Source organism: Chaetodon auriga, unplaced genomic scaffold (genome assembly GCF_051107435.1).
Source record: "Chaetodon auriga isolate fChaAug3 unplaced genomic scaffold, fChaAug3.hap1 Scaffold_225, whole genome shotgun sequence".
In the NCBI taxonomy this organism is placed as follows: Eukaryota; Metazoa; Chordata; class Actinopteri; order Chaetodontiformes; family Chaetodontidae; genus Chaetodon; species Chaetodon auriga.
Window position 1 is genome coordinate 155,624 of NW_027481993.1, and position 144,179 is coordinate 299,802.

A 144,179-nucleotide genomic window follows, 5' to 3' on the forward strand; every position below is an offset into this window, starting at 1 on the left:
GTGACCGCCGGCTCATCATCTAACCAGCGCCCGTACATCATCCGCAATAAAGGCTGGAATAACTACCGACCGTGGCGGTATCAGCAGCCCATCCGTAAGTCAAACAACAATCCAAACACACCAGCGCAGAACAGAGTCCAATGCCAGGATCCGGACTTTACACACAAGGTCCGCTCTTTTCTATTCACAATTGATGTGGACAGCCTTTATACTAAGATTGATACACAAGACGACATCCAAGCAATTAAAAACTTGATTTATTTATTTATTTATTTATAGTTGAGGAGGAGGAATTTGTAATGTTTTTGTACATCTTAACAAGCATAATCGCTGTATAAAATGTAAATCCATAAGTCATCACAATTTGGTTAATTTCTTGGACACAACCACATTCAACGGACCCATATTCACTCTACACAACCAATTGGACACAAAAGTTTATTTCAAATGACAATTATCACGGTTCCACAGAATATACACACAGACAGAGGATTTTAAACAAGCCACCAAAGTGCTGTTCTCGGCTTTATCCAGCAGAGGGCACTCCAGGGCCATATTTGGAATTATTTCGAACGACAAGGATTGCTAGACGACTTGCGCGAATAAGAGGGGTTTAAAAGCGCCAGACAGGGGAATATTTCTTTCAAAAATGTGTGTATATGGTGATTTGTAAATAATGTGGCAAAAGATATGTGGGAGAAACAAGCCTGACAATACATGTACAGATTGCATGTCATAAATACAATATTGTAGAACAAAAGAATACTGACCGGCATGTTTTCCAGCATTTGTCTCCCCTGACTGGGATCCAGTACATGCCCTGACCCTGGAGTGTAAACCAAAATGGTCCACGGCCCTGGGGAGGGGAATTGTCATTCGAAGACAGTTTGACACATAACAACAGCTGAGTTTTAAATAGTGACATTCATCTGATTTCACTGTCAATCTCAAACTGTACGAGCGAGACAAGCACAAAATGAGACGTGTTGCATTTTTCACAGTAACCAAGTCAAAATAAATCACGTTGTCCTTCAAAAACATGCACAATTGATGTTTCTAAAGTGGGATTGTCATTCTAAGACAGTTTGACACAGAAAAAGAAATGAATCTTAAATATTGACTTTCCTTTGATTTTCCTGGCAAAATGACGCTATATGAGCGAGACAAGCACAAAATGAGACAAGATGAACACTTGTTACATTTTTCACAGTAACTACATACGGTGGTCAAAATAAACAATGCTGTCTTTCACAAACATTCACAATTGACCAGAGCTGACCAGCAGTCCCGCCGTGGTTATCCAACAGTCCCCGAAGACTTTTGTAGCAGCGCCGCGCGGCCAGATGCGCACCGGCTGGTATGACGGAGGACGCCCGCGTGTGACCGCCGGCTCATCATCTAACCAGCGCCCGTACATCATCCGCAATAAAGGCTGGAATAACTACCGACCGTGGCGGTATCAGCAGCCCATCCGTAAGTCAAACAACAATCCAAACACACCAGCGCAGAACAGAGTCCAATGCCAGGATCCGGACTTTACACACAAGGTCCGCTCTTTTCTATTCACAATTGATGTGGACAGCCTTTATACTAAGATTGATACACAAGACGACATCCAAGCAATTAAAAACTTGATTTATTTATTTATTTATTTATAGTTGAGGAGGAGGAATTTGTAATGTTTTTGTACATCTTAACAAGCATAATCGCTGTATAAAATGTAAATCCATAAGTCATCACAATTTGGTTAATTTCTTGGACACAACCACATTCAACGGACCCATATTCACTCTACACAACCAATTGGACACAAAAGTTTATTTCAAATGACAATTATCCCGGTTCCACAGAATATACACACAGACAGAGGATTTTAAACAAGCCACCAAAGTGCTGTTCTCGGCTTTATCCAGCAGAGGGCACTCCAGGGCCATATTTGGAATTATTTCGAACGACAAGGATTGCTAGACGACTTGCGCGAATAAGAGGGGTTTAAAAGCGCCAGACAGGGGAATATTTCTTTCAAAAATGTGTGTATATGGTGATTTGTAAATAATGTGGCAAAAGATATGTGGGAGAAACAAGCCTGACAATACATGTACAGATTGCATGTCATAAATACAATATTGTAGAACAAAAGAATACTGACCGGCATGTTTTCCAGCATTTGTCTCCCCTGACTGGGATCCAGTACATGCCCTGACCCTGGAGTGTAAACCAAAATGGTCCACGGCCCTGGGGAGGGGAATTGTCATTCGAAGACAGTTTGACACATAACAACAGCTGAGTTTTAAATAGTGACATTCATCTGATTTCACTGTCAATCTCAAACTGTACGAGCGAGACAAGCACAAAATGAGACGTGTTGCATTTTTCACAGTAACCAAGTCAAAATAAATCACGTTGTCCTTCAAAAACATGCACAATTGATGTTTCTAAAGTGGGATTGTCATTCTAAGACAGTTTGACACAGAAAAAGAAATGAATCTTAAATATTGACTTTCCTTTGATTTTCCTGGCAAAATGACGCTATATGAGCGAGACAAGCACAAAATGAGACAAGATGAACACTTGTTACATTTTTCACAGTAACTACATACGGTGGTCAAAATAAACAATGTTGTCTTTCACAAACATTCACAATTGACCAGAGCTGACCAGCAGTCCCGCCGTGGTTATCCAACAGTCCCCGAAGACTTTTGTAGCAGCGCCGCGCGGCCAGATGCGCACCGGCTGGTATGACGGAGGACGCCCGCGTGTGACCGCCGGCTCATCATCTAACCAGCGCCCGTACATCATCCGCAATAAAGGCTGGAATAACTACCGACCGTGGCGGTATCAGCAGCCCATCCGTAAGTCAAACAACAATCCAAACACACCAGCGCAGAACAGAGTCCAATGCCAGGATCCGGACTTTACACACAAGGTCCGCTCTTTTCTATTCACAATTGATGTGGACAGCCTTTATACTAAGATTGATACACAAGACGACATCCAAGCAATTAAAAACTTGATTTATTTATTTATATTTGAGGAGGAGGAATTTGTAATGTTTTTGTACATCTTAACAAGCATAATCGCTGTATAAAATGTAAATCCGTAGGTCATCACAATTTGGTCAATTTCTTGGACACAACCACATTCAACGGACCCATATTCACTCTACACAACCAATTGGACACAAAAGTTTATTTCAAATGACAATTATCACGGTTCCACAGAATATACACACAGACAGAGGATTTTAAACAAGCCACCAAAGTGCTGTTCTCGGCTTTATCCAGCAGAGGGCACTCCAGGGCCATTTTTGGAATTATTTCGAACGACAAGGATTGCTAGACGACTTGCGCGAATAAGAGGGGTTTAAAAGCGCCAGACAGGGGAATATTTCTTTCAAAAATGTGTGTATATGGTGATTTGTAAATAATGTGGCAAAAGATATGTGGGAGAAACAAGCCTGACAATACATGTACAGATTGCGTGTCATAAATACAATATTGTAGAACAAAAGAATACTGACCGGCATGTTTTCCAGCATTTGTCTCCCCTGACTGGGATCCAGTACATGCCCTGACCCTGGAGTGTAAACCAAAATGGTCCAAGGCCCAGAGAAGAAGAGCTGAGAGAGATTGGGTTAATTAATCAGGAACAGCATATCCACACGGCCTTAATGAAAGTGTCGAGGAGGAGAGCAGAGGGTGGGGAGGGGAATTGTCATTCGAAGACAGTTTGACACATAACAACAGCTGAGTTTTAAACAGTGACATTCATCTGATTTCACTGTCAATCTCAAACTGTACGAGCGAGACAAGCACAAAATGAGACGTGTTGCATTTTTCACAGTAACTCAACACCAAGTCAAAATAAATCATGTTGTCCTTCAAAAACATGCACAATTGATGTTTCTAAAGTGGGATTGTCATTCTAAGACAGTTTGACACAGAAAAAGAAATGAATCTTAAATATTGACTTTCCTTTGATTTTCCTGGCAAAATGACGCTATATGAGCGAGACAAGCACAAAATGAGACAAGATGAACACTTGTTACATTTTTCACAGTAACTACATACGGTGGTCAAAATAAACAATGTTGTCTTTCACAAACATTCACAATTGACCAGAGCTGACCAGCAGTCCCGCCGTGGTTATCCAACAGTCCCCGAAGACTTTTGTAGCAGCGCCGCGCGGCCAGATGCGCACCGGCTGGTATGACGGAGGACGCCCGCGTGTGACTGCCGGCTCATCATCTAACCAGCGCCCGTACATCATCCGCAATAATGGCTGGAATAACTACCGACCGTGGCGGTATCAGCAGCCCATCCGTAAGTCAAACAACAATCCAAACACACCAGCGCAGAACAGAGTCCAATGCCAGGGTCCGGACTTTACACACAAGGTCCGCTCTTTTCTATTCACAATTGATGTGGACAGCCTTTATACTAAGATTGATACACAAGACGACATCCAAGCAAGTAAAAACTTGATTTATTTATTTATTTATTTATATTTGAGGAGGAGGAATTTGTAATGTTTTTGTACATCTTAACAAGCATAATCGCTGTATAAAATGTAAATCCGTAGGTCATCACAATTTGGTTAATTTCTTGGACACAACCACATTCAACGGACCCATATTCACTCTACACAACCAATTGGACACAAAAGTTTATTTCAAATGACAATTATCACGGTTCCACAGAATATACACACAGACAGAGGATTTTAAACAAGCCACCAAAGTGCTGTTCTCGGCTTTATCCAGCAGAGGGCACTCCAGGGCCATTTTTGGAATTATTTCGAACGACAAGGATTGCTAGACGACTTGCGCGAATAAGAGGGGTTTAAAAGCGCCAGACAGGGGAATATTTCTTTCAAAAATGTGTGTATATGGTGATTTGTAAATAATGTGGCAAAAGATATGTGGGAGAAACAAGCCTGACAATACATGTACAGATTGCGTGTCATAAATACAATATTGTAGAACAAAAGAATACTGACCGGCATGTTTTCCAGCATTTGTCTCCCCTGACTGGGATCCAGTACATGCCCTGACCCTGGAGTGTAAACCAAAATGGTCCAAGGCCCAGAGAAGAAGAGCTGAGAGAGATTGGGTTAATTAATCAGGAACAGCATATCCACACGGCCTTAATGAAAGTGTCGAGGAGGAGAGCAGAGGGTGGGGAGGGGAATTGTCATTCGAAGACAGTTTGACACATAACAACAGCTGAGTTTTAAATAGTGACATTCATCTGATTTCACTGTCAATCTCAAACTGTACGAGCGAGACAAGCACAAAATGAGACGTGTTGCATTTTTCACAGTAACTCAACACCAAGTCAAAATAAATCATGTTGTCCTTCAAAAACATGCACAATTGATGTTTCTAAAGTGGGATTGTCATTCTAAGACAGTTTGACACAGAAAAAGAAATGAATCTTAAATATTGACTTTCCTTTGATTTTCCTGGCAAAATGACGCTATATGAGCGAGACAAGCACAAAATGAGACAAGATGAACACTTGTTACATTTTTCACAGTAACTACATACGGTGGTCAAAATAAACAATGTTGTCTTTCACAAACATTCACAATTGACCAGAGCTGACCAGCAGTCCCGCCGTGGTTATCCAACAGTCCCCGAAGACTTTTGTAGCAGCGCCGCGCGGCCAGATGCGCACCGGCTGGTATGACGGAGGACGCCCGCGTGTGACCGCCGGCTCATCATCTAACCAGCGCCCGTACATCATCCGCAATAATGGCTGGAATAACTACCGACCGTGGCGGTATCAGCAGCCCATCCGTAAGTCAAACAACAATCCAAACACACCAGCGCAGAACAGAGTCCAATGCCAGGATCCGGACTTTACACACAAGGTCCGCTCTTTTCTATTCACAATTGATGTGGACAGCCTTTATACTAAGATTGATACACAAGACGACATCCAAGCAATTAAAAATTTGATTTATTTATTTATTTATTTATATTTGAGGAGGAGGAATTTGTAATGTTTTTGTACATCTTAACAAGCATAATCGCTGTATAAAATGTAAATCCGTAGGTCATCACAATTTGGTTAATTTCTTGGACACAACCACATTCAACGGACCCATATTCACTCTACACAACCAATTGGACACAAAAGTTTATTTCAAATGACAATTATCACGGTTCCACAGAATATACACACAGACAGAGGATTTTAAACAAGCCACCAAAGTGCTGTTCTCGGCTTTATCCAGCAGAGGGCACTCCAGGGCCATTTTTGGAATTATTTCGAACGACAAGGATTGCTAGACGACTTGCGCGAATAAGAGGGGTTTAAAAGCGCCAGACAGGGGAATATTTCTTTCAAAAATGTGTGTATATGGTGATTTGTAAATAATGTGGCAAAAGATATGTGGGAGAAACAAGCCTGACAATACATGTACAGATTGCGTGTCATAAATACAATATTGTAGAACAAAAGAATACTGACCGGCATGTTTTCCAGCATTTGTCTCCCCTGACTGGGATCCAGTACATGCCCTGACCCTGGAGTGTAAACCAAAATGGTCCAAGGCCCAGAGAAGAAGAGCTGAGAGAGATTGGGTTAATTAATCAGGAACAGCATATCCACACGGCCTTAATGAAAGTGTCGAGGAGGAGAGCAGAGGGTGGGGAGGGGAATTGTCATTCGAAGACAGTTTGACACATAACAACAGCTGAGTTTTAAATAGTGACATTCATCTGATTTCACTGTCAATCTCAAACTGTACGAGCGAGACAAGCACAAAATGAGACGTGTTGCATTTTTCACAGTAACTCAACACCAAGTCAAAATAAATCATGTTGTCCTTCAAAAACATGCACAATTGATGTTTCTAAAGTGGGATTGTCATTCTAAGACAGTTTGACACAGAAAAAGAAATGAATCTTAAATATTGACTTTCCTTTGATTTTCCTGGCAAAATGACGCTATATGAGCGAGACAAGCACAAAATGAGACAAGATGAACACTTGTTACATTTTTCACAGTAACTACATACGGTGGTCAAAATAAACAATGTTGTCTTTCACAAACATTCACAATTGACCAGAGCTGACCAGCAGTCCCGCCGTGGTTATCCAACAGTCCCCGAAGACTTTTGTAGCAGCGCCGCGCGGCCAGATGCGCACCGGCTGGTATGACGGAGGACGCCCGCGTGTGACCGCCGGCTCATCATCTAACCAGCGCCCGTACATCATCCGCAATAAAGGCTGGAATAACTACCGACCGTGGCGGTATCAGCAGCCCATCCGTAAGTCAAACAACAATCCAAACACACCAGCGCAGAACAGAGTCCAATGCCAGGATCCGGACTTTACACACAAGGTCCGCTCTTTTCTATTCACAATTGATGTGGACAGCCTTTATACTAAGATTGATACACAAGACGACATCCAAGCAATTAAAAACTTGATTTATTTATTTATTTATTTATATTTGAGGAGGAGGAATTTGTAATGTTTTTGTACATCTTAACAAGCATAATCGCTGTATAAAATGTAAATCCATAAGTCATCACAATTTGGTTAATTTCTTGGACACAACCACATTCAACGGACCCATATTCACTCTACACAACCAATTGGACACAAAAGTTTATTTCAAATGACAATTATCACGGTTCCACAGAATATACACACAGACAGAGGATTTTAAACAAGCCACCAAAGTGCTGTTCTCGGCTTTATCCAGCAGAGGGCACTCCAGGGCCATATTTGGAATCATTTCGAACGACAAGGATTGCTAGACGACTTGCGCGAATAAGAGGGGTTTAAAAGCGCCAGACAGGGGAATATTTCTTTCAAAAATGTGTGTATATGGTGATTTGTAAATAATGTGGCAAAAGATATGTGGGAGAAACAAGCCTGACAATACATGTACAGATTGCATGTCATAAATACAATATTGTAGAACAAAAGAATACTGACCGGCATGTTTTCCAGCATTTGTCTCCCCTGACTGGGATCCAGTACATGCCCTGACCCTGGAGTGTAAACCAAAATGGTCCACGGCCCTGGGGAGGGGAATTGTCATTCGAAGACAGTTTGACACATAACAACAGCTGAGTTTTAAATAGTGACATTCATCTGATTTCACTGTCAATCTCAAACTGTACGAGCGAGACAAGCACAAAATGAGACGTGTTGCATTTTTCACAGTAACCAAGTCAAAATAAATCACGTTGTCCTTCAAAAACATGCACAATTGATGTTTCTAAAGTGGGATTGTCATTCTAAGACAGTTTGACACAGAAAAAGAAATGAATCTTAAATATTGACTTTCCTTTGATTTTCCTGGCAAAATGACGCTATATGAGCGAGACAAGCACAAAATGAGACAAGATGAACACTTGTTACATTTTTCACAGTAACTACATACGGTGGTCAAAATAAACAATGCTGTCTTTCACAAACATTCACAATTGACCAGAGCTGACCAGCAGTCCCGCCGTGGTTATCCAACAGTCCCCGAAGACTTTTGTAGCAGCGCCGCGCGGCCAGATGCGCACCGGCTGGTATGACGGAGGACGCCCGCGTGTGACCGCCGGCTCATCATCTAACCAGCGCCCGTACATCATCCGCAATAAAGGCTGGAATAACTACCGACCGTGGCGGTATCAGCAGCCCATCCGTAAGTCAAACAACAATCCAAACACACCAGCGCAGAACAGAGTCCAATGCCAGGATCCGGACTTTACACACAAGGTCCGCTCTTTTCTATTCACAATTGATGTGGACAGCCTTTATACTAAGATTGATACACAAGACGACATCCAAGCAATTAAAAACTTGATTTATTTATTTATTTATTTATTTATAGTTGAGGAGGAGGAATTTGTAATGTTTTTGTACATCTTAACAAGCATAATCGCTGTATAAAATGTAAATCCATAAGTCATCACAATTTGGTTAATTTCTTGGACACAACCACATTCAACGGACCCATATTCACTCTACACAACCAATTGGACACAAAAGTTTATTTCAAATGACAATTATCACGGTTCCACAGAATATACACACAGACAGAGGATTTTAAACAAGCCACCAAAGTGCTGTTCTCGGCTTTATCCAGCAGAGGGCACTCCAGGGCCATATTTGGAATTATTTCGAACGACAAGGATTGCTAGACGACTTGCGCGAATAAGAGGGGTTTAAAAGCGCCAGACAGGGGAATATTTCTTTCAAAAATGTGTGTATATGGTGATTTGTAAATAATGTGGCAAAAGATATGTGGGAGAAACAAGCCTGACAATACATGTACAGATTGCATGTCATAAATACAATATTGTAGAACAAAAGAATACTGACCGGCATGTTTTCCAGCATTTGTCTCCCCTGACTGGGATCCAGTACATGCCCTGACCCTGGAGTGTAAACCAAAATGGTCCACGGCCCTGGGGAGGGGAATTGTCATTCGAAGACAGTTTGACACATAACAACAGCTGAGTTTTAAATAGTGACATTCATCTGATTTCACTGTCAATCTCAAACTGTACGAGCGAGACAAGCACAAAATGAGACGTGTTGCATTTTTCACAGTAACCAAGTCAAAATAAATCACGTTGTCCTTCAAAAACATGCACAATTGATGTTTCTAAAGTGGGATTGTCATTCTAAGACAGTTTGACACAGAAAAAGAAATGAATCTTAAATATTGACTTTCCTTTGATTTTCCTGGCAAAATGACGCTATATGAGCGAGACAAGCACAAAATGAGACAAGATGAACACTTGTTACATTTTTCACAGTAACTACATACGGTGGTCAAAATAAACAATGCTGTCTTTCACAAACATTCACAATTGACCAGAGCTGACCAGCAGTCCCGCCGTGGTTATCCAACAGTCCCCGAAGACTTTTGTAGCAGCGCCGCGCGGCCAGATGCGCACCGGCTGGTATGACGGAGGACGCCCGCGTGTGACCGCCGGCTCATCATCTAACCAGCGCCCGTACATCATCCGCAATAAAGGCTGGAATAACTACCGACCGTGGCGGTATCAGCAGCCCATCCGTAAGTCAAACAACAATCCAAACACACCAGCGCAGAACAGAGTCCAATGCCAGGATCCGGACTTTACACACAAGGTCCGCTCTTTTCTATTCACAATTGATGTGGACAGCCTTTATACTAAGATTGATACACAAGACGACATCCAAGCAATTAAAAACTTGATTTATTTATTTATTTATTTATTTATAGTTGAGGAGGAGGAATTTGTAATGTTTTTGTACATCTTAACAAGCATAATCGCTGTATAAAATGTAAATCCATAAGTCATCACAATTTGGTTAATTTCTTGGACACAACCACATTCAACGGACCCATATTCACTCTACACAACCAATTGGACACAAAAGTTTATTTCAAATGACAATTATCACGGTTCCACAGAATATACACACAGACAGAGGATTTTAAACAAGCCACCAAAGTGCTGTTCTCGGCTTTATCCAGCAGAGGGCACTCCAGGGCCATATTTGGAATTATTTCGAACGACAAGGATTGCTAGACGACTTGCGCGAATAAGAGGGGTTTAAAAGCGCCAGACAGGGGAATATTTCTTTCAAAAATGTGTGTATATGGTGATTTGTAAATAATGTGGCAAAAGATATGTGGGAGAAACAAGCCTGACAATACATGTACAGATTGCATGTCATAAATACAATATTGTAGAACAAAAGAATACTGACCGGCATGTTTTCCAGCATTTGTCTCCCCTGACTGGGATCCAGTACATGCCCTGACCCTGGAGTGTAAACCAAAATGGTCCACGGCCCTGGGGAGGGGAATTGTCATTCGAAGACAGTTTGACACATAACAACAGCTGAGTTTTAAATAGTGACATTCATCTGATTTCACTGTCAATCTCAAACTGTACGAGCGAGACAAGCACAAAATGAGACGTGTTGCATTTTTCACAGTAACCAAGTCAAAATAAATCACGTTGTCCTTCAAAAACATGCACAATTGATGTTTCTAAAGTGGGATTGTCATTCTAAGACAGTTTGACACAGAAAAAGAAATGAATCTTAAATATTGACTTTCCTTTGATTTTCCTGGCAAAATGACGCTATATGAGCGAGACAAGCACAAAATGAGACAAGATGAACACTTGTTACATTTTTCACAGTAACTACATACGGTGGTCAAAATAAACAATGCTGTCTTTCACAAACATTCACAATTGACCAGAGCTGACCAGCAGTCCCGCCGTGGTTATCCAACAGTCCCCGAAGACTTTTGTAGCAGCGCCGCGCGGCCAGATGCGCACCGGCTGGTATGACGGAGGACGCCCGCGTGTGACCGCCGGCTCATCATCTAACCAGCGCCCGTACATCATCCGCAATAAAGGCTGGAATAACTACCGACCGTGGCGGTATCAGCAGCCCATCCGTAAGTCAAACAACAATCCAAACACACCAGCGCAGAACAGAGTCCAATGCCAGGATCCGGACTTTACACACAAGGTCCGCTCTTTTCTATTCACAATTGATGTGGACAGCCTTTATACTAAGATTGATACACAAGACGACATCCAAGCAATTAAAAACTTGATTTATTTATTTATTTATTTATAGTTGAGGAGGAGGAATTTGTAATGTTTTTGTACATCTTAACAAGCATAATCGCTGTATAAAATGTAAATCCATAAGTCATCACAATTTGGTTAATTTCTTGGACACAACCACATTCAACGGACCCATATTCACTCTACACAACCAATTGGACACAAAAGTTTATTTCAAATGACAATTATCACGGTTCCACAGAATATACACACAGACAGAGGATTTTAAACAAGCCACCAAAGTGCTGTTCTCGGCTTTATCCAGCAGAGGGCACTCCAGGGCCATATTTGGAATTATTTCGAACGACAAGGATTGCTAGACGACTTGCGCGAATAAGAGGGGTTTAAAAGCGCCAGACAGGGGAATATTTCTTTCAAAAATGTGTGTATATGGTGATTTGTAAATAATGTGGCAAAAGATATGTGGGAGAAACAAGCCTGACAATACATGTACAGATTGCATGTCATAAATACAATATTGTAGAACAAAAGAATACTGACCGGCATGTTTTCCAGCATTTGTCTCCCCTGACTGGGATCCAGTACATGCCCTGACCCTGGAGTGTAAACCAAAATGGTCCACGGCCCTGGGGAGGGGAATTGTCATTCGAAGACAGTTTGACACATAACAACAGCTGAGTTTTAAATAGTGACATTCATCTGATTTCACTGTCAATCTCAAACTGTACGAGCGAGACAAGCACAAAATGAGACGTGTTGCATTTTTCACAGTAACCAAGTCAAAATAAATCACGTTGTCCTTCAAAAACATGCACAATTGATGTTTCTAAAGTGGGATTGTCATTCTAAGACAGTTTGACACAGAAAAAGAAATGAATCTTAAATATTGACTTTCCTTTGATTTTCCTGGCAAAATGACGCTATATGAGCGAGACAAGCACAAAATGAGACAAGATGAACACTTGTTACATTTTTCACAGTAACTACATACGGTGGTCAAAATAAACAATGCTGTCTTTCACAAACATTCACAATTGACCAGAGCTGACCAGCAGTCCCGCCGTGGTTATCCAACAGTCCCCGAAGACTTTTGTAGCAGCGCCGCGCGGCCAGATGCGCACCGGCTGGTATGACGGAGGACGCCCGCGTGTGACCGCCGGCTCATCATCTAACCAGCGCCCGTACATCATCCGCAATAAAGGCTGGAATAACTACCGACCGTGGCGGTATCAGCAGCCCATCCGTAAGTCAAACAACAATCCAAACACACCAGCGCAGAACAGAGTCCAATGCCAGGATCCGGACTTTACACACAAGGTCCGCTCTTTTCTATTCACAATTGATGTGGACAGCCTTTATACTAAGATTGATACACAAGACGACATCCAAGCAATTAAAAACTTGATTTATTTATTTATTTATTTATAGTTGAGGAGGAGGAATTTGTAATGTTTTTGTACATCTTAACAAGCATAATCGCTGTATAAAATGTAAATCCATAAGTCATCACAATTTGGTTAATTTCTTGGACACAACCACATTCAACGGACCCATATTCACTCTACACAACCAATTGGACACAAAAGTTTATTTCAAATGACAATTATCCCGGTTCCACAGAATATACACACAGACAGAGGATTTTAAACAAGCCACCAAAGTGCTGTTCTCGGCTTTATCCAGCAGAGGGCACTCCAGGGCCATATTTGGAATTATTTCGAACGACAAGGATTGCTAGACGACTTGCGCGAATAAGAGGGGTTTAAAAGCGCCAGACAGGGGAATATTTCTTTCAAAAATGTGTGTATATGGTGATTTGTAAATAATGTGGCAAAAGATATGTGGGAGAAACAAGCCTGACAATACATGTACAGATTGCATGTCATAAATACAATATTGTAGAACAAAAGAATACTGACCGGCATGTTTTCCAGCATTTGTCTCCCCTGACTGGGATCCAGTACATGCCCTGACCCTGGAGTGTAAACCAAAATGGTCCACGGCCCTGGGGAGGGGAATTGTCATTCGAAGACAGTTTGACACATAACAACAGCTGAGTTTTAAATAGTGACATTCATCTGATTTCACTGTCAATCTCAAACTGTACGAGCGAGACAAGCACAAAATGAGACGTGTTGCATTTTTCACAGTAACCAAGTCAAAATAAATCACGTTGTCCTTCAAAAACATGCACAATTGATGTTTCTAAAGTGGGATTGTCATTCTAAGACAGTTTGACACAGAAAAAGAAATGAATCTTAAATATTGACTTTCCTTTGATTTTCCTGGCAAAATGACGCTATATGAGCGAGACAAGCACAAAATGAGACAAGATGAACACTTGTTACATTTTTCACAGTAACTACATACGGTGGTCAAAATAAACAATGTTGTCTTTCACAAACATTCACAATTGACCAGAGCTGACCAGCAGTCCCGCCGTGGTTATCCAACAGTCCCCGAAGACTTTTGTAGCAGCGCCGCGCGGCCAGATGCGCACCGGCTGGTATGACGGAGGACGCCCGCGTGTGACCGCCGGCTCATCATCTAACCAGCGCCCGTACATCATCCGCAATAAAGGCTGGAATAACTACCGACCGTGGCGGTATCAGCAGCCCATCCGTAAGTCAAACAACAATCCAAACACACCAGCGCAGAACAGAGTCCAATGCCAGGATCCGGACTTTACACACAAGGTCCGCTCTTTTCTATTCACAATTGATGTGGACAGCCTTTATACTAAGATTGATACACAAGACGACATCCAAGCAATTAAAAACTTGATTTATTTATTTATATTTGAGGAGGAGGAATTTGTAATGTTTTTGTACATCTTAACAAGCATAATCGCTGTATAAAATGTAAATCCGTAGGTCATCACAATTTGGTCAATTTCTTGGACACAACCACATTCAACGGACCCATATTCACTCTACACAACCAATTGGACACAAAAGTTTATTTCAAATGACAATTATCACGGTTCCACAGAATATACACACAGACAGAGGATTTTAAACAAGCCACCAAAGTGCTGTTCTCGGCTTTATCCAGCAGAGGGCACTCCAGGGCCATTTTTGGAATTATTTCGAACGACAAGGATTGCTAGACGACTTGCGCGAATAAGAGGGGTTTAAAAGCGCCAGACAGGGGAATATTTCTTTCAAAAATGTGTGTATATGGTGATTTGTAAATAATGTGGCAAAAGATATGTGGGAGAAACAAGCCTGACAATACATGTACAGATTGCGTGTCATAAATACAATATTGTAGAACAAAAGAATACTGACCGGCATGTTTTCCAGCATTTGTCTCCCCTGACTGGGATCCAGTACATGCCCTGACCCTGGAGTGTAAACCAAAATGGTCCAAGGCCCAGAGAAGAAGAGCTGAGAGAGATTGGGTTAATTAATCAGGAACAGCATATCCACACGGCCTTAATGAAAGTGTCGAGGAGGAGAGCAGAGGGTGGGGAGGGGAATTGTCATTCGAAGACAGTTTGACACATAACAACAGCTGAGTTTTAAACAGTGACATTCATCTGATTTCACTGTCAATCTCAAACTGTACGAGCGAGACAAGCACAAAATGAGACGTGTTGCATTTTTCACAGTAACTCAACACCAAGTCAAAATAAATCATGTTGTCCTTCAAAAACATGCACAATTGATGTTTCTAAAGTGGGATTGTCATTCTAAGACAGTTTGACACAGAAAAAGAAATGAATCTTAAATATTGACTTTCCTTTGATTTTCCTGGCAAAATGACGCTATATGAGCGAGACAAGCACAAAATGAGACAAGATGAACACTTGTTACATTTTTCACAGTAACTACATACGGTGGTCAAAATAAACAATGTTGTCTTTCACAAACATTCACAATTGACCAGAGCTGACCAGCAGTCCCGCCGTGGTTATCCAACAGTCCCCGAAGACTTTTGTAGCAGCGCCGCGCGGCCAGATGCGCACCGGCTGGTATGACGGAGGACGCCCGCGTGTGACCGCCGGCTCATCATCTAACCAGCGCCCGTACATCATCCGCAATAATGGCTGGAATAACTACCGACCGTGGCGGTATCAGCAGCCCATCCGTAAGTCAAACAACAATCCAAACACACCAGCGCAGAACAGAGTCCAATGCCAGGATCCGGACTTTACACACAAGGTCCGCTCTTTTCTATTCACAATTGATGTGGACAGCCTTTATACTAAGATTGATACACAAGACGACATCCAAGCAATTAAAAATTTGATTTATTTATTTATTTATTTATATTTGAGGAGGAGGAATTTGTAATGTTTTTGTACATCTTAACAAGCATAATCGCTGTATAAAATGTAAATCCGTAGGTCATCACAATTTGGTTAATTTCTTGGACACAACCACATTCAACGGACCCATATTCACTCTACACAACCAATTGGACACAAAAGTTTATTTCAAATGACAATTATCACGGTTCCACAGAATATACACACAGACAGAGGATTTTAAACAAGCCACCAAAGTGCTGTTCTCGGCTTTATCCAGCAGAGGGCACTCCAGGGCCATTTTTGGAATTATTTCGAACGACAAGGATTGCTAGACGACTTGCGCGAATAAGAGGGGTTTAAAAGCGCCAGACAGGGGAATATTTCTTTCAAAAATGTGTGTATATGGTGATTTGTAAATAATGTGGCAAAAGATATGTGGGAGAAACAAGCCTGACAATACATGTACAGATTGCGTGTCATAAATACAATATTGTAGAACAAAAGAATACTGACCGGCATGTTTTCCAGCATTTGTCTCCCCTGACTGGGATCCAGTACATGCCCTGACCCTGGAGTGTAAACCAAAATGGTCCAAGGCCCAGAGAAGAAGAGCTGAGAGAGATTGGGTTAATTAATCAGGAACAGCATATCCACACGGCCTTAATGAAAGTGTCGAGGAGGAGAGCAGAGGGTGGGGAGGGGAATTGTCATTCGAAGACAGTTTGACACATAACAACAGCTGAGTTTTAAATAGTGACATTCATCTGATTTCACTGTCAATCTCAAACTGTACGAGCGAGACAAGCACAAAATGAGACGTGTTGCATTTTTCACAGTAACTCAACACCAAGTCAAAATAAATCATGTTGTCCTTCAAAAACATGCACAATTGATGTTTCTAAAGTGGGATTGTCATTCTAAGACAGTTTGACACAGAAAAAGAAATGAATCTTAAATATTGACTTTCCTTTGATTTTCCTGGCAAAATGACGCTATATGAGCGAGACAAGCACAAAATGAGACAAGATGAACACTTGTTACATTTTTCACAGTAACTACATACGGTGGTCAAAATAAACAATGTTGTCTTTCACAAACATTCACAATTGACCAGAGCTGACCAGCAGTCCCGCCGTGGTTATCCAACAGTCCCCGAAGACTTTTGTAGCAGCGCCGCGCGGCCAGATGCGCACCGGCTGGTATGACGGAGGACGCCCGCGTGTGACCGCCGGCTCATCATCTAACCAGCGCCCGTACATCATCCGCAATAATGGCTGGAATAACTACCGACCGTGGCGGTATCAGCAGCCCATCCGTAAGTCAAACAACAATCCAAACACACCAGCGCAGAACAGAGTCCAATGCCAGGGTCCGGACTTTACACACAAGGTCCGCTCTTTTCTATTCACAATTGATGTGGACAGCCTTTATACTAAGATTGATACACAAGACGACATCCAAGCAAGTAAAAACTTGATTTATTTATTTATTTATTTATATTTGAGGAGGAGGAATTTGTAATGTTTTTGTACATCTTAACAAGCATAATCGCTGTATAAAATGTAAATCCGTAGGTCATCACAATTTGGTTAATTTCTTGGACACAACCACATTCAACGGACCCATATTCACTCTACACAACCAATTGGACACAAAAGTTTATTTCAAATGACAATTATCACGGTTCCACAGAATATACACACAGACAGAGGATTTTAAACAAGCCACCAAAGTGCTGTTCTCGGCTTTATCCAGCAGAGGGCACTCCAGGGCCATTTTTGGAATTATTTCGAACGACAAGGATTGCTAGACGACTTGCGCGAATAAGAGGGGTTTAAAAGCGCCAGACAGGGGAATATTTCTTTCAAAAATGTGTGTATATGGTGATTTGTAAATAATGTGGCAAAAGATATGTGGGAGAAACAAGCCTGACAATACATGTACAGATTGCGTGTCATAAATACAATATTGTAGAACAAAAGAATACTGACCGGCATGTTTTCCAGCATTTGTCTCCCCTGACTGGGATCCAGTACATGCCCTGACCCTGGAGTGTAAACCAAAATGGTCCAAGGCCCAGAGAAGAAGAGCTGAGAGAGATTGGGTTAATTAATCAGGAACAGCATATCCACACGGCCTTAATGAAAGTGTCGAGGAGGAGAGCAGAGGGTGGGGAGGGGAATTGTCATTCGAAGACAGTTTGACACATAACAACAGCTGAGTTTTAAATAGTGACATTCATCTGATTTCACTGTCAATCTCAAACTGTACGAGCGAGACAAGCACAAAATGAGACGTGTTGCATTTTTCACAGTAACTCAACACCAAGTCAAAATAAATCATGTTGTCCTTCAAAAACATGCACAATTGATGTTTCTAAAGTGGGATTGTCATTCTAAGACAGTTTGACACAGAAAAAGAAATGAATCTTAAATATTGACTTTCCTTTGATTTTCCTGGCAAAATGACGCTATATGAGCGAGACAAGCACAAAATGAGACAAGATGAACACTTGTTACATTTTTCACAGTAACTACATACGGTGGTCAAAATAAACAATGTTGTCTTTCACAAACATTCACAATTGACCAGAGCTGACCAGCAGTCCCGCCGTGGTTATCCAACAGTCCCCGAAGACTTTTGTAGCAGCGCCGCGCGGCCAGATGCGCACCGGCTGGTATGACGGAGGACGCCCGCGTGTGACCGCCGGCTCATCATCTAACCAGCGCCCGTACATCATCCGCAATAATGGCTGGAATAACTACCGACCGTGGCGGTATCAGCAGCCCATCCGTAAGTCAAACAACAATCCAAACACACCAGCGCAGAACAGAGTCCAATGCCAGGGTCCGGACTTTACACACAAGGTCCGCTCTTTTCTATTCACAATTGATGTGGACAGCCTTTATACTAAGATTGATACACAAGACGACATCCAAGCAAGTAAAAACTTGATTTATTTATTTATTTATTTATATTTGAGGAGGAGGAATTTGTAATGTTTTTGTACATCTTAACAAGCATAATCGCTGTATAAAATGTAAATCCGTAGGTCATCACAATTTGGTTAATTTCTTGGACACAACCACATTCAACGGACCCATATTCACTCTACACAACCAATTGGACACAAAAGTTTATTTCAAATGACAATTATCACGGTTCCACAGAATATACACACAGACAGAGGATTTTAAACAAGCCACCAAAGTGCTGTTCTCGGCTTTATCCAGCAGAGGGCACTCCAGGGCCATTTTTGGAATTATTTCGAACGACAAGGATTGCTAGACGACTTGCGCGAATAAGAGGGGTTTAAAAGCGCCAGACAGGGGAATATTTCTTTCAAAAATGTGTGTATATGGTGATTTGTAAATAATGTGGCAAAAGATATGTGGGAGAAACAAGCCTGACAATACATGTACAGATTGCGTGTCATAAATACAATATTGTAGAACAAAAGAATACTGACCGGCATGTTTTCCAGCATTTGTCTCCCCTGACTGGGATCCAGTACATGCCCTGACCCTGGAGTGTAAACCAAAATGGTCCAAGGCCCAGAGAAGAAGAGCTGAGAGAGATTGGGTTAATTAATCAGGAACAGCATATCCACACGGCCTTAATGAAAGTGTCGAGGAGGAGAGCAGAGGGTGGGGAGGGGAATTGTCATTCGAAGACAGTTTGACACATAACAACAGCTGAGTTTTAAATAGTGACATTCATCTGATTTCACTGTCAATCTCAAACTGTACGAGCGAGACAAGCACAAAATGAGACGTGTTGCATTTTTCACAGTAACTCAACACCAAGTCAAAATAAATCATGTTGTCCTTCAAAAACATGCACAATTGATGTTTCTAAAGTGGGATTGTCATTCTAAGACAGTTTGACACAGAAAAAGAAATGAATCTTAAATATTGACTTTCCTTTGATTTTCCTGGCAAAATGACGCTATATGAGCGAGACAAGCACAAAATGAGACAAGATGAACACTTGTTACATTTTTCACAGTAACTACATACGGTGGTCAAAATAAACAATGTTGTCTTTCACAAACATTCACAATTGACCAGAGCTGACCAGCAGTCCCGCCGTGGTTATCCAACAGTCCCCGAAGACTTTTGTAGCAGCGCCGCGCGGCCAGATGCGCACCGGCTGGTATGACGGAGGACGCCCGCGTGTGACCGCCGGCTCATCATCTAACCAGCGCCCGTACATCATCCGCAATAATGGCTGGAATAACTACCGACCGTGGCGGTATCAGCAGCCCATCCGTAAGTCAAACAACAATCCAAACACACCAGCGCAGAACAGAGTCCAATGCCAGGATCCGGACTTTACACACAAGGTCCGCTCTTTTCTATTCACAATTGATGTGGACAGCCTTTATACTAAGATTGATACACAAGACGACATCCAAGCAATTAAAAATTTGATTTATTTATTTATTTATTTATATTTGAGGAGGAGGAATTTGTAATGTTTTTGTACATCTTAACAAGCATAATCGCTGTATAAAATGTAAATCCGTAGGTCATCACAATTTGGTTAATTTCTTGGACACAACCACATTCAACGGACCCATATTCACTCTACACAACCAATTGGACACAAAAGTTTATTTCAAATGACAATTATCACGGTTCCACAGAATATACACACAGACAGAGGATTTTAAACAAGCCACCAAAGTGCTGTTCTCGGCTTTATCCAGCAGAGGGCACTCCAGGGCCATTTTTGGAATTATTTCGAACGACAAGGATTGCTAGACGACTTGCGCGAATAAGAGGGGTTTAAAAGCGCCAGACAGGGGAATATTTCTTTCAAAAATGTGTGTATATGGTGATTTGTAAATAATGTGGCAAAAGATATGTGGGAGAAACAAGCCTGACAATACATGTACAGATTGCATGTCATAAATACAATATTGTAGAACAAAAGAATACTGACCGGCATGTTTTCCAGCATTTGTCTCCCCTGACTGGGATCCAGTACATGCCCTGACCCTGGAGTGTAAACCAAAATGGTCCACGGCCCTGGGGAGGGGAATTGTCATTCGAAGACAGTTTGACACATAACAACAGCTGAGTTTTAAATAGTGACATTCATCTGATTTCACTGTCAATCTCAAACTGTACGAGCGAGACAAGCACAAAATGAGACGTGTTGCATTTTTCACAGTAACCAAGTCAAAATAAATCACGTTGTCCTTCAAAAACATGCACAATTGATGTTTCTAAAGTGGGATTGTCATTCTAAGACAGTTTGACACAGAAAAAGAAATGAATCTTAAATATTGACTTTCCTTTGATTTTCCTGGCAAAATGACGCTATATGAGCGAGACAAGCACAAAATGAGACAAGATGAACACTTGTTACATTTTTCACAGTAACTACATACGGTGGTCAAAATAAACAATGCTGTCTTTCACAAACATTCACAATTGACCAGAGCTGACCAGCAGTCCCGCCGTGGTTATCCAACAGTCCCCGAAGACTTTTGTAGCAGCGCCGCGCGGCCAGATGCGCACCGGCTGGTATGACGGAGGACGCCCGCGTGTGACCGCCGGCTCATCATCTAACCAGCGCCCGTACATCATCCGCAATAAAGGCTGGAATAACTACCGACCGTGGCGGTATCAGCAGCCCATCCGTAAGTCAAACAACAATCCAAACACACCAGCGCAGAACAGAGTCCAATGCCAGGATCCGGACTTTACACACAAGGTCCGCTCTTTTCTATTCACAATTGATGTGGACAGCCTTTATACTAAGATTGATACACAAGACGACATCCAAGCAATTAAAAACTTGATTTATTTATTTATTTATTTATATTTGAGGAGGAGGAATTTGTAATGTTTTTGTACATCTTAACAAGCATAATCGCTGTATAAAATGTAAATCCATAAGTCATCACAATTTGGTTAATTTCTTGGACACAACCACATTCAACGGACCCATATTCACTCTACACAACCAATTGGACACAAAAGTTTATTTCAAATGACAATTATCCCAGTTCCACAGAATATACACACAGACAGAGGATTTTAAACAAGCCACCAAAGTGCTGTTCTCGGCTTTATCCAGCAGAGGGCACTCCAGGGCCATATTTGGAATCATTTCGAACGACAAGGATTGCTAGACGACTTGCGCGAATAAGAGGGGTTTAAAAGCGCCAGACAGGGAAATATTTCTTTCAAAAATGTGTGTATATGGTGATTTGTAAATAATGTGGCAAAAGATATGTGGGAGAAACAAGCCTGACAATACATGTACAGATTGCATGTCATAAATACAATATTGTAGAACAAAAGAATACTGACCGGCATGTTTTCCAGCATTTGTCTCCCCTGACTGGGATCCAGTACATGCCCTGACCCTGGAGTGTAAACCAAAATGGTCCACGGCCCAGAGAAGAAGAGCTGAGAGAGATTGGGTTAATTAATCAGGAACAGCATATCCACACGGCCTTAATGAAAGTGTCGAGGAGGAGAGCAGAGGGTGGGGAGGGGAAATGTCATTCGAAGACAGTTTGACACATAACAACAGCTGAGTTTTAAACAGTGACATTCATCTGATTTCACTGTCAATCTCAAACTGTACGAGCGAGACAAGCACAAAATGAGACGTGTTGCATTTTTCACAGTAACTCAACACCAAGTCAAAATAAATCATGTTGTCCTTCAAAAACATGCACAATTGATGTTTCTAAAGTGGGATTGTCATTCTAAGACAGTTTGACACAGAAAAAGAAATGAATCTTAAATATTGACTTTCCTTTGATTTTCCTGGCAAAATGACGCTATATGAGCGAGACAAGCACAAAATGAGACAAGATGAACACTTGTTACATTTTTCACAGTAACTACATACGGTGGTCAAAATAAACAATGTTGTCTTTCACAAACATTCACAATTGACCAGAGCTGACCAGCAGTCCCGCCGTGGTTATCCAACAGTCCCCGAAGACTTTTGTAGCAGCGCCGCGCGGCCAGATGCGCACCGGCTGGTATGACGGAGGACGCCCGCGTGTGACCGCCGGCTCATCATCTAACCAGCGCCCGTACATCATCCGCAATAAAGGCTGGAATAACTACCGACCGTGGCGGTATCAGCAGCCCATCCGTAAGTCAAACAACAATCCAAACACACCAGCGCAGAACAGAGTCCAATGCCAGGATCCGGACTTTACACACAAGGTCCGCTCTTTTCTATTCACAATTGATGTGGACAGCCTTTATACTAAGATTGATACACAAGACGACATCCAAGCAATTAAAAACTTGATTTATTTATTTATTTATTTATATTTGAGGAGGAGGAATTTGTAATGTTTTTGTACATCTTAACAAGCATAATCGCTGTATAAAATGTAAATCCATAAGTCATCACAATTTGGTTAATTTCTTGGACACAACCACATTCAACGGACCCATATTCACTCTACACAACCAATTGGACACAAAAGTTTATTTCAAATGACAATTATCACGGTTCCACAGAATATACACACAGACAGAGGATTTTAAACAAGCCACCAAAGTGCTGTTCTCGGCTTTATCCAGCAGAGGGCACTCCAGGGCCATATTTGGAATCATTTCGAACGACAAGGATTGCTAGACGACTTGCGCGAATAAGAGGGGTTTAAAAGCGCCAGACAGGGGAATATTTCTTTCAAAAATGTGTGTATATGGTGATTTGTAAATAATGTGGCAAAAGATATGTGGGAGAAACAAGCCTGACAATACATGTACAGATTGCATGTCATAAATACAATATTGTAGAACAAAAGAATACTGACCGGCATGTTTTCCAGCATTTGTCTCCCCTGACTGGGATCCAGTACATGCCCTGACCCTGGAGTGTAAACCAAAATGGTCCACGGCCCTGGGGAGGGGAATTGTCATTCGAAGACAGTTTGACACATAACAACAGCTGAGTTTTAAATAGTGACATTCATCTGATTTCACTGTCAATCTCAAACTGTACGAGCGAGACAAGCACAAAATGAGACGTGTTGCATTTTTCACAGTAACCAAGTCAAAATAAATCACGTTGTCCTTCAAAAACATGCACAATTGATGTTTCTAAAGTGGGATTGTCATTCTAAGACAGTTTGACACAGAAAAAGAAATGAATCTTAAATATTGACTTTCCTTTGATTTTCCTGGCAAAATGACGCTATATGAGCGAGACAAGCACAAAATGAGACAAGATGAACACTTGTTACATTTTTCACAGTAACTACATACGGTGGTCAAAATAAACAATGCTGTCTTTCACAAACATTCACAATTGACCAGAGCTGACCAGCAGTCCCGCCGTGGTTATCCAACAGTCCCCGAAGACTTTTGTAGCAGCGCCGCGCGGCCAGATGCGCACCGGCTGGTATGACGGAGGACGCCCGCGTGTGACCGCCGGCTCATCATCTAACCAGCGCCCGTACATCATCCGCAATAAAGGCTGGAATAACTACCGACCGTGGCGGTATCAGCAGCCCATCCGTAAGTCAAACAACAATCCAAACACACCAGCGCAGAACAGAGTCCAATGCCAGGATCCGGACTTTACACACAAGGTCCGCTCTTTTCTATTCACAATTGATGTGGACAGCCTTTATACTAAGATTGATACACAAGACGACATCCAAGCAATTAAAAACTTGATTTATTTATTTATTTATTTATAGTTGAGGAGGAGGAATTTGTAATGTTTTTGTACATCTTAACAAGCATAATCGCTGTATAAAATGTAAATCCATAAGTCATCACAATTTGGTTAATTTCTTGGACACAACCACATTCAACGGACCCATATTCACTCTACACAACCAATTGGACACAAAAGTTTATTTCAAATGACAATTATCCCAGTTCCACAGAATATACACACAGACAGAGGATTTTAAACAAGCCACCAAAGTGCTGTTCTCGGCTTTATCCAGCAGAGGGCACTCCAGGGCCATATTTGGAATCATTTCGAACGACAAGGATTGCTAGACGACTTGCGCGAATAAGAGGGGTTTAAAAGCGCCAGACAGGGAAATATTTCTTTCAAAAATGTGTGTATATGGTGATTTGTAAATAATGTGGCAAAAGATATGTGGGAGAAACAAGCCTGACAATACATGTACAGATTGCATGTCATAAATACAATATTGTAGAACAAAAGAATACTGACCGGCATGTTTTCCAGCATTTGTCTCCCCTGACTGGGATCCAGTACATGCCCTGACCCTGGAGTGTAAACCAAAATGGTCCACGGCCCAGAGAAGAAGAGCTGAGAGAGATTGGGTTAATTAATCAGGAACAGCATATCCACACGGCCTTAATGAAAGTGTCGAGGAGGAGAGCAGAGGGTGGGGAGGGGAAATGTCATTCGAAGACAGTTTGACACATAACAACAGCTGAGTTTTAAACAGTGACATTCATCTGATTTCACTGTCAATCTCAAACTGTACGAGCGAGACAAGCACAAAATGAGACGTGTTGCATTTTTCACAGTAACTCAACACCAAGTCAAAATAAATCATGTTGTCCTTCAAAAACATGCACAATTGATGTTTCTAAAGTGGGATTGTCATTCTAAGACAGTTTGACACAGAAAAAGAAATGAATCTTAAATATTGACTTTCCTTTGATTTTCCTGGCAAAATGACGCTATATGAGCGAGACAAGCACAAAATGAGACAAGATGAACACTTGTTACATTTTTCACAGTAACTACATACGGTGGTCAAAATAAACAATGTTGTCTTTCACAAACATTCACAATTGACCAGAGCTGACCAGCAGTCCCGCCGTGGTTATCCAACAGTCCCCGAAGACTTTTGTAGCAGCGCCGCGCGGCCAGATGCGCACCGGCTGGTATGACGGAGGACGCCCGCGTGTGACCGCCGGCTCATCATCTAACCAGCGCCCGTACATCATCCGCAATAAAGGCTGGAATAACTACCGACCGTGGCGGTATCAGCAGCCCATCCGTAAGTCAAACAACAATCCAAACACACCAGCGCAGAACAGAGTCCAATGCCAGGATCCGGACTTTACACACAAGGTCCGCTCTTTTCTATTCACAATTGATGTGGACAGCCTTTATACTAAGATTGATACACAAGACGACATCCAAGCAATTAAAAACTTGATTTATTTATTTATTTATTTATATTTGAGGAGGAGGAATTTGTAATGTTTTTGTACATCTTAACAAGCATAATCGCTGTATAAAATGTAAATCCATAAGTCATCACAATTTGGTTAATTTCTTGGACACAACCACATTCAACGGACCCATATTCACTCTACACAACCAATTGGACACAAAAGTTTATTTCAAATGACAATTATCACGGTTCCACAGAATATACACACAGACAGAGGATTTTAAACAAGCCACCAAAGTGCTGTTCTCGGCTTTATCCAGCAGAGGGCACTCCAGGGCCATATTTGGAATCATTTCGAACGACAAGGATTGCTAGACGACTTGCGCGAATAAGAGGGGTTTAAAAGCGCCAGACAGGGGAATATTTCTTTCAAAAATGTGTGTATATGGTGATTTGTAAATAATGTGGCAAAAGATATGTGGGAGAAACAAGCCTGACAATACATGTACAGATTGCATGTCATAAATACAATATTGTAGAACAAAAGAATACTGACCGGCATGTTTTCCAGCATTTGTCTCCCCTGACTGGGATCCAGTACATGCCCTGACCCTGGAGTGTAAACCAAAATGGTCCACGGCCCTGGGGAGGGGAATTGTCATTCGAAGACAGTTTGACACATAACAACAGCTGAGTTTTAAATAGTGACATTCATCTGATTTCACTGTCAATCTCAAACTGTACGAGCGAGACAAGCACAAAATGAGACGTGTTGCATTTTTCACAGTAACCAAGTCAAAATAAATCACGTTGTCCTTCAAAAACATGCACAATTGATGTTTCTAAAGTGGGATTGTCATTCTAAGACAGTTTGACACAGAAAAAGAAATGAATCTTAAATATTGACTTTCCTTTGATTTTCCTGGCAAAATGACGCTATATGAGCGAGACAAGCACAAAATGAGACAAGATGAACACTTGTTACATTTTTCACAGTAACTACATACGGTGGTCAAAATAAACAATGCTGTCTTTCACAAACATTCACAATTGACCAGAGCTGACCAGCAGTCCCGCCGTGGTTATCCAACAGTCCCCGAAGACTTTTGTAGCAGCGCCGCGCGGCCAGATGCGCACCGGCTGGTATGACGGAGGACGCCCGCGTGTGACCGCCGGCTCATCATCTAACCAGCGCCCGTACATCATCCGCAATAAAGGCTGGAATAACTACCGACCGTGGCGGTATCAGCAGCCCATCCGTAAGTCAAACAACAATCCAAACACACCAGCGCAGAACAGAGTCCAATGCCAGGATCCGGACTTTACACACAAGGTCCGCTCTTTTCTATTCACAATTGATGTGGACAGCCTTTATACTAAGATTGATACACAAGACGACATCCAAGCAATTAAAAACTTGATTTATTTATTTATTTATTTATAGTTGAGGAGGAGGAATTTGTAATGTTTTTGTACATCTTAACAAGCATAATCGCTGTATAAAATGTAAATCCATAAGTCATCACAATTTGGTTAATTTCTTGGACACAACCACATTCAACGGACCCATATTCACTCTACACAACCAATTGGACACAAAAGTTTATTTCAAATGACAATTATCCCAGTTCCACAGAATATACACACAGACAGAGGATTTTAAACAAGCCACCAAAGTGCTGTTCTCGGCTTTATCCAGCAGAGGGCACTCCAGGGCCATATTTGGAATCATTTCGAACGACAAGGATTGCTAGACGACTTGCGCGAATAAGAGGGGTTTAAAAGCGCCAGACAGGGAAATATTTCTTTCAAAAATGTGTGTATATGGTGATTTGTAAATAATGTGGCAAAAGATATGTGGGAGAAACAAGCCTGACAATACATGTACAGATTGCATGTCATAAATACAATATTGTAGAACAAAAGAATACTGACCGGCATGTTTTCCAGCATTTGTCTCCCCTGACTGGGATCCAGTACATGCCCTGACCCTGGAGTGTAAACCAAAATGGTCCACGGCCCAGAGAAGAAGAGCTGAGAGAGATTGGGTTAATTAATCAGGAACAGCATATCCACACGGCCTTAATGAAAGTGTCGAGGAGGAGAGCAGAGGGTGGGGAGGGGAAATGTCATTCGAAGACAGTTTGACACATAACAACAGCTGAGTTTTAAACAGTGACATTCATCTGATTTCACTGTCAATCTCAAACTGTACGAGCGAGACAAGCACAAAATGAGACGTGTTGCATTTTTCACAGTAACTCAACACCAAGTCAAAATAAATCATGTTGTCCTTCAAAAACATGCACAATTGATGTTTCTAAAGTGGGATTGTCATTCTAAGACAGTTTGACACAGAAAAAGAAATGAATCTTAAATATTGACTTTCCTTTGATTTTCCTGGCAAAATGACGCTATATGAGCGAGACAAGCACAAAATGAGACAAGATGAACACTTGTTACATTTTTCACAGTAACTACATACGGTGGTCAAAATAAACAATGCTGTCTTTCACAAACATTCACAATTGACCAGAGCTGACCAGCAGTCCCGCCGTGGTTATCCAACAGTCCCCGAAGACTTTTGTAGCAGCGCCGCGCGGCCAGATGCGCACCGGCTGGTATGACGGAGGACGCCCGCGTGTGACCGCCGGCTCATCATCTAACCAGCGCCCGTACATCATCCGCAATAAAGGCTGGAATAACTACCGACCGTGGCGGTATCAGCAGCCCATCCGTAAGTCAAACAACAATCCAAACACACCAGCGCAGAACAGAGTCCAATGCCAGGATCCGGACTTTACACACAAGGTCCGCTCTTTTCTATTCACAATTGATGTGGACAGCCTTTATACTAAGATTGATACACAAGACGACATCCAAGCAATTAAAAACTTGATTTATTTATTTATTTATTTATAGTTGAGGAGGAGGAATTTGTAATGTTTTTGTACATCTTAACAAGCATAATCGCTGTATAAAATGTAAATCCATAAGTCATCACAATTTGGTTAATTTCTTGGACACAACCACATTCAACGGACCCATATTCACTCTACACAACCAATTGGACACAAAAGTTTATTTCAAATGACAATTATCACGGTTCCACAGAATATACACACAGACAGAGGATTTTAAACAAGCCACCAAAGTGCTGTTCTCGGATTTATCCAGCAGAGGGCACTCCAGGGCCATATTTGGAATCATTTCGAACGACAAGGATTGCTAGACGACTTGCGCGAATAAGAGGGGTTTAAAAGCGCCAGACAGGGGAATATTTCTTTCAAAAATGTGTGTATATGGTGATTTGTAAATAATGTGGCAAAAGATATGTGGGAGAAACAAGCCTGACAATACATGTACAGATTGCATGTCATAAATACAATATTGTAGAACAAAAGAATACTGACCGGCATGTTTTCCAGCATTTGTCTCCCCCGACTGGGATCCAGTACATGCCCTGACCCTGGAGTGTAAACCAAAATGGTCCACGGCCCAGAGAAGAAGAGCTGAGAGAGATTGGGTTAATTAATCAGGAACAGCATATCCACACGGCCTTAATGAAAGTGTCGAGGAGGAGAGCAGAGGGTGGGGAGGGGAAATGTCATTCGAAGACAGTTTGACACATAACAACAGCTGAGTTTTAAACAGTGACATTCATCTGATTTCACTGTCAATCTCAAACTGTACGAGCGAGACAAGCACAAAATGAGACGTGTTGCATTTTTCACAGTAACTCAACACCAAGTCAAAATAAATCATGTTGTCCTTCAAAAACATGCACAATTGATGTTTCTAAAGTGGGATTGTCATTCTAAGACAGTTTGACACAGAAAAAGAAATGAATCTTAAATATTGACTTTCCTTTGATTTTCCTGGCAAAATGACGCTATATGAGCGAGACAAGCACAAAATGAGACAAGATGAACACTTGTTACATTTTTCACAGTAACTACATACGGTGGTCAAAATAAACAATGTTGTCTTTCACAAACATTCACAATTGACCAGAGCTGACCAGCAGTCCCGCCGTGGTTATCCAACAGTCCCCGAAGACTTTTGTAGCAGCGCCGCGCGGCCAGATGCGCACCGGCTGGTATGACGGAGGACGCCCGCGTGTGACCGCCGGCTCATCATCTAACCAGCGCCCGTACATCATCCGCAATAAAGGCTGGAATAACTACCGACCGTGGCGGTATCAGCAGCCCATCCGTAAGTCAAACAACAATCCAAACACACCAGCGCAGAACAGAGTCCAATGCCAGGATCCGGACTTTACACACAAGGTCCGCTCTTTTCTATTCACAATTGATGTGGACAGCCTTTATACTAAGATTGATACACAAGACGACATCCAAGCAATTAAAAACTTGATTTATTTATTTATTTATTTATAGTTGAGGAGGAGGAATTTGTAATGTTTTTGTACATCTTAACAAGCATAATCGCTGTATAAAATGTAAATCCATAAGTCATCACAATTTGGTTAATTTCTTGGACACAACCACATTCAACGGACCCATATTCACTCTACACAACCAATTGGACACAAAAGTTTATTTCAAATGACAATTATCACGGTTCCACAGAATATACACACAGACAGAGGATTTTAAACAAGCCACCAAAGTGCTGTTCTCGGCTTTATCCAGCAGAGGGCACTCCAGGGCCATATTTGGAATCATTTCGAACGACAAGGATTGCTAGACGACTTGCGCGAATAAGAGGGGTTTAAAAGCGCCAGACAGGGGAATATTTCTTTCAAAAATGTGTGTATATGGTGATTTGTAAATAATGTGGCAAAAGATATGTGGGAGAAACAAGCCTGACAATACATGTACAGATTGCATGTCATAAATACAATATTGTAGAATAAAAGAATACTGACCGGCATGTTTTCCAGCATTTGTCTCCCCCGACTGGGATCCAGTACATGCCCTGACCCTGGAGTGTAAACCAAAATGGTCCACGGCCCAGAGAAGAAGAGCTGAGAGAGATTGGGTTAATTAATCAGGAACAGCATATCCACACGGCCTTAATGAAAGTGTCGAGGAGGAGAGCAGAGGGTGGGGAGGGGAAATGTCATTCGAAGACAGTTTGACACATAACAACAGCTGAGTTTTAAACAGTGACATTCATCTGATTTCACTGTCAATCTCAAACTGTACGAGCGAGACAAGCACAAAATGAGACGTGTTGCATTTTTCACAGTAACTCAACACCAAGTCAAAATAAATCATGTTGTCCTTCAAAAACATGCACAATTGATGTTTCTAAAGTGGGATTGTCATTCTAAGACAGTTTGACACAGAAAAAGAAATGAATCTTAAATATTGACTTTCCTTTGATTTTCCTGGCAAAATGACGCTATATGAGCGAGACAAGCACAAAATGAGACAAGATGAACACTTGTTACATTTTTCACAGTAACTACATACGGTGGTCAAAATAAACAATGTTGTCTTTCACAAACATTCACAATTGACCAGAGCTGACCAGCAGTCCCGCCGTGGTTATCCAACAGTCCCCGAAGACTTTTGTAGCAGCGCCGCGCGGCCAGATGCGCACCGGCTGGTATGACGGAGGACGCCCGCGTGTGACCGCCGGCTCATCATCTAACCAGCGCCCGTACATCATCCGCAATAAAGGCTGGAATAACTACCGACCGTGGCGGTATCAGCAGCCCATCCGTAAGTCAAACAACAATCCAAACACACCAGCGCAGAACAGAGTCCAATGCCAGGATCCGGACTTTACACACAAGGTCCGCTCTTTTCTATTCACAATTTATGTGGACAGCCTTTATACTAAGATTGATACACAAGACGACATCCAAGCAATTAAAAACTTGATTTATTTATTTATTTATTTATATTTGAGGAGGAGGAATTTGTAATGTTTTTGTACATCTTAACAAGCATAATCGCTGTATAAAATGTAAATCCATAAGTCATCACAATTTGGTTAATTTCTTGGACACAACCACATTCAACGGACCCATATTCACTCTACACAACCAATTGGACACAAAAGTTTATTTCAAATGACAATTATCACGGTTCCACAGAATATACACACAGACAGAGGATTTTAAACAAGCCACCAAAGTGCTGTTCTCGGCTTTATCCAGCAGAGGGCACTCCAGGGCCATATTTGGAATCATTTCGAACGACAAGGATTGCTAGACGACTTGCGCGAATAAGAGGGGTTTAAAAGCGCCAGACAGGGGAATATTTCTTTCAAAAATGTGTGTATATGGTGATTTGTAAATAATGTGGCAAAAGATATGTGGGAGAAACAAGCCTGACAATACATGTACAGATTGCATGTCATAAATACAATATTGTAGAACAAAAGAATACTGACCGGCATGTTTTCCAGCATTTGTCTCCCCTGACTGGGATCCAGTACATGCCCTGACCCTGGAGTGTAAACCAAAATGGTCCACGGCCCAGAGAAGAAGAGCTGAGAGAGATTGGGTTAATTAATCAGGAACAGCATATCCACACGGCCTTAATGAAAGTGTCGAGGAGGAGAGCAGAGGGTGGGGAGGGGAAATGTCATTCGAAGACAGTTTGACACATAACAACAGCTGAGTTTTAAACAGTGACATTCATCTGATTTCACTGTCAATCTCAAACTGTACGAGCGAGACAAGCACAAAATGAGACGTGTTGCATTTTTCACAGTAACTCAACACCAAGTCAAAATAAATCATGTTGTCCTTCAAAAACATGCACAATTGATGTTTCTAAAGTGGGATTGTCATTCTAAGACAGTTTGACACAGAAAAAGAAATGAATCTTAAATATTGACTTTCCTTTGATTTTCCTGGCAAAATGACGCTATATGAGCGAGACAAGCACAAAATGAGACAAGATGAACACTTGTTACATTTTTCACAGTAACTACATACGGTGGTCAAAATAAACAATGTTGTCTTTCACAAACATTCACAATTGACCAGAGCTGACCAGCAGTCCCGCCGTGGTTATCCAACAGTCCCCGAAGACTTTTGTAGCAGCGCCGCGCGGCCAGATGCGCACCGGCTGGTATGACGGAGGACGCCCGCGTGTGACCGCCGGCTCATCATCTAACCAGCGCCCGTACATCATCCGCAATAAAGGCTGGAATAACTACCGACCGTGGCGGTATCAGCAGCCCATCCGTAAGTCAAACAACAATCCAAACACACCAGCGCAGAACAGAGTCCAATGCCAGGATCCGGACTTTACACACAAGGTCCGCTCTTTTCTATTCACAATTGATGTGGACAGCCTTTATACTAAGATTGATACACAAGACGACATCCAAGCAATTAAAAACTTGATTTATTTATTTATTTATTTATATTTGAGGAGGAGGAATTTGTAATGTTTTTGTACATCTTAACAAGCATAATCGCTGTATAAAATGTAAATCCATAAGTCATCACAATTTGGTTAATTTCTTGGACACAACCACATTCAACGGACCCATATTCACTCTACACAACCAATTGGACACAAAAGTTTATTTCAAATGACAATTATCACGGTTCCACAGAATATACACACAGACAGAGGATTTTAAACAAGCCACCAAAGTGCTGTTCTCGGCTTTATCCAGCAGAGGGCACTCCAGGGCCATATTTGGAATCATTTCGAACGACAAGGATTGCTAGACGACTTGCGCGAATAAGAGGGGTTTAAAAGCGCCAGACAGGGGAATATTTCTTTCAAAAATGTGTGTATATGGTGATTTGTAAATAATGTGGCAAAAGATATGTGGGAGAAACAAGCCTGACAATACATGTACAGATTGCATGTCATAAATACAATATTGTAGAACAAAAGAATACTGACCGGCATGTTTTCCAGCATTTGTCTCCCCTGACTGGGATCCAGTACATGCCCTGACCCTGGAGTGTAAACCAAAATGGTCCACGGCCCTGGGGAGGGGAATTGTCATTCGAAGACAGTTTGACACATAACAACAGCTGAGTTTTAAATAGTGACATTCATCTGATTTCACTGTCAATCTCAAACTGTACGAGCGAGACAAGCACAAAATGAGACGTGTTGCATTTTTCACAGTAACCAAGTCAAAATAAATCACGTTGTCCTTCAAAAACATGCACAATTGATGTTTCTAAAGTGGGATTGTCATTCTAAGACAGTTTGACACAGAAAAAGAAATGAATCTTAAATATTGACTTTCCTTTGATTTTCCTGGCAAAATGACGCTATATGAGCGAGACAAGCACAAAATGAGACAAGATGAACACTTGTTACATTTTTCACAGTAACTACATACGGTGGTCAAAATAAACAATGCTGTCTTTCACAAACATTCACAATTGACCAGAGCTGACCAGCAGTCCCGCCGTGGTTATCCAACAGTCCCCGAAGACTTTTGTAGCAGCGCCGCGCGGCCAGATGCGCACCGGCTGGTATGACGGAGGACGCCCGCGTGTGACCGCCGGCTCATCATCTAACCAGCGCCCGTACATCATCCGCAATAAAGGCTGGAATAACTACCGACCGTGGCGGTATCAGCAGCCCATCCGTAAGTCAAACAACAATCCAAACACACCAGCGCAGAACAGAGTCCAATGCCAGGATCCGGACTTTACACACAAGGTCCGCTCTTTTCTATTCACAATTGATGTGGACAGCCTTTATACTAAGATTGATACACAAGACGACATCCAAGCAATTAAAAACTTGATTTATTTATTTATTTATTTATAGTTGAGGAGGAGGAATTTGTAATGTTTTTGTACATCTTAACAAGCATAATCGCTGTATAAAATGTAAATCCATAAGTCATCACAATTTGGTTAATTTCTTGGACACAACCACATTCAACGGACCCATATTCACTCTACACAACCAATTGGACACAAAAGTTTATTTCAAATGACAATTATCCCAGTTCCACAGAATATACACACAGACAGAGGATTTTAAACAAGCCACCAAAGTGCTGTTCTCGGCTTTATCCAGCAGAGGGCACTCCAGGGCCATATTTGGAATCATTTCGAACGACAAGGATTGCTAGACGACTTGCGCGAATAAGAGGGGTTTAAAAGCGCCAGACAGGGAAATATTTCTTTCAAAAATGTGTGTATATGGTGATTTGTAAATAATGTGGCAAAAGATATGTGGGAGAAACAAGCCTGACAATACATGTACAGATTGCATGTCATAAATACAATATTGTAGAACAAAAGAATACTGACCGGCATGTTTTCCAGCATTTGTCTCCCCTGACTGGGATCCAGTACATGCCCTGACCCTGGAGTGTAAACCAAAATGGTCCACGGCCCAGAGAAGAAGAGCTGAGAGAGATTGGGTTAATTAATCAGGAACAGCATATCCACACGGCCTTAATGAAAGTGTCGAGGAGGAGAGCAGAGGGTGGGGAGGGGAAATGTCATTCGAAGACAGTTTGACACATAACAACAGCTGAGTTTTAAACAGTGACATTCATCTGATTTCACTGTCAATCTCAAACTGTACGAGCGAGACAAGCACAAAATGAGACGTGTTGCATTTTTCACAGTAACTCAACACCAAGTCAAAATAAATCATGTTGTCCTTCAAAAACATGCACAATTGATGTTTCTAAAGTGGGATTGTCATTCTAAGACAGTTTGACACAGAAAAAGAAATGAATCTTAAATATTGACTTTCCTTTGATTTTCCTGGCAAAATGACGCTATATGAGCGAGACAAGCACAAAATGAGACAAGATGAACACTTGTTACATTTTTCACAGTAACTACATACGGTGGTCAAAATAAACAATGCTGTCTTTCACAAACATTCACAATTGACCAGAGCTGACCAGCAGTCCCGCCGTGGTTATCCAACAGTCCCCGAAGACTTTTGTAGCAGCGCCGCGCGGCCAGATGCGCACCGGCTGGTATGACGGAGGACGCCCGCGTGTGACCGCCGGCTCATCATCTAACCAGCGCCCGTACATCATCCGCAATAAAGGCTGGAATAACTACCGACCGTGGCGGTATCAGCAGCCCATCCGTAAGTCAAACAACAATCCAAACACACCAGCGCAGAACAGAGTCCAATGCCAGGATCCGGACTTTACACACAAGGTCCGCTCTTTTCTATTCACAATTGATGTGGACAGCCTTTATACTAAGATTGATACACAAGACGACATCCAAGCAATTAAAAACTTGATTTATTTATTTATTTATTTATAGTTGAGGAGGAGGAATTTGTAATGTTTTTGTACATCTTAACAAGCATAATCGCTGTATAAAATGTAAATCCATAAGTCATCACAATTTGGTTAATTTCTTGGACACAACCACATTCAACGGACCCATATTCACTCTACACAACCAATTGGACACAAAAGTTTATTTCAAATGACAATTATCACGGTTCCACAGAATATACACACAGACAGAGGATTTTAAACAAGCCACCAAAGTGCTGTTCTCGGCTTTATCCAGCAGAGGGCACTCCAGGGCCATATTTGGAATCATTTCGAACGACAAGGATTGCTAGACGACTTGCGCGAATAAGAGGGGTTTAAAAGCGCCAGACAGGGGAATATTTCTTTCAAAAATGTGTGTATATGGTGATTTGTAAATAATGTGGCAAAAGATATGTGGGAGAAACAAGCCTGACAATACATGTACAGATTGCATGTCATAAATACAATATTGTAGAACAAAAGAATACTGACCGGCATGTTTTCCAGCATTTGTCTCCCCCGACTGGGATCCAGTACATGCCCTGACCCTGGAGTGTAAACCAAAATGGTCCACGGCCCAGAGAAGAAGAGCTGAGAGAGATTGGGTTAATTAATCAGGAACAGCATATCCACACGGCCTTAATGAAAGTGTCGAGGAGGAGAGCAGAGGGTGGGGAGGGGAAATGTCATTCGAAGACAGTTTGACACATAACAACAGCTGAGTTTTAAACAGTGACATTCATCTGATTTCACTGTCAATCTCAAACTGTACGAGCGAGACAAGCACAAAATGAGACGTGTTGCATTTTTCACAGTAACTCAACACCAAGTCAAAATAAATCATGTTGTCCTTCAAAAACATGCACAATTGATGTTTCTAAAGTGGGATTGTCATTCTAAGACAGTTTGACACAGAAAAAGAAATGAATCTTAAATATTGACTTTCCTTTGATTTTCCTGGCAAAATGACGCTATATGAGCGAGACAAGCACAAAATGAGACAAGATGAACACTTGTTACATTTTTCACAGTAACTACATACGGTGGTCAAAATAAACAATGTTGTCTTTCACAAACATTCACAATTGACCAGAGCTGACCAGCAGTCCCGCCGTGGTTATCCAACAGTCCCCGAAGACTTTTGTAGCAGCGCCGCGCGGCCAGATGCGCACCGGCTGGTATGACGGAGGACGCCCGCGTGTGACCGCCGGCTCATCATCTAACCAGCGCCCGTACATCATCCGCAATAAAGGCTGGAATAACTACCGACCGTGGCGGTATCAGCAGCCCATCCGTAAGTCAAACAACAATCCAAACACACCAGCGCAGAACAGAGTCCAATGCCAGGATCCGGACTTTACACACAAGGTCCGCTCTTTTCTATTCACAATTGATGTGGACAGCCTTTATACTAAGATTGATACACAAGACGACATCCAAGCAATTAAAAACTTGATTTATTTATTTATTTATTTATAGTTGAGGAGGAGGAATTTGTAATGTTTTTGTACATCTTAACAAGCATAATCGCTGTATAAAATGTAAATCCATAAGTCATCACAATTTGGTTAATTTCTTGGACACAACCACATTCAACGGACCCATATTCACTCTACACAACCAATTGGACACAAAAGTTTATTTCAAATGACAATTATCACGGTTCCACAGAATATACACACAGACAGAGGATTTTAAACAAGCCACCAAAGTGCTGTTCTCGGCTTTATCCAGCAGAGGGCACTCCAGGGCCATATTTGGAATCATTTCGAACGACAAGGATTGCTAGACGACTTGCGCGAATAAGAGGGGTTTAAAAGCGCCAGACAGGGGAATATTTCTTTCAAAAATGTGTGTATATGGTGATTTGTAAATAATGTGGCAAAAGATATGTGGGAGAAACAAGCCTGACAATACATGTACAGATTGCATGTCATAAATACAATATTGTAGAACAAAAGAATACTGACCGGCATGTTTTCCAGCATTTGTCTCCCCTGACTGGGATCCAGTACATGCCCTGACCCTGGAGTGTAAACCAAAATGGTCCACGGCCCTGGGGAGGGGAATTGTCATTCGAAGACAGTTTGACACATAACAACAGCTGAGTTTTAAATAGTGACATTCATCTGATTTCACTGTCAATCTCAAACTGTACGAGCGAGACAAGCACAAAATGAGACGTGTTGCATTTTTCACAGTAACCAAGTCAAAATAAATCACGTTGTCCTTCAAAAACATGCACAATTGATGTTTCTAAAGTGGGATTGTCATTCTAAGACAGTTTGACACAGAAAAAGAAATGAATCTTAAATATTGACTTTCCTTTGATTTTCCTGGCAAAATGACGCTATATGAGCGAGACAAGCACAAAATGAGACAAGATGAACACTTGTTACATTTTTCACAGTAACTACATACGGTGGTCAAAATAAACAATGCTGTCTTTCACAAACATTCACAATTGACCAGAGCTGACCAGCAGTCCCGCCGTGGTTATCCAACAGTCCCCGAAGACTTTTGTAGCAGCGCCGCGCGGCCAGATGCGCACCGGCTGGTATGACGGAGGACGCCCGCGTGTGACCGCCGGCTCATCATCTAACCAGCGCCCGTACATCATCCGCAATAAAGGCTGGAATAACTACCGACCGTGGCGGTATCAGCAGCCCATCCGTAAGTCAAACAACAATCCAAACACACCAGCGCAGAACAGAGTCCAATGCCAGGATCCGGACTTTACACACAAGGTCCGCTCTTTTCTATTCACAATTGATGTGGACAGCCTTTATACTAAGATTGATACACAAGACGACATCCAAGCAATTAAAAACTTGATTTATTTATTTATTTATTTATAGTTGAGGAGGAGGAATTTGTAATGTTTTTGTACATCTTAACAAGCATAATCGCTGTATAAAATGTAAATCCATAAGTCATCACAATTTGGTTAATTTCTTGGACACAACCACATTCAACGGACCCATATTCACTCTACACAACCAATTGGACACAAAAGTTTATTTCAAATGACAATTATCCCAGTTCCACAGAATATACACACAGACAGAGGATTTTAAACAAGCCACCAAAGTGCTGTTCTCGGCTTTATCCAGCAGAGGGCACTCCAGGGCCATATTTGGAATCATTTCGAACGACAAGGATTGCTAGACGACTTGCGCGAATAAGAGGGGTTTAAAAGCGCCAGACAGGGAAATATTTCTTTCAAAAATGTGTGTATATGGTGATTTGTAAATAATGTGGCAAAAGATATGTGGGAGAAACAAGCCTGACAATACATGTACAGATTGCATGTCATAAATACAATATTGTAGAACAAAAGAATACTGACCGGCATGTTTTCCAGCATTTGTCTCCCCTGACTGGGATCCAGTACATGCCCTGACCCTGGAGTGTAAACCAAAATGGTCCACGGCCCAGAGAAGAAGAGCTGAGAGAGATTGGGTTAATTAATCAGGAACAGCATATCCACACGGCCTTAATGAAAGTGTCGAGGAGGAGAGCAGAGGGTGGGGAGGGGAAATGTCATTCGAAGACAGTTTGACACATAACAACAGCTGAGTTTTAAACAGTGACATTCATCTGATTTCACTGTCAATCTCAAACTGTACGAGCGAGACAAGCACAAAATGAGACGTGTTGCATTTTTCACAGTAACTCAACACCAAGTCAAAATAAATCATGTTGTCCTTCAAAAACATGCACAATTGATGTTTCTAAAGTGGGATTGTCATTCTAAGACAGTTTGACACAGAAAAAGAAATGAATCTTAAATATTGACTTTCCTTTGATTTTCCTGGCAAAATGACGCTATATGAGCGAGACAAGCACAAAATGAGACAAGATGAACACTTGTTACATTTTTCACAGTAACTACATACGGTGGTCAAAATAAACAATGCTGTCTTTCACAAACATTCACAATTGACCAGAGCTGACCAGCAGTCCCGCCGTGGTTATCCAACAGTCCCCGAAGACTTTTGTAGCAGCGCCGCGCGGCCAGATGCGCACCGGCTGGTATGACGGAGGACGCCCGCGTGTGACCGCCGGCTCATCATCTAACCAGCGCCCGTACATCATCCGCAATAAAGGCTGGAATAACTACCGACCGTGGCGGTATCAGCAGCCCATCCGTAAGTCAAACAACAATCCAAACACACCAGCGCAGAACAGAGTCCAATGCCAGGATCCGGACTTTACACACAAGGTCCGCTCTTTTCTATTCACAATTGATGTGGACAGCCTTTATACTAAGATTGATACACAAGACGACATCCAAGCAATTAAAAACTTGATTTATTTATTTATTTATTTATAGTTGAGGAGGAGGAATTTGTAATGTTTTTGTACATCTTAACAAGCATAATCGCTGTATAAAATGTAAATCCATAAGTCATCACAATTTGGTTAATTTCTTGGACACAACCACATTCAACGGACCCATATTCACTCTACACAACCAATTGGACACAAAAGTTTATTTCAAATGACAATTATCACGGTTCCACAGAATATACACACAGACAGAGGATTTTAAACAAGCCACCAAAGTGCTGTTCTCGGCTTTATCCAGCAGAGGGCACTCCAGGGCCATATTTGGAATCATTTCGAACGACAAGGATTGCTAGACGACTTGCGCGAATAAGAGGGGTTTAAAAGCGCCAGACAGGGGAATATTTCTTTCAAAAATGTGTGTATATGGTGATTTGTAAATAATGTGGCAAAAGATATGTGGGAGAAACAAGCCTGACAATACATGTACAGATTGCATGTCATAAATACAATATTGTAGAACAAAAGAATACTGACCGGCATGTTTTCCAGCATTTGTCTCCCCCGACTGGGATCCAGTACATGCCCTGACCCTGGAGTGTAAACCAAAATGGTCCACGGCCCAGAGAAGAAGAGCTGAGAGAGATTGGGTTAATTAATCAGGAACAGCATATCCACACGGCCTTAATGAAAGTGTCGAGGAGGAGAGCAGAGGGTGGGGAGGGGAAATGTCATTCGAAGACAGTTTGACACATAACAACAGCTGAGTTTTAAACAGTGACATTCATCTGATTTCACTGTCAATCTCAAACTGTACGAGCGAGACAAGCACAAAATGAGACGTGTTGCATTTTTCACAGTAACTCAACACCAAGTCAAAATAAATCATGTTGTCCTTCAAAAACATGCACAATTGATGTTTCTAAAGTGGGATTGTCATTCTAAGACAGTTTGACACAGAAAAAGAAATGAATCTTAAATATTGACTTTCCTTTGATTTTCCTGGCAAAATGACGCTATATGAGCGAGACAAGCACAAAATGAGACAAGATGAACACTTGTTACATTTTTCACAGTAACTACATACGGTGGTCAAAATAAACAATGTTGTCTTTCACAAACATTCACAATTGACCAGAGCTGACCAGCAGTCCCGCCGTGGTTATCCAACAGTCCCCGAAGACTTTTGTAGCAGCGCCGCGCGGCCAGATGCGCACCGGCTGGTATGACGGAGGACGCCCGCGTGTGACCGCCGGCTCATCATCTAACCAGCGCCCGTACATCATCCGCAATAAAGGCTGGAATAACTACCGACCGTGGCGGTATCAGCAGCCCATCCGTAAGTCAAACAACAATCCAAACACACCAGCGCAGAACAGAGTCCAATGCCAGGATCCGGACTTTACACACAAGGTCCGCTCTTTTCTATTCACAATTTATGTGGACAGCCTTTATACTAAGATTGATACACAAGACGACATCCAAGCAATTAAAAACTTGATTTATTTATTTATTTATTTATATTTGAGGAGGAGGAATTTGTAATGTTTTTGTACATCTTAACAAGCATAATCGCTGTATAAAATGTAAATCCATAAGTCATCACAATTTGGTTAATTTCTTGGACACAACCACATTCAACGGACCCATATTCACTCTACACAACCAATTGGACACAAAAGTTTATTTCAAATGACAATTATCCCGGTTCCACAGAATATACACACAGACAGAGGATTTTAAACAAGCCACCAAAGTGCTGTTCTCGGCTTTATCCAGCAGAGGGCACTCCAGGGCCATATTTGGAATCATTTCGAACGACAAGGATTGCTAGACGACTTGCGCGAATAAGAGGGGTTTAAAAGCGCCAGACAGGGAAATATTTCTTTCAAAAATGTGTGTATATGGTGATTTGTAAATAATGTGGCAAAAGATATGTGGGAGAAACAAGCCTGACAATACATGTACAGATTGCATGTCATAAATACAATATTGTAGAACAAAAGAATACTGACCGGCATGTTTTCCAGCATTTGTCTCCCCTGACTGGGATCCAGTACATGCCCTGACCCTGGAGTGTAAACCAAAATGGTCCACGGCCCAGAGAAGAAGAGCTGAGAGAGATTGGGTTAATTAATCAGGAACAGCATATCCACACGGCCTTAATGAAAGTGTCGAGGAGGAGAGCAGAGGGTGGGGAGGGGAAATGTCATTCGAAGACAGTTTGACACATAACAACAGCTGAGTTTTAAACAGTGACATTCATCTGATTTCACTGTCAATCTCAAACTGTACGAGCGAGACAAGCACAAAATGAGACGTGTTGCATTTTTCACAGTAACTCAACACCAAGTCAAAATAAATCATGTTGTCCTTCAAAAACATGCACAATTGATGTTTCTAAAGTGGGATTGTCATTCTAAGACAGTTTGACACAGAAAAAGAAATGAATCTTAAATATTGACTTTCCTTTGATTTTCCTGGCAAAATGACGCTATATGAGCGAGACAAGCACAAAATGAGACAAGATGAACACTTGTTACATTTTTCACAGTAACTACATACGGTGGTCAAAATAAACAATGCTGTCTTTCACAAACATTCACAATTGACCAGAGCTGACCAGCAGTCCCGCCGTGGTTATCCAACAGTCCCCGAAGACTTTTGTAGCAGCGCCGCGCGGCCAGATGCGCACCGGCTGGTATGACGGAGGACGCCCGCGTGTGACCGCCGGCTCATCATCTAACCAGCGCCCGTACATCATCCGCAATAAAGGCTGGAATAACTACCGACCGTGGCGGTATCAGCAGCCCATCCGTAAGTCAAACAACAATCCAAACACACCAGCGCAGAACAGAGTCCAATGCCAGGATCCGGACTTTACACACAAGGTCCGCTCTTTTCTATTCACAATTGATGTGGACAGCCTTTATACTAAGATTGATACACAAGACGACATCCAAGCAATTAAAAACTTGATTTATTTATTTATTTATTTATAGTTGAGGAGGAGGAATTTGTAATGTTTTTGTACATCTTAACAAGCATAATCGCTGTATAAAATGTAAATCCATAAGTCATCACAATTTGGTTAATTTCTTGGACACAACCACATTCAACGGACCCATATTCACTCTACACAACCAATTGGACACAAAAGTTTATTTCAAATGACAATTATCACGGTTCCACAGAATATACACACAGACAGAGGATTTTAAACAAGCCACCAAAGTGCTGTTCTCGGCTTTATCCAGCAGAGGGCACTCCAGGGCCATATTTGGAATCATTTCGAACGACAAGGATTGCTAGACGACTTGCGCGAATAAGAGGGGTTTAAAAGCGCCAGACAGGGGAATATTTCTTTCAAAAATGTGTGTATATGGTGATTTGTAAATAATGTGGCAAAAGATATGTGGGAGAAACAAGCCTGACAATACATGTACAGATTGCATGTCATAAATACAATATTGTAGAACAAAAGAATACTGACCGGCATGTTTTCCAGCATTTGTCTCCCCCGACTGGGATCCAGTACATGCCCTGACCCTGGAGTGTAAACCAAAATGGTCCACGGCCCAGAGAAGAAGAGCTGAGAGAGATTGGGTTAATTAATCAGGAACAGCATATCCACACGGCCTTAATGAAAGTGTCGAGGAGGAGAGCAGAGGGTGGGGAGGGGAAATGTCATTCGAAGACAGTTTGACACATAACAACAGCTGAGTTTTAAACAGTGACATTCATCTGATTTCACTGTCAATCTCAAACTGTACGAGCGAGACAAGCACAAAATGAGACGTGTTGCATTTTTCACAGTAACTCAACACCAAGTCAAAATAAATCATGTTGTCCTTCAAAAACATGCACAATTGATGTTTCTAAAGTGGGATTGTCATTCTAAGACAGTTTGACACAGAAAAAGAAATGAATCTTAAATATTGACTTTCCTTTGATTTTCCTGGCAAAATGACGCTATATGAGCGAGACAAGCACAAAATGAGACAAGATGAACACTTGTTACATTTTTCACAGTAACTACATACGGTGGTCAAAATAAACAATGTTGTCTTTCACAAACATTCACAATTGACCAGAGCTGACCAGCAGTCCCGCCGTGGTTATCCAACAGTCCCCGAAGACTTTTGTAGCAGCGCCGCGCGGCCAGATGCGCACCGGCTGGTATGACGGAGGACGCCCGCGTGTGACCGCCGGCTCATCATCTAACCAGCGCCCGTACATCATCCGCAATAAAGGCTGGAATAACTACCGACCGTGGCGGTATCAGCAGCCCATCCGTAAGTCAAACAACAATCCAAACACACCAGCGCAGAACAGAGTCCAATGCCAGGATCCGGACTTTACACACAAGGTCCGCTCTTTTCTATTCACAATTTATGTGGACAGCCTTTATACTAAGATTGATACACAAGACGACATCCAAGCAATTAAAAACTTGATTTATTTATTTATTTATTTATATTTGAGGAGGAGGAATTTGTAATGTTTTTGTACATCTTAACAAGCATAATCGCTGTATAAAATGTAAATCCATAAGTCATCACAATTTGGTTAATTTCTTGGACACAACCACATTCAACGGACCCATATTCACTCTACACAACCAATTGGACACAAAAGTTTATTTCAAATGACAATTATCACGGTTCCACAGAATATACACACAGACAGAGGATTTTAAACAAGCCACCAAAGTGCTGTTCTCGGCTTTATCCAGCAGAGGGCACTCCAGGGCCATATTTGGAATCATTTCGAACGACAAGGATTGCTAGACGACTTGCGCGAATAAGAGGGGTTTAAAAGCGCCAGACAGGGGAATATTTCTTTCAAAAATGTGTGTATATGGTGATTTGTAAATAATGTGGCAAAAGATATGTGGGAGAAACAAGCCTGACAATACATGTACAGATTGCATGTCATAAATACAATATTGTAGAACAAAAGAATACTGACCGGCATGTTTTCCAGCATTTGTCTCCCCCGACTGGGATCCAGGACATGCCCTGACCCTGGAGTGTAAACCAAAATGGTCCACGGCCCAGAGAAGAAGAGCTGAGAGAGATTGGGTTAATTAATCAGGAACAGCATATCCACACGGCCTTAATGAAAGTGTCGAGGAGGAGAGCAGAGGGTGGGGAGGGGAAATGTCATTCGAAGACAGTTTGACACATAACAACAGCTGAGTTTTAAACAGTGACATTCATCTGATTTCACTGTCAATCTCAAACTGTACGAGCGAGACAAGCACAAAATGAGACGTGTTGCATTTTTCACAGTAACTCAACACCAAGTCAAAATAAATCATGTTGTCCTTCAAAAACATGCACAATTGATGTTTCTAAAGTGGGATTGTCATTCTAAGACAGTTTGACACAGAAAAAGAAATGAATCTTAAATATTGACTTTCCTTTGATTTTCCTGGCAAAATGACGCTATATGAGCGAGACAAGCACAAAATGAGACAAGATGAACACTTGTTACATTTTTCACAGTAACTACATACGGTGGTCAAAATAAACAATGCTGTCTTTCACAAACATTCACAATTGACCAGAGCTGACCAGCAGTCCCGCCGTGGTTATCCAACAGTCCCCGAAGACTTTTGTAGCAGCGCCGCGCGGCCAGATGCGCACCGGCTGGTATGACGGAGGACGCCCGCGTGTGACCGCCGGCTCATCATCTAACCAGCGCCCGTACATCATCCGCAATAAAGGCTGGAATAACTACCGACCGTGGCGGTATCAGCAGCCCATCCGTAAGTCAAACAACAATCCAAACACACCAGCGCAGAACAGAGTCCAATGCCAGGATCCGGACTTTACACACAAGGTCCGCTCTTTTCTATTCACAATTGATGTGGACAGCCTTTATACTAAGATTGATACACAAGACGACATCCAAGCAATTAAAAACTTGATTTATTTATTTATTTATTTATAGTTGAGGAGGAGGAATTTGTAATGTTTTTGTACATCTTAACAAGCATAATCGCTGTATAAAATGTAAATCCATAAGTCATCACAATTTGGTTAATTTCTTGGACACAACCACATTCAACGGACCCATATTCACTCTACACAACCAATTGGACACAAAAGTTTATTTCAAATGACAATTATCACGGTTCCACAGAATATACACACAGACAGAGGATTTTAAACAAGCCACCAAAGTGCTGTTCTCGGCTTTATCCAGCAGAGGGCACTCCAGGGCCATATTTGGAATCATTTCGAACGACAAGGATTGCTAGACGACTTGCGCGAATAAGAGGGGTTTAAAAGCGCCAGACAGGGGAATATTTCTTTCAAAAATGTGTGTATATGGTGATTTGTAAATAATGTGGCAAAAGATATGTGGGAGAAACAAGCCTGACAATACATGTACAGATTGCATGTCATAAATACAATATTGTAGAACAAAAGAATACTGACCGGCATGTTTTCCAGCATTTGTCTCCCCCGACTGGGATCCAGTACATGCCCTGACCCTGGAGTGTAAACCAAAATGGTCCACGGCCCAGAGAAGAAGAGCTGAGAGAGATTGGGTTAATTAATCAGGAACAGCATATCCACACGGCCTTAATGAAAGTGTCGAGGAGGAGAGCAGAGGGTGGGGAGGGGAAATGTCATTCGAAGACAGTTTGACACATAACAACAGCTGAGTTTTAAACAGTGACATTCATCTGATTTCACTGTCAATCTCAAACTGTACGAGCGAGACAAGCACAAAATGAGACGTGTTGCATTTTTCACAGTAACTCAACACCAAGTCAAAATAAATCATGTTGTCCTTCAAAAACATGCACAATTGATGTTTCTAAAGTGGGATTGTCATTCTAAGACAGTTTGACACAGAAAAAGAAATGAATCTTAAATATTGACTTTCCTTTGATTTTCCTGGCAAAATGACGCTATATGAGCGAGACAAGCACAAAATGAGACAAGATGAACACTTGTTACATTTTTCACAGTAACTACATACGGTGGTCAAAATAAACAATGTTGTCTTTCACAAACATTCACAATTGACCAGAGCTGACCAGCAGTCCCGCCGTGGTTATCCAACAGTCCCCGAAGACTTTTGTAGCAGCGCCGCGCGGCCAGATGCGCACCGGCTGGTATGACGGAGGACGCCCGCGTGTGACCGCCGGCTCATCATCTAACCAGCGCCCGTACATCATCCGCAATAAAGGCTGGAATAACTACCGACCGTGGCGGTATCAGCAGCCCATCCGTAAGTCAAACAACAATCCAAACACACCAGCGCAGAACAGAGTCCAATGCCAGGATCCGGACTTTACACACAAGGTCCGCTCTTTTCTATTCACAATTTATGTGGACAGCCTTTATACTAAGATTGATACACAAGACGACATCCAAGCAATTAAAAACTTGATTTATTTATTTATTTATTTATATTTGAGGAGGAGGAATTTGTAATGTTTTTGTACATCTTAACAAGCATAATCGCTGTATAAAATGTAAATCCATAAGTCATCACAATTTGGTTAATTTCTTGGACACAACCACATTCAACGGACCCATATTCACTCTACACAACCAATTGGACACAAAAGTTTATTTCAAATGACAATTATCACGGTTCCACAGAATATACACACAGACAGAGGATTTTAAACAAGCCACCAAAGTGCTGTTCTCGGCTTTATCCAGCAGAGGGCACTCCAGGGCCATATTTGGAATCATTTCGAACGACAAGGATTGCTAGACGACTTGCGCGAATAAGAGGGGTTTAAAAGCGCCAGACAGGGGAATATTTCTTTCAAAAATGTGTGTATATGGTGATTTGTAAATAATGTGGCAAAAGATATGTGGGAGAAACAAGCCTGACAATACATGTACAGATTGCATGTCATAAATACAATATTGTAGAACAAAAGAATACTGACCGGCATGTTTTCCAGCATTTGTCTCCCCTGACTGGGATCCAGTACATGCCCTGACCCTGGAGTGTAAACCAAAATGGTCCACGGCCCTGGGGAGGGGAATTGTCATTCGAAGACAGTTTGACACATAACAACAGCTGAGTTTTAAATAGTGACATTCATCTGATTTCACTGTCAATCTCAAACTGTACGAGCGAGACAAGCACAAAATGAGACGTGTTGCATTTTTCACAGTAACCAAGTCAAAATAAATCACGTTGTCCTTCAAAAACATGCACAATTGATGTTTCTAAAGTGGGATTGTCATTCTAAGACAGTTTGACACAGAAAAAGAAATGAATCTTAAATATTGACTTTCCTTTGATTTTCCTGGCAAAATGACGCTATATGAGCGAGACAAGCACAAAATGAGACAAGATGAACACTTGTTACATTTTTCACAGTAACTACATACGGTGGTCAAAATAAACAATGCTGTCTTTCACAAACATTCACAATTGACCAGAGCTGACCAGCAGTCCCGCCGTGGTTATCCAACAGTCCCCGAAGACTTTTGTAGCAGCGCCGCGCGGCCAGATGCGCACCGGCTGGTATGACGGAGGACGCCCGCGTGTGACCGCCGGCTCATCATCTAACCAGCGCCCGTACATCATCCGCAATAAAGGCTGGAATAACTACCGACCGTGGCGGTATCAGCAGCCCATCCGTAAGTCAAACAACAATCCAAACACACCAGCGCAGAACAGAGTCCAATGCCAGGATCCGGACTTTACACACAAGGTCCGCTCTTTTCTATTCACAATTGATGTGGACAGCCTTTATACTAAGATTGATACACAAGACGACATCCAAGCAATTAAAAACTTGATTTATTTATTTATTTATTTATAGTTGAGGAGGAGGAATTTGTAATGTTTTTGTACATCTTAACAAGCATAATCGCTGTATAAAATGTAAATCCATAAGTCATCACAATTTGGTTAATTTCTTGGACACAACCACATTCAACGGACCCATATTCACTCTACACAACCAATTGGACACAAAAGTTTATTTCAAATGACAATTATCACGGTTCCACAGAATATACACACAGACAGAGGATTTTAAACAAGCCACCAAAGTGCTGTTCTCGGCTTTATCCAGCAGAGGGCACTCCAGGGCCATATTTGGAATTATTTCGAACGACAAGGATTGCTAGACGACTTGCGCGAATAAGAGGGGTTTAAAAGCGCCAGACAGGGGAATATTTCTTTCAAAAATGTGTGTATATGGTGATTTGTAAATAATGTGGCAAAAGATATGTGGGAGAAACAAGCCTGACAATACATGTACAGATTGCATGTCATAAATACAATATTGTAGAACAAAAGAATACTGACCGGCATGTTTTCCAGCATTTGTCTCCCCTGACTGGGATCCAGTACATGCCCTGACCCTGGAGTGTAAACCAAAATGGTCCACGGCCCTGGGGAGGGGAATTGTCATTCGAAGACAGTTTGACACATAACAACAGCTGAGTTTTAAATAGTGACATTCATCTGATTTCACTGTCAATCTCAAACTGTACGAGCGAGACAAGCACAAAATGAGACGTGTTGCATTTTTCACAGTAACCAAGTCAAAATAAATCACGTTGTCCTTCAAAAACATGCACAATTGATGTTTCTAAAGTGGGATTGTCATTCTAAGACAGTTTGACACAGAAAAAGAAATGAATCTTAAATATTGACTTTCCTTTGATTTTCCTGGCAAAATGACGCTATATGAGCGAGACAAGCACAAAATGAGACAAGATGAACACTTGTTACATTTTTCACAGTAACTACATACGGTGGTCAAAATAAACAATGCTGTCTTTCACAAACATTCACAATTGACCAGAGCTGACCAGCAGTCCCGCCGTGGTTATCCAACAGTCCCCGAAGACTTTTGTAGCAGCGCCGCGCGGCCAGATGCGCACCGGCTGGTATGACGGAGGACGCCCGCGTGTGACCGCCGGCTCATCATCTAACCAGCGCCCGTACATCATCCGCAATAAAGGCTGGAATAACTACCGACCGTGGCGGTATCAGCAGCCCATCCGTAAGTCAAACAACAATCCAAACACACCAGCGCAGAACAGAGTCCAATGCCAGGATCCGGACTTTACACACAAGGTCCGCTCTTTTCTATTCACAATTGATGTGGACAGCCTTTATACTAAGATTGATACACAAGACGACATCCAAGCAATTAAAAACTTGATTTATTTATTTATTTATTTATAGTTGAGGAGGAGGAATTTGTAATGTTTTTGTACATCTTAACAAGCATAATCGCTGTATAAAATGTAAATCCATAAGTCATCACAATTTGGTTAATTTCTTGGACACAACCACATTCAACGGACCCATATTCACTCTACACAACCAATTGGACACAAAAGTTTATTTCAAATGACAATTATCACGGTTCCACAGAATATACACACAGACAGAGGATTTTAAACAAGCCACCAAAGTGCTGTTCTCGGCTTTATCCAGCAGAGGGCACTCCAGGGCCATATTTGGAATCATTTCGAACGACAAGGATTGCTAGACGACTTGCGCGAATAAGAGGGGTTTAAAAGCGCCAGACAGGGGAATATTTCTTTCAAAAATGTGTGTATATGGTGATTTGTAAATAATGTGGCAAAAGATATGTGGGAGAAACAAGCCTGACAATACATGTACAGATTGCATGTCATAAATACAATATTGTAGAACAAAAGAATACTGACCGGCATGTTTTCCAGCATTTGTCTCCCCTGACTGGGATCCAGTACATGCCCTGACCCTGGAGTGTAAACCAAAATGGTCCACGGCCCTGGGGAGGGGAATTGTCATTCGAAGACAGTTTGACACATAACAACAGCTGAGTTTTAAATAGTGACATTCATCTGATTTCACTGTCAATCTCAAACTGTACGAGCGAGACAAGCACAAAATGAGACGTGTTGCATTTTTCACAGTAACCAAGTCAAAATAAATCACGTTGTCCTTCAAAAACATGCACAATTGATGTTTCTAAAGTGGGATTGTCATTCTAAGACAGTTTGACACAGAAAAAGAAATGAATCTTAAATATTGACTTTCCTTTGATTTTCCTGGCAAAATGACGCTATATGAGCGAGACAAGCACAAAATGAGACAAGATGAACACTTGTTACATTTTTCACAGTAACTACATACGGTGGTCAAAATAAACAATGCTGTCTTTCACAAACATTCACAATTGACCAGAGCTGACCAGCAGTCCCGCCGTGGTTATCCAACAGTCCCCGAAGACTTTTGTAGCAGCGCCGCGCGGCCAGATGCGCACCGGCTGGTATGACGGAGGACGCCCGCGTGTGACCGCCGGCTCATCATCTAACCAGCGCCCGTACATCATCCGCAATAAAGGCTGGAATAACTACCGACCGTGGCGGTATCAGCAGCCCATCCGTAAGTCAAACAACAATCCAAACACACCAGCGCAGAACAGAGTCCAATGCCAGGATCCGGACTTTACACACAAGGTCCGCTCTTTTCTATTCACAATTGATGTGGACAGCCTTTATACTAAGATTGATACACAAGACGACATCCAAGCAATTAAAAACTTGATTTATTTATTTATTTATTTATAGTTGAGGAGGAGGAATTTGTAATGTTTTTGTACATCTTAACAAGCATAATCGCTGTATAAAATGTAAATCCATAAGTCATCACAATTTGGTTAATTTCTTGGACACAACCACATTCAACGGACCCATATTCACTCTACACAACCAATTGGACACAAAAGTTTATTTCAAATGACAATTATCACGGTTCCACAGAATATACACACAGACAGAGGATTTTAAACAAGCCACCAAAGTGCTGTTCTCGGCTTTATCCAGCAGAGGGCACTCCAGGGCCATATTTGGAATTATTTCGAACGACAAGGATTGCTAGACGACTTGCGCGAATAAGAGGGGTTTAAAAGCGCCAGACAGGGGAATATTTCTTTCAAAAATGTGTGTATATGGTGATTTGTAAATAATGTGGCAAAAGATATGTGGGAGAAACAAGCCTGACAATACATGTACAGATTGCATGTCATAAATACAATATTGTAGAACAAAAGAATACTGACCGGCATGTTTTCCAGCATTTGTCTCCCCTGACTGGGATCCAGTACATGCCCTGACCCTGGAGTGTAAACCAAAATGGTCCACGGCCCTGGGGAGGGGAATTGTCATTCGAAGACAGTTTGACACATAACAACAGCTGAGTTTTAAATAGTGACATTCATCTGATTTCACTGTCAATCTCAAACTGTACGAGCGAGACAAGCACAAAATGAGACGTGTTGCATTTTTCACAGTAACCAAGTCAAAATAAATCACGTTGTCCTTCAAAAACATGCACAATTGATGTTTCTAAAGTGGGATTGTCATTCTAAGACAGTTTGACACAGAAAAAGAAATGAATCTTAAATATTGACTTTCCTTTGATTTTCCTGGCAAAATGACGCTATATGAGCGAGACAAGCACAAAATGAGACAAGATGAACACTTGTTACATTTTTCACAGTAACTACATACGGTGGTCAAAATAAACAATGCTGTCTTTCACAAACATTCACAATTGACCAGAGCTGACCAGCAGTCCCGCCGTGGTTATCCAACAGTCCCCGAAGACTTTTGTAGCAGCGCCGCGCGGCCAGATGCGCACCGGCTGGTATGACGGAGGACGCCCGCGTGTGACCGCCGGCTCATCATCTAACCAGCGCCCGTACATCATCCGCAATAAAGGCTGGAATAACTACCGACCGTGGCGGTATCAGCAGCCCATCCGTAAGTCAAACAACAATCCAAACACACCAGCGCAGAACAGAGTCCAATGCCAGGATCCGGACTTTACACACAAGGTCCGCTCTTTTCTATTCACAATTGATGTGGACAGCCTTTATACTAAGATTGATACACAAGACGACATCCAAGCAATTAAAAACTTGATTTATTTATTTATTTATTTATAGTTGAGGAGGAGGAATTTGTAATGTTTTTGTACATCTTAACAAGCATAATCGCTGTATAAAATGTAAATCCATAAGTCATCACAATTTGGTTAATTTCTTGGACACAACCACATTCAACGGACCCATATTCACTCTACACAACCAATTGGACACAAAAGTTTATTTCAAATGACAATTATCACGGTTCCACAGAATATACACACAGACAGAGGATTTTAAACAAGCCACCAAAGTGCTGTTCTCGGCTTTATCCAGCAGAGGGCACTCCAGGGCCATATTTGGAATCATTTCGAACGACAAGGATTGCTAGACGACTTGCGCGAATAAGAGGGGTTTAAAAGCGCCAGACAGGGGAATATTTCTTTCAAAAATGTGTGTATATGGTGATTTGTAAATAATGTGGCAAAAGATATGTGGGAGAAACAAGCCTGACAATACATGTACAGATTGCATGTCATAAATACAATATTGTAGAACAAAAGAATACTGACCGGCATGTTTTCCAGCATTTGTCTCCCCTGACTGGGATCCAGTACATGCCCTGACCCTGGAGTGTAAACCAAAATGGTCCACGGCCCTGGGGAGGGGAATTGTCATTCGAAGACAGTTTGACACATAACAACAGCTGAGTTTTAAATAGTGACATTCATCTGATTTCACTGTCAATCTCAAACTGTACGAGCGAGACAAGCACAAAATGAGACGTGTTGCATTTTTCACAGTAACCAAGTCAAAATAAATCACGTTGTCCTTCAAAAACATGCACAATTGATGTTTCTAAAGTGGGATTGTCATTCTAAGACAGTTTGACACAGAAAAAGAAATGAATCTTAAATATTGACTTTCCTTTGATTTTCCTGGCAAAATGACGCTATATGAGCGAGACAAGCACAAAATGAGACAAGATGAACACTTGTTACATTTTTCACAGTAACTACATACGGTGGTCAAAATAAACAATGCTGTCTTTCACAAACATTCACAATTGACCAGAGCTGACCAGCAGTCCCGCCGTGGTTATCCAACAGTCCCCGAAGACTTTTGTAGCAGCGCCGCGCGGCCAGATGCGCACCGGCTGGTATGACGGAGGACGCCCGCGTGTGACCGCCGGCTCATCATCTAACCAGCGCCCGTACATCATCCGCAATAAAGGCTGGAATAACTACCGACCGTGGCGGTATCAGCAGCCCATCCGTAAGTCAAACAACAATCCAAACACACCAGCGCAGAACAGAGTCCAATGCCAGGATCCGGACTTTACACACAAGGTCCGCTCTTTTCTATTCACAATTGATGTGGACAGCCTTTATACTAAGATTGATACACAAGACGACATCCAAGCAATTAAAAACTTGATTTATTTATTTATTTATTTATAGTTGAGGAGGAGGAATTTGTAATGTTTTTGTACATCTTAACAAGCATAATCGCTGTATAAAATGTAAATCCATAAGTCATCACAATTTGGTTAATTTCTTGGACACAACCACATTCAACGGACCCATATTCACTCTACACAACCAATTGGACACAAAAGTTTATTTCAAATGACAATTATCACGGTTCCACAGAATATACACACAGACAGAGGATTTTAAACAAGCCACCAAAGTGCTGTTCTCGGCTTTATCCAGCAGAGGGCACTCCAGGGCCATATTTGGAATCATTTCGAACGACAAGGATTGCTAGACGACTTGCGCGAATAAGAGGGGTTTAAAAGCGCCAGACAGGGGAATATTTCTTTCAAAAATGTGTGTATATGGTGATTTGTAAATAATGTGGCAAAAGATATGTGGGAGAAACAAGCCTGACAATACATGTACAGATTGCATGTCATAAATACAATATTGTAGAACAAAAGAATACTGACCGGCATGTTTTCCAGCATTTGTCTCCCCCGACTGGGATCCAGTACATGCCCTGACCCTGGAGTGTAAACCAAAATGGTCCACGGCCCAGAGAAGAAGAGCTGAGAGAGATTGGGTTAATTAATCAGGAACAGCATATCCACACGGCCTTAATGAAAGTGTCGAGGAGGAGAGCAGAGGGTGGGGAGGGGAAATGTCATTCGAAGACAGTTTGACACATAACAACAGCTGAGTTTTAAACAGTGACATTCATCTGATTTCACTGTCAATCTCAAACTGTACGAGCGAGACAAGCACAAAATGAGACGTGTTGCATTTTTCACAGTAACTCAACACCAAGTCAAAATAAATCATGTTGTCCTTCAAAAACATGCACAATTGATGTTTCTAAAGTGGGATTGTCATTCTAAGACAGTTTGACACAGAAAAAGAAATGAATCTTAAATATTGACTTTCCTTTGATTTTCCTGGCAAAATGACGCTATATGAGCGAGACAAGCACAAAATGAGACAAGATGAACACTTGTTACATTTTTCACAGTAACTACATACGGTGGTCAAAATAAACAATGTTGTCTTTCACAAACATTCACAATTGACCAGAGCTGACCAGCAGTCCCGCCGTGGTTATCCAACAGTCCCCGAAGACTTTTGTAGCAGCGCCGCGCGGCCAGATGCGCACCGGCTGGTATGACGGAGGACGCCCGCGTGTGACCGCCGGCTCATCATCTAACCAGCGCCCGTACATCATCCGCAATAAAGGCTGGAATAACTACCGACCGTGGCGGTATCAGCAGCCCATCCGTAAGTCAAACAACAATCCAAACACACCAGCGCAGAACAGAGTCCAATGCCAGGATCCGGACTTTACACACAAGGTCCGCTCTTTTCTATTCACAATTGATGTGGACAGCCTTTATACTAAGATTGATACACAAGACGACATCCAAGCAATTAAAAACTTGATTTATTTATTTATTTATTTATATTTGAGGAGGAGGAATTTGTAATGTTTTTGTACATCTTAACAAGCATAATCGCTGTATAAAATGTAAATCCATAAGTCATCACAATTTGGTTAATTTCTTGGACACAACCACATTCAACGGACCCATATTCACTCTACACAACCAATTGGACACAAAAGTTTATTTCAAATGACAATTATCACGGTTCCACAGAATATACACACAGACAGAGGATTTTAAACAAGCCACCAAAGTGCTGTTCTCGGCTTTATCCAGCAGAGGGCACTCCAGGGCCATATTTGGAATCATTTCGAACGACAAGGATTGCTAGACGACTTGCGCGAATAAGAGGGGTTTAAAAGCGCCAGACAGGGGAATATTTCTTTCAAAAATGTGTGTATATGGTGATTTGTAAATAATGTGGCAAAAGATATGTGGGAGAAACAAGCCTGACAATACATGTACAGATTGCATGTCATAAATACAATATTGTAGAACAAAAGAATACTGACCGGCATGTTTTCCAGCATTTGTCTCCCCTGACTGGGATCCAGTACATGCCCTGACCCTGGAGTGTAAACCAAAATGGTCCACGGCCCTGGGGAGGGGAATTGTCATTCGAAGACAGTTTGACACATAACAACAGCTGAGTTTTAAATAGTGACATTCATCTGATTTCACTGTCAATCTCAAACTGTACGAGCGAGACAAGCACAAAATGAGACGTGTTGCATTTTTCACAGTAACCAAGTCAAAATAAATCACGTTGTCCTTCAAAAACATGCACAATTGATGTTTCTAAAGTGGGATTGTCATTCTAAGACAGTTTGACACAGAAAAAGAAATGAATCTTAAATATTGACTTTCCTTTGATTTTCCTGGCAAAATGACGCTATATGAGCGAGACAAGCACAAAATGAGACAAGATGAACACTTGTTACATTTTTCACAGTAACTACATACGGTGGTCAAAATAAACAATGTTGTCTTTCACAAACATTCACAATTGACCAGAGCTGACCAGCAGTCCCGCCGTGGTTATCCAACAGTCCCCGAAGACTTTTGTAGCAGCGCCGCGCGGCCAGATGCGCACCGGCTGGTATGACGGAGGACGCCCGCGTGTGACCGCCGGCTCATCATCTAACCAGCGCCCGTACATCATCCGCAATAAAGGCTGGAATAACTACCGACCGTGGCGGTATCAGCAGCCCATCCGTAAGTCAAACAACAATCCAAACACACCAGCGCAGAACAGAGTCCAATGCCAGGATCCGGACTTTACACACAAGGTCCGCTCTTTTCTATTCACAATTGATGTGGACAGCCTTTATACTAAGATTGATACACAAGACGACATCCAAGCAATTAAAAACTTGATTTATTTATTTATTTATTTATATTTGAGGAGGAGGAATTTGTAATGTTTTTGTACATCTTAACAAGCATAATCGCTGTATAAAATGTAAATCCGTAGGTCATCACAATTTGGTTAATTTCTTGGACACAACCACATTCAATGGACCCATATTCACTCTACACAACCAATTGGACACAAAAGTTTATTTCAAATGACAATTATCACGGTTCCACAGAATATACACACAGACAGAGGATTTTAAACAAGCCACCAAAGTGCTGTTCTCGGCTTTATCCAGCAGAGGGCACTCCAGGGCCATATTTGGAATCATTTCGAACGACAAGGATTGCTAGACGACTTGCGCGAATAAGAGGGGTTTAAAAGCGCCAGACAGGGAAATATTTCTTTCAAAAATGTGTGTATATGGTGATTTGTAAATAATGTGGCAAAAGATATGTGGGAGAAACAAGCATGACAATACATGTACAGATTGCATGTCATAAATACAATATTGTAGAACAAAAGAATACTGACCGGCATGTTTTCCAGCATTTGTCTCCCCTGACTGGGATCCAGTACATGCCCTGACCCTGGAGTGTAAACCAAAATGGTCCACGGCCCAGAGAAGAAGAGCTGAGAGAGATTGGGTTAATTAATCAGGAACAGCATATCCACACGGCCTTAATGAAAGTGTCGAGGAGGAGAGCAGAGGGTGGGGAGGGGAAATGTCATTCGAAGACAGTTTGACACATAACAACAGCTGAGTTTTAAACAGTGACATTCATCTGATTTCACTGTCAATCTCAAACTGTACGAGCGAGACAAGCACAAAATGAGACGTGTTGCATTTTTCACAGTAACTCAACACCAAGTCAAAATAAATCATGTTGTCCTTCAAAAACATGCACAATTGATGTTTCTAAAGTGGGATTGTCATTCTAAGACAGTTTGACACAGAAAAAGAAATGAATCTTAAATATTGACTTTCCTTTGATTTTCCTGGCAAAATGACGCTATATGAGCGAGACAAGCACAAAATGAGACAAGATGAACACTTGTTACATTTTTCACAGTAACTACATACGGTGGTCAAAATAAACAATGTTGTCTTTCACAAACATTCACAATTGACCAGAGCTGACCAGCAGTCCCGCCGTGGTTATCCAACAGTCCCCGAAGACTTTTGTAGCAGCGCCGCGCGGCCAGATGCGCACCGGCTGGTATGACGGAGGACGCCCGCGTGTGACTGCCGGCTCATCATCTAACCAGCGCCCGTACATCATCCGCAATAATGGCTGGAATAACTACCGACCGTGGCGGTATCAGCAGCCCATCCGTAAGTCAAACAACAATCCAAACACACCAGCGCAGAACAGAGTCCAATGCCAGGGTCCGGACTTTACACACAAGGTCCGCTCTTTTCTATTCACAATTGATGTGGACAGCCTTTATACTAAGATTGATACACAAGACGACATCCAAGCAAGTAAAAACTTGATTTATTTATTTATTTATTTATATTTGAGGAGGAGGAATTTGTAATGTTTTTGTACATCTTAACAAGCATAATCGCTGTATAAAATGTAAATCCGTAGGTCATCACAATTTGGTTAATTTCTTGGACACAACCACATTCAACGGACCCATATTCACTCTACACAACCAATTGGACACAAAAGTTTATTTCAAATGACAATTATCACGGTTCCACAGAATATACACACAGACAGAGGATTTTAAACAAGCCACCAAAGTGCTGTTCTCGGCTTTATCCAGCAGAGGGCACTCCAGGGCCATTTTTGGAATTATTTCGAACGACAAGGATTGCTAGACGACTTGCGCGAATAAGAGGGGTTTAAAAGCGCCAGACAGGGGAATATTTCTTTCAAAAATGTGTGTATATGGTGATTTGTAAATAATGTGGCAAAAGATATGTGGGAGAAACAAGCCTGACAATACATGTACAGATTGCGTGTCATAAATACAATATTGTAGAACAAAAGAATACTGACCGGCATGTTTTCCAGCATTTGTCTCCCCTGACTGGGATCCAGTACATGCCCTGACCCTGGAGTGTAAACCAAAATGGTCCAAGGCCCAGAGAAGAAGAGCTGAGAGAGATTGGGTTAATTAATCAGGAACAGCATATCCACACGGCCTTAATGAAAGTGTCGAGGAGGAGAGCAGAGGGTGGGGAGGGGAATTGTCATTCGAAGACAGTTTGACACATAACAACAGCTGAGTTTTAAATAGTGACATTCATCTGATTTCACTGTCAATCTCAAACTGTACGAGCGAGACAAGCACAAAATGAGACGTGTTGCATTTTTCACAGTAACTCAACACCAAGTCAAAATAAATCATGTTGTCCTTCAAAAACATGCACAATTGATGTTTCTAAAGTGGGATTGTCATTCTAAGACAGTTTGACACAGAAAAAGAAATGAATCTTAAATATTGACTTTCCTTTGATTTTCCTGGCAAAATGACGCTATATGAGCGAGACAAGCACAAAATGAGACAAGATGAACACTTGTTACATTTTTCACAGTAACTACATACGGTGGTCAAAATAAACAATGTTGTCTTTCACAAACATTCACAATTGACCAGAGCTGACCAGCAGTCCCGCCGTGGTTATCCAACAGTCCCCGAAGACTTTTGTAGCAGCGCCGCGCGGCCAGATGCGCACCGGCTGGTATGACGGAGGACGCCCGCGTGTGACCGCCGGCTCATCATCTAACCAGCGCCCGTACATCATCCGCAATAATGGCTGGAATAACTACCGACCGTGGCGGTATCAGCAGCCCATCCGTAAGTCAAACAACAATCCAAACACACCAGCGCAGAACAGAGTCCAATGCCAGGATCCGGACTTTACACACAAGGTCCGCTCTTTTCTATTCACAATTGATGTGGACAGCCTTTATACTAAGATTGATACACAAGACGACATCCAAGCAATTAAAAATTTGATTTATTTATTTATTTATTTATATTTGAGGAGGAGGAATTTGTAATGTTTTTGTACATCTTAACAAGCATAATCGCTGTATAAAATGTAAATCCGTAGGTCATCACAATTTGGTTAATTTCTTGGACACAACCACATTCAACGGACCCATATTCACTCTACACAACCAATTGGACACAAAAGTTTATTTCAAATGACAATTATCACGGTTCCACAGAATATACACACAGACAGAGGATTTTAAACAAGCCACCAAAGTGCTGTTCTCGGCTTTATCCAGCAGAGGGCACTCCAGGGCCATTTTTGGAATTATTTCGAACGACAAGGATTGCTAGACGACTTGCGCGAATAAGAGGGGTTTAAAAGCGCCAGACAGGGGAATATTTCTTTCAAAAATGTGTGTATATGGTGATTTGTAAATAATGTGGCAAAAGATATGTGGGAGAAACAAGCCTGACAATACATGTACAGATTGCGTGTCATAAATACAATATTGTAGAACAAAAGAATACTGACCGGCATGTTTTCCAGCATTTGTCTCCCCTGACTGGGATCCAGTACATGCCCTGACCCTGGAGTGTAAACCAAAATGGTCCAAGGCCCAGAGAGGAAGAGCTGAGAGAGATTGGGTTAATTAATCAGGAACAGCATATCCACACGGCCTTAATGAAAGTGTCGAGGAGGAGAGCAGAGGGTGGGGAGGGGAATTGTCATTCGAAGACAGTTTGACACATAACAACAGCTGAGTTTTAAATAGTGACATTCATCTGATTTCACTGTCAATCTCAAACTGTACGAGCGAGACAAGCACAAAATGAGACGTGTTGCATTTTTCACAGTAACTCAACACCAAGTCAAAATAAATCATGTTGTCCTTCAAAAACATGCACAATTGATGTTTCTAAAGTGGGATTGTCATTCTAAGACAGTTTGACACAGAAAAAGAAATGAATCTTAAATATTGACTTTCCTTTGATTTTCCTGGCAAAATGACGCTATATGAGCGAGACAAGCACAAAATGAGACAAGATGAACACTTGTTACATTTTTCACAGTAACTACATACGGTGGTCAAAATAAACAATGTTGTCTTTCACAAACATTCACAATTGACCAGAGCTGACCAGCAGTCCCGCCGTGGTTATCCAACAGTCCCCGAAGACTTTTGTAGCAGCGCCGCGCGGCCAGATGCGCACCGGCTGGTATGACGGAGGACGCCCGCGTGTGACCGCCGGCTCATCATCTAACCAGCGCCCGTACATCATCCGCAATAATGGCTGGAATAACTACCGACCGTGGCGGTATCAGCAGCCCATCCGTAAGTCAAACAACAATCCAAACACACCAGCGCAGAACAGAGTCCAATGCCAGGGTCCGGACTTTACACACAAGGTCCGCTCTTTTCTATTCACAATTGATGTGGACAGCCTTTATACTAAGATTGATACACAAGACGACATCCAAGCAAGTAAAAACTTGATTTATTTATTTATTTATTTATATTTGAGGAGGAGGAATTTGTAATGTTTTTGTACATCTTAACAAGCATAATCGCTGTATAAAATGTAAATCCGTAGGTCATCACAATTTGGTTAATTTCTTGGACACAACCACATTCAACGGACCCATATTCACTCTACACAACCAATTGGACACAAAAGTTTATTTCAAATGACAATTATCACGGTTCCACAGAATATACACACAGACAGAGGATTTTAAACAAGCCACCAAAGTGCTGTTCTCGGCTTTATCCAGCAGAGGGCACTCCAGGGCCATTTTTGGAATTATTTCGAACGACAAGGATTGCTAGACGACTTGCGCGAATAAGAGGGGTTTAAAAGCGCCAGACAGGGGAATATTTCTTTCAAAAATGTGTGTATATGGTGATTTGTAAATAATGTGGCAAAAGATATGTGGGAGAAACAAGCCTGACAATACATGTACAGATTGCGTGTCATAAATACAATATTGTAGAACAAAAGAATACTGACCGGCATGTTTTCCAGCATTTGTCTCCCCTGACTGGGATCCAGTACATGCCCTGACCCTGGAGTGTAAACCAAAATGGTCCAAGGCCCAGAGAAGAAGAGCTGAGAGAGATTGGGTTAATTAATCAGGAACAGCATATCCACACGGCCTTAATGAAAGTGTCGAGGAGGAGAGCAGAGGGTGGGGAGGGGAATTGTCATTCGAAGACAGTTTGACACATAACAACAGCTGAGTTTTAAATAGTGACATTCATCTGATTTCACTGTCAATCTCAAACTGTACGAGCGAGACAAGCACAAAATGAGACGTGTTGCATTTTTCACAGTAACTCAACACCAAGTCAAAATAAATCATGTTGTCCTTCAAAAACATGCACAATTGATGTTTCTAAAGTGGGATTGTCATTCTAAGACAGTTTGACACAGAAAAAGAAATGAATCTTAAATATTGACTTTCCTTTGATTTTCCTGGCAAAATGACGCTATATGAGCGAGACAAGCACAAAATGAGACAAGATGAACACTTGTTACATTTTTCACAGTAACTACATACGGTGGTCAAAATAAACAATGTTGTCTTTCACAAACATTCACAATTGACCAGAGCTGACCAGCAGTCCCGCCGTGGTTATCCAACAGTCCCCGAAGACTTTTGTAGCAGCGCCGCGCGGCCAGATGCGCACCGGCTGGTATGACGGAGGACGCCCGCGTGTGACCGCCGGCTCATCATCTAACCAGCGCCCGTACATCATCCGCAATAATGGCTGGAATAACTACCGACCGTGGCGGTATCAGCAGCCCATCCGTAAGTCAAACAACAATCCAAACACACCAGCGCAGAACAGAGTCCAATGCCAGGATCCGGACTTTACACACAAGGTCCGCTCTTTTCTATTCACAATTGATGTGGACAGCCTTTATACTAAGATTGATACACAAGACGACATCCAAGCAATTAAAAATTTGATTTATTTATTTATTTATTTATATTTGAGGAGGAGGAATTTGTAATGTTTTTGTACATCTTAACAAGCATAATCGCTGTATAAAATGTAAATCCGTAGGTCATCACAATTTGGTTAATTTCTTGGACACAACCACATTCAACGGACCCATATTCACTCTACACAACCAATTGGACACAAAAGTTTATTTCAAATGACAATTATCACGGTTCCACAGAATATACACACAGACAGAGGATTTTAAACAAGCCACCAAAGTGCTGTTCTCGGCTTTATCCAGCAGAGGGCACTCCAGGGCCATTTTTGGAATTATTTCGAACGACAAGGATTGCTAGACGACTTGCGCGAATAAGAGGGGTTTAAAAGCGCCAGACAGGGGAATATTTCTTTCAAAAATGTGTGTATATGGTGATTTGTAAATAATGTGGCAAAAGATATGTGGGAGAAACAAGCCTGACAATACATGTACAGATTGCGTGTCATAAATACAATATTGTAGAACAAAAGAATACTGACCGGCATGTTTTCCAGCATTTGTCTCCCCTGACTGGGATCCAGTACATGCCCTGACCCTGGAGTGTAAACCAAAATGGTCCAAGGCCCAGAGAGGAAGAGCTGAGAGAGATTGGGTTAATTAATCAGGAACAGCATATCCACACGGCCTTAATGAAAGTGTCGAGGAGGAGAGCAGAGGGTGGGGAGGGGAATTGTCATTCGAAGACAGTTTGACACATAACAACAGCTGAGTTTTAAATAGTGACATTCATCTGATTTCACTGTCAATCTCAAACTGTACGAGCGAGACAAGCACAAAATGAGACGTGTTGCATTTTTCACAGTAACTCAACACCAAGTCAAAATAAATCATGTTGTCCTTCAAAAACATGCACAATTGATGTTTCTAAAGTGGGATTGTCATTCTAAGACAGTTTGACACAGAAAAAGAAATGAATCTTAAATATTGACTTTCCTTTGATTTTCCTGGCAAAATGACGCTATATGAGCGAGACAAGCACAAAATGAGACAAGATGAACACTTGTTACATTTTTCACAGTAACTACATACGGTGGTCAAAATAAACAATGTTGTCTTTCACAAACATTCACAATTGACCAGAGCTGACCAGCAGTCCCGCCGTGGTTATCCAACAGTCCCCGAAGACTTTTGTAGCAGCGCCGCGCGGCCAGATGCGCACCGGCTGGTATGACGGAGGACGCCCGCGTGTGACCGCCGGCTCATCATCTAACCAGCGCCCGTACATCATCCGCAATAATGGCTGGAATAACTACCGACCGTGGCGGTATCAGCAGCCCATCCGTAAGTCAAACAACAATCCAAACACACCAGCGCAGAACAGAGTCCAATGCCAGGGTCCGGACTTTACACACAAGGTCCGCTCTTTTCTATTCACAATTGATGTGGACAGCCTTTATACTAAGATTGATACACAAGACGACATCCAAGCAAGTAAAAACTTGATTTATTTATTTATTTATTTATATTTGAGGAGGAGGAATTTGTAATGTTTTTGTACATCTTAACAAGCATAATCGCTGTATAAAATGTAAATCCGTAGGTCATCACAATTTGGTTAATTTCTTGGACACAACCACATTCAACGGACCCATATTCACTCTACACAACCAATTGGACACAAAAGTTTATTTCAAATGACAATTATCACGGTTCCACAGAATATACACACAGACAGAGGATTTTAAACAAGCCACCAAAGTGCTGTTCTCGGCTTTATCCAGCAGAGGGCACTCCAGGGCCATTTTTGGAATTATTTCGAACGACAAGGATTGCTAGACGACTTGCGCGAATAAGAGGGGTTTAAAAGCGCCAGACAGGGGAATATTTCTTTCAAAAATGTGTGTATATGGTGATTTGTAAATAATGTGGCAAAAGATATGTGGGAGAAACAAGCCTGACAATACATGTACAGATTGCGTGTCATAAATACAATATTGTAGAACAAAAGAATACTGACCGGCATGTTTTCCAGCATTTGTCTCCCCTGACTGGGATCCAGTACATGCCCTGACCCTGGAGTGTAAACCAAAATGGTCCAAGGCCCAGAGAAGAAGAGCTGAGAGAGATTGGGTTAATTAATCAGGAACAGCATATCCACACGGCCTTAATGAAAGTGTCGAGGAGGAGAGCAGAGGGTGGGGAGGGGAATTGTCATTCGAAGACAGTTTGACACATAACAACAGCTGAGTTTTAAATAGTGACATTCATCTGATTTCACTGTCAATCTCAAACTGTACGAGCGAGACAAGCACAAAATGAGACGTGTTGCATTTTTCACAGTAACTCAACACCAAGTCAAAATAAATCATGTTGTCCTTCAAAAACATGCACAATTGATGTTTCTAAAGTGGGATTGTCATTCTAAGACAGTTTGACACAGAAAAAGAAATGAATCTTAAATATTGACTTTCCTTTGATTTTCCTGGCAAAATGACGCTATATGAGCGAGACAAGCACAAAATGAGACAAGATGAACACTTGTTACATTTTTCACAGTAACTACATACGGTGGTCAAAATAAACAATGTTGTCTTTCACAAACATTCACAATTGACCAGAGCTGACCAGCAGTCCCGCCGTGGTTATCCAACAGTCCCCGAAGACTTTTGTAGCAGCGCCGCGCGGCCAGATGCGCACCGGCTGGTATGACGGAGGACGCCCGCGTGTGACCGCCGGCTCATCATCTAACCAGCGCCCGTACATCATCCGCAATAATGGCTGGAATAACTACCGACCGTGGCGGTATCAGCAGCCCATCCGTAAGTCAAACAACAATCCAAACACACCAGCGCAGAACAGAGTCCAATGCCAGGATCCGGACTTTACACACAAGGTCCGCTCTTTTCTATTCACAATTGATGTGGACAGCCTTTATACTAAGATTGATACACAAGACGACATCCAAGCAATTAAAAATTTGATTTATTTATTTATTTATTTATATTTGAGGAGGAGGAATTTGTAATGTTTTTGTACATCTTAACAAGCATAATCGCTGTATAAAATGTAAATCCGTAGGTCATCACAATTTGGTTAATTTCTTGGACACAACCACATTCAACGGACCCATATTCACTCTACACAACCAATTGGACACAAAAGTTTATTTCAAATGACAATTATCACGGTTCCACAGAATATACACACAGACAGAGGATTTTAAACAAGCCACCAAAGTGCTGTTCTCGGCTTTATCCAGCAGAGGGCACTCCAGGGCCATTTTTGGAATTATTTCGAACGACAAGGATTGCTAGACGACTTGCGCGAATAAGAGGGGTTTAAAAGCGCCAGACAGGGGAATATTTCTTTCAAAAATGTGTGTATATGGTGATTTGTAAATAATGTGGCAAAAGATATGTGGGAGAAACAAGCCTGACAATACATGTACAGATTGCGTGTCATAAATACAATATTGTAGAACAAAAGAATACTGACCGGCATGTTTTCCAGCATTTGTCTCCCCTGACTGGGATCCAGTACATGCCCTGACCCTGGAGTGTAAACCAAAATGGTCCAAGGCCCAGAGAAGAAGAGCTGAGAGAGATTGGGTTAATTAATCAGGAACAGCATATCCACACGGCCTTAATGAAAGTGTCGAGGAGGAGAGCAGAGGGTGGGGAGGGGAATTGTCATTCGAAGACAGTTTGACACATAACAACAGCTGAGTTTTAAATAGTGACATTCATCTGATTTCACTGTCAATCTCAAACTGTACGAGCGAGACAAGCACAAAATGAGACGTGTTGCATTTTTCACAGTAACTCAACACCAAGTCAAAATAAATCATGTTGTCCTTCAAAAACATGCACAATTGATGTTTCTAAAGTGGGATTGTCATTCTAAGACAGTTTGACACAGAAAAAGAAATGAATCTTAAATATTGACTTTCCTTTGATTTTCCTGGCAAAATGACGCTATATGAGCGAGACAAGCACAAAATGAGACAAGATGAACACTTGTTACATTTTTCACAGTAACTACATACGGTGGTCAAAATAAACAATGTTGTCTTTCACAAACATTCACAATTGACCAGAGCTGACCAGCAGTCCCGCCGTGGTTATCCAACAGTCCCCGAAGACTTTTGTAGCAGCGCCGCGCGGCCAGATGCGCACCGGCTGGTATGACGGAGGACGCCCGCGTGTGACCGCCGGCTCATCATCTAACCAGCGCCCGTACATCATCCGCAATAATGGCTGGAATAACTACCGACCGTGGCGGTATCAGCAGCCCATCCGTAAGTCAAACAACAATCCAAACACACCAGCGCAGAACAGAGTCCAATGCCAGGATCCGGACTTTACACACAAGGTCCGCTCTTTTCTATTCACAATTGATGTGGACAGCCTTTATACTAAGATTGATACACAAGACGACATCCAAGCAATTAAAAATTTGATTTATTTATTTATTTATTTATATTTGAGGAGGAGGAATTTGTAATGTTTTTGTACATCTTAACAAGCATAATCGCTGTATAAAATGTAAATCCGTAGGTCATCACAATTTGGTTAATTTCTTGGACACAACCACATTCAACGGACCCATATTCACTCTACACAACCAATTGGACACAAAAGTTTATTTCAAATGACAATTATCACGGTTCCACAGAATATACACACAGACAGAGGATTTTAAACAAGCCACCAAAGTGCTGTTCTCGGCTTTATCCAGCAGAGGGCACTCCAGGGCCATTTTTGGAATTATTTCGAACGACAAGGATTGCTAGACGACTTGCGCGAATAAGAGGGGTTTAAAAGCGCCAGACAGGGGAATATTTCTTTCAAAAATGTGTGTATATGGTGATTTGTAAATAATGTGGCAAAAGATATGTGGGAGAAACAAGCCTGACAATACATGTACAGATTGCGTGTCATAAATACAATATTGTAGAACAAAAGAATACTGACCGGCATGTTTTCCAGCATTTGTCTCCCCTGACTGGGATCCAGTACATGCCCTGACCCTGGAGTGTAAACCAAAATGGTCCAAGGCCCAGAGAAGAAGAGCTGAGAGAGATTGGGTTAATTAATCAGGAACAGCATATCCACACGGCCTTAATGAAAGTGTCGAGGAGGAGAGCAGAGGGTGGGGAGGGGAATTGTCATTCGAAGACAGTTTGACACATAACAACAGCTGAGTTTTAAATAGTGACATTCATCTGATTTCACTGTCAATCTCAAACTGTACGAGCGAGACAAGCACAAAATGAGACGTGTTGCATTTTTCACAGTAACTCAACACCAAGTCAAAATAAATCATGTTGTCCTTCAAAAACATGCACAATTGATGTTTCTAAAGTGGGATTGTCATTCTAAGACAGTTTGACACAGAAAAAGAAATGAATCTTAAATATTGACTTTCCTTTGATTTTCCTGGCAAAATGACGCTATATGAGCGAGACAAGCACAAAATGAGACAAGATGAACACTTGTTACATTTTTCACAGTAACTACATACGGTGGTCAAAATAAACAATGTTGTCTTTCACAAACATTCACAATTGACCAGAGCTGACCAGCAGTCCCGCCGTGGTTATCCAACAGTCCCCGAAGACTTTTGTAGCAGCGCCGCGCGGCCAGATGCGCACCGGCTGGTATGACGGAGGACGCCCGCGTGTGACCGCCGGCTCATCATCTAACCAGCGCCCGTACATCATCCGCAATAATGGCTGGAATAACTACCGACCGTGGCGGTATCAGCAGCCCATCCGTAAGTCAAACAACAATCCAAACACACCAGCGCAGAACAGAGTCCAATGCCAGGATCCGGACTTTACACACAAGGTCCGCTCTTTTCTATTCACAATTGATGTGGACAGCCTTTATACTAAGATTGATACACAAGACGACATCCAAGCAATTAAAAATTTGATTTATTTATTTATTTATTTATATTTGAGGAGGAGGAATTTGTAATGTTTTTGTACATCTTAACAAGCATAATCGCTGTATAAAATGTAAATCCGTAGGTCATCACAATTTGGTTAATTTCTTGGACACAACCACATTCAACGGACCCATATTCACTCTACACAACCAATTGGACACAAAAGTTTATTTCAAATGACAATTATCACGGTTCCACAGAATATACACACAGACAGAGGATTTTAAACAAGCCACCAAAGTGCTGTTCTCGGCTTTATCCAGCAGAGGGCACTCCAGGGCCATTTTTGGAATTATTTCGAACGACAAGGATTGCTAGACGACTTGCGCGAATAAGAGGGGTTTAAAAGCGCCAGACAGGGGAATATTTCTTTCAAAAATGTGTGTATATGGTGATTTGTAAATAATGTGGCAAAAGATATGTGGGAGAAACAAGCCTGACAATACATGTACAGATTGCGTGTCATAAATACAATATTGTAGAACAAAAGAATACTGACCGGCATGTTTTCCAGCATTTGTCTCCCCTGACTGGGATCCAGTACATGCCCTGACCCTGGAGTGTAAACCAAAATGGTCCAAGGCCCAGAGAAGAAGAGCTGAGAGAGATTGGGTTAATTAATCAGGAACAGCATATCCACACGGCCTTAATGAAAGTGTCGAGGAGGAGAGCAGAGGGTGGGGAGGGGAATTGTCATTCGAAGACAGTTTGACACATAACAACAGCTGAGTTTTAAATAGTGACATTCATCTGATTTCACTGTCAATCTCAAACTGTACGAGCGAGACAAGCACAAAATGAGACGTGTTGCATTTTTCACAGTAACTCAACACCAAGTCAAAATAAATCATGTTGTCCTTCAAAAACATGCACAATTGATGTTTCTAAAGTGGGATTGTCATTCTAAGACAGTTTGACACAGAAAAAGAAATGAATCTTAAATATTGACTTTCCTTTGATTTTCCTGGCAAAATGACGCTATATGAGCGAGACAAGCACAAAATGAGACAAGATGAACACTTGTTACATTTTTCACAGTAACTACATACGGTGGTCAAAATAAACAATGTTGTCTTTCACAAACATTCACAATTGACCAGAGCTGACCAGCAGTCCCGCCGTGGTTATCCAACAGTCCCCGAAGACTTTTGTAGCAGCGCCGCGCGGCCAGATGCGCACCGGCTGGTATGACGGAGGACGCCCGCGTGTGACCGCCGGCTCATCATCTAACCAGCGCCCGTACATCATCCGCAATAATGGCTGGAATAACTACCGACCGTGGCGGTATCAGCAGCCCATCCGTAAGTCAAACAACAATCCAAACACACCAGCGCAGAACAGAGTCCAATGCCAGGATCCGGACTTTACACACAAGGTCCGCTCTTTTCTATTCACAATTGATGTGGACAGCCTTTATACTAAGATTGATACACAAGACGACATCCAAGCAATTAAAAATTTGATTTATTTATTTATATTTGAGGAGGAGGAATTTGTAATGTTTTTGTACATCTTAACAAGTATAATCGCTGTATAAAATGTAAATCCGTAGGTCATCACAATTTGGTTAATTTCTTGGACACAACCACATTCAACGGACCCATATTCACTCTACACAACCAATTGGACACAAAAGTTTATTTCAAATGACAATTATCACGGTTCCACAGAATATACACACAGACAGAGGATTTTAAACAAGCCACCAAAGTGCTGTTCTCGGCTTTATCCAGCAGAGGGCACTCCAGGGCCATTTTTGGAATTATTTCGAACGACAAGGATTGCTAGACGACTTGCGCGAATAAGAGGGGTTTAAAAGCGCCAGACAGGGGAATATTTCTTTCAAAAATGTGTGTATATGGTGATTTGTAAATAATGTGGCAAAAGATATGTGGGAGAAACAAGCCTGACAATACATGTACAGATTGCGTGTCATAAATACAATATTGTAGAACAAAAGAATACTGACCGGCATGTTTTCCAGCATTTGTCTCCCCTGACTGGGATCCAGTACATGCCCTGACCCTGGAGTGTAAACCAAAATGGTCCAAGGCCCAGAGAAGAAGAGCTGAGAGAGATTGGGTTAATTAATCAGGAACAGCATATCCACACGGCCTTAATGAAAGTGTCAAGGAGGAGAGCAGAGGGTGGGGAGGGGAATTGTCATTCGAAGACAGTTTGACACATAACAACAGCTGAGTTTTAAATAGTGACATTCATCTGATTTCACTGTCAATCTCAAACTGTACGAGCGAGACAAGCACAAAATGAGACGTGTTGCATTTTTCACAGTAACTCAACACCAAGTCAAAATAAATCATGTTGTCCTTCAAAAACATGCACAATTGATGTTTCTAAAGTGGGATTGTCATTCTAAGACAGTTTGACACAGAAAAAGAAATGAATCTTAAATATTGACTTTCCTTTGATTTTCCTGGCAAAATGACGCTATATGAGCGAGACAAGCACAAAATGAGACAAGATGAACACTTGTTACATTTTTCACAGTAACTACATACGGTGGTCAAAATAAACAATGTTGTCTTTCACAAACATTCACAATTGACCAGAGTTGACCAGCAGTCCCGCCGTGGTTATCCAACAGTCCCCGAAGACTTTTGTAGCAGCGCCGCGCGGCCAGATGCGCACCGGCTGGTATGACGGAGGACGCCCGCGTGTGACCGCCGGCTCATCATCTAACCAGCGCCCGTACATCATCCGCAATAAAGGCTGGAATAACTACCGACCGTGGCGGTATCAGCAGCCCATCCGTAAGTCAAACAACAATCCAAACACACCAGCGCAGAACAGAGTCCAATGCCAGGATCCGGACTTTACACACAAGGTCCGCTCTTTTCTATTCACAATTGATGTGGACAGCCTTTATACTAAGATTGATACACAAGACGACATCCAAGCAATTAAAAACTTGATTTATTTATTTATATTTGAGGAGGAGGAATTTGTAATGTTTTTGTACATCTTAACAAGCATAATCGCTGTATAAAATGTAAATCCGTAGGTCATCACAATTTGGTTAATTTCTTGGACACAACCACATTCAACGGACCCATATTCACTCTACACAACCAATTGGACACAAAAGTTTATTTCAAATGACAATTATCACGGTTCCACAGAATATACACACAGACAGAGGATTTTAAACAAGCCACCAAAGTGCTGTTCTCGGCTTTATCCAGCAGAGGGCACTCCAGGGCCATTTTTGGAATTATTTCGAACGACAAGGATTGCTAGACGACTTGCGCGAATAAGAGGGGTTTAAAAGCGCCAGACAGGGGAATATTTCTTTCAAAAATGTGTGTATATGGTGATTTGTAAATAATGTGGCAAAAGATATGTGGGAGAAACAAGCCTGACAATACATGTACAGATTGCGTGTCATAAATACAATATTGTAGAACAAAAGAATACTGACCGGCATGTTTTCCAGCATTTGTCTCCCCTGACTGGGATCCAGTACATGCCCTGACCCTGGAGTGTAAACCAAAATGGTCCAAGGCCCAGAGAAGAAGAGCTGAGAGAGATTGGGTTAATTAATCAGGAACAGCATATCCACACGGCCTTAATGAAAGTGTCGAGGAGGAGAGCAGAGGGTGGGGAGGGGAATTGTCATTCGAAGACAGTTTGACACATAACAACAGCTGAGTTTTAAATAGTGACATTCATCTGATTTCACTGTCAATCTCAAACTGTACGAGCGAGACAAGCACAAAATGAGACGTGTTGCATTTTTCACAGTAACTCAACACCAAGTCAAAATAAATCATGTTGTCCTTCAAAAACATGCACAATTGATGTTTCTAAAGTGGGATTGTCATTCTAAGACAGTTTGACACAGAAAAAGAAATGAATCTTAAATATTGACTTTCCTTTGATTTTCCTGGCAAAATGACGCTATATGAGCGAGACAAGCACAAAATGAGACAAGATGAACACTTGTTACATTTTTCACAGTAACTACATACGGTGGTCAAAATAAACAATGTTGTCTTTCACAAACATTCACAATTGACCAGAGCTGACCAGCAGTCCCGCCGTGGTTATCCAACAGTCCCCGAAGACTTTTGTAGCAGCGCCGCGCGGCCAGATGCGCACCGGCTGGTATGACGGAGGACGCCCGCGTGTGACCGCCGGCTCATCATCTAACCAGCGCCCGTACATCATCCGCAATAATGGCTGGAATAACTACCGACCGTGGCGGTATCAGCAGCCCATCCGTAAGTCAAACAACAATCCAAACACACCAGCGCAGAACAGAGTCCAATGCCAGGATCCGGACTTTACACACAAGGTCCGCTCTTTTCTATTCACAATTGATGTGGACAGCCTTTATACTAAGATTGATACACAAGACGACATCCAAGCAATTAAAAATTTGATTTATTTATTTATTTATTTATATTTGAGGAGGAGGAATTTGTAATGTTTTTGTACATCTTAACAAGCATAATCGCTGTATAAAATGTAAATCCGTAGGTCATCACAATTTGGTTAATTTCTTGGACACAACCACATTCAACGGACCCATATTCACTCTACACAACCAATTGGACACAAAAGTTTATTTCAAATGACAATTATCACGGTTCCACAGAATATACACACAGACAGAGGATTTTAAACAAGCCACCAAAGTGCTGTTCTCGGCTTTATCCAGCAGAGGGCACTCCAGGGCCATTTTTGGAATTATTTCGAACGACAAGGATTGCTAGACGACTTGCGCGAATAAGAGGGGTTTAAAAGCGCCAGACAGGGGAATATTTCTTTCAAAAATGTGTGTATATGGTGATTTGTAAATAATGTGGCAAAAGATATGTGGGAGAAACAAGCCTGACAATACATGTACAGATTGCGTGTCATAAATACAATATTGTAGAACAAAAGAATACTGACCGGCATGTTTTCCAGCATTTGTCTCCCCTGACTGGGATCCAGTACATGCCCTGACCCTGGAGTGTAAACCAAAATGGTCCAAGGCCCAGAGAAGAAGAGCTGAGAGAGATTGGGTTAATTAATCAGGAACAGCATATCCACACGGCCTTAATGAAAGTGTCGAGGAGGAGAGCAGAGGGTGGGGAGGGGAATTGTCATTCGAAGACAGTTTGACACATAACAACAGCTGAGTTTTAAATAGTGACATTCATCTGATTTCACTGTCAATCTCAAACTGTACGAGCGAGACAAGCACAAAATGAGACGTGTTGCATTTTTCACAGTAACTCAACACCAAGTCAAAATAAATCATGTTGTCCTTCAAAAACATGCACAATTGATGTTTCTAAAGTGGGATTGTCATTCTAAGACAGTTTGACACAGAAAAAGAAATGAATCTTAAATATTGACTTTCCTTTGATTTTCCTGGCAAAATGACGCTATATGAGCGAGACAAGCACAAAATGAGACAAGATGAACACTTGTTACATTTTTCACAGTAACTACATACGGTGGTCAAAATAAACAATGTTGTCTTTCACAAACATTCACAATTGACCAGAGTTGACCAGCAGTCCCGCCGTGGTTATCCAACAGTCCCCGAAGACTTTTGTAGCAGCGCCGCGCGGCCAGATGCGCACCGGCTGGTATGACGGAGGACGCCCGCGTGTGACCGCCGGCTCATCATCTAACCAGCGCCCGTACATCATCCGCAATAAAGGCTGGAATAACTACCGACCGTGGCGGTATCAGCAGCCCATCCGTAAGTCAAACAACAATCCAAACACACCAGCGCAGAACAGAGTCCAATGCCAGGATCCGGACTTTACACACAAGGTCCGCTCTTTTCTATTCACAATTGATGTGGACAGCCTTTATACTAAGATTGATACACAAGACGACATCCAAGCAATTAAAAACTTGATTTATTTATTTATATTTGAGGAGGAGGAATTTGTAATGTTTTTGTACATCTTAACAAGCATAATCGCTGTATAAAATGTAAATCCGTAGGTCATCACAATTTGGTCAATTTCTTGGACACAACCACATTCAACGGACCCATATTCACTCTACACAACCAATTGGACACAAAAGTTTATTTCAAATGACAATTATCACGGTTCCACAGAATATACACACAGACAGAGGATTTTAAACAAGCCACCAAAGTGCTGTTCTCGGCTTTATCCAGCAGAGGGCACTCCAGGGCCATTTTTGGAATTATTTCGAACGACAAGGATTGCTAGACGACTTGCGCGAATAAGAGGGGTTTAAAAGCGCCAGACAGGGGAATATTTCTTTCAAAAATGTGTGTATATGGTGATTTGTAAATAATGTGGCAAAAGATATGTGGGAGAAACAAGCCTGACAATACATGTACAGATTGCGTGTCATAAATACAATATTGTAGAACAAAAGAATACTGACCGGCATGTTTTCCAGCATTTGTCTCCCCTGACTGGGATCCAGTACATGCCCTGACCCTGGAGTGTAAACCAAAATGGTCCAAGGCCCAGAGAAGAAGAGCTGAGAGAGATTGGGTTAATTAATCAGGAACAGCATATCCACACGGCCTTAATGAAAGTGTCGAGGAGGAGAGCAGAGGGTGGGGAGGGGAATTGTCATTCGAAGACAGTTTGACACATAACAACAGCTGAGTTTTAAATAGTGACATTCATCTGATTTCACTGTCAATCTCAAACTGTACGAGCGAGACAAGCACAAAATGAGACGTGTTGCATTTTTCACAGTAACTCAACACCAAGTCAAAATAAATCATGTTGTCCTTCAAAAACATGCACAATTGATGTTTCTAAAGTGGGATTGTCATTCTAAGACAGTTTGACACAGAAAAAGAAATGAATCTTAAATATTGACTTTCCTTTGATTTTCCTGGCAAAATGACGCTATATGAGCGAGACAAGCACAAAATGAGACAAGATGAACACTTGTTACATTTTTCACAGTAACTACATACGGTGGTCAAAATAAACAATGTTGTCTTTCACAAACATTCACAATTGACCAGAGTTGACCAGCAGTCCCGCCGTGGTTATCCAACAGTCCCCGAAGACTTTTGTAGCAGTGCCGCGCGGCCAGATGCGCACCGGCTGGTATGACGGAGGACGCCCGCGTGTGACCGCCGGCTCATCATCTAACCAGCGCCCGTACATCATCCGCAATAAAGGCTGGAATAACTACCGACCGTGGCGGTATCAGCAGCCCATCCGTAAGTCAAACAACAATCCAAACACACCAGCGCAGAACAGAGTCCAATGCCAGGATCCGGACTTTACACACAAGGTCCGCTCTTTTCTATTCACAATTGATGTGGACAGCCTTTATACTAAGATTGATACACAAGACGACATCCAAGCAATTAAAAACTTGATTTATTTATTTATATTTGAGGAGGAGGAATTTGTAATGTTTTTGTACATCTTAACAAGCATAATCGCTGTATAAAATGTAAATCCGTAGGTCATCACAATTTGGTCAATTTCTTGGACACAACCACATTCAACGGACCCATATTCACTCTACACAACCAATTGGACACAAAAGTTTATTTCAAATGACAATTATCACGGTTCCACAGAATATACACACAGACAGAGGATTTTAAACAAGCCACCAAAGTGCTGTTCTCGGCTTTATCCAGCAGAGGGCACTCCAGGGCCATTTTTGGAATTATTTCGAACGACAAGGATTGCTAGACGACTTGCGCGAATAAGAGGGGTTTAAAAGCGCCAGACAGGGGAATATTTCTTTCAAAAATGTGTGTATATGGTGATTTGTAAATAATGTGGCAAAAGATATGTGGGAGAAACAAGCCTGACAATACATGTACAGATTGCGTGTCATAAATACAATATTGTAGAACAAAAGAATACTGACCGGCATGTTTTCCAGCATTTGTCTCCCCTGACTGGGATCCAGTACATGCCCTGACCCTGGAGTGTAAACCAAAATGGTCCAAGGCCCAGAGAAGAAGAGCTGAGAGAGATTGGGTTAATTAATCAGGAACAGCATATCCACACGGCCTTAATGAAAGTGTCGAGGAGGAGAGCAGAGGGTGGGGAGGGGAATTGTCATTCGAAGACAGTTTGACACATAACAACAGCTGAGTTTTAAATAGTGACATTCATCTGATTTCACTGTCAATCTCAAACTGTACGAGCGAGACAAGCACAAAATGAGACGTGTTGCATTTTTCACAGTAACTCAACACCAAGTCAAAATAAATCATGTTGTCCTTCAAAAACATGCACAATTGATGTTTCTAAAGTGGGATTGTCATTCTAAGACAGTTTGACACAGAAAAAGAAATGAATCTTAAATATTGACTTTCCTTTGATTTTCCTGGCAAAATGACGCTATATGAGCGAGACAAGCACAAAATGAGACAAGATGAACACTTGTTACATTTTTCACAGTAACTACATACGGTGGTCAAAATAAACAATGTTGTCTTTCACAAACATTCACAATTGACCAGAGCTGACCAGCAGTCCCGCCGTGGTTATCCAACAGTCCCCGAAGACTTTTGTAGCAGCGCCGCGCGGCCAGATGCGCACCGGCTGGTATGACGGAGGACGCCCGCGTGTGACCGCCGGCTCATCATCTAACCAGCGCCCGTACATCATCCGCAATAAAGGCTGGAATAACTACCGACCGTGGCGGTATCAGCAGCCCATCCGTAAGTCAAACAACAATCCAAACACACCAGCGCAGAACAGAGTCCAATGCCAGGATCCGGACTTTACACACAAGGTCCGCTCTTTTCTATTCACAATTGATGTGGACAGCCTTTATACTAAGATTGATACACAAGACGACATCCAAGCAATTAAAAACTTGATTTATTTATTTATTTATTTATATTTGAGGAGGAGGAATTTGTAATGTTTTTGTACATCTTAACAAGCATAATCGCTGTATAAAATGTAAATCCGTAGGTCATCACAATTTGGTTAATTTCTTGGACACAACCACATTCAACGGACCCATATTCACTCTACACAACCAATTGGACACAAAAGTTTATTTCAAATGACAATTATCACGGTTCCACAGAATATACACACAGACAGAGGATTTTAAACAAGCCACCAAAGTGCTGTTCTCGGCTTTATCCAGCAGAGGGCACTCCAGGGCCATTTTTGGAATTATTTCGAACGACAAGGATTGCTAGACGACTTGCGCGAATAAGAGGGGTTTAAAAGCGCCAGACAGGGGAATATTTCTTTCAAAAATGTGTGTATATGGTGATTTGTAAATAATGTGGCAAAAGATATGTGGGAGAAACAAGCCTGACAATACATGTACAGATTGCGTGTCATAAATACAATATTGTAGAACAAAAGAATACTGACCGGCATGTTTTCCAGCATTTGTCTCCCCTGACTGGGATCCAGTACATGCCCTGACCCTGGAGTGTAAACCAAAATGGTCCAAGGCCCAGAGAAGAAGAGCTGAGAGAGATTGGGTTAATTAATCAGGAACAGCATATCCACACGGCCGTAATGAAAGTGTCGAGGAGGAGAGCAGAGGGTGGGGAGGGGAATTGTCATTCGAAGACAGTTTGACACATAACAACAGCTGAGTTTTAAATAGTGACATTCATCTGATTTCACTGTCAATCTCAAACTGTACGAGCGAGACAAGCACAAAATGAGACGTGTTGCATTTTTCACAGTAACTCAACACCAAGTCAAAATAAATCATGTTGTCCTTCAAAAACATGCACAATTGATGTTTCTAAAGTGGGATTGTCATTCTAAGACAGTTTGACACAGAAAAAGAAATGAATCTTAAATATTGACTTTCCTTTGATTTTCCTGGCAAAATGACGCTATATGAGCGAGACAAGCACAAAATGAGACAAGATGAACACTTGTTACATTTTTCACAGTAACTACATACGGTGGTCAAAATAAACAATGTTGTCTTTCACAAACATTCACAATTGACCAGAGCTGACCAGCAGTCCCGCCGTGGTTATCCAACAGTCCCCGAAGACTTTTGTAGCAGCGCCGCGCGGCCAGATGCGCACCGGCTGGTATGACGGAGGACGCCCGCGTGTGACCGCCGGCTCATCATCTAACCAGCGCCCGTACATCATCCGCAATAAAGGCTGGAATAACTACCGACCGTGGCGGTATTAGCAGCCCATCCGTAAGTCAAACAACAATCCAAACACACCAGCGCAGAACAGAGTCCAATGCCAGGATCCGGACTTTACACACAAGGTCCGCTCTTTTCTATTCACAATTGATGTGGACAGCCTTTATACTAAGATTGATACACAAGACGACATCCAAGCAATTAAAAACTTGATTTATTTATTTATATTTGAGGAGGAGGAATTTGTAATGTTTTTGTACATCTTAACAAGCATAATCGCTGTATAAAATGTAAATCCGTAGGTCATCACAATTTGGTCAATTTCTTGGACACAACCACATTCAACGGACCCATATTCACTCTACACAACCAATTGGACACAAAAGTTTATTTCAAATGACAATTATCACGGTTCCACAGAATATACACACAGACAGAGGATTTTAAACAAGCCACCAAAGTGCTGTTCTCGGCTTTATCCAGCAGAGGGCACTCCAGGGCCATTTTTGGAATTATTTCGAACGACAAGGATTGCTAGACGACTTGCGCGAATAAGAGGGGTTTAAAAGCGCCAGACAGGGGAATATTTCTTTCAAAAATGTGTGTATATGGTGATTTGTAAATAATGTGGCAAAAGATATGTGGGAGAAACAAGCCTGACAATACATGTACAGATTGCGTGTCATAAATACAATATTGTAGAACAAAAGAATACTGACCGGCATGTTTTCCAGCATTTGTCTCCCCTGACTGGGATCCAGTACATGCCCTGACCCTGGAGTGTAAACCAAAATGGTCCAAGGCCCAGAGAAGAAGAGCTGAGAGAGATTGGGTTAATTAATCAGGAACAGCATATCCACACGGCCTTAATGAAAGTGTCGAGGAGGAGAGCAGAGGGTGGGGAGGGGAATTGTCATTCGAAGACAGTTTGACACATAACAACAGCTGAGTTTTAAATAGTGACATTCATCTGATTTCACTGTCAATCTCAAACTGTACGAGCGAGACAAGCACAAAATGAGACGTGTTGCATTTTTCACAGTAACTCAACACCAAGTCAAAATAAATCATGTTGTCCTTCAAAAACATGCACAATTGATGTTTCTAAAGTGGGATTGTCATTCTAAGACAGTTTGACACAGAAAAAGAAATGAATCTTAAATATTGACTTTCCTTTGATTTTCCTGGCAAAATGACGCTATATGAGCGAGACAAGCACAAAATGAGACAAGATGAACACTTGTTACATTTTTCACAGTAACTACATACGGTGGTCAAAATAAACAATGTTGTCTTTCACAAACATTCACAATTGACCAGAGCTGACCAGCAGTCCCGCCGTGGTTATCCAACAGTCCCCGAAGACTTTTGTAGCAGCGCCGCGCGGCCAGATGCGCACCGGCTGGTATGACGGAGGACGCCCGCGTGTGACCGCCGGCTCATCATCTAACCAGCGCCCGTACATCATCCGCAATAAAGGCTGGAATAACTACCGACCGTGGCGGTATCAGCAGCCCATCCGTAAGTCAAACAACAATCCAAACACACCAGCGCAGAACAGAGTCCAATGCCAGGATCCGGACTTTACACACAAGGTCCGCTCTTTTCTATTCACAATTGATGTGGACAGCCTTTATACTAAGATTGATACACAAGACGACATCCAAGCAATTAAAAACTTGATTTATTTATTTATTTATTTATATTTGAGGAGGAGGAATTTGTAATGTTTTTGTACATCTTAACAAGCATAATCGCTGTATAAAATGTAAATCCGTAGGTCATCACAATTTGGTCAATTTCTTGGACACAACCACATTCAACGGACCCATATTCACTCTACACAACCAATTGGACACAAAAGTTTATTTCAAATGACAATTATCACGGTTCCACAGAATATACACACAGACAGAGGATTTTAAACAAGCCACCAAAGTGCTGTTCTCGGCTTTATCCAGCAGAGGGCACTCCAGGGCCATTTTTGGAATTATTTCGAACGACAAGGATTGCTAGACGACTTGCGCGAATAAGAGGGGTTTAAAAGCGCCAGACAGGGGAATATTTCTTTCAAAAATGTGTGTATATGGTGATTTGTAAATAATGTGGCAAAAGATATGTGGGAGAAACAAGCCTGACAATACATGTACAGATTGCGTGTCATAAATACAATATTGTAGAACAAAAGAATACTGACCGGCATGTTTTCCAGCATTTGTCTCCCCTGACTGGGATCCAGTACATGCCCTGACCCTGGAGTGTAAACCAAAATGGTCCAAGGCCCAGAGAAGAAGAGCTGAGAGAGATTGGGTTAATTAATCAGGAACAGCATATCCACACGGCCTTAATGAAAGTGTCGAGGAGGAGAGCAGAGGGTGGGGAGGGGAATTGTCATTCGAAGACAGTTTGACACATAACAACAGCTGAGTTTTAAATAGTGACATTCATCTGATTTCACTGTCAATCTCAAACTGTACGAGCGAGACAAGCACAAAATGAGACGTGTTGCATTTTTCACAGTAACTCAACACCAAGTCAAAATAAATCATGTTGTCCTTCAAAAACATGCACAATTGATGTTTCTAAAGTGGGATTGTCATTCTAAGACAGTTTGACACAGAAAAAGAAATGAATCTTAAATATTGACTTTCCTTTGATTTTCCTGGCAAAATGACGCTATATGAGCGAGACAAGCACAAAATGAGACAAGATGAACACTTGTTACATTTTTCACAGTAACTACATACGGTGGTCAAAATAAACAATGTTGTCTTTCACAAACATTCACAATTGACCAGAGCTGACCAGCAGTCCCGCCGTGGTTATCCAACAGTCCCCGAAGACTTTTGTAGCAGCGCCGCGCGGCCAGATGCGCACCGGCTGGTATGACGGAGGACGCCCGCGTGTGACCGCCGGCTCATCATCTAACCAGCGCCCGTACATCATCCGCAATAAAGGCTGGAATAACTACCGACCGTGGCGGTATCAGCAGCCCATCCGTAAGTCAAACAACAATCCAAACACACCAGCGCAGAACAGAGTCCAATGCCAGGATCCGGACTTTACACACAAGGTCCGCTCTTTTCTATTCACAATTGATGTGGACAGCCTTTATACTAAGATTGATACACAAGACGACATCCAAGCAATTAAAAACTTGATTTATTTATTTATTTATTTATATTTGAGGAGGAGGAATTTGTAATGTTTTTGTACATCTTAACAAGCATAATCGCTGTATAAAATGTAAATCCGTAGGTCATCACAATTTGGTTAATTTCTTGGACACAACCACATTCAACGGACCCATATTCACTCTACACAACCAATTGGACACAAAAGTTTATTTCAAATGACAATTATCACGGTTCCACAGAATATACACACAGACAGAGGATTTTAAACAAGCCACCAAAGTGCTGTTCTCGGCTTTATCCAGCAGAGGGCACTCCAGGGCCATTTTTGGAATTATTTCGAACGACAAGGATTGCTAGACGACTTGCGCGAATAAGAGGGGTTTAAAAGCGCCAGACAGGGGAATATTTCTTTCAAAAATGTGTGTATATGGTGATTTGTAAATAATGTGGCAAAAGATATGTGGGAGAAACAAGCCTGACAATACATGTACAGATTGCGTGTCATAAATACAATATTGTAGAACAAAAGAATACTGACCGGCATGTTTTCCAGCATTTGTCTCCCCTGACTGGGATCCAGTACATGCCCTGACCCTGGAGTGTAAACCAAAATGGTCCAAGGCCCAGAGAAGAAGAGCTGAGAGAGATTGGGTTAATTAATCAGGAACAGCATATCCACACGGCCTTAATGAAAGTGTCGAGGAGGAGAGCAGAGGGTGGGGAGGGGAATTGTCATTCGAAGACAGTTTGACACATAACAACAGCTGAGTTTTAAATAGTGACATTCATCTGATTTCACTGTCAATCTCAAACTGTACGAGCGAGACAAGCACAAAATGAGACGTGTTGCATTTTTCACAGTAACTCAACACCAAGTCAAAATAAATCATGTTGTCCTTCAAAAACATGCACAATTGATGTTTCTAAAGTGGGATTGTCATTCTAAGACAGTTTGACACAGAAAAAGAAATGAATCTTAAATATTGACTTTCCTTTGATTTTCCTGGCAAAATGACGCTATATGAGCGAGACAAGCACAAAATGAGACAAGATGAACACTTGTTACATTTTTCACAGTAACTACATACGGTGGTCAAAATAAACAATGTTGTCTTTCACAAACATTCACAATTGACCAGAGTTGACCAGCAGTCCCGCCGTGGTTATCCAACAGTCCCCGAAGACTTTTGTAGCAGCGCCGCGCGGCCAGATGCGCACCGGCTGGTATGACGGAGGACGCCCGCGTGTGACCGCCGGCTCATCATCTAACCAGCGCCCGTACATCATCCGCAATAAAGGCTGGAATAACTACCGACCGTGGCGGTATCAGCAGCCCATCCGTAAGTCAAACAACAATCCAAACACACCAGCGCAGAACAGAGTCCAATGCCAGGATCCGGACTTTACACACAAGGTCCGCTCTTTTCTATTCACAATTGATGTGGACAGCCTTTATACTAAGATTGATACACAAGACGACATCCAAGCAATTAAAAACTTGATTTATTTATTTATATTTGAGGAGGAGGAATTTGTAATGTTTTTGTACATCTTAACAAGCATAATCGCTGTATAAAATGTAAATCCATAAGTCATCACAATTTGGTTAATTTCTTGGACACAACCACATTCAACGGACCCATATTCACTCTACACAACCAATTGGACACAAAAGTTTATTTCAAATGACAATTATCACGGTTCCACAGAATATACACACAGACAGAGGATTTTAAACAAGCCACCAAAGTGCTGTTCTCGGCTTTATCCAGCAGAGGGCACTCCAGGGCCATATTTGGAATCATTTCGAACGACAAGGATTGCTAGACGACTTGCGCGAATAAGAGGGGTTTAAAAGCGCCAGACAGGGGAATATTTCTTTCAAAAATGTGTGTATATGGTGATTTGTAAATAATGTGGCAAAAGATATGTGGGAGAAACAAGCCTGACAATATATGTACAGATTGCATGTCATAAATACAATATTGTAGAACAAAAGAATACTGACCGGCATGTTTTCCAGCATTTGTCTCCCCTGACTGGGATCCAGTACATGCCCTGACCCTGGAGTGTAAACCAAAATGGTCCACGGCCCAGAGAAGAAGAGCTGAGAGAGATTGGGTTAATTAATCAGGAACAGCATATCCACACGGCCTTAATGAAAGTGTCGAGGAGGAGAGCAGAGGGTGGGGAGGGGAAATGTCATTCGAAGACAGTTTGACACATAACAACAGCTGAGTTTTAAATAGTGACATTCATCTGATTTCACTGTCAATCTCAAACTGTACGAGCGAGACAAGCACAAAATGAGACGTGTTGCATTTTTCACAGTAACCAAGTCAAAATAAATCACGTTGTCCTTCAAAAACATGCACAATTGATGTTTCTAAAGTGGGATTGTCATTCTAAGACAGTTTGACACAGAAAAAGAAATGAATCTTAAATATTGACTTTCCTTTGATTTTCCTGGCAAAATGACGCTATATGAGCGAGACAAGCACAAAATGAGACAAGATGAACACTTGTTACATTTTTCACAGTAACTACATACGGTGGTCAAAATAAACAATGCTGTCTTTCACAAACATTCACAATTGACCAGAGCTGACCAGCAGTCCCGCCGTGGTTATCCAACAGTCCCCGAAGACTTTTGTAGCAGCGCCGCGCGGCCAGATGCGCACCGGCTGGTATGACGGAGGACGCCCGCGTGTGACCGCCGGCTCATCATCTAACCAGCGCCCGTACATCATCCGCAATAAAGGCTGGAATAACTACCGACCGTGGCGGTATCAGCAGCCCATCCGTAAGTCAAACAACAATCCAAACACACCAGCGCAGAACAGAGTCCAATGCCAGGATCCGGACTTTACACACAAGGTCCGCTCTTTTCTATTCACAATTGATGTGGACAGCCTTTATACTAAGATTGATACACAAGACGACATCCAAGCAATTAAAAACTGGATTTATTTATTTATATTTGAGGAGGAGGAATTTGTAATGTTTTTGTACATCTTAACAAGCATAATCGCTGTATAAAATGTAAATCCATAAGTCATCACAATTTGGTTAATTTCTTGGACACAAGCACATTCAACGGACCCATATTCACTCTACACAACCAGTTGGACACAAAAGTTTATTTCAAATGACAATTATCACGGTTCCACAGAATATACACACAGACAGAGGATTTTAAACAAGCCACCAAAGTGCTGTTCTCGGCTTTATCCAGCAGAGGGCACTCCAGGGCCATTTTTGGAATTATTTCGAACGACAAGGATTGCTAGACGACTTGCGCGAATAAGAGGGGTTTAAAAGCGCCAGACAGGTGAATATTTCTTTCAAAAATGTGTGTATATGGTGATTTGTAAATAATGTGGCAAAAGATATGTGGGAGAAACAAGCCTGACAATACATGTACAGATTGCATGTCATAAATACAATATTGTAGAACAAAAGAATACTGACCGGCATGTTTTCCAGCATTTGTCTCCCCTGACTGGGATCCAGTACATGCCCTGACCCTGGAGTGTAAACCAAAATGGTCCACGGCCCTGGGGAGGGGAATTGTCATTCCAAGACAGTTTGACACATAACAACAGCTGAGTTTTAAATAGTGACATTCATCTGATTTCACTGTCAATCTCAAACTGTACGAGCGAGACAAGCACAAAATGAGACGTGTTGCATTTTTCACAGTAACCAAGTCAAAATACATCACGTTGTCCTTCAAAAACATGCACAATTGATGTTTCTAAAGTGGGATTGTCATTCTAAGACAGTTTGACACAGAAAAAGAAATGAATCTTAAATATTGACTTTCCTTTGATTTTCCTGGCAAAATGACGCTATATGAGCGAGACAAGCACAAAATGAGACAAGATGAACACTTGTTACATTTTTCACAGTAACTACATACGGTGGTCAAAATAAACAATGCTGTCTTTCACAAACATTCACAATTGACCAGAGCTGACCAGCAGTCCCGCCGTGGTTATCCAACAGTCCCCGAAGACTTTTGTAGCAGCGCCGCGCGGCCAGATGCGCACCGGCTGGTATGACGGAGGACGCCCGCGTGTGACCGCCGGCTCATCATCTAACCAGCGCCCGTACATCATCCGCAATAAAGGCTGGAATAACTACCGACCGTGGCGGTATCAGCAGCCCATCCGTAAGTCAAACAACAATCCAAACACACCAGCGCAGAACAGAGTCCAATGCCAGGATCCGGACTTCACACACAAGGTCCGCTCTTTTCTATTCACAATTGATGTGGACAGCCTTTATACTAAGATTGATACACAAGACGACATCCAAGCAATTAAAAACTTGATTTATTTATTTATTTATTTATATTTGAGGAGGAGGAATTTGTAATGTTTTTGTACATCTTAACAAGCATAATCGCTGTATAAAATGTAAATCCATAAGTCATCACAATTTGGTTAATTTCTTGGACACAACCACATTCAACGGACCCATATTCACTCTACACAACCAATTGGACACAAAAGTTTATTTCAAATGACAATTATCCCGGTTCCACAGAATATACACACAGACAGAGGATTTTAAACAAGCCACCAAAGTGCTGTTCTCGGCTTTATCCAGCAGAGGGCACTCCAGGGCCATATTTGGAATCATTTCGAACGACAAGGATTGCTAGACGACTTGCGCGAATAAGAGGGGTTTAAAAGCGCCAGACAGGGGAATATTTCTTTCAAAAATGTGTGTATATGGTGATTTGTAAATAATGTGGCAAAAGATATGTGGGAGAAACAAGCCTGACAATACATGTACAGATTGCATGTCATAAATACAATATTGTAGAACAAAAGAATACTGACCGGCATGTTTTCCAGCATTTGTCTCCCCTGACTGGGATCCAGTACATGCCCTGACCCTGGAGTGTAAACCAAAATGGTCCACGGCCCAGAGAAGAAGAGCTGAGAGAGATTGGGTTAATTAATCAGGAACAGCATATCCACATGGCCTTAATGAAAGTGTCGAGGAGGAGAGCAGAGGGTGGGGAGGGGAATTGTCATTCCAAGACAGTTTGACACATAACAACAGCTGAGTTTTAAATAGTGACATTCATCTGATTTCACTGTCAATCTCAAACTGTACGAGCGAGACAAGCACAAAATGAGACGTGTTGCATTTTTCACAGTAACCAAGTCAAAATAAATCACGTTGTCCTTCAAAAACATGCACAATTGATGTTTCTAAAGTGGGATTGTCATTCTAAGACAGTTTGACACAGAAAAAGAAATGAATCTTAAATATTGACTTTCCTTTGATTTTCCTGGCAAAATGACGCTATATGAGCGAGACAAGCACAAAATGAGACAAGATGAACACTTGTTACATTTTTCACAGTAACTACATACGGTGGTCAAAATAAACAATGTTGTCTTTCACAAACATTCACAATTGACCAGAGCTGACCAGCAGTCCCGCCGTGGTTATCCAACAGTCCCCGAAGACTTTTGTAGCAGCGCCGCGCGGCCAGATGCGCACCGGCTGGTATGACGGAGGACGCCCGCGTGTGACCGCCGGCTCATCATCTAACCAGCGCCCGTACATCATCCGCAATAATGGCTGGAATAACTACCGACCGTGGCGGTATCAGCAGCCCATCCGTAAGTCAAACAACAATCCAAACACACCAGCTCAGAACAGAGTCCAATGCCAGGATCCGGACTTTACACACAAGGTCCGCTCTTTTCTATTCACAATTGATGTGGACAGCCTTTATACTAAGATTGATACACAAGACGACATCCAAGCAATTAAAAACTTGATTTATTTATTTATATTTGAGAAGGAGGAATTTTTAATGTTTTTGTACATCTTAACAAGCATAATCGCTGTATAAAATGTAAATCCGTAGGTCATCACAATTTGGTTAATTTCTTGGACACAAGCACATTCAACGGACCCATATTCACTCTACACAACCAATTGGACACAAAAGTTTATTTCAAATGACAATTATCACGGTTCCACAGAATATACACACAGACAGAGGATTTTAAACAAGCCACCAAAGTGCTGTTCTCGGCTTTATCCAGCAGAGGGCACTCCAGGGCCATTTTTGGAATTATTTCGAACGACAAGGATTGCTAGACGACTTGCGCGAATAAGAGGGGTTTAAAAGCGCCAGACAGGGGAATATTTCTTTCAAAAATGTGTGTATATGGTGATTTGTAAATAATGTGGCAAAAGATATGTGGGAGAAACAAGCCTGACAATACATGTACAGATTGCATGTCATAAATACAATATTGTAGAACAAAAGAATACTGACCGGCATGTTTTCCAGCATTTGTCTCCCCTGACTGGGATCCAGTACATGCCCTGACCCTGGAGTGTAAACCAAAATGGTCCACGGCCCAGAGAAGAAGAGCTGAGAGAGATTGGGTTAATTAATCAGGAACAGCATATCCACATGGCCTTAATGAAAGTGTCGAGGAGGAGAGCAGAGGGTGGGGAGGGGAATTGTCATTCCAAGACAGTTTGACACATAACAACAGCTGAGTTTTAAATAGTGACATTCATCTGATTTCACTGTCAATCTCAAACTGTACGAGCGAGACAAGCACAAAATGTGACGTGTTGCATTTTTCACAGTAACCAAGTCAAAATAAATCACGTTGTCCTTCAAAAACATGCACAATTGATGTTCCTAAAGTGGGATTGTCATTCTAAGACAGTTTGACACAGAAAAAGAAATGAATCTTAAATATTGACTTTCCTTTGATTTTCCTGGCAAAATGACGCTATATGAGCGAGACAAGCACAAAATGAGACAAGATGAACACTTGTTACATTTTTCACAGTAACTACATACGGTGGTCAAAATAAACAATGTTGTCTTTCACAAACATTCACAATTGACCAGAGCTGACCAGCAGTCCCGCCGTGGTTATCCAACAGTCCCCGAAGACTTTTGTAGCAGCGCCGCGCGGCCAGATGCGCACCGGCTGGTATGACGGAGGACGCCCGCGTGTGACCGCCGGCTCATCATCTAACCAGCGCCCGTACATCATCCGCAATAATGGCTGGAATAACTACCGACCGTGGCGGTATCAGCAGCCCATCCGTAAGTCAAACAACAATCCAAACACACCAGCTCAGAACAGAGTCCAATGCCAGGATCCGGACTTTACACACAAGGTCCGCTCTTTTCTATTCACAATTGATGTGGACAGCCTTTATACTAAGATTGATACACAAGACGACATCCAAGCAATTAAAAACTTGATTTATTTATTTATATTTGAGAAGGAGGAATTTTTAATGTTTTTGTACATCTTAACAAGCATAATTGCTGTATAAAATGTAAATCCGTAGGTCATCACAATTTGGTTAATTTCTTGGACACAACCACATTCAACGGACCCATATTCACTCTACACAACCAATTGGACACAAAAGTTTATTTCAAATGACAATTATCACGGTTCCACAGAATATACACACAGACAGAGGATTTTAAACAAGCCACCAAAGTGCTGTTCTCGGCTTTATCCAGCAGAGGGCACTCCAGGGCCATATTTGGAATCATTTCGAACGACAAGGATTGCTAGACGACTTGCGCGAATAAGAGGGGTTTAAAAGCGCCAGACAGGGGAATATTTCTTTCAAAAATGTGTGTATATGGTGATTTGTAAATAATGTGGCAAAAGATATGTGGGAGAAACAAGCCTGACAATACATGTACAGATTGCATGTCATAAATACAATATTGTAGAACAAAAGAATACTGACCGGCATGTTTTCCAGCATTTGTCTCCCCTGACTGGGATCCAGTACATGCCCTGACCCTGGAGTGTAAACCAAAATGGTCCACGGCCCTGGGGAGGGGAATTGTCATTCGAAGACAGTTTGACACATAACAACAGCTGAGTTTTAAATAGTGACATTCATCTGATTTCACTGTCAATCTCAAACTGTACGAGCGAGACAAGCACAAAATGAGACGTGTTGCATTTTTCACAGTAACCAAGTCAAAATAAATCACGTTGTCCTTCAAAAACATGCACAATTGATGTTTCTAAAGTGGGATTGTCATTCTAAGACAGTTTGACACAGAAAAAGAAATGAATCTTAAATATTGACTTTCCTTTGATTTTCCTGGCAAAATGACGCTATATGAGCGAGACAAGCACAAAATGAGACAAGATGAACACTTGTTACATTTTTCACAGTAACTACATACGGTGGTCAAAATAAACAATGCTGTCTTTCACAAACATTCACAATTGACCAGAGCTGACCAGCAGTCCCGCCGTGGTTATCCAACAGTCCCCGAAGACTTTTGTAGCAGCGCCGCGCGGCCAGATGCGCACCGGCTGGTATGACGGAGGACGCCCGCGTGTGACCGCCGGCTCATCATCTAACCAGCGCCCGTACATCATCCGCAATAAAGGCTGGAATAACTACCGACCGTGGCGGTATCAGCAGCCCATCCGTAAGTCAAACAACAATCCAAACACACCAGCGCAGAACAGAGTCCAATGCCAGGATCCGGACTTTACACACAAGGTCCGCTCTTTTCTATTCACAATTGATGTGGACAGCCTTTATACTAAGATTGATACACAAGACGACATCCAAGCAATTAAAAACTTGATTTATTTATTTATTTATTTATAGTTGAGGAGGAGGAATTTGTAATGTTTTTGTACATCTTAACAAGCATAATCGCTGTATAAAATGTAAATCCATAAGTCATCACAATTTGGTTAATTTCTTGGACACAACCACATTCAACGGACCCATATTCACTCTACACAACCAATTGGACACAAAAGTTTATTTCAAATGACAATTATCACGGTTCCACAGAATATACACACAGACAGAGGATTTTAAACAAGCCACCAAAGTGCTGTTCTCGGCTTTATCCAGCAGAGGGCACTCCAGGGCCATTTTTGGAATTATTTCGAACGACAAGGATTGCTAGACGACTTGCGCGAATAAGAGGGGTTTAAAAGCGCCAGACAGGGGAATATTTCTTTCAAAAATGTGTGTATATGGTGATTTGTAAATAATGTGGCAAAAGATATGTGGGAGAAACAAGCCTGACAATACATGTACAGATTGCATGTCATAAATACAATATTGTAGAACAAAAGAATACTGACCGGCATGTTTTCCAGCATTTGTCTCCCCTGACTGGGATCCAGTACATGCCCTGACCCTGGAGTGTAAACCAAAATGGTCCACGGCCCTGGGGAGGGGAATTGTCATTCCAAGACAGTTTGACACATAACAACAGCTGAGTTTTAAATAGTGACATTCATCTGATTTCACTGTCAATCTCAAACTGTACGAGCGAGACAAGCACAAAATGAGACGTGTTGCATTTTTCACAGTAACCAAGTCAAAATAAATCACGTTGTCCTTCAAAAACATGCACAATTGATGTTTCTAAAGTGGGATTGTCATTCTAAGACAGTTTGACACAGAAAAAGAAATGAATCTTAAATATTGACTTTCCTTTGATTTTCCTGGCAAAATGACGCTATATGAGCGAGACAAGCACAAAATGAGACAAGATGAACACTTGTTACATTTTTCACAGTAACTACATACGGTGGTCAAAATAAACAATGCTGTCTTTCACAAACATTCACAATTGACCAGAGCTGACCAGCAGTCCCGCCGTGGTTATCCAACAGTCCCCGAAGACTTTTGTAGCAGCGCCGCGCGGCCAGATGCGCACCGGCTGGTATGACGGAGGACGCCCGCGTGTGACCGCCGGCTCATCATCTAACCAGCGCCCGTACATCATCCGCAATAAAGGCTGGAATAACTACCGACCGTGGCGGTATCAGCAGCCCATCCGTAAGTCAAACAACAATCCAAACACACCAGCGCAGAACAGAGTCCAATGCCAGGATCCGGACTTTACACACAAGGTCCGCTCTTTTCTATTCACAATTGATGTGGACAGCCTTTATACTAAGATTGATACACAAGACGACATCCAAGCAATTAAAAACTGGATTTATTTATTTATATTTGAGGAGGAGGAATTTGTAATGTTTTTGTACATCTTAACAAGCATAATCGCTGTATAAAATGTAAATCCATAAGTCATCACAATTTGGTTAATTTCTTGGACACAAGCACATTCAACGGACCCATATTCACTCTACACAACCAGTTGGACACAAAAGTTTATTTCAAATGACAATTATCACGGTTCCACAGAATATACACACAGACAGAGGATTTTAAACAAGCCACCAAAGTGCTGTTCTCGGCTTTATCCAGCAGAGGGCACTCCAGGGCCATTTTTGGAATTATTTCGAACGACAAGGATTGCTAGACGACTTGCGCGAATAAGAGGGGTTTAAAAGCGCCAGACAGGTGAATATTTCTTTCAAAAATGTGTGTATATGGTGATTTGTAAATAATGTGGCAAAAGATATGTGGGAGAAACAAGCCTGACAATACATGTACAGATTGCATGTCATAAATACAATATTGTAGAACAAAAGAATACTGACCGGCATGTTTTCCAGCATTTGTCTCCCCTGACTGGGATCCAGTACATGCCCTGACCCTGGAGTGTAAACCAAAATGGTCCACGGCCCTGGGGAGGGGAATTGTCATTCCAAGACAGTTTGACACATAACAACAGCTGAGTTTTAAATAGTGACATTCATCTGATTTCACTGTCAATCTCAAACTGTACGAGCGAGACAAGCACAAAATGAGACGTGTTGCATTTTTCACAGTAACCAAGTCAAAATACATCACGTTGTCCTTCAAAAACATGCACAATTGATGTTTCTAAAGTGGGATTGTCATTCTAAGACAGTTTGACACAGAAAAAGAAATGAATCTTAAATATTGACTTTCCTTTGATTTTCCTGGCAAAATGACGCTATATGAGCGAGACAAGCACAAAATGAGACAAGATGAACACTTGTTACATTTTTCACAGTAACTACATACGGTGGTCAAAATAAACAATGCTGTCTTTCACAAACATTCACAATTGACCAGAGCTGACCAGCAGTCCCGCCGTGGTTATCCAACAGTCCCCGAAGACTTTTGTAGCAGCGCCGCGCGGCCAGATGCGCACCGGCTGGTATGACGGAGGACGCCCGCGTGTGACCGCCGGCTCATCATCTAACCAGCGCCCGTACATCATCCGCAATAAAGGCTGGAATAACTACCGACCGTGGCGGTATCAGCAGCCCATCCGTAAGTCAAACAACAATCCAAACACACCAGCGCAGAACAGAGTCCAATGCCAGGATCCGGACTTCACACACAAGGTCCGCTCTTTTCTATTCACAATTGATGTGGACAGCCTTTATACTAAGATTGATACACAAGACGACATCCAAGCAATTAAAAACTTGATTTATTTATTTATTTATTTATATTTGAGGAGGAGGAATTTGTAATGTTTTTGTACATCTTAACAAGCATAATCGCTGTATAAAATGTAAATCCATAAGTCATCACAATTTGGTTAATTTCTTGGACACAACCACATTCAACGGACCCATATTCACTCTACACAACCAATTGGACACAAAAGTTTATTTCAAATGACAATTATCCCGGTTCCACAGAATATACACACAGACAGAGGATTTTAAACAAGCCACCAAAGTGCTGTTCTCGGCTTTATCCAGCAGAGGGCACTCCAGGGCCATATTTGGAATCATTTCGAACGACAAGGATTGCTAGACGACTTGCGCGAATAAGAGGGGTTTAAAAGCGCCAGACAGGGGAATATTTCTTTCAAAAATGTGTGTATATGGTGATTTGTAAATAATGTGGCAAAAGATATGTGGGAGAAACAAGCCTGACAATACATGTACAGATTGCATGTCATAAATACAATATTGTAGAACAAAAGAATACTGACCGGCATGTTTTCCAGCATTTGTCTCCCCTGACTGGGATCCAGTACATGCCCTGACCCTGGAGTGTAAACCAAAATGGTCCACGGCCCTGGGGAGGGGAATTGTCATTCGAAGACAGTTTGACACATAACAACAGCTGAGTTTTAAATAGTGACATTCATCTGATTTCACTGTCAATCTCAAACTGTACGAGCGAGACAAGCACAAAATGAGACGTGTTGCATTTTTCACAGTAACCAAGTCAAAATAAATCACGTTGTCCTTCAAAAACATGCACAATTGATGTTTCTAAAGTGGGATTGTCATTCTAAGACAGTTTGACACAGAAAAAGAAATGAATCTTAAATATTGACTTTCCTTTGATTTTCCTGGCAAAATGACGCTATATGAGCGAGACAAGCACAAAATGAGACAAGATGAACACTTGTTACATTTTTCACAGTAACTACATACGGTGGTCAAAATAAACAATGCTGTCTTTCACAAACATTCACAATTGACCAGAGCTGACCAGCAGTCCCGCCGTGGTTATCCAACAGTCCCCGAAGACTTTTGTAGCAGCGCCGCGCGGCCAGATGCGCACCGGCTGGTATGACGGAGGACGCCCGCGTGTGACCGCCGGCTCATCATCTAACCAGCGCCCGTACATCATCCGCAATAAAGGCTGGAATAACTACCGACCGTGGCGGTATCAGCAGCCCATCCGTAAGTCAAACAACAATCCAAACACACCAGCGCAGAACAGAGTCCAATGCCAGGATCCGGACTTTACACACAAGGTCCGCTCTTTTCTATTCACAATTGATGTGGACAGCCTTTATACTAAGATTGATACACAAGACGACATCCAAGCAATTAAAAACTTGATTTATTTATTTATTTATTTATAGTTGAGGAGGAGGAATTTGTAATGTTTTTGTACATCTTAACAAGCATAATCGCTGTATAAAATGTAAATCCATAAGTCATCACAATTTGGTTAATTTCTTGGACACAACCACATTCAACGGACCCATATTCACTCTACACAACCAATTGGACACAAAAGTTTATTTCAAATGACAATTATCACGGTTCCACAGAATATACACACAGACAGAGGATTTTAAACAAGCCACCAAAGTGCTGTTCTCGGCTTTATCCAGCAGAGGGCACTCCAGGGCCATTTTTGGAATTATTTCGAACGACAAGGATTGCTACACGACTTGCGCGAATAAGAGGGGTTTAAAAGCGCCAGACAGGGGAATATTTCTTTCAAAAATGTGTGTATATGGTGATTTGTAAATAATGTGGCAAAAGATATGTGGGAGAAACAAGCCTGACAATACATGTACAGATTGCATGTCATAAATACAATATTGTAGAACAAAAGAATACTGACCGGCATGTTTTCCAGCATTTGTCTCCCCTGACTGGGATCCAGTACATGCCCTGACCCTGGAGTGTAAACCAAAATGGTCCACGGCCCTGGGGAGGGGAATTGTCATTCCAAGACAGTTTGACACATAACAACAGCTGAGTTTTAAATAGTGACATTCATCTGATTTCACTGTCAATCTCAAACTGTACGAGCGAGACAAGCACAAAATGAGACGTGTTGCATTTTTCACAGTAACCAAGTCAAAATACATCACGTTGTCCTTCAAAAACATGCACAATTGATGTTTCTAAAGTGGGATTGTCATTCTAAGACAGTTTGACACAGAAAAAGAAATGAATCTTAAATATTGACTTTCCTTTGATTTTCCTGGCAAAATGACGCTATATGAGCGAGACAAGCACAAAATGAGACAAGATGAACACTTGTTACATTTTTCACAGTAACTACATACGGTGGTCAAAATAAACAATGCTGTCTTTCACAAACATTCACAATTGACCAGAGCTGACCAGCAGTCCCGCCGTGGTTATCCAACAGTCCCCGAAGACTTTTGTAGCAGCGCCGCGCGGCCAGATGCGCACCGGCTGGTATGACGGAGGACGCCCGCGTGTGACCGCCGGCTCATCATCTAACCAGCGCCCGTACATCATCCGCAATAAAGGCTGGAATAACTACCGACCGTGGCGGTATCAGCAGCCCATCCGTAAGTCAAACAACAATCCAAACACACCAGCGCAGAACAGAGTCCAATGCCAGGATCCGGACTTCACACACAAGGTCCGCTCTTTTCTATTCACAATTGATGTGGACAGCCTTTATACTAAGATTGATACACAAGACGACATCCAAGCAATTAAAAACTTGATTTATTTATTTATTTATTTATATTTGAGGAGGAGGAATTTGTAATGTTTTTGTACATCTTAACAAGCATAATCGCTGTATAAAATGTAAATCCATAAGTCATCACAATTTGGTTAATTTCTTGGACACAACCACATTCAACGGACCCATATTCACTCTACACAACCAATTGGACACAAAAGTTTATTTCAAATGACAATTATCCCGGTTCCACAGAATATACACACAGACAGAGGATTTTAAACAAGCCACCAAAGTGCTGTTCTCGGCTTTATCCAGCAGAGGGCACTCCAGGGCCATATTTGGAATCATTTCGAACGACAAGGATTGCTAGACGACTTGCGCGAATAAGAGGGGTTTAAAAGCGCCAGACAGGGGAATATTTCTTTCAAAAATGTGTGTATATGGTGATTTGTAAATAATGTGGCAAAAGATATGTGGGAGAAACAAGCCTGACAATACATGTACAGATTGCATGTCATAAATACAATATTGTAGAACAAAAGAATACTGACCGGCATGTTTTCCAGCATTTGTCTCCCCTGACTGGGATCCAGTACATGCCCTGACCCTGGAGTGTAAACCAAAATGGTCCACGGCCCTGGGGAGGGGAATTGTCATTCGAAGACAGTTTGACACATAACAACAGCTGAGTTTTAAATAGTGACATTCATCTGATTTCACTGTCAATCTCAAACTGTACGAGCGAGACAAGCACAAAATGAGACGTGTTGCATTTTTCACAGTAACCAAGTCAAAATAAATCACGTTGTCCTTCAAAAACATGCACAATTGATGTTTCTAAAGTGGGATTGTCATTCTAAGACAGTTTGACACAGAAAAAGAAATGAATCTTAAATATTGACTTTCCTTTGATTTTCCTGGCAAAATGACGCTATATGAGCGAGACAAGCACAAAATGAGACAAGATGAACACTTGTTACATTTTTCACAGTAACTACATACGGTGGTCAAAATAAACAATGCTGTCTTTCACAAACATTCACAATTGACCAGAGCTGACCAGCAGTCCCGCCGTGGTTATCCAACAGTCCCCGAAGACTTTTGTAGCAGCGCCGCGCGGCCAGATGCGCACCGGCTGGTATGACGGAGGACGCCCGCGTGTGACCGCCGGCTCATCATCTAACCAGCGCCCGTACATCATCCGCAATAAAGGCTGGAATAACTACCGACCATGGCGGTATCAGCAGCCCATCCGTAAGTCAAACAACAATCCAAACACACCAGCGCAGAACAGAGTCCAATGCCAGGATCCGGACTTTACACACAAGGTCCGCTCTTTTCTATTCACAATTGATGTGGACAGCCTTTATACTAAGATTGATACACAAGACGACATCCAAGCAATTAAAAACTTGATTTATTTATTTATTTATTTATAGTTGAGGAGGAGGAATTTGTAATGTTTTTGTACATCTTAACAAGCATAATCGCTGTATAAAATGTAAATCCATAAGTCATCACAATTTGGTTAATTTCTTGGACACAACCACATTCAACGGACCCATATTCACTCTACACAACCAATTGGACACAAAAGTTTATTTCAAATGACAATTATCACGGTTCCACAGAATATACACACAGACAGAGGATTTTAAACAAGCCACCAAAGTGCTGTTCTCGGCTTTATCCAGCAGAGGGCACTCCAGGGCCATTTTTGGAATTATTTCGAACGACAAGGATTGCTAGACGACTTGCGCGAATAAGAGGGGTTTAAAAGCGCCAGACAGGGGAATATTTCTTTCAAAAATGTGTGTATATGGTGATTTGTAAATAATGTGGCAAAAGATATGTGGGAGAAACAAGCCTGACAATACATGTACAGATTGCATGTCATAAATACAATATTGTAGAACAAAAGAATACTGACCGGCATGTTTTCCAGCATTTGTCTCCCCTGACTGGGATCCAGTACATGCCCTGACCCTGGAGTGTAAACCAAAATGGTCCACGGCCCTGGGGAGGGGAATTGTCATTCCAAGACAGTTTGACACATAACAACAGCTGAGTTTTAAATAGTGACATTCATCTGATTTCACTGTCAATCTCAAACTGTACGAGCGAGACAAGCACAAAATGAGACGTGTTGCATTTTTCACAGTAACCAAGTCAAAATAAATCACGTTGTCCTTCAAAAACATGCACAATTGATGTTTCTAAAGTGGGATTGTCATTCTAAGACAGTTTGACACAGAAAAAGAAATGAATCTTAAATATTGACTTTCCTTTGATTTTCCTGGCAAAATGACGCTATATGAGCGAGACAAGCACAAAATGAGACAAGATGAACACTTGTTACATTTTTCACAGTAACTACATACGGTGGTCAAAATAAACAATGTTGTCTTTCACAAACATTCACAATTGACCAGAGCTGACCAGCAGTCCCGCCGTGGTTATCCAACAGTCCCCGAAGACTTTTGTAGCAGCGCCGCGCGGCCAGATGCGCACCGGCTGGTATGACGGAGGACGCCCGCGTGTGACCGCCGGCTCATCATCTAACCAGCGCCCGTACATCATCCGCAATAAAGGCTGGAATAACTACCGACCGTGGCGGTATCAGCAGCCCATCCGTAAGTCAAACAACAATCCAAACACACCAGCTCAGAACAGAGTCCAATGCCAGGATCCGGACTTTACACACAAGGTCCGCTCTTTTCTATTCACAATTGATGTGGACAGCCTTTATACTAAGATTGATACACAAGACGACATCCAAGCAATTAAAAACTTGATTTATTTATTAATATTTGAGGAGGAGGAATTTGTAATGTTTTTGTACATCTTAACAAGCATAATCGCTGTATAAAATGTAAATCCATAAGTCATCACAATTTGGTTAATTTCTTGGACACAACCACATTCAACGGACCCATATTCACTCTACACAACCAATTGGACACAAAAGTTTATTTCAAATGACAATTATCACGGTTCCACAGAATATACACACAGACAGAGGATTTTAAACAAGCCACCAAAGTGCTGTTCTCGGCTTTATCCAGCAGAGGGCACTCCAGGGCCATTTTTGGAATTATTTCGAACGACAAGGATTGCTAGACGACTTGCGCGAATAAGAGGGGTTTAAAAGCGCCAGACAGGGGAATATTTCTTTCAAAAATGTGTGTATATGGTGATTTGTAAATAATGTGGCAAAAGATATGTGGGAGAAACAAGCCTGACAATACATGTACAGATTGCATGTCATAAATACAATATTGTAGAACAAAAGAATACTGACCGGCATGTTTTCCAGCATTTGTCTCCCCTGACTGGGATCCAGTACATGCCCTGACCCTGGAGTGTAAACCAAAATGGTCCACGGCCCAGAGAAGAAGAGCTGAGAGAGATTGGGTTAATTAATCAGGAACAGCATATCCACATGGCCTTAATGAAAGTGTCGAGGAGGAGAGCAGAGGGTGGGGAGGGGAATTGTCATTCCAAGACAGTTTGACACATAACAACAGCTGAGTTTTAAATAGTGACATTCATCTGATTTCACTGTCAATCTCAAACTGTACGAGCGAGACAAGCACAAAATGAGACGTGTTGCATTTTTCACAGTAACCAAGTCAAAATAAATCACGTTGTCCTTCAAAAACATGCACAATTGATGTTTCTAAAGTGGGATTGTCATTCTAAGACAGTTTGACACAGAAAAAGAAATGAATCTTAAATATTGACTTTCCTTTGATTTTCCTGGCAAAATGACGCTATATGAGCGAGACAAGCACAAAATGAGACAAGATGAACACTTGTTACATTTTTCACAGTAACTACATACGGTGGTCAAAATAAACAATGTTGTCTTTCACAAACATTCACAATTGACCAGAGCTGACCAGCAGTCCCGCCGTGGTTATCCAACAGTCCCCGAAGACTTTTGTAGCAGCGCCGCGCGGCCAGATGCGCACCGGCTGGTATGACGGAGGACGCCCGCGTGTGACCGCCGGCTCATCATCTAACCAGCGCCCGTACATCATCCGCAATAATGGCTGGAATAACTACCGACCGTGGCGGTATCAGCAGCCCATCCGTAAGTCAAACAACAATCCAAACACACCAGCTCAGAACAGAGTCCAATGCCAGGATCCGGACTTTACACACAAGGTCCGCTCTTTTCTATTCACAATTGATGTGGACAGCCTTTATACTAAGATTGATACACAAGACGACATCCAAGCAATTAAAAACTTGATTTATTTATTAATATTTGAGGAGGAGGAATTTGTAATGTTTTTGTACATCTTAACAAGCATAATCGCTGTATAAAATGTAAATCCATAAGTCATCACAATTTGGTTAATTTCTTGGACACAACCACATTCAACGGACCCATATTCACTCTACACAACCAATTGGACACAAAAGTTTATTTCAAATGACAATTATCACGGTTCCACAGAATATACACACAGACAGAGGATTTTAAACAAGCCACCAAAGTGCTGTTCTCGGCTTTATCCAGCAGAGGGCACTCCAGGGCCATTTTTGGAATTATTTCGAACGACAAGGATTGCTAGACGACTTGCGCGAATAAGAGGGGTTTAAAAGCGCCAGACAGGGGAATATTTCTTTCAAAAATGTGTGTATATGGTGATTTGTAAATAATGTGGCAAAAGATATGTGGGAGAAACAAGCCTGACAATACATGTACAGATTGCATGTCATAAATACAATATTGTAGAACAAAAGAATACTGACCGGCATGTTTTCCAGCATTTGTCTCCCCTGACTGGGATCCAGTACATGCCCTGACCCTGGAGTGTAAACCAAAATGGTCCACGGCCCAGAGAAGAAGAGCTGAGAGAGATTGGGTTAATTAATCAGGAACAGCATATCCACACGGCCTTAATGAAAGTGTCGAGGAGGAGAGCAGAGGGTGGGGAGGGGAAATGTCATTCGAAGACAGTTTGACACATAACAACAGCTGAGTTTTAAACAGTGACATTCATCTGATTTCACTGTCAATCTCAAACTGTACGAGCGAGACAAGCACAAAATGAGACGTGTTGCATTTTTCACAGTAACTCAACACCAAGTCAAAATAAATCATGTTGTCCTTCAAAAACATGCACAATTGATGTTTCTAAAGTGGGATTGTCATTCTAAGACAGTTTGACACAGAAAAAGAAATGAATCTTAAATATTGACTTTCCTTTGATTTTCCTGGCAAAATGACGCTATATGAGCGAGACAAGCACAAAATGAGACAAGATGAACACTTGTTACATTTTTCACAGTAACTACATACGGTGGTCAAAATAAACAATGTTGTCTTTCACAAACATTCACAATTGACCAGAGCTGACCAGCAGTCCCGCCGTGGTTATCCAACAGTCCCCGAAGACTTTTGTAGCAGCGCCGCGCGGCCAGATGCGCACCGGCTGGTATGACGGAGGACGCCCGCGTGTGACCGCCGGCTCATCATCTAACCAGCGCCCGTACATCATCCGCAATAATGGCTGGAATAACTACCGACCGTGGCGGTATCAGCAGCCCATCCGTAAGTCAAACAACAATCCAAACACACCAGCGCAGAACAGAGTCCAATGCCAGGATCCGGACTTTACACACAAGGTCCGCTCTTTTCTATTCACAATTGATGTGGACAGCCTTTATACTAAGATTGATACACAAGACGACATCCAAGCAATTAAAAACTTGATTTATTTATTTATATTTGAGGAGGAGGAATTTGTAATGTTTTTGTACATCTTAACAAGCATAATTGCTGTATAAAATGTAAATCCATAAGTCATCACAATTTGGTTAATTTCTTGGACACAACCACATTCAACGGACCCATATTCACTCTACACAACCAATTGGACACAAAAGTTTATTTCAAATGACAATTATCACGGTTCCACAGAATATACACACAGACAGAGGATTCTAAACAAGCCACCAAAGTGCTGTTCTCGGCTTTATCCAGCAGAGGGCACTCCAGGGCCATATTTGGAATTATTTCGAACGACAAGGATTGCTAGACCACTTGCGCGAATAAGAGGGGTTTAAAAGCGCCAGACAGGGGAATATTTCTTTCAAAAATGTGTGTATATGGTGATTTGTAAATAATGTGGCAAAAGATATGTGGGAGAAACAAGCCTGACAATACATGTACAGATTGCATGTCATAAATACAATATTGTAGAACAAAAGAATACTGACCGGCATGTTTTCCAGCATTTGTCTCCCCTGACTGGGATCCAGTACATGCCCTGACCCTGGAGTGTAAACCAAAATGGTCCACGGCCCAGAGAAGAAGAGCTGAGAGAGATTGGGTTAATTAATCAGGAACAGCATATCCACACGGCCTTAATGAAAGTGTCGAGGAGGAGAGCAGAGGGTGGGGAGGGGAAATGTCATTCGAAGACAGTTTGACACATAACAACAGCTGAGTTTTAAACAGTGACATTCATCTGATTTCACTGTCAATCTCAAACTGTACGAGCGAGACAAGCACAAAATGAGACGTGTTGCATTTTTCACAGTAACTCAACACCAAGTCAAAATAAATCATGTTGTCCTTCAAAAACATGCACAATTGATGTTTCTAAAGTGGGATTGTCATTCTAAGACAGTTTGACACAGAAAAAGAAATGAATCTTAAATATTGACTTTCCTTTGATTTTCCTGGCAAAATGACGCTATATGAGCGAGACAAGCACAAAATGAGACAAGATGAACACTTGTTACATTTTTCACAGTAACTACATACGGTGGTCAAAATAAACAATGTTGTCTTTCACAAACATTCACAATTGACCAGAGCTGACCAGCAGTCCCGCCGTGGTTATCCAACAGTCCCCGAAGACTTTTGTAGCAGCGCCGCGCGGCCAGATGCGCACCGGCTGGTATGACGGAGGACGCCCGCGTGTGACCGCCGGCTCATCATCTAACCAGCGCCCGTACATCATCCGCAATAATGGCTGGAATAACTACCGACCGTGGCGGTATCAGCAGCCCATCCGTAAGTCAAACAACAATCCAAACACACCAGCGCAGAACAGAGTCCAATGCCAGGATCCGGACTTTACACACAAGGTCCGCTCTTTTCTATTCACAATTGATGTGGACAGCCTTTATACTAAGATTGATACACAAGACGACATCCAAGCAATTAAAAACTTGATTTATTTATTTATATTTGAGGAGGAGGAATTTGTAATGTTTTTGTACATCTTAACAAGCATAATTGCTGTATAAAATGTAAATCCATAAGTCATCACAATTTGGTTAATTTCTTGGACACAACCACATTCAACGGACCCATATTCACTCTACACAACCAATTGGACACAAAAGTTTATTTCAAATGACAATTATCACGGTTCCACAGAATATACACACAGACAGAGGATTCTAAACAAGCCACCAAAGTGCTGTTCTCGGCTTTATCCAGCAGAGGGCACTCCAGGGCCATATTTGGAATTATTTCGAACGACAAGGATTGCTAGACGACTTGCGTGAATAAGAGGGGTTTAAAAGCGCCAGACAGGGGAATATTTCTTTCAAAAATGTGTGTATATGGTGATTTGTAAATAATGTGGCAAAAGATATGTGGGAGAAACAAGCCTGACAATACATGTACAGATTGCATGTCATAAATACAATATTGTAGAACAAAAGAATACTGACCGGCATGTTTTCCAGCATTTGTCTCCCCTGACTGGGTTCCAGTACATGCCCTGACCCTGGAGTGTAAACCAAAATGGTCCACGGCCCTGGGGAGGGGAATTGTCATTCCAAGACAGTTTGACACATAACAACAGCTGAGTTTTAAATAGTGACATTCATCTGATTTCACTGTCAATCTCAAACTGTACGAGCGAGACAAGCACAAAATGAGACGTGTTGCATTTTTCACAGTAACTCAACACCAAGTCAAAATAAATCATGTTGTCCTTCAAAAACATGCACAATTGATGTTTCTAAAGTGGGATTGTCATTCTAAGACAGTTTGACACAGAAAAAGAAATGAATCTTAAATATTGACTTTCCTTTGATTTTCCTGGCAAAATGACGCTATATGAGCGAGACAAGCACAAAATGAGACAAGATGAACACTTGTTACAATTTTCACAGTAACTACATACGGTGGTCAAAATAAACAATGTTGTCTTTCACAAACATTCACAATTGACCAGAGCTGACCAGCAGTCCCGCCGTGGTTATCCAACAGTCCCCGAAGACTTTTGTAGCAGCGCCGCGCGGCCAGATGCGCACCGGCTGGTATGACGGAGGACGCCCGCGTGTGACCGCTGGCTCATCATCTAACCAGCGCCCGTACATCATCCGCAATAATGGCTGGAATAACTACCGACCGTGGCGGTATCAGCAGCCCATCCGTAAGTCAAACAACAATCCAAACACACCAGCGCAGAACAGAGTCCAATGCCAGGATCCGGACTTTACACACAAGGTCCGCTCTTTTCTATTCACAATTGATGTGGACAGCCTTTATACTAAGATTGATACACAAGACGACATCCAAGCAATTAAAAACTTGATTTATTTATTTATATTTGAGAAGGAGGAATTTTTAATGTTTTTGTACATCTTAACAAGCATAATCGCTGTATAAAATGTAAATCCGTAGGTCATCACAATTTGGTTAATTTCTTGGACACAACCACATTCAACGGACCCATATTCACTCTACACAACCAATTGGACACAAAAGTTTATTTCAAATGACAATTATCACGGTTCCACAGAATATACACACAGACAGAGGATTTTAAACAAGCCACCAAAGTGCTGTTCTCGGCTTTATCCAGCAGAGGGCACTCCAGGGCCATATTTGGAATCATTTCGAACGACAAGGATTGCTAGACGACTTGCGCGAATAAGAGGGGTTTAAAAGCGCCAGACAGGGGAATATTTCTTTCAAAAATGTGTGTATATGGTGATTTGTAAATAATGTGGCAAAAGATATGTGGGAGAAACAAGCCTGACAATACATGTACAGATTGCATGTCATAAATACAATATTGTAGAACAAAAGAATACTGACCGGCATGTTTTCCAGCATTTGTCTCCCCTGACTGGGATCCAGTACATGCCCTGACCCTGGAGTGTAAACCAAAATGGTCCACGGCCCAGAGAAGAAGAGCTGAGAGAGATTGGGTTAATTAATCAGGAACAGCATATCCACACGGCCTTAATGAAAGTGTCGAGGAGGAGAGCAGAGGGTGGGGAGGGGAAATGTCATTCGAAGACAGTTTGACACATAACAACAGCTGAGTTTTAAATAGTGACATTCATCTGATTTCACTGTCAATCTCAAACTGTACGAGCGAGACAAGCACAAAATGAGACGTGTTGCATTTTTCACAGTAACTCAACACCAAGTCAAAATAAATCATGTTGTCCTTCAAAAACATGCACAATTGATGTTTCTAAAGTGGGATTGTCATTCTAAGACAGTTTGACACAGAAAAAGAAATGAATCTTAAATATTGACTTTCCTTTGATTTTCCTGGCAAAATGACGCTATATGAGCGAGACAAGCACAAAATGAGACAAGATGAACACTTGTTACATTTTTCACAGTAACTACATACGGTGGTCAAAATAAACAATGTTGTCTTTCACAAACATTCTCAATTGACCAGAGCTGACCAGCAGTCCCGCCGTGGTTATCCAACAGTCCCCGAAGACTTTTGTAGCAGCGCCGCGCGGCCAGATGCGCACCGGCTGGTATGACGGAGGACGCCCGCGTGTGACCGCCGGCTCATCATCTAACCAGCGCCCGTACATCATCCGCAATAAAGGCTGGAATAACTACCGACCGTGGCGGTATCAGCAGCCCATCCGTAAGTCAAACAACAATCCAAACACACCAGCTCAGAACAGAGTCCAATGCCAGGATCCGGACTTTACACACAAGGTCCGCTCTTTTCTATTCACAATTGATGTGGACAGCCTTTATACTAAGATTGATACACAAGACGACATCCAAGCAATTAAAAACTTGATTTATTTATTTATATTTGAGGAGGAGGAATTTGTAATGTTTTTGTACATCTTAACAAGCATAATTGCTGTATAAAATGTAAATCCATAAGTCATCACAATTTGGTTAATTTCTTGGACACAACCACATTCAACGGACCCATATTCACTCTACACAACCAATTGGACACAAAAGTTTATTTCAAATGACAATTATCACGGTTCCACAGAATATACACACAGACAGAGGATTCTAAACAAGCCACCAAAGTGCTGTTCTCGGCTTTATCCAGCAGAGGGCACTCCAGGGCCATATTTGGAATTATTTCGAACGACAAGGATTGCTAGACCACTTGCGCGAATAAGAGGGGTTTAAAAGCGCCAGACAGGGGAATATTTCTTTCAAAAATGTGTGTATATGGTGATTTGTAAATAATGTGGCAAAAGATATGTGGGAGAAACAAGCCTGACAATACATGTACAGATTGCATGTCATAAATACAATATTGTAGAACAAAAGAATACTGACCGGCATGTTTTCCAGCATTTGTCTCCCCTGACTGGGATCCAGTACATGCCCTGACCCTGGAGTGTAAACCAAAATGGTCCACGGCCCTGGGGAGGGGAATTGTCATTCGAAGACAGTTTGACACATAACAACAGCTGAGTTTTAAATAGTGACATTCATCTGATTTCACTGTCAATCTCAAACTGTACGAGCGAGACAAGCACAAAATGAGACGTGTTGCATTTTTCACAGTAACTCAACACCAAGTCAAAATAAATCATGTTGTCCTTCAAAAACATGCACAATTGATGTTTCTAAAGTGGGATCGTCATTCTAAGACAGTTTGACACAGAAAAAGAAATGAATCTTAAATATTGACTTTCCTTTGATTTTCCTGGCAAAATGACGCTATATGAGCGAGACAAGCACAAAATGAGACAAGATGAACACTTGTTACATTTTTCACAGTAACTACATACGGTGGTCAAAATAAACAATGTTGTCTTTCACAAACATTCTCAATTGACCAGAGCTGACCAGCAGTCCCGCCGTGGTTATCCAACAGTCCCCGAAGACTTTTGTAGCAGCGCCGCGCGGCCAGATGCGCACCGGCTGGTATGACGGAGGACGCCCGCGTGTGACCGCCGGCTCATCATCTAACCAGCGCCCGTACATCATCCGCAATAAAGGCTGGAATAACTACCGACCGTGGCGGTATCAGCGGCCCATCCGTAAGTCAAACAACAATCCAAACACACCAGCTCAGAACAGAGTCCAATGCCAGGATCCGGACTTTACACACAAGGTCCGCTCTTTTCTATTCACAATTGATGTGGACAGCCTTTATACTAAGATTGATACACAAGACGACATCCAAGCAATTAAAAACTTGATTTATTTATTTATATTTGAGGAGGAGGAATTTGTAATGTTTTTGTACATCTTAACAAGCATAATCGCTGTATAAAATGTAAATCCATAAGTCATCACAATTTGGTTAATTTCTTGGACACAACCACATTCAACGGACCCATATTCACTCTACACAACCAATTGGACACAAAAGTTTATTTCAAATGACAATTATCACGGTTCCACAGAATATACACACAGACAGAGGATTCTAAACAAGCCACCAAAGTGCTGTTCTCGGCTTTATCCAGCAGAGGGCACTCCAGGGCCATATTTGGAATTATTTCGAACTACAAGGATTGCTAGACGACTTGCGCGAATAAGAGGGGTTTAAAAGCGCCAGACGGGGGAATATTTCTTTCAAAAATGTGTGTATATGGTGATTTGTAAATAATGTGGCAAAAGATATGTGGGAGAAACAAGCCTGACAATACATGTACAGATTGCATGTCATAAATACAATATTGTAGAACAAAAGAATACTGACCGGCATGTTTTCCAGCATTTGTCTCCCCTGACTGGGATCCAGTACATGCCCTGACCCTGGAGTGTAAACCAAAATGGTCCACGGCCCAGAGAAGAAGAGCTGAAAGAGATTGGGTTAATTAATCAGGAACAGCATATCCACACGGCCTTAATGAAAGTGTCGAGGAGGAGAGCAGAGGGTGGGGAGGGGAAATGTCATTCGAAGACAGTTTGACACATAACAACAGCTGAGTTTTAAATAGTGACATTCATCTGATTTCACTGTCAATCTCAAACTGTACGAGCGAGACAAGCACAAAATGAGACGTGTTGCATTTTTCACAGTAACCAAGTCAAAATAAATCACGTTGTCCTTCAAAAACATGCACAATTGATGTTTCTAAAGTGGGATTGTCATTCTAAGACAGTTTGACACAGAAAAAGAAATGAATCTTAAATATTGACTTTCCTTTGATTTTCCTGGCAAAATGACGCTATATGAGCGAGACAAGCACAAAATGAGACAAGATGAACACTTGTTACATTTTTCACTGTAACTACATACGGTGGTCAAAATAAACAATGTTGTCTTTCACAAACATTCACAATTGACCAGAGCTGACCAGCAGTCCCGCCGTGGTTATCCAACAGTCCCCGAAGACTTTTGTAGCAGCGCCGCGCGGCCAGATGCGCACCGGCTGGTATGACGGAGGACGCCCGCGTGTGACCGCCGGCTCATCATCTAACCAGCGCCCATACATCATCCGCAATAAAGGCTGGAATAACTACCGACTGTGGCGGTATCAGCAGCCCATCCGTAAGTCAAACAACAATCCAAACACACCAGCTCAGAACAGAGTCCAATGCCAGGATCCGGACTTTACACACAAGGTCCGCTCTTTTCTATTCACAATTGATGTGGACAGCCTTTATACTAAGATTGATACACAAGACGACATCCAAGCAATTAAAAAGTGGATTTATTTATTTATATTTGAGGAGGAGGAATTTGTAATGTTTTTGTACATCTTAACAAGCATAATCGCTGTATAAAATGTAAATCCATAAGTCATCACAATTTGGTTAATTTCTTGGACACAACCACATTCAACGGACCCATATTCACTCTACACAACCAGTTGGACACAAAAGTTTATTTCAAATGACAATTATCACGGTTCCACAGAATATACACACAGACAGAGGATTTTAAACAAGCCACCAAAGTGCTGTTCTCGGCTTTATCCAGCAGAGGGCACTCCAGGGCCATTTTTGGAATTATTTCGAACGACAAGGATTGCTAGACGACTTGCGCGAATAAGAGGGGTTTAAAAGCGCCAGACAGGTGAATATTTCTTTCAAAAATGTGTGTATATGGTGATTTGTAAATAATGTGGCAAAAGATATGTGGGAGAAACAAGCCTGACAATACATGTACAGATTGCATGTCATAAATACAATATTGTAGAACAAAAGAATACTGACCGGCATGTTTTCCAGCATTTGTCTCCCCTGACTGGGATCCAGTACATGCCCTGACCCTGGAGTGTAAACCAAAATGGTCCACGGCCCAGAGAAGAAGAGCTGAGAGAGATTGGGTTAATTAATCAGGAACAGCATATCCACACGGCCTTAATGAAAGTGTCGAGGAGGAGAGCAGAGGGTGGGGAGGGGAATTGTCATTCGAAGACAGTTTGACACATAACAACAGCTGAGTTTTAAATAGTGACATTCATCTGATTTCACTGTCAATCTCAAACTGTACGAGCGAGACAAGCACAAAATGAGACGTGTTGCATTTTTCACAGTAACTCAACACCAAGTCAAAATAAATCATGTTGTCCTTCAAAAACATGCACAATTGATGTTTCTAAAGTGGGATTGTCATTCTAAGACAGTTTGACACAGAAAAAGAAATGAATCTTAAATATTGACTTTCCTTTGATTTTCCTGGCAAAATGACGCTATATGAGCGAGACAAGCACAAAATGAGACAAGATGAACACTTGTTACATTTTTCACAGTAACTACATACGGTGGTCAAAATAAACAATGTTGTCTTTCACAAACATTCACAATTGACCAGAGCTGACCAGCAGTCCCGCCGTGGTTATCCAACAGTCCCCGAAGACTTTTGTATCAGTGCCGCGGGCCAGATGCGCACCGGCTGGTATGACGGAGGACGCCCGCGTGTGACCGCCGGCTCATCATCTAACCAGCGCCCGTACATCATCCGCAATAAAGGCTGGAATAACTACCGACCGTGGCGGTATCAGCAGCCCATCCGTAAGTCAAACAACAATCCAAACACACCAGCGCAGAACAGAGTCCAATGCCAGGATCCGGACTTTACACACAAGGTCCGCTCTTTTCTATTCACAATTGATGTGGACAGCCTTTATACTAAGATTGATACACAAGACGACATCCAAGCAATTAAAAACTTGATTTATTTATTTATTTATTCATATTTGAGGAGGAGGAAATTGTAATGTTTTTGTACATCTTAACAAGCATAATCGCTGTATAAAATGTAAATCCATAAGTCATCACAATTTGGTTAATTTCTTGGACACAACCACATTCAACGGACCCATATTCACTCTACACAACCAATTGGACACAAAAGTTTATTTCAAATGACAATTATCACGGTTCCACAGAATATACACACAGACAGAGGATTTTAAACAAGCCACCAAAGTGCTGTTCTCGGCTTTATCCAGCAGAGGGCACTCCAGGGCCATATTTGGAATTATTTCGAACGACAAGGATTGCTAGACGACTTGCGTGAATAAGAGGGGTTTAAAAGCGCCAGACAGGGGAATATTTCTTTCAAAAATGTGTGTATATGGTGATTTGTAAATAATGTGGCAAAAGATATGTGGGAGAAACAAGCCTGACAATACATGTACAGATTGCATGTCATAAATACAATATTGTAGAACAAAAGAATACTGACCGGCATGTTTTCCAGCATTTGTCTCCCCTGACTGGGATCCAGTACATGCCCTGACCCTGGAGTGTAAACCAAAATGGTCCACGGCCCTGGGGAGGGGAATTGTCATTCGAAGACAGTTTGACACATAACAACAGCTGAGTTTTAAATAGTGACATTCATCTGATTTCACTGTCAATCTCAAACTGTACCAGCGAGACAAGCACAAAATGAGACGTGTTGCATTTTTCACAGTAACTCAACACCAAGTCAAAATAAATCATGTTGTCCTTCAAAAACATGCACAATTGATGTTTCTAAAGTGGGATTGTCATTCTAAGACAGTTTGACACAGAAAAAGAAATGAATCTTAAATATTGACTTTCCTTTGATTTTCCTGGCAAAATGACGCTATATGAGCGAGACAAGCACAAAATGAGACAAGATGAACACTTGTTACATTTTTCACAGTAACTACATACGGTGGTCAAAATAAACAATGTTGTCTTTCACAAACATTCACAATTGACCAGAGCTGACCAGCAGTCCCGCCGTGGTTATCCAACAGTCCCCGAAGACTTTTGTATCAGTGCCGCGGGCCAGATGCGCACCGGCTGGTATGACGGAGGACGCCCGCGTGTGACCGCCGGCTCATCATCTAACCAGCGCCCGTACATCATCCGCAATAAAGGCTGGAATAACTACCGACCGTGGCGGTATCAGCAGCCCATCCGTAAGTCAAACAACAATCCAAACACACCAGCGCAGAACAGAGTCCAATGCCAGGATCCGGACTTTACACACAAGGTCCGCTCTTTTCTATTCACAATTGATGTGGACAGCCTTTATACTAAGATTGATACACAAGACGACATCCAAGCAATTAAAAACTTGATTTTTTTATTTATTTATTCATATTTGAGGAGGAGGAAATTGTAATGTTTTTGTACATCTTAACAAGCATAATCGCTGTATAAAATGTAAATCCATAAGTCATCACAATTTGGTTAATTTCTTGGACACAACCACATTCAACGGACCCATATTCACTCTACACAACCAATTGGACACAAAAGTTTATTTCAAATGACAATTATCACGGTTCCACAGAATATACACACAGACAGAGGATTTTAAACAAGCCACCAAAGTGCTGTTCTCGGCTTTATCCAGCAGAGGGCACTCCAGGGCCATATTTGGAATTATTTCGAACGACAAGGATTGCTAGACGACTTGCGTGAATAAGAGGGGTTTAAAAGCGCCAGACAGGGGAATATTTCTTTCAAAAATGTGTGTATATGGTGATTTGTAAATAATGTGGCAAAAGATATGTGGGAGAAACAAGCCTGACAATACATGTACAGATTGCATGTCATAAATACAATATTGTAGAACAAAAGAATACTGACCGGCATGTTTTCCAGCATTTGTCTCCCCTGACTGGGATCCAGTACATGCCCTGACCCTGGAGTGTAAACCAAAATGGTCCACGGCCCTGGGGAGGGGAATTGTCATTCGAAGACAGTTTGACACATAACAACAGCTGAGTTTTAAATAGTGACATTCATCTGATTTCACTGTCAATCTCAAACTGTACCAGCGAGACAAGCACAAAATGAGACGTGTTGCATTTTTCACAGTAACTCAACACCAAGTCAAAATAAATCATGTTGTCCTTCAAAAACATGCACAATTGATGTTTCTAAAGTGGGATTGTCATTCTAAGACAGTTTGACACAGAAAAAGAAATGAATCTTAAATATTGACTTTCCTTTGATTTTCCTGGCAAAATGACGCTATATGAGCGAGACAAGCACAAAATGAGACAAGATGAACACTTGTTACATTTTTCACAGTAACTACATACGGTGGTCAAAATAAACAATGTTGTCTTTCACAAACATTCACAATTGACCAGAGCTGACCAGCAGTCCCACCGTGGTTATCCAACAGTCCCCGAAGACTTTTGTAGCAGCGCCGCGCGGCCAGATGCGCACCAGCTGGTATGACGGAGGACGCCCGCGTGTGACCGCCGGCTCATCATCTAACCAGCGCCCGTACATCATCCGCAATAAAGGCTGGAATAACTACCGACCGTGGCGGTATCAGCAGCCCATCCGTAAGTCAAACAACAATCCAAACACACCAGCTCAGAACAGAGTCCAATGCCAGGATCCGGACTTTACACACAAGGTCCGCTCTTTTCTATTCACAATTGATGTGGACAGCCTTTATACTAAGATTGATACACAAGACGACATCCAAGCAATTAAAAACTTGATTTATTTATTTATATTTGAGGAGGAGGAATTTGTAATGTTTTTGTACATCTTAACAAGCATAATCGCTGTATAAAATGTAAATCCATAAGTCATCACAATTTGGTTAATTTCTTGGACACAACCACATTCAACGGACCCATATTCACTCTACACAACCAATTGGACACAAAAGTTTATTTCAAATGACAATTATCACGGTTCCACAGAATATACACACAGACAGAGGATTCTAAACAAGCCACCAAAGTGCTGTTCTCGGCTTTATCCAGCAGAGGGCACTCCAGGGCCATATTTGGAATTATTTCGAACGACAAGGATTGCTAGACGACTTGCGCGAATAAGAGGGGTTTAAAAGCGCCAGACAGGGGAATATTTCTTTCAAAAATGTGTGTATATGGTGATTTGTAAATAATGTGGCAAAAGATATGTGGGAGAAACAAGCCTGACAATACATGTACAGATTGCATGTCATAAATACAATATTGTAGAACAAAAGAATACTGACCGGCATGTTTTCCAGCATTTGTCTCCCCTGACTGGGATCCAGTACATGCCCTGACCCTGGAGTGTAAACCAAAATGGTCCACGGCCCAGAGAAGAAGAGCTGAGAGAGATTGGGTTAATTAATCAGGAACAGCATATCCACACGGCCTTAATGAAAGTGTCGAGGAGGAGAGCAGAGGGTGGGGAGGGGAAATGTCATTCGAAGACAGTTTGACACATAACAACAGCTGAGTTTTAAATAGTGACATTCATCTGATTTCACTGTCAATCTCAAACTGTACCAGCGAGACAAGCACAAAATGAGACGTGTTGCATTTTTCACAGTAACCAAGTCAAAATAAATCACGTTGTCCTTCAAAAACATGCACAATTGATGTTTCCAAAGTGGGATTGTCATTCTAAGACAGTTTGACACAGAAAAAGAAATGAATCTTAAATATTGACTTTCCTTTGATTTTCCTGGCAAAATGACGCTATATGAGCGAGACAAGCACAAAATGAGACAAGATGAAGACTTGTTACATTTTTCACTGTAACTACATACGGTGGTCAAAATAAACAATGTTGTCTTTCACAAACATTCACAATTGACCAGAGCTGACCAGCAGTCCCGCCGTGGTTATCCAACAGTCCCCGAAGACTTTTGTAGCAGCGCCGCGCGGCCAGATGCGCACCAGCTGGTATGACGGAGGACGCCCGCGTGTGACCGCCGGCTCATCATCTAACCAGCGCCCGTACATCATCCGCAATAAAGGCTGGAATAACTACCGACCGTGGCGGTATCAGCAGCCCATCCGTAAGTCAAACAACAATCCAAACACACCAGCTCAGAACAGAGTCCAATGCCAGGATCCGGACTTTACATACAAGGTCCGCTCTTTTCTATTCACAATTGATGTGGACAGCCTTTATACTAAGATTGATACACAAGACGACATCCAAGCAATTAAAAACTTGATTTATTTATTTATATTTGAGGAGGAGGAATTTGTAATGTTTTTGTACATCTTAACAAGCATAATCGCTGTATAAAATGTAAATCCATAAGTCATCACAATTTGGTTAATTTCTTGGACACAACCACATTCAACGGACCCATATTCACTCTACACAACCAATTGGACACAAAAGTTTATTTCAAATGACAATTATCACGGTTCCACAGAATATACACACAGACAGAGGATTCTAAACAAGCCACCAAAGTGCTGTTCTCGGCTTTATCCAGCAGAGGGCACTCCAGGGCCATATTTGGAATTATTTCGAACGACAAGGATTGCTAGACGACTTGCGCGAATAAGAGGGGTTTAAAAGCGCCAGACAGGGGAATATTTCTTTCAAAAATGTGTGTATATGGTGATTTGTAAATAATGTGGCAAAAGATATGTGGGAGAAACAAGCCTGACAATACATGTACAGATTGGATGTCATAAATACAATATTGTAGAACAAAAGAATACTGACCGGCATGTTTTCCAGCATTTGTCTCCCCTGACTGGGATCCAGTACATGCCCTGACCCTGGAGTGTAAACCAAAATGGTCCACGGCCCAGAGAAGAAGAGCTGAGAGAGATTGGGTTAATTAATCAGGAACAGCATATCCACACGGCCTTAATGAAAGTGTCGAGGAGGAGAGCAGAGGGTGGGGAGGGGAAATGTCATTCGAAGACAGTTTGACACATAACAACAGCTGAGTTTTAAATAGTGACATTCATCTGATTTCACTGTCAATCTCAAACTGTACCAGCGAGACAAGCACAAAATGAGACGTGTTGCATTTTTCACAGTAACTCAACACCAAGTCAAAATAAATCATGTTGTCCTTCAAAAACATGCACAATTGATGTTTCTAAAGTGGGATTGTCATTCTAAGACAGTTTGACACAGAAAAAGAAATGAATCTTAAATATTGACTTTCCTTTGATTTTCCTGGCAAAATGACGCTATATGAGCGAGACAAGCACAAAATGAGACAAGATGAACACTTGTTACATTTTTCACAGTAACTACATACGGTGGTCAAAATAAACAATGTTGTCTTTCACAAACATTCACAATTGACCAGAGCTGACCAGCAGTCCCGCCGTGGTTATCCAACAGTCCCCGAAGACTTTTGTAGCAACGCCGCGCGGCCAGATGCGCACCGGCTGGTATGACGGAGGACGCCCGCGTGTGACCGCCGGCTCATCATCTAACCAGCGCCCGTACATCATCCGCAATAACGGCTGGAATAACTACCGACCGTGGCGGTATCAGCAGCCCATCCGTAAGTCAAACAACAATCCAAACACGCCAGCTCAGAACAGAGTCCAATGCCAGGATCCGGACTTTACACACAAGGTCCGCTCTTTTCTATTCACAATTGATGTGGACAGCCTTTATACTAAGATTGATACACAAGACGACATCCAAGCAATTAAAAACTGGATTTATTTATTTATATTTGAGGAGGAGGAATTTGTAATGTTTTTGTACATCTTAACAAGCATAATCGCTGTATAAAATGTAAATCCATAAGTCATCACAATTTGGTTAATTTCTTGGACACAACCACATTCAACGGACCCATATTCACTCTACACAACCAATTGGACAAAAAAGTTTATTTCAAATGACAATTATCACGGTTCCACAGAATATACACACAGACAGAGGATTTTAAACAAGCCACCAAAGTGCTGTTCTCGGCTTTATCCAGCAGAGGGCACTCCAGGGCCATTTTTGGAATTATTTCGAACGACAAGGATTGCTAGACGACTTGCGCGAATAAGAGGGGTTTAAAAGCGCCAGACAGGGGAATATTTCTTTCAAAAATGTGTGTATATGGTGATTTGTAAATAATGTGGCAAAAGATATGTGGGAGAAACAAGCCTGACAATACATGTACAGATTGCATGTCATAAATACAATATTGTAGAACAAAAGAATACTGACCGGCATGTTTTCCAGCATTTGTCTCCCCTGACTGGGATCCAGTACATGCCCTGACCCTGGAGTGTAAACCAAAATGGTCCACGGCCCTGGGGAGGGGAATTGTCATTCGAAGACAGTTTGACACATAGCAACAGCTGAGTTTTAAATAGTGACATTCATCTGATTTCACTGTCAATCTCAAACTGTACGAGCGAGACAAGCACAAAATGAGACGTGTTGCATTTTTCACAGTAACTCAACACCAAGTCAAAATAAATCATGTTGTCCTTCAAAAACATGCACAATTGATGTTTCTAAAGTGGGATTGTCATTCTAAGACAGTTTGACACAGAAAAAGAAATGAATCTTAAATATTGACTTTCCTTTGATTTTCCTGGCAAAATGACACTATATGAGCGAGACAAGCACAAAATGAGACAAGATGAACACTTGTTACATTTTTCACAGTAACTACATACGGTGGTCAAAATAAACAATGTTGTCTTTCACAAACATTCACAATTGACCAGAGCTGACCAGCAGTCCCGCCGTGGTTATCCAACAGTCCCCGAAGACTTTTGTAGCAGCGCCGCGCGGCCACATGCGCACCGGCTGGTATGACGGAGGACGCCCGCGTGTGACCGCCGGCTCATCATCTAACCAGCGCCCGTACATCATCCGCAATAAAGGCTGGAATAACTACCGACCGTGGCGGTATCAGCAGCCCATCCGTAAGTCAAACAACAATCCAAACACACCAGCTCAGAACAGAGTCCAATGCCAGGATCCGGACTTTACACACAAGGTCCGCTCTTTTCTATTCACAATTGATGTGGACAGCCTTTATACTAAGATTGATACACAAGACGACATCCAAGCAATTAAAAACTTGATTTATTTATTTATTTATTTATATTTGAGGAGGAGGAATTTGTAATGTTTTTGTACATCTTAACAAGCATAATCGCTGTATAAAATGTAAATCCATAAGTCATCACAATTTGGTTAATTTCTTGGACACAACCACATTCAACGGACCCATATTCACTCTACACAACCAATTGGACAAAAAAGTTTATTTCAAATGACAATTATCCCGGTTCCACAGAATATACACACAGACAGAGGATTTTAAACAAGCCACCAAAGTGCTGTTCTCGGCTTTATCCAGCAGAGGGCACTCCAGGGCCATATTTGGAATTATTTCGAACGACAAGGATTGCTAGACGACTTGCGCGAATAAGAGGGGTTTAAAAGCGCCAGACAGGGGAATATTTCTTTCAAAAATGTGTGTATATGGTGATTTGTAAATAATGTGGCAAAAGATATGTGGGAGAAACAAGCCTGACAATACATGTACAGATTGCATGTCATAAATACAATATTGTAGAACAAAAGAATACTGACCGGCATGTTTTCCAGCATTTGTCTCCCCTGACTGGGATCCAGTACATGCCCTGACCCTGGAGTGTAAACCAAAATGGTCCACGGCCCTGGGGAGGGGAATTGTCATTCCAAGACAGTTTGACACATAGCAACAGCTGAGTTTTAAATAGTGACATTCATCTGATTTCACTGTCAATCTCAAACTGTACGAGCGAGACAAGCACAAAATGAGACGTGTTGCATTTTTCACAGTAACTCAACACCAAGTCAAAATAAATCATGTTGTCCTTCAAAAACATGCACAATTGATGTTTCTAAAGTGGGATTGTCATTCTAAGACAGTTTGACACAGAAAAAGAAATGAATCTTAAATATTGACTTTCCTTTGATTTTCCTGGCAAAATGACGCTATATGAGCGAGACAAGCACAAAATGAGACAAGATGAACACTTGTTACATTTTTCACAGTAACTACATACGGTGGTCAAAATAAACAATGTTGTCTTTCACAAACATTCACAATTGACCAGAGCTGACCAGCAGTCCCACCGTGGTTATCCAACAGTCCCCGAAGACTTTTGTAGCAGCGCCGCGCGGCCAGATGCGCACCAGCTGGTATGACGGAGGACGCCCGCGTGTGACCGCCGGCTCATCATCTAACCAGCGCCCGTACATCATCCGCAATAAAGGCTGGAATAACTACCGACCGTGGCGGTATCAGCAGCCCATCCGTAAGTCAAACAACAATCCAAACACACCAGCTCAGAACAGAGTCCAATGCCAGGATCCGGACTTTACACACAAGGTCCGCTCTTTTCTATTCACAATTGATGTGGACAGCCTTTATACTAAGATTGATACACAAGACGACATCCAAGCAATTAAAAACTTGATTTATTTATTTATATTTGAGGAGGAGGAATTTGTAATGTTTTTGTACATCTTAACAAGCATAATCGCTGTATAAAATGTAAATCCATAAGTCATCACAATTTGGTTAATTTCTTGGACACAACCACATTCAACGGACCCATATTCACTCTACACAACCAATTGGACACAAAAGTTTATTTCAAATGACAATTATCACGGTTCCACAGAATATACACACAGACAGAGGATTCTAAACAAGCCACCAAAGTGCTGTTCTCGGCTTTATCCAGCAGAGGGCACTCCAGGGCCATATTTGGAATTATTTCGAACGACAAGGATTGCTAGACGACTTGCGCGAATAAGAGGGGTTTAAAAGCGCCAGACAGGGGAATATTTCTTTCAAAAATGTGTGTATATGGTGATTTGTAAATAATGTGGCAAAAGATATGTGGGAGAAACAAGCCTGACAATACATGTACAGATTGCATGTCATAAATACAATATTGTAGAACAAAAGAATACTGACCGGCATGTTTTCCAGCATTTGTCTCCCCTGACTGGGATCCAGTACATGCCCTGACCCTGGAGTGTAAACCAAAATGGTCCACGGCCCAGAGAAGAAGAGCTGAGAGAGATTGGGTTAATTAATCAGGAACAGCATATCCACACGGCCTTAATGAAAGTGTCGAGGAGGAGAGCAGAGGGTGGGGAGGGGAAATGTCATTCGAAGACAGTTTGACACATAACAACAGCTGAGTTTTAAATAGTGACATTCATCTGATTTCACTGTCAATCTCAAACTGTACCAGCGAGACAAGCACAAAATGAGACGTGTTGCATTTTTCACAGTAACCAAGTCAAAATAAATCACGTTGTCCTTCAAAAACATGCACAATTGATGTTTCCAAAGTGGGATTGTCATTCTAAGACAGTTTGACACAGAAAAAGAAATGAATCTTAAATATTGACTTTCCTTTGATTTTCCTGGCAAAATGACGCTATATGAGCGAGACAAGCACAAAATGAGACAAGATGAAGACTTGTTACATTTTTCACTGTAACTACATACGGTGGTCAAAATAAACAATGTTGTCTTTCACAAACATTCACAATTGACCAGAGCTGACCAGCAGTCCCGCCGTGGTTATCCAACAGTCCCCGAAGACTTTTGTAGCAGCGCCGCGCGGCCAGATGCGCACCAGCTGGTATGACGGAGGACGCCCGCGTGTGACCGCCGGCTCATCATCTAACCAGCGCCCGTACATCATCCGCAATAAAGGCTGGAATAACTACCGACCGTGGCGGTATCAGCAGCCCATCCGTAAGTCAAACAACAATCCAAACACACCAGCTCAGAACAGAGTCCAATGCCAGGATCCGGACTTTACATACAAGGTCCGCTCTTTTCTATTCACAATTGATGTGGACAGCCTTTATACTAAGATTGATACACAAGACGACATCCAAGCAATTAAAAACTTGATTTATTTATTTATATTTGAGGAGGAGGAATTTGTAATGTTTTTGTACATCTTAACAAGCATAATCGCTGTATAAAATGTAAATCCATAAGTCATCACAATTTGGTTAATTTCTTGGACACAACCACATTCAACGGACCCATATTCACTCTACACAACCAATTGGACACAAAAGTTTATTTCAAATGACAATTATCACGGTTCCACAGAATATACACACAGACAGAGGATTCTAAACAAGCCACCAAAGTGCTGTTCTCGGCTTTATCCAGCAGAGGGCACTCCAGGGCCATATTTGGAATTATTTCGAACGACAAGGATTGCTAGACGACTTGCGCGAATAAGAGGGGTTTAAAAGCGCCAGACAGGGGAATATTTCTTTCAAAAATGTGTGTATATGGTGATTTGTAAATAATGTGGCAAAAGATATGTGGGAGAAACAAGCCTGACAATACATGTACAGATTGGATGTCATAAATACAATATTGTAGAACAAAAGAATACTGACCGGCATGTTTTCCAGCATTTGTCTCCCCTGACTGGGATCCAGTACATGCCCTGACCCTGGAGTGTAAACCAAAATGGTCCACGGCCCAGAGAAGAAGAGCTGAGAGAGATTGGGTTAATTAATCAGGAACAGCATATCCACACGGCCTTAATGAAAGTGTCGAGGAGGAGAGCAGAGGGTGGGGAGGGGAAATGTCATTCGAAGACAGTTTGACACATAACAACAGCTGAGTTTTAAATAGTGACATTCATCTGATTTCACTGTCAATCTCAAACTGTACCAGCGAGACAAGCACAAAATGAGACGTGTTGCATTTTTCACAGTAACTCAACACCAAGTCAAAATAAATCATGTTGTCCTTCAAAAACATGCACAATTGATGTTTCTAAAGTGGGATTGTCATTCTAAGACAGTTTGACACAGAAAAAGAAATGAATCTTAAATATTGACTTTCCTTTGATTTTCCTGGCAAAATGACGCTATATGAGCGAGACAAGCACAAAATGAGACAAGATGAACACTTGTTACATTTTTCACAGTAACTACATACGGTGGTCAAAATAAACAATGTTGTCTTTCACAAACATTCACAATTGACCAGAGCTGACCAGCAGTCCCGCCGTGGTTATCCAACAGTCCCCGAAGACTTTTGTAGCAACGCCGCGCGGCCAGATGCGCACCGGCTGGTATGACGGAGGACGCCCGCGTGTGACCGCCGGCTCATCATCTAACCAGCGCCCGTACATCATCCGCAATAACGGCTGGAATAACTACCGACCGTGGCGGTATCAGCAGCCCATCCGTAAGTCAAACAACAATCCAAACACGCCAGCTCAGAACAGAGTCCAATGCCAGGATCCGGACTTTACACACAAGGTCCGCTCTTTTCTATTCACAATTGATGTGGACAGCCTTTATACTAAGATTGATACACAAGACGACATCCAAGCAATTAAAAACTTGATTTATTTATTTATTTATTTATATTCGAGGAGGAGGAATTTGTAATGTTTTTGTACATCTTAACAAGCATAATCGCTGTATAAAATGTAAATCCATAAGTCATCACAATTTGGTTAATTTCTTGGACACAAGCACATTCAACGGACCCATATTCACTCTACACAACCAATTGGACACAAAAGTTTATTTCAAATGACAATTATCACGGTTCCACAGAATATACACACAGACAGAGGATTTTAAACAAGCCACCAAAGTGCTGTTCTCGGCTTTATCCAGCAGAGGGCACTCCAGGGCCATATTTGGAATCATTTCGAACGACAAGGATTGCTAGACGACTTGCGCGAATAAGAGGGGTTTAAAAGCGCCAGACAGGGGAATATTTCTTTCAAAAATGTGTGTATATGGTGATTTGTAAATAATGTGGCAAAAGATATGTGGGAGAAACAAGCCTGACAATACATGTACAGATTGCATGTCATAAATACAATATTGTAGAACAAAAGAATACTGACCGGCATGTTTTCCAGCATTTGTCTCCCCTGACTGGGATCCAGTACATGCCCTGACCCTGGAGTGTAAACCAAAATGGTCCACGGCCCTGGGGAGGGGAATTGTCATTCCAAGACAGTTTGACACATAACAACAGCTGAGTTTTAAATAGTGACATTCATCTGATTTCACTGTCAATCTCAAACTGTACGAGCGAGACAAGCACAAAATGAGAGGTGTTGCATTTTTCACAGTAACTCAACACCAAGTCAAAATAAATCATGTTGTCCTTCAAAAACATGCACAATTGATGTTTCTAAAGTGGGATTGTCATTCTAAGACAGTTTGACACAGAAAAAGAAATGAATCTTAAATATTGACTTTCCTTTGATTTTCCTGGCAAAATGACGCTATATGAGCGAGACAAGCACAAAATGAGACAAGATGAACACTTGTTACATTTTTCACAGTAACTACATACGGTGGTCAAAATAAACAATGTTGTCTTTCACAAACATTCACAATTGACCAGAGCTGACCAGCAGTCCCGCCGTGGTTATCCAACAGTCCCCGAAGACTTTTGTAGCAGCGCCGTGCGGCCAGATGCGCACCGGCTGGTATGACGGAGGACGCCCGCGTGTGACCGCCGGCTCATCATCTAACCAGCGCCCGTACATCATCCGCAATAAAGGCTGGAATAACTACCGACCGTGGCGGTATCAGCAGCCCATCCGTAAGTCAAACAACAATCCAAACACACCAGCTCAGAACAGAGTCCAATGCCAGGATCCGGACTTTACACACAAGGTCCGCTCTTTTCTATTCACAATTGATGTGGACAGCCTTTATACTAAGATTGATACACAAGACGACATCCAAGCAATTAAAAACTTGATTTATTTATTTATATTTGAGGAGGAGGAATTTGTAATGTTTTTGTACATCTTAACAAGCATAATTGCTGTATCAAATGTAAATCCATAAGTCATCACAATTTGGTTAATTTCTTGGACACAACCACATTCAACGGACCCATATTCACTCTACACAACCAATTGGACACAAAAGTTTATTTCAAATGACAATTATCACGGTTCCACAGAATATACACACAGACAGAGGATTCTAAACAAGCCACCAAAGTGCTGTTCTCGGCTTTATCCAGCAGAGGGCACTCCAGGGCCATATTTGGAATTATTTCGAACGACAAGGATTGCTAGACGACTTGCGCGAATAAGAGGGGTTTAAAAGCGCCAGACAGGGGAATATTTCTTTCAAAAATGTGTGTATATGGTGATTTGTAAATAATGTGGCAAAAGATATGTGGGAGAAACAAGCCTGACAATACATGTACAGATTGCATGTCATAAATACAATATTGTAGAACAAAAGAATACTGACCGGCATGTTTTCCAGCATTTGTCTCCCCTGACTGGGATCCAGTACATGCCCTGACCCTGGAGTGTAAACCAAAATGGTCCACGGCCCAGAGAAGAAGAGCTGAGAGAGATTGGGTTAATTAATCAGGAACAGCATATCCACACGGCCTTAATGAAAGTGTCGAGGAGGAGAGCAGAGGGTGGGGAGGGGAAATGTCATTCGAAGACAGTTTGACACATAACAACAGCTGAGTTTTAAATAGTGACATTCATCTGATTTCACTGTCAATCTCAAACTGTACGAGCGAGACAAGCACAAAATGAGACGTGTTGCATTTTTCACAGTAACTCAACACCAAGTCAAAATAAATCATGTTGTCCTTCAAAAACATGCACAATTGATGTTTCTAAAGTGGGATTGTCATTCTAAGACAGTTTGACACAGAAAAAGAAATGAATCTTAAATATTGACTTTCCTTTGATTTTCCTGGCAAAATGACGCTATATGAGCGAGACAAGCACAAAATGAGACAAGATGAACACTTGTTACATTTTTCACAGTAACTACATACGGTGGTCAAAATAAACAATGTTGTCTTTCACAAACATTCACAATTGACCAGAGCTGACCAGCAGTCCCGCCGTGGTTATCCAGCAGTCCCCGAAGACTTTTGTAGCAGCGCCGCGCGGCCACATGCGCACCGGCTGGTATGACGGAGGACGCCCGCGTGTGACCGCCGGCTCATCATCTAACCAGCGCCCGTACATCATCCGCAATAAAGGCTGGAATAACTACCGACCGTGGCGGTATCAGCAGCCCATCCGTAAGTCAAACAACAATCCAAACACACCAGCTCAGAACAGAGTCCAATGCCAGGATCCGGACTTTACACACAAGGTCCGCTCTTTTCTATTCACAATTGATGTGGACAGCCTTTATACTAAGATTGATACACAAGACGACATCCAAGCAATTAAAAACTTGATTTATTTATTTATATTTGAGGAGGAGGAATTTGTAATGTTTTTGTACATCTTAACAAGCATAATCGCTGTATAAAATGTAAATCCATAAGTCATCACAATTTGGTTAATTTCTTGGACACAAGCACATTCAACGGACCCATATTCACTCTACACAACCAATTGGACACAAAAGTTTATTTCAAATGACAATTATCACGGTTCCACAGAATATACACACAGACAGAGGATTTTAAACAAGCCACCAAAGTGCTGTTCTCGGCTTTATCCAGCAGAGGGCACTCCAGGGCCATATTTGGAATCATTTCGAACGACAAGGATTGCTAGACGACTTGCGCGAATAAGAGGGGTTTAAAAGCGCCAGACAGGGGAATATTTCTTTCAGAAATGTGTGTATATGGTGATTTGTAAATAATGTGGCAAAAGATATGTGGGAGAAACAAGCCTGACAATACATGTACAGATTGCATGTCATAAATACAATATTGTAGAACAAAAGAATACTGACCGGCATGTTTTCCAGCATTTGTCTCCCCTGACTGGGATCCAGTACATGCCCTGACCCTGGAGTGTAAACCAAAATGGTCCACGGCCCTGGGGAGGGGAATTGTCATTCCAAGACAGTTTGACACATAACAACAGCTGAGTTTTAAATAGTGACATTCATCTGATTTCACTGTCAATCTCAAACTGTACGAGCGAGACAAGCACAAAATGAGACGTGTTGCATTTTTCACAGTAACTCAACACCAAGTCAAAATAAATCATGTTGTCCTTCAAAAACATGCACAATTGATGTTTCTAAAGTGGGATTGTCATTCTAAGACAGTTTGACACAGAAAAAGAAATGAATCTTAAATATTGACTTTCCTTTGATTTTCCTGGCAAAATGACGCTATATGAGCGAGACAAGCACAAAATGAGACAAGATGAACACTTGTTACATTTTTCACAGTAACTACATACGGTGGTCAAAATAAACAATGTTGTCTTTCACAAACATTCTCAATTGACCAGAGCTGACCAGCAGTCCCGCCGTGGTTATCCAACAGTCCCCGAAGACTTTTGTAGCAGCGCCGCACGGCCAGATGCGCACCGGCTGGTATGACGGAGGACGCCCGCGTGTGACCGCCGGCTCATCATCTAACCAGCGCCCGTACATCATCTGCAATAAAGGCTGGAATAACTACCGACCGTGGCGGTATCAGCAGCCCATCCGTAAGTCAAACAACAATCCAAACACACCAGCTCAGAACAGAGTCCAATGCCAGGATCCGGACTTTACACACAAGGTCCGCTCTTTTCTATTCACAATTGATGTGGACAGCCTTTATACTAAGATTGATACACAAGACGACATCCAAGCAATTAAAAACTTGATTTATTTATTTATTTATTTATATTTGAGGAGGAGGAATTTGTAATGTTTTTGTACATCTTAACAAGCATAATCGCTGTATAAAATGTAAATCCATAAGTCATCACAATTTGGTTAATTTCTTGGACACAAGCACATTCAACGGACCCATATTCACTCTACACAACCAATTGGACACAAAAGTTTATTTCAAATGACAATTATCACGGTTCCACAGAATATACACACAGACAGAGGATTTTAAACAAGCCACCAAAGTGCTGTTCTCGGCTTTATCCAGCAGAGGGCACTCCAGGGCCATATTTGGAATCATTTCGAACGACAAGGATTGCTAGACGACTTGCGCGAATAAGAGGGGTTTAAAAGCGCCAGACAGGGGAATATTTCTTTCAAAAATGTGTGTATATGGTGATTTGTAAAAAATGTGGCAAAAGATATGTGGGAGAAACAAGCCTGACAATACATGTACAGATTGCATGTCATAAATACAATATTGTAGAACAAAAGAATACTGACCGGCATGTTTTCCAGCATTTGTCTCCCCTGACTGGGATCCAGTACATGCCCTGACCCTGGAGTGTAAACCAAAATGGTCCACGGCCCTGGGGAGGGGAATTGTCATTCGAAGACAGTTTGACACATAACAACAGCTGAGTTTTAAATAGTGACATTCATCTGATTTCACTGTCAATCTCAAACTGTACGAGCGAGACAAGCACAAAATGAGACGTGTTGCATTTTTCACAGTAACTCAACACCAAGTCAAAATAAATCATGTTGTCCTTCAAAAACATGCACAATTGATGTTTCTAAAGTGGGATTGTCATTCTAAGACAGTTTGACACAGAAAAAGAAATGAATCTTAAATATTGACTTTCCTTTGATTTTCCTGGCAAAATGACGCTATATGAGCGAGACAAGCACAAAATGAGACAAGATGAACACTTGTTACATTTTTCACAGTAACTACATACGGTGGTCAAAATAAACAATGTTGTCTTTCACAAACATTCACAATTGACCAGAGCTGACCAGCAGTCCCGCCGTGGTTATCCAACAGTCCCCGAAGACTTTTGTAGCAGCGCCGCGCGGCCACATGCGCACCGGCTGGTATGACGGAGGACGCCCGCGTGTGACCGCCGGCTCATCATCTAACCAGCGCCCGTACATCATCCGCAATAAAGGCTGGAATAACTACCGACCGTGGCGGTATCAGCAGCCCATCCGTAAGTCAAACAACAATCCAAACACACCAGCTCAGAACAGAGTCCAATGCCAGGATCCGGACTTTACACACAAGGTCCGCTCTTTTCTATTCACAATTGATGTGGACAGCCTTTATACTAAGATTGATACACAAGACGACATCCAAGCAATTAAAAACTTGATTTATTTATTTATATTTGAGGAGGAGGAATTTGTAATGTTTTTGTACATCTTAACAAGCATAATTGCTGTATCAAATGTAAATCCATAAGTCATCACAATTTGGTTAATTTCTTGGACACAACCACATTCAACGGACCCATATTCACTCTACACAACCAATTGGACACAAAAGTTTATTTCAAATGACAATTATCACGGTTCCACAGAATATACACACAGACAGAGGATTCTAAACAAGCCACCAAAGTGCTGTTCTCGGCTTTATCCAGCAGAGGGCACTCCAGGGCCATATTTGGAATTATTTCGAACGACAAGGATTGCTAGACGACTTGCGCGAATAAGAGGGGTTTAAAAGCGCCAGACAGGGGAATATTTCTTTCAAAAATGTGTCTATATGGTGATTTGTAAATAATGTGGCAAAAGATATGTGGGAGAAACAAGCCTGACAATACATGTACAGATTGCATGTCATAAATACAATATTGTAGAACAAAAGAATACTGACCGGCATGTTTTCCAGCATTTGTCTCCCCTGACTGGGATCCAGTACATGCCCTGACCCTTGAGTGTAAACCAAAATGGTCCACGGCCCAGAGAAGAAGAGCTGAGAGAGATTGGGTTAATTAATCAGGAACAGCATATCCACACGGCCTTAATGAAAGTGTCGAGGAGGAGAGCAGAGGGTGGGGAGGGGAAATGTCATTCGAAGACAGTTTGACACATAACAACAGCTGAGTTTTAAATAGTGACATTCATCTGATTTCACTGTCAATCTCAAACTGTACGAGCGAGACAAGCACAAAATGAGACGTGTTGCATTTTTCACAGTAACCAAGTCAAAATAAATCACGTTGTCCTTCAAAAACATGCACAATTGATGTTTCTAAAGTGGGATTGTCATTCTAAGACAGTTTGACACAGAAAAAGAAATGAATCTTAAATATTGACTTTCCTTTGATTTTCCTGGCAAAATGACGCTATATGAGCGAGACAAGCACAAAATGAGACAAGATGAACACTTGTTACATTTTTCACTGTAACTACATACGGTGGTCAAAATAAACAATGTTGTCTTTCACAAACATTCACAATTGACCAGAGCTGACCAGCAGTCCCGCCGTGGTTATCCAACAGTCCCCGAAGACTTTTGTAGCAGCGCCGCGCGGCCAGATGCGCACCGGCTGGTATGACGGAGGACGCCCGCGTGTGACCGCCGGCTCATCATCTAACCAGCGCCCGTACATCATCCGCAATAAAGGCTGGAATAACTACCGACCGTGGCGGTATCAGCAGCCCATCCGTAAGTCAAACAACAATCCAAACACACCAGCTCAGAACAGAGTCCAATGCCAGGATCCGGACTTTACACACAAGGTCCGCTCTTTTCTATTCACAATTGATGTGGACAGCCTTTATACTAAGATTGATACACAAGACGACATCCAAGCAATTAAAAACTTGATTTATTTATTTATATTTGAGGAGGAGGAATTTGTAATGTTTTTGTACATCTTAACAAGCATAATTGCTGTATAAAATGTAAATCCATAAGTCATCACAATTTGGTTAATTTCTTGGACACAACCACATTCAACGGACCCATATTCACTCTACACAACCAATTGGACACAAAAGTTTATTTCAAATGACAATTATCACGGTTCCACAGAATATACACACAGACAGAGGATTCTAAACAAGCCACCAAAGTGCTGTTCTCGGCTTTATCCAGCAGAGGGCACTCCAGGGCCATATTTGGAATTATTTCGAACGACAAGGATTGCTAGACGACTTGCGCGAATAAGAGGGGTTTAAAAGCGCCAGACAGGGGAATATTTCTTTCAAAAATGTGTGTATATGGTGATTTGTAAATAATGTGGCAAAAGATATGTGGGAGAAACAAGCCTGACAATACATGTACAGATTGCATGTCATAAATACAATATTGTAGAACAAAAGAATACTGACCGGCATGTTTTCCAGCATTTGTCTCCCCTGACTGGGATCCAGTACATGCCCTGACCCTGGAGTGTAAACCAAAATGGTCCACGGCCCTGGGGAGGGGAATTGTCATTCCAAGACAGTTTGACACATAACAACAGCTGAGTTTTAAATAGTGACATTCATCTGATTTCACTGTCAATCTCAAACTGTACGAGCGAGACAAGCACAAAATGAGACGTGTTGCATTTTTCACAGTAACTCAACACCAAGTCAAAATAAATCATGTTGTCCTTCAAAAACATGCACAATTGATGTTTCTAAAGTGGGATTGTCATTCTAAGACAGTTTGACACAGAAAAAGAAATGAATCTTAAATATTGACTTTCCTTTGATTTTCCTGGCAAAATGACGCTATATGAGCGAGACAAGCACAAAATGAGACAAGATGAACACTTGTTACATTTTTCACAGTAACTACATACGGTGGTCAAAATAAACAAAGTTGTCTTTCACAAACATTCACAATTGACCAGAGCTGACCAGCAGTCCCGCCGTGGTTATCCAACAGTCCCCGAAGACTTTTGTAGCAACGCCGCGCGGCCAGATGCGCACCGGCTGGTATGACGGAGGACGCCCGCGTGTGACCGCCGGCTCATCATCTAACCAGCGCCCGTACATCATCCGCAATAAAGGCTGGAATAACTACCGACCGTGGCGGTATCAGCAGCCCATCCGTAAGTCAAACAACAATCCAAACACACCAGCTCAGAAGAGAGTCCAATGCCAGGATCCGGACTTTACACACAAGGTCCGCTCTTTTCTATTCACAATTGATGTGGACAGCCTTTATACTAAGATTGATACACAAGACGACATCCAAGCAATTAAAAACTTGATTTATTTATTTATATTTGAGGAGGAGGAATTTGTAATGTTTTTGTACATCTTAACAAGCATAATTGCTGTATAAAATGTAAATCCATAAGTCATCACAATTTGGTTAATTTCTTGGACACAACCACATTCAACGGACCCATATTCACTCTACACAACCAATTGGACACAAAAGTTTATTTCAAATGACAATTATCACGGTTCCACAGAATATACACACAGACAGAGGATTCTAAACAAGCCACCAAAGTGCTGTTCTCGGCTTTATCCAGCAGAGGGCACTCCAGGGCCATATTTGGAATTATTTCGAATGACAAGGATTGCTAGACGACTTGCGCGAATAAGAGGGGTTTAAAAGCGCCAGACAGGGGAATATTTCTTTCAAAAATGTGTGTATATGGTGATTTGTAAATAATGTGGCAAAAGATATGTGGGAGAAACAAGCCTGACAATACATGTACAGATTGCATGTCATAAATACAATATTGTAGAACAAAAGAATACTGACCGGCATGTTTTCCAGCATTTGTCTCCCCTGACTGGGATCCAGTACATGCCCTGACCCTGGAGTGTAAACCAAAATGGTCCACGGCCCAGAGAAGAAGAGCTGAGAGAGATTGGGTTAATTAATCAGGAACAGCATATCCACACGGCCTTAATGAAAGTGTCGAGGAGGAGAGCAGAGGGTGGGGAGGGGAAATGTCATTCGAAGACAGTTTGACACATAACAACAGCTGAGTTTTAAATAGTGACATTCATCTGATTTCACTGTCAATCTCAAACTGTACGAGCGAGACAAGCACAAAATGAGACGTGTTGCATTTTTCACAGTAACCAAGTCAAAATAAATCACGTTGTCCTTCAAAAACATGCACAATTGATGTTTCCAAAGTGGGATTGTCATTCTAAGACAGTTTGACACAGAAAAAGAAATGAATCTTAAATATTGACTTTCCTTTGATTTTCCTGGCAAAATGACGCTATATGAGCGAGACAAGCACAAAATGAGACAAGATGAACACTTGTTACATTTTTCACTGTAACTACATACGGTGGTCAAAATAAACAATGTTGTCTTTCACAAACATTCACAATTGACCAGAGCTGACCAGCAGTCCCGCCGTGGTTATCCAACAGTCCCCGAAGACTTTTGTAGCAGCGCCGCGCGGCCAGATGCGCACCAGCTGGTATGACGGAGGACGCCCGCGTGTGACCGCCGGCTCATCATCTAACCAGCGCCCGTACATCATCCGCAATAAAGGCTGTAATAACTACCGACCGTGGCGGTATCAGCAGCCCATCCGTAAGTCAAACAACAATCCAAACACGCCAGCTCAGAACAGAGTCCAATGCCAGGATCCGGACTTTACACACAAGGTCCGCTCTTTTCTATTCACAATTGATGTGGACAGCCTTTATACTAAGATTGATACACAAGACGACATCCAAGCAATTAAAAACTTGATTTATTTATTTATATTTGAGGAGGAGGAATTTGTAATGTTTTTGTACATCTTAACAAGCATAATTGCTGTAAAAAATGTAAATCCATAAGTCATCACAATTTGGTTAATTTCTTGGACACAACCACATTCAACGGACCCATATTCACTCTACACAACCAATTGGACACAAAAGTTTATTTCAAATGACAATTATCACGGTTCCACAGAATATACACACAGACAGAGGATTCTAAACAAGCCACCAAAGTGCTGTTCTCGGCTTTATCCAGCAGAGGGCACTCCAGGGCCATATTTGGAATTATTTCGAACGACAAGGATTGCTAGACGACTTGCGCGAATAAGAGGGGTTTAAAAGCGCCAGACAGGGGAATATTTCTTTCAAAAATGTGTGTATATGGTGATTTGTAAATAATGTGGCAAAAGATATGTGGGAGAAACAAGCCTGACAATACATGTACAGATTGCATGTCATAAATACAATATTGTAGAACAAAAGAATACTGACCGGCATGTTTTCCAGCATTTGTCTCCCCTGACTGGGATCCAGTACATGCCCTGACCCTGGATTGTAAACCAAAATGGTCCACGGCCCTGGGGAGGGGAATTGTCATTCCAAGACAGTTTGACACATAACAACAGCTGAGTTTTAAATAGTGACATTCATCTGATTTCACTGTCAATCTCAAACTGTACGAGCGAGACAAGCACAAAATGAGACGTGTTGCATTTTTCACAGTAACTCAACACCAAGTCAAAATAAATCATGTTGTCCTTCAAAAACATGCACAATTGATGTTTCTAAAGTGGGATTGTCATTCTAAGACAGTTTGACACAGAAAAAGAAATGAATCTTAAATATTGACTTTCCTTTGATTTTCCTGGCAAAATGACGCTATATGAGCGAGACAAGCACAAAATGAGACAAGATGAACACTTGTTACATTTTTCACAGTAACTACATACGGTGGTCAAAATAAACAAAGTTGTCTTTCACAAACATTCACAATTGACCAGAGCTGACCAGCAGTCCCGCCGTGGTTATCCAACAGTCCCCGAAGACTTTTGTAGCAGCGCCGCGCGGCCAGATGCGCACCAGCTGGTATGACGGAGGACGCCCGCGTGTGACCGCCGGCTCATCATCTAACCAGCGCCCGTACATCATCCGCAATAAAGGCTGGAATAACTACCGACCGTGGCGGTATCAGCAGCCCATCCGTAAGTCAAACAACAATCCAAACACGCCAGCTCAGAACAGAGTCCAATGCCAGGATCCGGACTTTACACACAAGGTCCGCTCTTTTCTATTCACAATTGATGTGGACAGCCTTTATACTAAGATTGATACACAAGACGACATCCAAGCAATTAAAAACTTGATTTATTTATTTATATTTGAGGAGGAGGAATTTGTAATGTTTTTGTACATCTTAACAAGCATAATTGCTGTAAAAAATGTAAATCCATAAGTCATCACAATTTGGTTAATTTCTTGGACACAACCACATTCAACGGACCCATATTCACTCTACACAACCAATTGGACACAAAAGTTTATTTCAAATGACAATTATCACGGTTCCACAGAATATACACACAGACAGAGGATTCTAAACAAGCCACCAAAGTGCTGTTCTCGGCTTTATCCAGCAGAGGGCACTCCAGGGCCATATTTGGAATTATTTCGAACGACAAGGATTGCTAGACGACTTGCGCGAATAAGAGGGGTTTAAAAGCGCCAGACAGGGGAATATTTCTTTCAAAAATGTGTGTATATGGTGATTTGTAAATAATGTGGCAAAAGATATGTGGGAGAAACAAGCCTGACAATACATGTACAGATTGCATGTCATAAATACAATATTGTAGAACAAAAGAATACTGACCGGCATGTTTTCCAGCATTTGTCTCCCCTGACTGGGATCCAGTACATGCCCTGACCCTGGATTGTAAACCAAAATGGTCCACGGCCCTGGGGAGGGGAATTGTCATTCCAAGACAGTTTGACACATAACAACAGCTGAGTTTTAAATAGTGACATTCATCTGATTTCACTGTCAATCTCAAACTGTACGAGCGAGACAAGCACAAAATGAGACGTGTTGCATTTTTCACAGTAACTCAACACCAAGTCAAAATAAATCATGTTGTCCTTCAAAAACATGCACAATTGATGTTTCTAAAGTGGGATTGTCATTCTAAGACAGTTTGACACAGAAAAAGAAATGAATCTTAAATATTGACTTTCCTTTGATTTTCCTGGCAAAATGACGCTATATGAGCGAGACAAGCACAAAATGAGACAAGATGAACACTTGTTACATTTTTCACAGTAACTACATACGGTGGTCAAAATAAACAAAGTTGTCTTTCACAAACATTCACAATTGACCAGAGCTGACCAGCAGTCCCGCCGTGGTTATCCAACAGTCCCCGAAGACTTTTGTAGCAACGCCGCGCGGCCAGATGCGCACCGGCTGGTATGACGGAGGACGCCCGCGTGTGACCGCCGGCTCATCATCTAACCAGCGCCCGTACATCATCCGCAATAAAGGCTGGAATAACTACCGACCGTGGCGGTATCAGCAGCCCATCCGTAAGTCAAACAACAATCCAAACACACCAGCTCAGAAGAGAGTCCAATGCCAGGATCCGGACTTTACACACAAGGTCCGCTCTTTTCTATTCACAATTGATGTGGACAGCCTTTATACTAAGATTGATACACAAGACGACATCCAAGCAATTAAAAACTTGATTTATTTATTTATATTTGAGGAGGAGGAATTTGTAATGTTTTTGTACATCTTAACAAGCATAATTGCTGTATAAAATGTAAATCCATAAGTCATCACAATTTGGTTAATTTCTTGGACACAACCACATTCAACGGACCCATATTCACTCTACACAACCAATTGGACACAAAAGTTTATTTCAAATGACAATTATCACGGTTCCACAGAATATACACACAGACAGAGGATTCTAAACAAGCCACCAAAGTGCTGTTCTCGGCTTTATCCAGCAGAGGGCACTCCAGGGCCATATTTGGAATTATTTCGAACGACAAGGATTGCTAGACGACTTGCGCGAATAAGAGGGGTTTAAAAGCGCCAGACAGGGGAATATTTCTTTCAAAAATGTGTGTATATGGTGATTTGTAAATAATGTGGCAAAAGATATGTGGGAGAAACAAGCCTGACAATACATGTACAGATTGCATGTCATAAATACAATATTGTAGAACAAAAGAATACTGACCGGCATGTTTTCCAGCATTTGTCTCCCCTGACTGGGATCCAGTACATGCCCTGACCCTGGAGTGTAAACCAAAATGGTCCACGGCCCAGAGAAGAAGAGCTGAGAGAGATTGGGTTAATTAATCAGGAACAGCATATCCACACGGCCTTAATGAAAGTGTCGAGGAGGAGAGCAGAGGGTGGGGAGGGGAAATGTCATTCGAAGACAGTTTGACACATAACAACAGCTGAGTTTTAAATAGTGACATTCATCTGATTTCACTGTCAATCTCAAACTGTACGAGCGAGACAAGCACAAAATGAGACGTGTTGCATTTTTCACAGTAACCAAGTCAAAATAAATCACGTTGTCCTTCAAAAACATGCACAATTGATGTTTCCAAAGTGGGATTGTCATTCTAAGACAGTTTGACACAGAAAAAGAAATGAATCTTAAATATTGACTTTCCTTTGATTTTCCTGGCAAAATGACGCTATATGAGCGAGACAAGCACAAAATGAGACAAGATGAACACTTGTTACATTTTTCACTGTAACTACATACGGTGGTCAAAATAAACAATGTTGTCTTTCACAAACATTCACAATTGACCAGAGCTGACCAGCAGTCCCGCCGTGGTTATCCAACAGTCCCCGAAGACTTTTGTAGCAGCGCCGCGCGGCCAGATGCGCACCAGCTGGTATGACGGAGGACGCCCGCGTGTGACCGCCGGCTCATCATCTAACCAGCGCCCGTACATCATCCGCAATAAAGGCTGGAATAACTACCGACCGTGGCGGTATCAGCAGCCCATCCGTAAGTCAAACAACAATCCAAACACGCCAGCTCAGAACAGAGTCCAATGCCAGGATCCGGACTTTACACACAAGGTCCGCTCTTTTCTATTCACAATTGATGTGGACAGCCTTTATACTAAGATTGATACACAAGACGACATCCAAGCAATTAAAAACTTGATTTATTTATTTATATTTGAGGAGGAGGAATTTGTAATGTTTTTGTACATCTTAACAAGCATAATTGCTGTAAAAAATGTAAATCCATAAGTCATCACAATTTGGTTAATTTCTTGGACACAACCACATTCAACGGACCCATATTCACTCTACACAACCAATTGGACACAAAAGTTTATTTCAAATGACAATTATCACGGTTCCACAGAATATACACACAGACAGAGGATTCTAAACAAGCCACCAAAGTGCTGTTCTCGGCTTTATCCAGCAGAGGGCACTCCAGGGCCATATTTGGAATTATTTCGAACGACAAGGATTGCTAGACGACTTGCGCGAATAAGAGGGGTTTAAAAGCGCCAGACAGGGGAATATTTCTTTCAAAAATGTGTGTATATGGTGATTTGTAAATAATGTGGCAAAAGATATGTGGGAGAAACAAGCCTGACAATACATGTACAGATTGCATGTCATAAATACAATATTGTAGAACAAAAGAATACTGACCGGCATGTTTTCCAGCATTTGTCTCCCCTGACTGGGATCCAGTACATGCCCTGACCCTGGATTGTAAACCAAAATGGTCCACGGCCCTGGGGAGGGGAATTGTCATTCCAAGACAGTTTGACACATAACAACAGCTGAGTTTTAAATAGTGACATTCATCTGATTTCACTGTCAATCTCAAACTGTACGAGCGAGACAAGCACAAAATGAGACGTGTTGCATTTTTCACAGTAACTCAACACCAAGTCAAAATAAATCATGTTGTCCTTCAAAAACATGCACAATTGATGTTTCTAAAGTGGGATTGTCATTCTAAGACAGTTTGACACAGAAAAAGAAATGAATCTTAAATATTGACTTTCCTTTGATTTTCCTGGCAAAATGACGCTATATGAGCGAGACAAGCACAAAATGAGACAAGATGAACACTTGTTACATTTTTCACAGTAACTACATACGGTGGTCAAAATAAACAAAGTTGTCTTTCACAAACATTCACAATTGACCAGAGCTGACCAGCAGTCCCGCCGTGGTTATCCAACAGTCCCCGAAGACTTTTGTAGCAACGCCGCGCGGCCAGATGCGCACCGGCTGGTATGACGGAGGACGCCCGCGTGTGACCGCCGGCTCATCATCTAACCAGCGCCCGTACATCATCCGCAATAAAGGCTGGAATAACTACCGACCGTGGCGGTATCAGCAGCCCATCCGTAAGTCAAACAACAATCCAAACACACCAGCTCAGAAGAGAGTCCAATGCCAGGATCCGGACTTTACACACAAGGTCCGCTCTTTTCTATTCACAATTGATGTGGACAGCCTTTATACTAAGATTGATACACAAGACGACATCCAAGCAATTAAAAACTTGATTTATTTATTTATATTTGAGGAGGAGGAATTTGTAATGTTTTTGTACATCTTAACAAGCATAATTGCTGTATAAAATGTAAATCCATAAGTCATCACAATTTGGTTAATTTCTTGGACACAACCACATTCAACGGACCCATATTCACTCTACACAACCAATTGGACACAAAAGTTTATTTCAAATGACAATTATCACGGTTCCACAGAATATACACACAGACAGAGGATTCTAAACAAGCCACCAAAGTGCTGTTCTCGGCTTTATCCAGCAGAGGGCACTCCAGGGCCATATTTGGAATTATTTCGAACGACAAGGATTGCTAGACGACTTGCGCGAATAAGAGGGGTTTAAAAGCGCCAGACAGGGGAATATTTCTTTCAAAAATGTGTGTATATGGTGATTTGTAAATAATGTGGCAAAAGATATGTGGGAGAAACAAGCCTGACAATACATGTACAGATTGCATGTCATAAATACAATATTGTAGAACAAAAGAATACTGACCGGCATGTTTTCCAGCATTTGTCTCCCCTGACTGGGATCCAGTACATGCCCTGACCCTGGAGTGTAAACCAAAATGGTCCACGGCCCAGAGAAGAAGAGCTGAGAGAGATTGGGTTAATTAATCAGGAACAGCATATCCACACGGCCTTAATGAAAGTGTCGAGGAGGAGAGCAGAGGGTGGGGAGGGGAAATGTCATTCGAAGACAGTTTGACACATAACAACAGCTGAGTTTTAAATAGTGACATTCATCTGATTTCACTGTCAATCTCAAACTGTACGAGCGAGACAAGCACAAAATGAGACGTGTTGCATTTTTCACAGTAACCAAGTCAAAATAAATCACGTTGTCCTTCAAAAACATGCACAATTGATGTTTCCAAAGTGGGATTGTCATTCTAAGACAGTTTGACACAGAAAAAGAAATGAATCTTAAATATTGACTTTCCTTTGATTTTCCTGGCAAAATGACGCTATATGAGCGAGACAAGCACAAAATGAGACAAGATGAACACTTGTTACATTTTTCACTGTAACTACATACGGTGGTCAAAATAAACAATGTTGTCTTTCACAAACATTCACAATTGACCAGAGCTGACCAGCAGTCCCGCCGTGGTTATCCAACAGTCCCCGAAGACTTTTGTAGCAGCGCCGCGCGGCCAGATGCGCACCAGCTGGTATGACGGAGGACGCCCGCGTGTGACCGCCGGCTCATCATCTAACCAGCGCCCGTACATCATCCGCAATAAAGGCTGGAATAACTACCGACCGTGGCGGTATCAGCAGCCCATCCGTAAGTCAAACAACAATCCAAACACGCCAGCTCAGAACAGAGTCCAATGCCAGGATCCGGACTTTACACACAAGGTCCGCTCTTTTCTATTCACAATTGATGTGGACAGCCTTTATACTAAGATTGATACACAAGACGACATCCAAGCAATTAAAAACTTGATTTATTTATTTATATTTGAGGAGGAGGAATTTGTAATGTTTTTGTACATCTTAACAAGCATAATTGCTGTAAAAAATGTAAATCCATAAGTCATCACAATTTGGTTAATTTCTTGGACACAACCACATTCAACGGACCCATATTCACTCTACACAACCAATTGGACACAAAAGTTTATTTCAAATGACAATTATCACGGTTCCACAGAATATACACACAGACAGAGGATTCTAAACAAGCCACCAAAGTGCTGTTCTCGGCTTTATCCAGCAGAGGGCACTCCAGGGCCATATTTGGAATTATTTCGAACGACAAGGATTGCTAGACGACTTGCGCGAATAAGAGGGGTTTAAAAGCGCCAGACAGGGGAATATTTCTTTCAAAAATGTGTGTATATGGTGATTTGTAAATAATGTGGCAAAAGATATGTGGGAGAAACAAGCCTGACAATACATGTACAGATTGCATGTCATAAATACAATATTGTAGAACAAAAGAATACTGACCGGCATGTTTTCCAGCATTTGTCTCCCCTGACTGGGATCCAGTACATGCCCTGACCCTGGATTGTAAACCAAAATGGTCCACGGCCCTGGGGAGGGGAATTGTCATTCCAAGACAGTTTGACACATAACAACAGCTGAGTTTTAAATAGTGACATTCATCTGATTTCACTGTCAATCTCAAACTGTACGAGCGAGACAAGCACAAAATGAGACGTGTTGCATTTTTCACAGTAACTCAACACCAAGTCAAAATAAATCATGTTGTCCTTCAAAAACATGCACAATTGATGTTTCTAAAGTGGGATTGTCATTCTAAGACAGTTTGACACAGAAAAAGAAATGAATCTTAAATATTGACTTTCCTTTGATTTTCCTGGCAAAATGACGCTATATGAGCGAGACAAGCACAAAATGAGACAAGATGAACACTTGTTACATTTTTCACAGTAACTACATACGGTGGTCAAAATAAACAATGTTGTCTTTCACAAACATTCACAATTGACCAGAGCTGACCAGCAGTCCCGCCGTGGTTATCCAGTAGTCCCCGAAGACTTTTGTAGCAGCGCCGCGCGGCCACATGCGCACCGGCTGGTATGACGGAGGACGCCCGCGTGTGACCGCCGGCTCATCATCTAACCAGCGCCCGTACATCATCCGCAATAAAGGCTGGAATAACTACCGACCGTGGCGGTATCAGCAGCCCATCCGTAAGTCAAACAACAATCCAAACACACCAGCTCAGAACAGAGTCCAATGCCAGGATCCGGACTTTACACACAAGGTCCGCTCTTTTCTATTCACAATTGATGTGGACAGCCTTTATACTAAGATTGATACACAAGACGACATCCAAGCAATTAAAAACTTGATTTATTTATTTATTTATTTATATTCGAGGAGGAGGAATTTGTAATGTTTTTGTACATCTTAACAAGCATAATCGCTGTATAAAATGTAAATCCATAAGTCATCACAATTTGGTTAATTTCTTGGACACAAGCACATTCAACGGACCCATATTCACTCTACACAACCAATTGGACACAAAAGTTTATTTCAAATGACAATTATCACGGTTCCACAGAATATACACACAGACAGAGGATTTTAAACAAGCCACCAAAGTGCTGTTCTCGGCTTTATCCAGCAGAGGGCACTCCAGGGCCATATTTGGAATCATTTCGAACGACAAGGATTGCTAGACGACTTGCGCGAATAAGAGGGGTTTAAAAGCGCCAGACAGGGGAATATTTCTTTCAAAAATGTGTGTATATGGTGATTTGTAAATAATGTGGCAAAAGATATGTGGGAGAAACAAGCCTGACAATACATGTACAGATTGCATGTCATAAATACAATATTGTAGAACAAAAGAATACTGACCGGCATGTTTTCCAGCATTTGTCTCCCCTGACTGGGATCCAGTACATGCCCTGACCCTGGAGTGTAAACCAAAATGGTCCACGGCCCTGGGGAGGGGAATTGTCATTCCAAGACAGTTTGACACATAACAACAGCTGAGTTTTAAATAGTGACATTCATCTGATTTCACTGTCAATCTCAAACTGTACGAGCGAGACAAGCACAAAATGAGAGGTGTTGCATTTTTCACAGTAACTCAACACCAAGTCAAAATAAATCATGTTGTCATTCAAAAACATGCACAATTGATGTTTCTAAAGTGGGATTGTCATTCTAAGACAGTTTGACACAGAAAAAGAAATGAATCTTAAATATTGACTTTCCTTTGATTTTCCTGGCAAAATGACGCTATATGAGCGAGACAAGCACAAAATGAGACAAGATGAACACTTGTTACATTTTTCACAGTAACTACATACGGTGGTCAAAATAAACAATGTTGTCTTTCACAAACATTCACAATTGACCAGAGCTGACCAGCAGTCCCGCCGTGGTTATCCAACAGTCCCCGAAGACTTTTGTAGCAGCGCCGTGCGGCCAGATGCGCACCGGCTGGTATGACGGAGGACGCCCGCGTGTGACCGCCGGCTCATCATCTAACCAGCGCCCGTACATCATCCGCAATAAAGGCTGGAATAACTACCGACCGTGGCGGTATCAGCAGCCCATCCGTAAGTCAAACAACAATCCAAACACACCAGCTCAGAACAGAGTCCAATGCCAGGATCCGGACTTTACACACAAGGTCCGCTCTTTTCTATTCACAATTGATGTGGACAGCCTTTATACTAAGATTGATACACAAGACGACATCCAAGCAATTAAAAACTTGATTTATTTATTTATATTTGAGGAGGAGGAATTTGTAATGTTTTTGTACATCTTAACAAGCATAATTGCTGTATCAAATGTAAATCCATAAGTCATCACAATTTGGTTAATTTCTTGGACACAACCACATTCAACGGACCCATATTCACTCTACACAACCAATTGGACACAAAAGTTTATTTCAAATGACAATTATCACGGTTCCACAGAATATACACACAGACAGAGGATTCTAAACAAGCCACCAAAGTGCTGTTCTCGGCTTTATCCAGCAGAGGGCACTCCAGGGCCATATTTGGAATCATTTCGAACGACAAGGATTGCTAGACGACTTGCGCGAATAAGAGGGGTTTAAAAGCGCCAGACAGGGGAATATTTCTTTCAAAAATGTGTCTATATGGTGATTTGTAAATAATGTGGCAAAAGATATGTGGGAGAAACAAGCCTGACAATACATGTACAGATTGCATGTCATAAATACAATATTGTAGAACAAAAGAATACTGACCGGCATGTTTTCCAGCATTTGTCTCCCCTGACTGGGATCCAGTACATGCCCTGACCCTTGAGTGTAAACCAAAATGGTCCACGGCCCAGAGAAGAAGAGCTGAGAGAGATTGGGTTAATTAATCAGGAACAGCATATCCACACGGCCTTAATGAAAGTGTCGAGGAGGAGAGCAGAGGGTGGGGAGGGGAAATGTCATTCGAAGACAGTTTGACACATAACAACAGCTGAGTTTTAAATAGTGACATTCATCTGATTTCACTGTCAATCTCAAACTGTACGAGCGAGACAAGCACAAAATGAGACGTGTTGCATTTTTCACAGTAACCAAGTCAAAATAAATCACGTTGTCCTTCAAAAACATGCACAATTGATGTTTCTAAAGTGGGATTGTCATTCTAAGACAGTTTGACACAGAAAAAGAAATGAATCTTAAATATTGACTTTCCTTTGATTTTCCTGGCAAAATGACGCTATATGAGCGAGACAAGCACAAAATGAGACAAGATGAACACTTGTTACATTTTTCACAGTAACTACATACGGTGGTCAAAATAAACAATGTTGTCTTTCACAAACATTCACAATTGACCAGAGCTGACCAGCAGTCCCGCCGTGGTTATCCAACAGTCCCCGAAGACTTTTGTAGCAGCGCCGCGCGGCCAGATGCGCACCGGCTGGTATGACGGAGGACGCCCGCGTGTGACCGCCGGCTCATCATCTAACCAGCGCCCGTACATCATCCGCAATAAAGGCTGGAATAACTACCGACCGTGGCGGTATCAGCAGCCCATCCGTAAGTCAAACAACAATCCAAACACACCAGCTCAGAACAGAGTCCAATGCCAGGATCCGGACTTTACACACAAGGTCCGCTCTTTTCTATTCACAATTGATGTGGACAGCCTTTATACTAAGATTGATACACAAGACGACATCCAAGCAATTAAAAACTTGATTTATTTATTTATATTTGAGGAGGAGGAATTTGTAATGTTTTTCTACATCTTAACAAGCATAATTGCTGTATAAAATGTAAATCCATAAGTCATCACAATTTGGTTAATTTCTTGGACACAACCACATTCAACGGACCCATATTCACTCTACACAACCAATTGGACACAAAAGTTTATTTCAAATGACAATTATCACGGTTCCACAGAATATACACACAGACAGAGGATTCTAAACAAGCCACCAAAGTGCTGTTCTCGGCTTTATCCAGCAGAGGGCACTCCAGGGCCATATTTGGAATTATTTCGAACGACAAGGATTGCTAGACGACTTGCGCGAATAAGAGGGGTTTAAAAGCGCCAGACAGGGGAATATTTCTTTCAAAAATGTGTGTATATGGTGATTTGTAAATAATGTGGCAAAAGATATGTGGGAGAAACAAGCCTGACAAT